This window comes from Podarcis vaucheri (assembly GCF_965113315.1).
Source record: "Podarcis vaucheri genome assembly, chromosome: 3".
NCBI lineage: Eukaryota > Metazoa > Chordata > Lepidosauria > Squamata > Lacertidae > Podarcis > Podarcis vaucheri.
Window position 1 is genome coordinate 106,080,795 of NC_138761.1, and position 144,179 is coordinate 106,224,973.

Consider the following 144,179-nt stretch of genomic DNA (forward strand, 5'->3'; position numbering starts at 1 on the left):
CGGAAGCTGTACGCCGGCTCCCTCGACCAATAAAGCGAGATGAGCGTTGCAACCCCGGAGTCGGCCACAACTGGACCTAATGGTCAGGGGTCCCTTTACCTTTACCTATTATGTTAAAACTGAGCCAGTCTATTTGGGTAGAGTGCCAAAATGTGGCTGCTTGGAGGAAAGGTGCACAGAAGGTCTCTTCAATCCAAGAATGCCAGAATCTCATACTGCCTGTCACATGTTGCACATGTGCCATGGCTTCCAAACACCATAAATGCAAAGCAATGGCTTTCCCCCCAAGAATCCTGGGAACTGTAGTTTGCCCCTCACAGAGCTACAATTCCCAGCACCCTTAACAAACGACAGCTCCCAGCATCTTTGAAGCCATGCACTTTAATTGCCTAGAGTGGATGCGACGTATAGCTGACATAACATACCCATTAAACAGAGCTGCTGTGGGAATAAAAGGGAAAATACAAAGATGGAATACTGTATTAGTTGCAAACAATCAGCACATCTAATGGCAATTCACCGCACAAACCTCTATTGGGAGAACATTTTATGAAACCAAGATTGTTGCCACAACATTTTCAAATAATTTTAAAAAACATTTTCCCTTTAGGACGGCTTACCGAAGGAACAATCACATTGAAATAAATGTGTGTTTCTTCAGTGACAAAAGTGTTAATCGAAACTACTTTTTTGAGCCACTAGATGGCAGGCAAATATTTAGAAAAAACATCTGCTAAGAGAATTAGAGAGCGGTTTTTTCATGTGTTGCATTTTGATGGAACATTCCATACTCATCATCACACAGAATCAGCCAACCATTATCAGAGCCAATGGGTGAAAATAAGGAAGCAGATTTCAGCTCAACACTAAGAGAAGCTTCCAAAAAGTAAGAGATTATTGAGAGGTGGTGGCTGCTCCTTCACCTGAGCTGTTAAAGCAGAAGGTGGACAGCCATCTGTCAGGGATGCATCCTCCTACACTGCCATTCCTACACTGAGCAGGAGTTTGGACTAGATAAATGCTTAGGTCCCACCCAACACTGATGGATTCTGATAAAATGGGTTGCAGCCAATTCTAGTCCTACTCTGAGTAGATGAAGCTCATTGGCATCACTAACTGAGGTTCATTCATCTCAATGGGTCTCCTCTGAGTAACACTTAGTTGGTTGCATCCCGATATGAAGTGCTTCTGAAGTACCGTGCCTTCCTGCATCTCAGTTGGGAAGTGTTTAGCCTGAATGTCAGCAACACGTTCAGAAATCTGCATGATGCTTTCACATTACAGAGTATTGAGAACTACTGCTGTGAAATGAAAGCAAGGAAAAGCTTTTACAACTGTGTGCCACATTGTAAATGTCAATTACCACCTTATATCAGCCCTATGAAGTAAGGAATTACTTGCATTCCCATTCCATTAAATCCAGAGAAGTTAAGTGACTTATCCCTGGGAGTCAGTGGCACTAGAAGATTTGCAATTTAATAACAGTCATTATATTTCTGTGTGCTCCCTTGAGCTACATGACAGCGCTATCAGTGAACTGATACACACAACTGAACTTTTGTCATTGTGGATTTTAAAATGACAGTTTGATTGAATATGGTAGAGTGGTTGTGCATGCAGAAGTATAAAGCACAGGCTACAAGCCTGGAAGTCCTAGGTTCAAATTTTAGCTCAGCCATGAATTCAATGGTGGCCTTAGATAACGTTATTTCTCTAAGCCTCAGTGCTTATCTCTGATGAAGGAATCATAATTCAACCTACAAGAATCAATAGGATGGTAAATGTGAAGAGCATGGAGCCACTTTTTATTTATTCCTTATATTTAGCCCCCACCTGAAGATTTAAATATTCTGAAAGAATCCCAAATCATCTGCGCGTACGTATTGCAGTTCTTGCTAAACCTTTGTTAGTCTTTGAAATGTAATCATTTGGATATATATCTGCCGCCTGCTATTAGGGAAAACATGTATGGCTCCTCAAACTTGCTATGGCTTTTAAAGATGCTTGCTTGCTAAGAAGGCTACCTTTTCCATTTTTGGTTGTGGTTTCCAGACCAGTTTTCCCCACTGCAGAGCAGAATTCTAAACCCATAGCCCTAGGCTGCAACTCATTTATTTACTTTGCCCCTCAGAACTCAAGGGAGGAGCCACTGAGAACCACAGTAACTAATTCCTTCATTGTTGTAATCACATGTGCTTCATCTGCTAAGCTCCACCCTAGGTTCTAGCTCTTGGTTATGCTAGAATGTGGCAAAAGAAAGAATCAAGGAAATGATTTGAAATCACAAATACAAAATATATCAGAACTGAAAACAGCACATTGCCTGTTAATTGCCACTTATCAAATCCATATTTTTTTTTATTTTGGAATGCCTTGAAACAGAATAGCTCTTATCTGTTAAAATACCTAAAGAAACTGCTACCATTGTAAGAACATTTACTTTTCAAAAAAACCCATACAATTTCAAATTAAGTCCAGCAATGAAGGACAGTGTGTTAATCATTATATCTGTCTTGTTAAACATTTTACATTTCCCCCTCTGTTTATAAACAGAGTTGATGACCTAGAACTGCCTCTTTTCTGACATTTCCCATTTTGTCAATAACAAATTACCTGTGCAGTGATTATGTGACATTTGCCTTGTTTTCCTGGTTTCTTTGAAACCAATAGACTTCCACTGGAAATCTTCAGATGTGCAGGTAGCATTTTTATAATTTTAGAGTTCATTTATATAGAATAGGCATAATCTACAAAGTCACTCAAATTGTCTATTTAGCTTAGTATCCTCTGTAGCCCTTTAGATATTTGAAGATGGATCTCATATCTCCTCTCAAGTCTCCTCTTTTCAATGCTAAGCATACCCAACTCCCTCAAACATTCCTCATAAGGCATGGTTTCCAGACCTTTGATCATCTTGGTCACTACACACATTCTAGCTTGTTAATATTCTTAAAATGTGGTGCCCAGAACTAGGCACAGTACTCCAGGTATGGTCTGACCAAGACAGAATAGAGCAGTATTTTTACTTCCCTTGATTAGGATACTATACATCTGTTGATACAGCCTGGAATAGCATTAGCTTTTTTTTGCTGTTGCATCACACTGTTGACTCATGTTAAGCTTAATGGTCTAAGACCCCTAGATCCTTTTCATGTGCACTACTAGGAAGCTAGGTGTACCCCATCTTATATTTGTTCATCTGGTTATTCCTGCCTAAGTTTTTAAAGGGCCTTTTTGTTAGCCAGTCATGCGTTCAATGGCTACTTTTCTGTTGGACAGTTGGAGTTTTGCCTTATTTTAGAGGCAGGCAGTTTCCTAGAGGCATTGATTGTTTTATGATCATTTTACTGATTTGGATGCTGCTTGTGACCAAAGTTTTGACTAATAACTCACTTAACTATCCAAAAACAGGTGCATGGACTTCTTCAGATATGAAAGTAAAAGGGACAGCCTTTTTGCACAGAACTCCATGCATCTATGGGATTTTGAGTCTGTGCTGCGGGTGTAGGGGTGAATTTTAATTTAATCATGGAATAGGTTGTGCAATTCTTCTTAAAGTTAGCAATCATTTTTCATTTTTACCCAGTGGATTTTAGACATGCTGATATGCAACATAACTCTTGAAATAAGGCTTACAGTTTTGCAGTGAAAATTGAAGGCAGTGCATGGCAGAGCTATTTGGGCAGCTGTTTTATGAACTGCATTGCACTGGCTTGCCTCGGGATGATATTGTTGAACTGACAGTGTGATCCTGTACATGTCTGCTCAAAAGGAAGGCTCATTCACTTTGGTGGGGTTCACTCACAGGTAAGTGGTTGCAGGATCACAGACTGAATCACCTAAAATGGTAACACCTCTAGCAAATACAAGCCTCAACCCCCCCCCCCTACAACAATGCATTGTTGAATCATAGAATCAGAATTGTTAGGGTTGCCATATTTTGAAGAGCAAAAAGGAGGACACATTTGCCAGTGCCTGGGGCAAGGGGAGGGAGGAGGTGTGGGAGAGAAGATGCTGGCCTAGATAGCCCTATGGTTTGATCCTGCAGGATCCTTTTTATGGCCCTATAGGCTCAACCCAGAAATTCTAACCACTGTATCATGCTGGCTCTCAGTTTAATTACTTAGATAATCCTCTAAGGCCCTCCCTGTCACCCTCTATCTTAAGCACAGGTGAGTCACAGGATGGGTGCTTTCTGATGTAGAGACAAGAAAGGAAGTTCAGCCTCATCACATTATTCCTTTTGATGGACAGGTTCCCCCTTCAGCATATTGACATTGAGTTTTATTGTTGTTTTAGCCCAATTGCATGCATTTTATTGCTTGATATTGTTTTAATTTCCTATCATATTGTTTGATGCCTTGATTTATTTTTCTTTTATGGGAAAGAAGGAGACAGCTGTTGAAAATAAGTAAAGGAATAACCAAGCACTCAGGTCTGAATTAGCGCTTGTCCAATTTTAACACTCCTGGAACGCCAATACCAAATAAAAAAAGAGGACATTTTGACAAATACAAAAAATCGTCCAGGACAGAAATTTTACCCATGAAAAAGAGGACATTTCCTGGGAAAAGAGGCCACATGGCAACCCTAAGAATTGTAGAGTTGGAAGGTACCACAAGGGCCATCTAGTCCAACCCCCTGGAATGCCTGAATCTTTTTGCCCAACATGGAGCTCGAACCCATGACCTGGAGATTAAAAGTCCCATGTTCTTCCAACTGAGCTGTCCCAGGCTGTATTCTGTCTAGTATATTCATGTACTCGGCAATAGCCCGTTTTACACTAAGACATTGTTTGTTCTTTTGGTTAAATATATATTAATATTAATGTTCTGGCAGTATGCTATCACCATCCAAAATAAACCTCAGAGCTCAATAACCATGTTCCTGAAAATGTGCATCAGGTAATGGCAGCAGTGGCTGCAAGCAAACCACAGTGGTGATGGGTCTGCCACACTTACCTTGCATCGGATGTTGCAGCCCTGAACAACCATTACAAGAACAGTGCATTGTAACCACTGTTCAGGGCTGCAACATCCGATGCAAGATAAGTGGCAGACCCATCATCAGTGGCACTAGACTTCCTTCTACCTGGGTGGAGTCAGGAGTTTTCTGTTGCCATTCTGTTCTTGTCTAGCTTCCTGCCTGGTGTGTGGTTGTATGGGGTCTCATGAGTATCAGCTGTGCAAATAACAGCCATAGTACCTCTATTATTCTAAACAGGAAAACACAGTAAAAGAACACACCCTTATTCTTGATCAGCCAGCATGAAGAGACTTTGGCCTATGAGGCAGGCCTCAGCCTGTGTCAAGAAGTCCATATGAGGATTGTTTGTTATATGTATTTTCAGAAACTGAAAAATAAAGTTAGGAAAGAAAAGAGGAGAGAGAAATCCATGCACTGTTCAGCATGACTTCATAATTTTCTTGTCACCATTGTAAGATATAATATTTACATGGGGTCCAAAACATATTACAGTGGTACCTCGGGTTACATACGCTTCAGGTTACATACACTTCAGGTTACAGACTCCGCTAACCCAGAAATAGTACCTCGGGTTAAGAACTTTGCTTCAGGATGAGAACAGAAATCATGCTCCGGTGGCGTGGCAGCAGCAGGAGGCCCCATTAGCTAAAGTGGTGCTTCAGGTTAAGAACAGTTTCAGGTTAAGTACGGACCTCCAGAACGAATTAAGTACTTAACCTGAGGTACCACTGTATTCAGATCAAAGTCAAATGTGCATTAGGCATGGAAAAAGTTGACCAGAATCTTTCTTTTTAACCGCCCCTGGGTCTAGTCTCTGGAGCTCCTGAGCTTTGTGTAAAAACCTAGACTGAAATGCACTAGGCTCTGATAAACTAGAACACATAAAACCCAGATGGGATTTCCTACAGAGAAATAAGAGTGAAGCAAATTGTTCAGGACCCAACAAATGTGCATTCAAAGGTCAAACCACTTCCATTGTTCTTTTACCCTGTCACTGTAAGGAAGCTTTCTTGGTTGATGAGACTGGTGTCTTTTCAGAAAACCTCCTTTGGTAGGATCTCAGTTTTTGTAGGGCACAGGTTGTATCACCAAATGAGATGCTCAGTTGAAGACCTGCAATGCAATTAAACCTTAGCACAGAGGTAGATTTATAATCCTAATGAAGCAGCCAAACATAGATACATACAGATCCATAGTCAAAAATTAAATCCTATTTGTTTAAGTGAAAGTATTAACCGCACTTTTTTTCCTTTGACCATTGACTCTACTGGGGCTGATGTAAGTTGGCATCCAACAATTAATCAGAAGGGCTACAGGTTCCCTACATTAAAATATTAATCGTTCCCAGCCCTCACAAAGGCAAAGTCTTTTAAACTTCATTAACTGTTGGCAGCTCATCTGACATATCTGTGTCCTTTAAGAGATTACCAGCGGGGTCAAATAGTACATCTTGTGTTGTTTTGTTTTGAACACGACCTTGTCAGGGTGATCTTTTTGCTGATCACCTGCTGGACAGCTATCTAGAAATGTTCATTCTGAACAAGTCTACTTACATGCTTCTGTTAAGGAATGATGCAAGATATATGATCATTTTAATGTATGCAGTATTATCACACATAGCTGTAAAACATCAGTACTGATTTTACTGCAAATCAGTAAATCGAGACAACGTGAGTTAACTTGCAAATTGAAACATGAGTAAGGGAAATTCTGTTGTGATCTTCCAGATCACATGGGAACTGGATGTACTCTTTTGTTAACCAACAGCAAGACCCCGTGGGGAATCATTTATTAATTATTGTGCTGCATTAAATACTTGCTGAAGTGGTTCAGATCCATACATATTAGCACCATTTGCTGCTGAAAACAGTGTTTTTATGCATATTACTAGCATGCTGAAAACAATGTTTTTATGCATATTTCTAGCATATTCCAAATGCACCCATCTTGCCATTTCTACCCATCATGTTACCCAAAATTGAAGAGAAAAAAAACAAAAGCAGAAGGCACCCACTCTTTACTGCTGCTCAGAACACGCAAACTGAGGTCTTCAACAGGACAACTAGTTCAAGAAGGACACTGACAAACTGGAACGTGTCCAGAGGAGGGCAACCAAAATGGTCAAAGGCCTGGAAACGATGCCTTATGAGGAACGGCTAAGGGAGCTGGGCATGTTTAGCCTGGAGAAGAGGAGGTTAAGGGGTGATATGATAGCCATGTTCAAATATATAAAAGGATGTCATATAGAGGAGGGAGAAAGGTTGTTTTCTGCTGCTCCAGAGAAGCGGACACGGAGCAATGCATCCAAACTACAAGAAAGAAGATTCCACCTAAACATTAGGAAGAACTTCCTGACAGTAAGAGCTGTTTGACAGTGGAATTTGCTGCCAAGGAGTGTGGTGGAGTCTCCTACTTTGGAGGTCTTTAAGCAGAGGCTTGACAACCATATGTCAGGAGTGCTCTGATGGTGTTTCCTGCTTGGCAGGGGGTTGGACTTGATGGCCCTTGTGGTCTATTCCAACTCTATGATTCAATGATTCTAACTATTATTAAAGACCTACTGATTTACCAAGAGACCTATCAATAGTATTCTAGGATTTATGAGAGAAGCACTCTTTCACAGTTATACCTTCAGATGCCAGAGAATGAACCTGATCAGTCTGGTACCCATTGTATGCAACTCTACCACTGAGGTACCTCTCTTCCCATAAATGTTAGGTAAATATATGGTATGGAGAAATTGTTAACAGAGATGTTAAAAGTCCCTGCTTAAAAATCCAAAAATAGATTCAAATACATCATTTTGATACTTAGGGAATTAGCAACATGTGTCTCAATTCAACATGTGCACCAGCAATAAACACAGTGCTTGAATTCCCCTGAGAAGGGCGTAAGCAGTTTGGGTGCAGGATTGAATCTGAAGCTGGAATTCTGAACTACTAAAATCACAAGAGAGTTTGCCATTGAGTTCAGTAAGATGTGCTGTCAAATAGAGCAGTGAAAAAATGGTCCCAGGGGGAGCCTTTTGAGCCTTTTATAGATTTCTTTTTTTAAGGAAACCAGATTGTGTACAGATAACAAGCTTCAAGGGAGATTTCTGATACAAATCCATCTGGAAGAAGCATGCCCTGTGGAAGAGCCCAAGATCTATAGAGGCCTTAGCTGTGCTGACTCTGCCATTATTTATCAGCATCGTGGATGTGAGTTAGACCTGGTGTCAGAACTGAACCAAACTGAGATTGAAACCAGCGTCCGCCTGCTCTGCCTGTTTTTCTCAGTCCTTATCAAGAAAGTTATAAAGAAGCTGCTTTATCTGAAGTCTGAAGATTGTAGCAAAGCAGCAAGAAATGCCTTGCCTTAGTTTATTATAAAGGTTCGGGATCCCAGACTTTGCACCAGCATATTTGTTGGCTGCAACCTTTGCACGGTGTAATAAATATGTTTGCTGCGTGGCAGTGAGCTCATCAAGTCAGTAACAGAACAAAGACCATTTTGTAGCTAGTCATGCAAAAAAGGAGGAAAAAAAGGAAAGGAAACTTCTCCAACAGGAAAGAAAACAATCATTTTCATTATTGGAGGCCTATTTCAGTTTGCATAAAAAGTCAAGGAAACAGTCTAATAGCTTGAAGTCGTCCAGTAGATAAGGTAACTGGGAGGCCTTGGTAGTGCTATTTAGCAATGAGTTCCAGTTAGCTCTCCCTAGTTCACAAATACGATGCAGAGACAACACTTTTAAGTACTCTGAGGGTGCAACTCTATGCCCACTTACCTGGGAAGAAGTCCCATTGAACTCAGTGTTTGGCCTACATCTGCAACAAAACATGCAAAGGGTTGTTCTGTAATAATGCCAGAGTTCACTGAGAACAGGAACTGACAGTTAAAACCACTTTGAAAATTGTAGCTCTGTGAAGGGAATAGGGCTTTCCTAACAACTCTCAGCACTTTTAACAAACTACAGCTCCCATGATTCTTTGGGGGAACCACGACTGTTTAAAGTACAGTGGTACCTCGGGTTAAGTACTTAATTCGTTCCGGAGGTCCGTACTTAACCTGAAATTGTTCTTAACCTGAAGCACCACTTTAGCTAATGGGGCCTCCTGTTGCCGCCGTGCCGCCAGAGCATGATTTCTGTTCTTATCCTGAAGCAAAGTTCTTAACCTGAAGCACTATTTCTGGGTTAGCGGAGTCTGTAACCTGAAGCGTATGTAACCTGAAGCATATGTAACCCGAGGTACCACTGTACAATGGTACTGCTTTAAATGTACAGTGCAGATGAGTTCCTAGACCTATTGCTGTGGGGCTGTGGACATGTGCCCTACCCTGGTGGTGCTGGGAAGAACAGTGAACATGCCAAATTTATGAAAGCTTCATAGTTAACCAGCAGTCAGGTTCTGGTGCGTGGACCTCTGTGATTCTAGGCTTTGTTTTATTGAGCATGGTAATACCTGGACAATATGATCATTAACAAATGTGCTGCAGAGAAGTTCAACATGGCAGCCTATCAGTGACACAACCCACTCTGGTTCACATCTGTAACAACTAGGTTCTTGCTGCCCATTTACTACATCCCAATATAGGCTAACGGGGCAATCAAGAAGTCCCACTGTGTTCAGTGGAGCTTACATCCAAGTAAATGGGCATAGGAGTTCAGCCTAAATTGAATTGATGCTACATATCTTTAAGCACTATAAATAAAAATAAAGACTGGCTAATTATTTAAGAAATCATAATTTATGGGTTTGTTTGAAAAAGAACTACAAACATTGTCCCAGTAGACTTTGAAATGCGGATTTCTTTATTAAAACAGCTGGGTGTCCTGGTAATCTTATTTTATTCTAGGTTAGACTGTCTTGAACTGGAAAGATGAGTAGTTTCACAACTACCCAAACATTGGGCAATGGGCTGAGGTGCCAGGTGGAAAAAAATTGGATTGTATATTAATAATGGTATTTAGGGCTCACCTAGTTTTGAATAGGGATCGTTTAATTAAAGTTTAACTTGTCATTTAAAATAGCTTTCTTTTAGAAGTGCAACTATCTCCCTACAGCTCCCTGCCAGCCAACTAATTTCTTTGTGAATTATTAATATTAATTGACATATGCAATGACTTAAAATGAAAGGATTGCATATGCTAATTAATATTAAGGATCTTTCTTTTCAGCCTGGCTTCACTTCAAGCTGGTCTGCCAAGGAAGAAAGGAAAGAATCACACACACCCAGTTTCTTTCCTTTGAAGTTGGGTCAACTGACGTCTTGGTGATGCCGGGTGATTGACAAATTAATAGCCTTACTCACCTGTCAAAACAGCACATGATTTAAGTAAATATGGAAGGAGGCAAGGAGATCATATTAATCACTGAAATAACAGTACAAACATCTTTGGACTTAATGCATAGTCAGTCCAAGATTGCATTTTATTCTGGGCCAAACTGCACATTACATACAGTTGCATGTCTTTCCCCCCCAATTTTTGTTGTTGCAGAAATGGCTGGGAGTGGAAGAGCTATGTGGGGAATACCTCCTCAGCCTCCCCCCCCCCAGCTCATGGCTCTCATGTGGTTCACAGCTTAAAAACACAATATGCTCCTAGCATCCAAAACTTGTTAGCAGTGATAATGGACCTCAGTTCCTTCTTCTTACGACATCAGTTTTCCAGAGGTTTGCAAAAGAATATGGGTCTCTGTACTTCTAGTCCCATGTTCCCTCAAACCAATGGGTTGTAGAAGCAATTAAAGTAGTACAGATAAAGAAGTTAGATTCATATAAGGCACTAATGGAATATAGAGCCTTTCCAGTCCAACAGAGTAGATTATGGCCTGCCACATCAGAACAATGTTGCCAATGGCCCCCCAACAATCCCCCCAACAGCTGAATATGGAGGAACTGGCTAACTGAGGAAATCACAGAAGACGGAGACAAAAGAGGAACTATGATCACCACCATGGAGTCCAACACTATAATAAACTGGAGCCACGAGAAGTAGTTGGGTTCGTGATAAAATAATTTTGGGGACAGTAGCTGAAAAGGCTTCCACTCCTAGCATGTATTTGGTAGTCACCTCAAAGGCTTAGAAGGAATAGGTTTCTGTTTGCCAAGATACTATAGAAACAATCCCCAAGAGTTTCATGAAGTTGAGCTACAGCAAAGTTCACTGTCAGACAATTCAAGGACCAAAGAAAACTAAAGGAGGAAGAACCACAGAGAAGGGGTGAGCTGGAATCTTGATCATCATCATCCCAACCATGAGTGGTCAGGAAGTTAGGCCACCACAGTGGATGGACTTGTTAATCTGAAAAATATGGTGGGTGGGGGGAGTTGAACATACAGGAGCGAAAATGAAAAGTGGGAGGTGTATATATAGATAGTTCCTGTATCAAGAGGAAGTACTTGAAGAGGGAACTTCCTGTGGAGGTGAATAGATCGAAGTCCCCAATGTGGGCCTGGAGACCAAGGAGCAAGCAGGGCTCCCAGTCTGCTGTTCTGTTTGAGTTTACCTACGTGCATATTTTTACCTTAGGAGTCTATTTTTAAGGAAGGCAACCCTGCTGGGCAATAACACAGAGTGAAATGATGACTTTTTTCTGTTGAAACAGAGCATCCTAGTTTTCTGGCAATGTGCACTAGGATTGAACTAATGGTTAATCTATTGTGTTCATATGAGAAAGAGCCAATGCAAACCTCTTGTGTTGCAACACCATTTCACATTCAAAACCAACAAAGTAAAGCAAACATACAAGAGTGACAAAATACCAAGAATTATATAAATTCTGAAAGAGAGAAGTAAAAAGAAAATGAATGATTATGTCTTACTAGCCACCAAGGCTAGTACCCTCTTAGGTTGCCTCTTATGCTCCAAAACATGCCTCTGTCCTGGGTTGTTAAGAGTGAGCCTGAAGACAGATATATTTTAAATAAATCAAAAGTGGCATAACTGAAGCATTACTACATTTGATGTACTCTTTGTGTGTGTTGTCTTACTGCCACATCGCTGCAGGTTTTAGAAACAATCCAAAACCTCATCAAAGTTGTTTACCAGGTGTGAGATGAGTGTTCAAACCATGAGCACTGATGCCACTCTCATGCAGGGGTGCCAACTTGAATAAAATATCATTGGGGGCACAGGTAAGCCCTGCCCCATGTAATTGATCACATGGCACGGTGCACACGCAACATTTGAATGGCAATGCCCATCAACTTTGTGGGGGCCCAGCCCCCTCAAGTATTTTATTGCGGGGACCAAAGCCTAGGACTTGGCTCCTACTGTATGTTCTCATGCCACCTTTAATTGTCTATGGTTGGGAAACATTCTATCTAAAACTTGACTATCTTCCTTTTGATCCAGAAGAAATACAGTGAGTATGCAAGCCTCACCACGCTTGCTAGGAAATCCCACTGGTTTTAGAAAATGCTTCCTGTTAAGCATGCTTAAGTCTGCAACCTTAAAGTTTCACAAAACTCCTCCAGTTGGGATCTTCATTGGGGATTTCCGGCTCACAAAGAGATTTGTGGAGGCAAATGTTTGTTGTTTGCATGGACTTTCATCCGACTGAAGCAAACCCAGAAAAGCCATCACCTTTCCAGAGGCGTATCTTTCATTCTCTATGCCAGAAGTGCTAAATCTTTCCAGCAAGTTCTCTCTTTTAGCTTCAGATTTGGTTGTTTCCTTTGAATTTATCCAATGTCCCTTCATGTATTAGTCACAATGAAAATCCAGTATGTGCAAAAAAAAAACAAAAAAAAAACCAATTGAGTGTATTGACTTAATAATAATAATATTTTTATTGTTTGTACCCCACCCACCTGACTCAGTTGTCGCAGCCACTCTGGGCGGCTTCCAATGTATATAAAACATAATAAAACATTTTATAATAAAAGGCTTCCCTATACAGGGCTGCCTTCAGACTTTATATAGGTGGTTTAGGGTGACCCTCTGGAGTGCTGCTTTCTATGAAGAATGTTTTCTTCTCGACCCGTGCCCCCTCCCCGAGCAATGATGCACGTGGAAATTCAGCTGCTATGATGCAAGTAGAAGCTTGTTTTACTCTAAGTTAGTCAGGGCAGGGTGGCTTGGTTTGACTTTCTGGTTACACTCTTTCAAAGTCTCCTTGATCCCCTTACAAACCAAAATTGCCAATGTCCAGTTGTTGCGGCACCTGGAAATGAAAGGCCACGTAGACAGTTCTTCAAATCCTTTGCAAGAGGCTGATGAAAAAAAGAATTGGGCCCAGGAAATCAGGGTCGTGTTTATCACGATGAAGCAGAATTTCATACGGGGCACCGTTATCATGTTTGTGCCCATGTATTACAGTTCCTACTTTTTCCACTTGCAGCACCAATAAATTCCAGATGAGCACTGCCTGATCTTAAAAACAGCAACAGTGGCTGTTGTTATTATATTTTAAAAATTAAACTGTAAAATGATCAGATGATAGGACTAGAAATTGATGAGCAGCTGTGAATATATGGTGTTTTGCACACTATCAGAAGCATAGTGGAGGGACTGGGGAGACCATCACCCTGGGCCCAGTTTTTTTGGGGGGGGGTATTCCTCATGATGCACTGCCCTGTTGCATCCTTCTCATCTGCCCTCCAGCTGGAGAGTGCTGTGAGAAGGACGTAACAGCTCACGGCGCCCTGCAAGCCCCGTGCTACTTTGAGCCCTGCCTTGTTGCGTCCTTCTAACTTGCCTCCAGCTGGAGGGCAACTTGAGAAGGATGCAATAGGCATGCACCCTGCCAGCCTTGTGCCGCTTGTGCAAGTGTCGCAAGTAGTGCTGGGATCTCAGGGTGCCGTGAGTGTGCCCCTCAAAGCAGGACGGTGTCGACCACATCAGGTGGCCAGGTCCCTGGCTGCCCGGCTGGGCAGGTGGCACAGCGCAACCGTGCTTAGCTCCAGTGGCGCACCATGCACAGGCTGGGTCGCATTTGTGTGCCCCTGGCGCCAGCGATAAACGCTCTGCCACTGTACACTGCAGCTTCAGAAATGCTTCAGACATCTGAATGATTCCAAATTAATAGTAGTAATTTTTTATTTTTTTTTACTATTAATACGGTCCCAGGATAAGTTACAAAAAATAAAATAAAATAAACACAGCATTAAAAAGGTAAAGGGATGGATCCCTGACCATTAGGTCCAGTTGTGGCCAACTCAGGTTGCGGCGCTCATCTCGCTTTATTGGCCGATGGAGCCGGCGTACAGCTTCTGTGTCATGTGGCCAGTATGACTAAGCCGCTTCTGGCGAACCAGAGCAGTGCACGGAAACGCCCTTTACCTTCCCACTGGAGTGGTACCTATTTATCTACTTGCACTTTGATGTGCTTTCGAACTGCTAGGTTGGCAGGAGCAGGGACCGAGCAACAGGAGCTCACCCCGTCATGGGGATTTGAACCGCCTACTTTCTGATCAGCAAGTCCTAGGCTCTGTGGTTTAACCCACAGCACCACCCACATCCCAACACAGCATTAAAAGCAGTTTAAAACAAATCACAATCAGAAAATAAGGTGGGTCCTAAAAATATACATCTCAGGTGTTGAAAGCCAAGGCAAAGAGGTGAGTCTTCAGCATTTGTCAAAACCTGTAGCAATGGGGCCAGACACCCTCTGTGGGGAGGAAGTTCTGCTATCTAGTTTCTGCCACAGATCATTCTTTCTCGGGACACCACCACTCAAGCTTCTCAAGAAGACCCCTTCTGCTGATCTTAACTCAAGAGGGTCTGTAGGAAAAGGGAGCAGTCTTTCAGCAGTTACCATGAAGCTGTTACCTATGGAGCTAAGTCCATGTATCCTTTTCTGCCGCCATTATTTGTACTTTACAGTGGTGCCCCGCAAGACGAATGCCTCGCAAGACGGAAAACTCGCTAGACGAAAGAGTTTTCCGTTTTGGAGGTGCTTCGCAAAACGAATTTCCTATGGGCTTGCTTCGCAAGACGACAATGTCTTGCGAGTTCCTGCTGGGTTTTTTCCTCCCCCCCCCCTTTTCTAACCCGCTAAGCCGCTTATCAGCTGATCCGATCAGCAGATAAGCCACTAAAAGCCGCTAATAGCGCTAATCTGCTAATCTGTCAATGGGCTTGCTTCGCAAGACGAAGATACCGCTAGACGAAGAGAATCACAGAACGGATTCTTTTCGTCTTGCGAGGCACCACTGTATTTGATAGGCTTTATCTGATGGGTGTTGCTACCAACACAGATTTCATCAATATGGCAGACTGAAGGGGTGCTGTTAGACACTTCAATAAACATCTCATGAAAGCACGACTTTCTGCCAGCCCATTTTTTTCAGAGAATAAGTAGAGGCCGCAGGTTGACGAAGGTGGCTCTACTTTGTTAGCTGTCAGAGAGGAAAAAGCAAATTATAGCAGCAGATCACTCCTGGCATGGTTGGGGAGTTGCCACAAGTCAGAAGAGAACACCAATGTCAGCTGGCCGTAGGATTATTAATGCAAAAAGTGTTGTTTATCCTTGTCATGCCAGAAACAATGGCAAAATGCACAGTTTATGCACAGAAGCCCACAGAATGATTGAGCTGCACATTAAGGAAAACAAGTAGTTAATGATGAATGCAGCAGTTCGCTCAGTGTGCAAACAGTGTCCACTAAATTAATGTTCAACTAAAATAAATTTGTTCTGGGTTCCCTTCACAGAATTCCAGGACAATGAAATGTGCACAGAGGTCTTCCCAGTACTCTGTTGTCCCGACATGCTAAACTGAAACTCATGATAATTATACACAAGACCCCATAGCTCCTTGATAAGATTTGTGGTATTGTTGTAGTTGTGGGATGTAAGGTCACAATGTTTATTAATGATATACCTTCACAGAAAGATGGATTAAAAGAGTTGTGATCAGCCACCTGTTAGATCCCTTAAACAAGGGACAGGGTTGTCAGAGAAAAGGAGTGGAAATTACTTATAGTTACTTATGCATCCCATGTCCAGAATGGAAATCAATCCTGTGAATGCAATCTGCATTTGCTGTCTTCGTTTTCTGTCCACGAAAGACACAAAAATGATTATGTCCTATCCCCCCGCTAATTTGCATTGCATTTCCTTTGCACTGCAATGAATGGTTTGGAATTGTAATGCTGATGCAATTTGTTGTTGCTGTTGTTGTTTATTGAATTTATATACCGTCCTATACCCGGGTGTCTCAGGGCGGTTAACAGAATAAAATCAAGATATAAAACCGCAAAATACCTAATAAAAACAACAACCCAATAGCCCCAATAGTTACATAATTACATAACATTCTGCAATCCCAGACAATGCGACCAATATCAAGTTTTGATGGAAGCGAGACAGCAGCAGAATGGAAACAGTACTGCAAGCAACAAACATGGAGTTGAAACAGAAGTAGATACCTTCTTATATGCCTGACCAAAGATGGAGAAACTGTGCTGTTGGAGATTCTGTTGGAGCACATCCCTGTTTTAAACAATTAATGAATTTGGCCTTTAATCAGGTTTGCCGTACTTTGCTAAGCTGTCTCTGCAGGAAGCACAAAGTGTAGGAAATTTGTTGATGTGTTGGGAAGACATTTCAGTGTAGGGAGCGTTGTGAACAGCAAGGTATGATTGCCCTGACAAAAGTAGATCCTGCTACTTAGGCTCAAAGGTCCAGCGCACATACAGAGCTCCTCCAGGAACTGGTTCCTCCATTGACTTCAGAATGAGGACACAACTTTTGTACTTGGCATAAGGTCTGTATACACTCTACAGCCATGATGCACACATGTGCACGGTGAAGGAGTAAGGTCACCATCTTATGTTTCCATCCTTTATTTAATGTATCTTTAATCTTTTGTTGGAAGCCTCCCAGAGGGAAACCCAACCAGATGGGCAGGGTATAAATAATAAATTGTTGTTGTTGTTAGTTCACTTGAATGTATGCATGGAAAAGCAGGGTCTTGGGAGAAGCCAGTGCACTTCTTTGTGCATAGATTCCATGCAAACCTTCAACTGAGCGCAAGTAGCCCCAACCTTCCTTCTGCTCACCACCATATGTTCACTCACCATGGTTATCATGCCTTGTGATTAGGGCTACATAAAATGGTAAATTGTAGAATCAAAGAAGTGTAGAGTTGAAATGGACCTCAAGGATCATCTAGCCCAACTCCTTGCAATACAGGAATCTTTTGCCCAACAAGGGGCTCAAACTCACAACCCTGAGATTAGGAGTTTCATGCTCTACTGACTGAGCTCCTCTGATGGGGTGGTTCTGTGGTTCTGAAGTTCAGCTGGCCATCACTAAGGATCAAGCTTTTAGTCTGGTGCACCCTGCCCAATGGAGTTTCCTACCAACGGAAACACTCCCTTCCATCTTTCAGATGCCTCTTGGGTTTTTTATTTTATTTTTGCTTAGACAAGTCTTTACAACAGGAATTTTCTTTGCACAAGCAACAACTGTTCTGCGCAGGCGTTATGTTCCTGACCCTTGTGTGCGTTGGAAGATGCATAAGCCTGCCCACCTCTCCTGCCCACTTTTTTGGCCCCTTCTGGGTTGCAGCGATGCGTGTGTGGCTACACATCAACTGGGCAGACGTAAATTGGCCGTTGCCTTTCTGCAACCAGTATTTATTGAAGCTTTTATGTATAGCTTTGTTGGTTTTATTTTTATACCTTGTATCCCACCTTTCTCTATTTACCGTATTTTTTGCTCTATAGGACGCACCCGACCATAGGACACACCTAGTTTTAGATGGGGAGAACAAGAAAAGAAATTCTCTCCCTCTCTGCGCAGCGCCCCTTCAGCGAAGCGGCAGGAGAAACGGAGCCCCTTCCATTTCTCCTCCACTTCGCTGAAGGGGCAGTGCGCAGCTCTCCCTCTCTGCGCAGCGCCCCTTCAGCGAAGCGGCAGGAGAAACGGAGCCACTTCAATTTCTCCTCCCGCTTCACTGAAGGGGCGCTGTGCAGAGAGGGAAAGCTGTGCAGCGCCTCTCCAGCGAAGCGAAGCCAGGACAGCAAGAGGGACTGGTGTGCACTGACCCCTCTCGCTCTCCAGGCTTCAGCGAAAGCAACACGAAGCCTCCAGAGTGCAGCGGGAGTCCCGCTACGCTTCGGAGGCTTCACGTTGCTTTCGCTGAAGCCATGGAGCCTCCCTCCATAAGCCTCCCTCCATGGAACCATTCACTCCATAAGACGCACACACATTTCCCCTTAATTTTTGGAGGGGGAAAAGTGCGTCTTATAGAGTGAAAAATGCAGGGTTTTTTTTAAAAAAAACTGTGCATCACAAATCCACAAATAAATAAATATCGTTTCTAGGTGCTCACTAGAGCATCGGTGCTCATACAGAGACCATTGATGAAACTGTGTGGTTCTTAATTAATACTTTGATTTGTTGTCGACTATTACAAACAGGATATCTCTGCACATCATCATGTACAAGACGAATGTGTCCTCAAATCCTGCAGTTTAACTCACACCTCCAATGAAATGAACAAAATTACTTTTTGTTTCACATCCTTCCCAACATCAATCCACAGTTTTTTCCAGACTGCTTACTTAAACTATACAGGGAATAGCTTATATTTGTTTTATAACCAAAGAGAAGGTTTATTGCTCAGTCATATCTGACAGTCACCGATGGCTCCAGCTGACAAATTTTAGCAAGTCATTAAATTGCGTAATAATTGGGAGATTGGTTGCCTTTTAGCTGAGGGAGGGAAGCACCTTTAGTGACTCGCCAGGAGAATTTTACTTGACTATCACATCTGAGTTTATGGATTTATTAAAATTAATGTCAAGGTAAGCTTTATGTCTCTGTTATCTGCATGCCCGTAGATATCATTTCAATTGCTTTACTTTGTCCTTATTTTTTATCTCTGCTCCTTATGTATCTGCTTACCTTAACTGAGGTTGGCTGGAGGAGCATATTTATTTATTTATTTAGCAAAATGTATATACTGCTTGATTGTAATAAAACCTATAAGTGGTTTAGCGCTGGGATCTTTTGTTTTATGTGAAGTGTGCTTTCTTAACTGCTGGCAAATGCCCAGCATTGTAGGGCGAATTTTTGTTTGTTTTTTCTGGAGGGAGGCCATATAAGAGCATATGCAGGCCCTTTGAAGTTTCCTGTTAAAGAAGGTGTACACACCATACCTTTAAAGAACCCCTTCCTTTCCCTCAAAGATTTCTGGGCACTATAGTTTACCCCTCACCAAGTTACAATTCCCTGCAATACCTTAACAAACTACAGTGCTCAGAATTCATTGAGGGAAAGAATGTGCTTTGGATGTGCTTCAAAATCTCGGTGTGAACATAGCCAGAGTTGCTTTCACCAGAACAATATCTTCAGGTACTGCACTTTAATTTTTAGCCCAAGAATTAATGGATAATTAATTAGTCAGGGCAGTGCTCTTTTTTCTGGAAAAAAAGGTGGAGGAACTCACTAGAAAGTTTGTTTGTTTGTTTGTCTGTTTGTTTGTTTGTTTGTTGTGGGCCCAGTCAAAGTGCCACACACACACACACACACACACACACACACACACACACACACACGGGCAGTGGCTAAATGTAAGATGTGATTAATAAACTCAAGCAGACAGTGATCTGGATTAGAAATGGCTACAACTTTATTGATTACAGATATAGGCTCAAGCGTTGGGTGTATATCCATTCTAGCTCCAGCCCCAGACCCCAAAAAAGTAATTATTTTATTTTTAAAACATAAGGGAACTCGGTTTCCCCAGGTTCCTGCTCAAAAAATCCCCTGGGTTTGGCTGAGCAGGTGACAACATGTTTTGCAGATATTATCTATTGGGTTGGAATTCTGCTAACCTGTCCTGTCAGTGCAAGGAATGCTGCTAGTGCAATAGCCTCTCTCCTTCCCCCATGTGTTTTCCCCACCCTCCCCAAATCTGCTCCAGAGGGTACAGATTTAGGGAGGGGGCACAGAGCAGAGCAAGCAGAATCCTTGCTCTTAAGGCCTTCTTACTTCACACTATGTTAATCACCACCCTTAGCTTCCTCACACATGGAACTGAGATGGAAGAAAATAATTCGCCCCTCCAAGAATTCAGAACAAGTTAAATGACATAGACATAATTAATGGAGATTTTACTTAAAGACCCTACTCGTATCAAAATGTTATGCATATGAGAAATCCTCATGTACTAGTTATTATTGTTATTGAATGAATAATAATCTGTTCAGCGCTATGGTTTTTTTGTGCTTGTGTCTTCATAGAAATCACAGAATTGTGGAGTTGGCCTTTTTTGTGGACTTCCCAGAAGTAAAGGCAAAGGACCCCTGGACAGTTAAGCCCAGTCAAAGGCGCCTATGGGGTTGCAGTGCTCATCTCGCTTTAAGGCCAAGGGAGCCGGCATTTGTCCACAGACAGCTTTCCGGGTCGTGGCCAGCATGACTAAACCGCTTCTGGTGCAACGCAACACCGTGATGTAAACCAGATCACATGGAAACGCCGTTTACCTTCCTGCTGCAGCGGTACCTATTTGCTTGCACTGGCATGCTTTCAAACTGCTAGGTTGGCAGGAGCTGGGACCAGAGCAACTATGAGCTCACCCTGTCGTGGGGATTTGAACCACCGACCTTCCGATCGGCAAGCCCAAGAGGCTCAGTGGTTTAGACCACTGCACCACCCGTGTCCCAGAAACAGCTGGTTAGCCACTGTGAAAAGAGAATTCTGGACTAGGCAGGTGCTTTCTTTTGCCCTTATGTGAAATACAAGAAGAAGAAGAAGAAGAAGAAGAAGAAGAAGAAGAAGAAGAAGAATGGATACATTCACTTACATTGGCACACCCAGCCAGTGCCAGCCCAACACATTTTGCAGCCTGAAGCAGAGCCTAATCTGGTCTGCTGGGGCGAACACTTTGTAGGCTTGTTATAATACCATTTGGATGCTAATACATTCAGACAGTGCCACCTAAAGCAGGTCAATTCACCAAGCTTCATGGCAGGGCTGGCTCTCTGCCTCGTTTTGAAAGGATTTCCCAGCATGTGTGCATGACTGAAAGAGCGAGGGAGAGCAAATAGTGTAAGAGTACTATCACTGGGAAGAACCGAGAGCTCTTGTCGCTTAACAGGACCTGCTGGTCCTTTCGTTCTGGCTTCACGAAGTTTTGCCAACTCTAATTGCTTGTCCTCATTTACAGAACAATATCCAGGTAGCAACCTTATCTTGTTTTCCCACAGGAGAAGGTAGCTTAGGTCCTACCAAGGCGTTACGTATTTTCAGAGAAAACTTATTAAGGTTGGTATCAGTAGGAGTTCAAGGGCCAGGCATAAAAGATGGGCCAATATATAAAGAGCTGATACCGCTGCATGCTATCTCTATTACGTAATAGGAGAAAAGCAGGTTACTGGACTTTATTATAGCCTTGGGACTCCGTCAGAAAGAAAGGGCATGTACATTACAAGGAGAAGTAAATCTAAAATAAAATAAAATAAAAATGGGTGGAGGGGACACACAGAGAATATTTTGGGTCTCTGTTCATGACAGGGTTCCAGTTCTTGGGTTATGTCTCTGAATATCAGAGTTGTGAGTCGCGGACCCGCCACCCACTTGGAGATAAATAAGACACATCTATTTTAGGTTAATGGGCTAAATAAGGTCACAACTTTATTGGTTACAGCATGTGAATGGTATTGGCTTAGGCACTGGATCTCTACATGACTCGACCACGCTCTGTGGGGGTCATTAGTGGGTTAACAACCAGCGGGAGGAGCTTGTTGATGCAAATACAACTGGAAGCTTCCCCTGATGTCACCGGGGGTCGTGCCATGGCCCTAGCCACCAGCAGGGCATCGGACAGGATCTACGACCGCCGGATCCCTTTAACGGAATACCCAAAAGGGGAGGGCTAGGTGCTGGCCACAACCTGCCCTCCAACACACAACACATATTCCAATGCCTAACCGCCAATACCCAAAAGTTGTGACGATTTGCTACAAGGTAGGCGAAAAACCAAGAGGCTGGAGCCAATTACCCAAATGGATAAAAATTCCTGCCAGGCTCCTTGGACAACCAAGGCAATCAACCGAGGTCTTGCTGGAATTCACAATTGGAGAGAGAGCTGTTTTCTTCTGCTTTTGGACTTCCTATAGACCTTCCTATAAACCTATAGGTTTTCAACTTTTTTGAGTCCATGGCTTCCTTAGCCAACTACATACTTTCTGCGTCACCCCTGTGGGGCTCAGGAGCCCAGTTAGGTCACCCCTTGCCTGCAGAGCTGCCAGCCTCTCACCCTTTTTCAAACACTCCCTTGAGGAGTGGTCCCTCAGCCTCCTCTCCCCTCTCCTTGGGAATCCTCTGGGCAGCCAGTGCTGCTGCTCCCCTGTCCCAAAGAGAGGTGCCTCCTCCCACTGCCCCACAGGGGCCTGGGAAGCACCCCCTGGCCAGCCCCAGAGGCACCATTTGCCTGTGGAGCTTGTAGCTTGTAGTGGAGCTTGCAATAAGCAGGTGTGCAAGCCTTAGGGAAGCAGAGACGCAAGAGGGCATCAGAGGATGGTAGAAAGGAAAGAGGGACAGAGGCCAATGTTGCCCTCGGGATCCCTGACCATCTTTCAAGGCACCCCAGGGTGCCATGGCATACTGGTTGAAAACCACTACTATAGACAAAGCCTCTTCTTACATTACTAAGTTCACCTTGTTGTATATAAATTATAGAACTGTAAAGTTGGAAGGGACGCCAAGGGTCATCTAGTCTGCAATGCAGGAATCTCAGCTAAAGCATCCATGACAGATGGCCATCCAACCTCTGCTTAAAAACCTCCGAGGAAGGAGAGTCCACCACCTCCCAAGGGAGACCATTCCACTGTCGAACAGCTCTTACTGTCAGAAAATTGGCTCCAGCATAGTCAGAAGAACCCACAGAAGAACATGTGGGCAGAGGGAGAATTGTTCCATCTGGAAGGCTGATATGCTTGCACATACGGAAGGTTTGCAATAGTGTGGCAGTGAATTTTATTTCATCCCAGAATAAAGTTGTTGGGTTTTTTTAACATGGAGGAAAAAACCTGTTTTAAAAATGGCCTCTCAGAGTTAACCTAACACATGCACAAGGATCTGGAATTCAATATTATTGCTTTTGCCTATATGCAAGACACACTTTCCAGAGAATATGAAACCATTTTACTTGGGTCAAACCCCTTACTTTATATTTTGTTGAATGTATCCAGTCTTTTCAATCAATCAAACAGATTTTTCAATCAATCAGACAAACAAACAGATTTCTGCATTGGATGCAGAATTGCCTGAGACTTTTGACATTCATAATGAATTCTCCCTCTGTTATTTCATGCGGAAATGTCTAGGTTGGAAAGACCTTACTATGCATTTCAGCAAAGCAAATATACTCTGAGTCTAGTTCTCTGGAGAAGTAGATGGAGAGGTCAACCTGTTTCATGGCTGCACCTGAGGGCTCACATGATTTAAAATCCCTGCATATAGAAAGCAAAATGCCCAGGAGAAAAGTTCTAGTTTACCCTCCTTGCTGACAGGCTAGTTTTCTAGGTGCAGGAATACTATTATTATTTTGCAACAAGCTTTCACCTGCAGCATGTGGGGATATGGTCATATAAACAGATGTATTTCCTAATAGAATAATAGACTTATAGAGTTGGAAGGGACTGTGAGGGTCATCTAGTCCAACTCCCTGCAATACAGGAATCATTTGCCCAATGTGGGGCTCAAACCCACCCTCAGATTAAGAGTCGCATGCTCTATCAGGAACCAGGTATATGTTGTGAACTAAAGGAACTGCATAACAGCAATTTAATAAAAGCAATTATTCTACATTAGTACAATTGATGGACCATGTAGTAAAGTAGGTTGTGTGTGTGTGTGTAAAACATGTACTACCTTACTACATGTTCCATCATTTGTAGTAGTATAGAATAATTGCTTTTATTAAATATCTTATTTATAGATATATAGATATATATATTATGTGGGACGCGGGTGGCACTGTGGGTTAAACCACAGAGCCTAGGACTTGCCAATCAGAAGGTCGGCGGTTCGAATCCCCGTGATGGAGGGAGCTCCCGTTGCTCGGTTCCTGCTCCTGCCAACCTAGCAGTTCGAAAGCACGTCAAAGTGCAAGTAGATAAATAGGTACTGCTCTGGCAGGTTCACCAGAAGCGGCTTAGTCATGCTGGCCACATGACCTGGAAGCTGTACGCCGGCTCCCTCGGCCAATAAAGTGAGATGAGTGCCACAACCCCAGAGTCAGTCACGACTGGACCTAATGGTCAGGGGTCCCTTTACCTTTACTATACACCCACACACCCACACACCGCTGTATCATAAAAAAATCACAGCTATTTACAGCAATATAAAAACACAAAACCAAACAATACCGTCATAAAAAATTAAAAACAATTTGAAAGCAAGAAGAAATGTTAAAAAACACACACCCATAGACCATTGTGAGGGATGTACACTTAATTGCTTGCATAGGCCTGGCAAGCATTGGCAGAGAAGGTGCCTGCCAGCAGTTATCACATGATAACTGAGTGTCTATATTCATAGCACAATTCTTTATATGTCTGCTCAGAAGGAAGCCCGGTTGAGTTCAATGACATCTACCTCCAGATAAATGTGTGTAGCAGAGGTGCAGAATCTTCAGTCCACAGCCCAGATTTGGTCCAGCAACGAGTCCCAATTTGGCCAGTGACACAGTTTCCCACAAATAATGCCCAGCTTCCATCACACGTGGCAGGTAGAGATGCGCTGCAAAGAATGGTATCCTCAGTCTCTCCAGGTAAGCGCCATATTTCAAAGATGAAATATATAAATTAAATACAGTGGTACCTCAGGTTACATATACTTTAGGTTGCACACTCCGCTAACCCAGAAATAGTGCTTCAGGTTAAGAACTTTGCTTCAGGATGAGAACAAAAATCGGGCTCCGGCAGCATGGCAGCATTTTCACTTCATTCATTTATTTATTTACGGCTATTAGCCCATAAATTATGTACAAACATAAAAAAAGCATGGCAGCAGCAGGAGGCCCCATTAGCTAAAGTGGTGCTTCAGGTTAAGAACAGTTTCAGGTTAAGAACGGACCTCCGGAACGAATTAAGTACTTAACCCGGGGTACCACAGTATACAGATCCAACAGGCTTGTTCCTGATTACAAATTGGTTATTGGAATCAGCTACATAATACAGTCATACCACAGGGTTACAGAGGCTTCAAGTTGTGTTTTTTCGAGTTACAGACCCACCGAAACCCGGAAGTACTGGAACAGGTTACTTCCGGGTTTTGGAGGTCGCGCATGCACAGAAGCGCTTAATCGTGCTTTGCGCATGCACAGAAGCGTTGAATCATAACCCGCACGTGTGCAGACATGTCGCTGCAGGTTGCAAACGCTGCAGGTTGTGAACGTGCATCCAGCACGGATCACGTTCGCAACCTGAGCATGCACTGTACATTAAAAGCTGCAGATAGCCTTGGTATTTGGTGGGATTGCTACCTAAAACAGGTACAGTGGTACCTCGGGTTACATACGCTTCAGGTTACAGACTCCGCTAACCCAGAAATATTACCTCGGGTTAAGAACTTTGCTTCAGGATGAGAACAGAAATTGTGCAGCAGTGGTGCAGCGGCAGCAGAGGCCCTATTAGCTAAAGTGGTGCTTCAGATTAAGAACAGTTTCAGGTTAAGAACGGGCCTCCAGAACGAATTACGTTCTTAACCCGAGGTACCACTGTATTGGGCGAGATAAAGTGGGGAGATGACCTATCCTTCCCTAAAAAAATAAAAATAAAATAAAATACATTCATGTATAAGTTACCTGAAATTCAGTGGTTGAGTACATGCTTTGCAGGCAAATGGTTCCAGTTCAGTTCTTGTTAAGAGATTTCAGAAACTGGGTTATGGAAATATGTTGGAGAGCTGGAGAAAAGTAGACAATTCTGGGCCTAATGGACCAATGGCCTAGTTAAATCAAAACACCTTCACATTATTCATGTGTTTGTTTGTTAGTTGCAATAGTTCATTATCTGGGGGGAGGGGATGTGATAAGAGAACTCAAAGTACATTCATTTTTACTTATTGAGAAACTCCCTTGCATTAGTCAAGTGAAAATATGCAGAATGACTCAGGGGGGTATTCTTTGGGCGCAGGACCAAAGTCAATAAACCCTTTACAGTATTACACAGTGAGGGCCTCTGTTCTGGTGTACGTTTCTGTGAGCATGTACAAAATGAAATACAAGAAGTTTAGGACATCTACACAGGCAAAGGCAGAATAATCACTGAACTCTTTTCAGCACCTGCTAAAAACATTTTTGCTTCAGACAGCCTACCCAGACATGGATGTTTTAATCTGTCTTTCATTACCGTATTTTTTTGCACCATAACACTCACTTTTTTCCTCCTAGAAAGTAAGGGGAAATGTCTGTGCGTGTTATGGAGCGAATGCCTATGGGTGGGGGGGGGGGGATCTGCTGCGGTCGTGAGCAGAAGATCCATGGTTCCCCTTCCTTCCCTCCTCCGTGGTTACAAAGCATGGATCCACATGGATCCTCAGGATTTTTGCATTGGGCTACTCCAAACTCACTGTCAGATCACATGTCTGTGGCCACAGCATGAATCACAAAAATCATATATCCACTATTTCGTTTAGAATATTTTTCCCCCTTGTTTTCCTCCTCTAAAAACTACGTGTGTGTTATGGTCTGGTGCGTGTTATAGAGTGAAAAATACAGTAATTGCTGGTTTTTTTTCTTCTGAATGTTTTAATGTTTTACTTTTTTTACTGGTAATTTTGTTTTATTCTCTTTGTGAACTTTTTTTTACATCCAAGAGGTGTATAAATCTTAAGAAATAATAATCAATACTATTGTTTATTGTTTGCCTGTGCTTTGAAGGAGGGAGATAAACTTCTCTAGGCTCCAATCTAGAGTTGAGCCCAAGTTTTCTGCCCAGCAATTTTCATAGGTTTTGGGGCAGAGTCACTGGAATGAGGAGCGGGAAAAATGCTACTTTAATTTAATTTTGGCAAACCTTTGTGATCTTGAACAAGTTCATTTGGCTGAAGAGTTCTGCTCTGAAACATCTGATCGGCGTCAAGTAGGGGGAGGGCGACTTAAGGAAAAGCCTTTCAAAACAAAAATGGAAGATTATAATAAGAAGTGAATCAAGCAACCTGTATATATAATATTTTTATTAAATTTTTGACAAAAAACACAATAACAAATACAATAACAACCACAAAGAAAGAAAATTGTACACAAAACAATGTCAAATCCATAAAACAGGATTCTCCGAACCTCGTGACTTCCCTCCCCCTGGTTTCTTAAGTTTTCTTTTCAGCTGCATAGCATTTCTACTCCAAATTATTATTATTATTTTACCTCAGATTTCCTGTACTATTTCTAAAAAGTGTTTTTAAAACCCTGCCAATGTATTAACCTGTTTACAATACTTTTGCAAATACATAATAAACATTTCCCATTCTTTTTAAAATTTCTCGTCATCTTGATTTCTGAGCTTTCCAGTTAGTTTCGCCATTTCAGCATAGTCCATTAACTTGGTTTGCCAATCTTCTTTCCACCTTTGGGCTACCAGTATCCGGGTGAACGTTGTAGCATACATAAACCATTTTTTCTGGTCTTTTGGAATCTCCGCTCCTACAATACCTAATGAAAGACTTCTGGGGTTTTTTTTAACAAAGGTTACTCTAAACATTTTTTCCCCATTTCATTATAAATAATTTCTCAGTTTTTTTAACCTCCCTACATTCCCACCATGTATGATAGAACGTACCCTCTGTTTCTTTACATTTCCCACACTCACTAGATCTTGCGCCACTGAATTGAAATTTCAGCCTTCACGACATAGGAAAACAGCCAAGTAAACAACTATTTTTGTGGAGGAGGGTCAAGATATTAACTGATATGCATGAAATTTCAGATATAGCTATATAATCCCAAGCGTAGTAAAATAAGACCTTTGGAGCAGGTTTTTTATGAAACGACCTAGTAGGGCAATAATTGTTCCTTGATAATTTGTCAAAAAAAACCCCTCCATGATGGCACCTGGGGTGGACTCCCCCGCCCCCCCTTTCCTACGCCCCTGAATGTGAGCCCTGAAAGATAATCTGCCAAAGCTATTCCAGACAGGCTTTGCTTGAGGAAGGTATTCTGCTTACCTTCACTAAACTTGTTTCCTAAAGAACGGGGGTGGGGGTGGGGGGTGGAATGAACTGCTAGAAGATTTCCTCCTGTTACTAAATAACATCTGTTTCCTTCACTTCCTTGACACCTGCTGTTATCAGCAGATAATCTCTAACCCAAACTTGCAATCTGGGGATTATCTAAATAATAAAAGAGAGTTGGGACTAACAAAGAAAAACAATTGCGACAAGTCTCTCTGTGTGGACACAAACCAAGAGGCTAACTGCATCTTTGCTCCACTGCCACCACCAGGAATGAAGGCATGAGACATTGATAGTTTCCAGATGACTTGAACACTGAGCATTCATCCTGCTAAACCAACCTAATTTATGCAACTTGAATCCCACCTGAATGCAGCAACAGTCTGGAAGTGGGTGGGAATTACAGCTTTATTACCTTCAACAAGTAGAAAGTCCGTCCATTAGTCCTAAGAATCATTCAGTTCAGGCCCCTGAACTTCAGTTGTATCCAATATTTACAAATTACAGTCGTACCTTGGTTATCAAACGGCTTAATTGCTGAAGAAATCAGTTCCCAAACGCCACAAACCCAGAAGTAAGTGCTCCGGTTTGCAAACTTTTTCGGAAGCTGAACTTCCAATGCGGCTTCTGCATGAATGCAAGAAGCTCCACGGACAATCAGAAGCCACGCCTTGGTTTTCGAACATTTCGGGAATTGAACAGACTCCCAGAACAGATTAAGTTTGATAACCATGGTACAACTGTACTAATAAGCAATCAATAATTAGCTAGAGAGGATAGAGATTAATTTTGGATGGTGTTCTAAGTTTTTTTTTTTTTTAAAAAAATTGTCAGTTGAAGCCAAATCATACAACTACTGCTTAGTAATACTAAATTAAAGTAATTAGAGGTAAAAGACCCCTGGACGGTTAAGTCCAGCCAGAGGCGACTATCGGGTTGTGGCACTCATCTTTCTTTTAGGCTGAGGGAGCCGGTGTTTGTCCACAGACAGCTTTCCGGGTCATGTGGCCAGCATGACTAAACCGCTTCTGGCAGAATGGAACACGCATGGAAATACCGTTTACTTTCCTGCCTCAGCGGTACCTATTTATCTACTTGCACTGGTGTGCTTTCGAACTGCTAGGTTGGCAGGAGCTGGGACAGAGCAACAGGAGCTCACCCCATTGTGGGGATTCGAATTGCTGACCTTCTGATCAGCAAGCCCAAGAGGCTCAGTGGTTTAGACCAGTGTTCCCCAACCTTGGGCCTCCAGCTGTTTTTGGACTACAATTCCCATCATCCTTGACCACTGGTCTTGCTAGCGAGGGATGATGGGAGTTGTAGTCCAAAAACAGCTGGAGGCTCAAGGTTGGGGAACACTGGTTTAGACCACAGTGCCACCCACATCCCAAATCAATTATGAGTTCAGTGATACACACACACACACTAGTACAGAGGTCAGCAAACTACCGTCCGCAGGCCGGATATGGCCCATGGGGGTCGTTAAACCGGCCCCCAGCCCTTGCCGCCCACTCGGTCAGTCCCCACACAGAGCTAAACTGGTGGGGGAAGAGCAGCTTTTGGAGCCATGGGGGGGGTCTGCAGCTTCCTATTGGCTGCAGGAGCTTCCTGAAGCCAATAGGAAGCCGTGGCTGTGTCCCAGCAGTCAGTTTCCAGGTAGAGCAACCACCACGGTGAGCCGGTTTAGCTCCACGCGGGGACTGACCGAGCAGGCAGAAATGGCTTCCTGTCTTCCGGGATGCAGCCATAGCTTCCTATTGCCTGCAGGAAGCTCCTGCAGCCAATAGGAAGCCACGGATGCCTCCCCCCCCCATGGCTCCGAAGGCCAGCGGGGAAAGAGCGGCGGGTGTGTGCATATGCGCATGGGTGTGCACGCTCCTACAAGCGTGCAGGCGATCCGGCCCGCTGGTGGAAAAGTTTGCCTACCCTGGCACTAGTAGGTGAGTTTAAGGTTGCAGACTTGGGATATGTGCCAAGTTCATTTCCTCCCATCCACTGCATTTCAAGCCACATTTGCACAGTACACATCACAGAGGAGGTGGAGATGTCTTTGCCCAATATGCATGGCCTTTGTGGTTTCCTTGCCCCTGCAGCCACCAATACCCCACACCTTTTCATGAAGCTGCCATTTGTGTATGCGCAACCATCTGCACGTGTGTGACAGCTGTCTCAAATGTATGAACTGTTCTTCAGTACAACATGAACACAGCGTAAGTTTGCTAGTCAGATTGAAGCTGCTTTGAAAAACAATGCATCAATCAGCAGGGTTTGCCAAGACACTGTAGGATCAATATGGATTGTGGCTAACATCGTATGAATGTGGCTTCAAAAACCAGAAGTGAAACTGCACTGGATGTGGAGTAAGTGGTAACATGAACAAACACTTAGAAAAGGAAGGGTAAACTGGAGTGGAACAAACGATTAAAACACACACACACACACACACACACACACACACACACACTATCTGCTTGTCTAAAATGAAACCCAGCTCTGAGCTCTAATGTGTGCATTTGCAAGTAACATGTACAGTCATATCTCGGGTTGAATGTGCTTCGGGATGAGCATGTCCGAGTTGTGCTCCGCAGCAACCCGGAAGTTACGGAGCGCGTTACTTCCGGGTTTTGCCACTTGCGCATGCACAGATGCTCAAAAGGACGTCACACGCATGCGCAGAAGCAGCGAAAAGTGACGTGCGCATGCGCAGATGTGCCGTCACTGGTTACGTTTGCTTCTAGATGCGAACGGGGCTCCGGAACGGATCCCGTTCGCATCTAGAGGTACCACTGTAGTTAGCTGCTGAAATTTCTCCCTTTTCTTTGAAAATACAACCACTTGCAAATGAGGTTAGCTGAACACAAAGTTGCCTTTATAAGTCAAGCATTACGATCAAATTTTAAAATAAACAAAGCTTACTGCTCCACAATTGTGGATAGGTTTTTATTAAGACTTCAGGAATGAGTTTGAAAATCTGGTATTGTATTTTAAATGTTCTAAGTATGTGCTGAATTCTTTTATAAACTGAAACTGTACCAAACAGTACATCAATCTCTCTTCCACACACACATTTTATATTTTGCTTTCTTCATGTTCTCAAAGTATAATGGAGTATTCATATAGAGAAGAGAGAGCAGGAAAGAGATTAATAATATATATGCTCACAAGCTGCTTTTCTTCAAAAATAAGGCTTTGAGCTACCTACAATAAACCAAAGCAAAAATGAAATCACAACAAAGGCCCAACACTGTAAAGGTAAAGGGACCCCTGACCATTAGGTCCAATCGCGGACGACTCTGGGGTTGCAGCGCTCATCTCGCTTTATTGGCCGAGGGAGCCAGCGTACAGCTTCCGGGTCATGTGGCCAGCATGACTAAGCCGCTTCTGGTGAACCAGAGCAGCGCACGGAAACGCCGTTTACCTTCCCGCCGGAGCGGTACCTATTTATCTACTTGCACTTTGACATGCTTTTGAACTGCTAGGTTGGCAGGAGCAGGGACCGAGCAGCGGGAGCTCACCCTGTCGCAGGGATTCGAACCGCCGACCTTCTGATTGGCAAGTCCTAGGCTCTGTGTTTTAACCCACAGTACCCACACTGTAGTATATGGTAAACATACAATAAAGCAGAATAAATATAACTAAAATGACATGAAAACATTCTCATGTAGCAGCATTAAGGTATAACTAATGATGAATTAGTTAATAGGGACGCGGGTGGTGCTGTGGTCTAAACCACTGAGCCTAGGGGTTTTCCTTAGGCTGTCCCTACTTTCACTGGATAATTGTTGCAGGGTATGGAGTTATCCGACCCCCGAGCCGTCTGAAGGCAATTCTGCATAGGGACTGTTTTAAAAAATGTTTAACATTTTTATTATGTTTTTATATATGTTGGAAGCTGCTGGGGCAACCCAATAAGATGTGTGGGATATAAATCGTAAAATTATCATTATGGAATGGGACGTCCCTGTTTTCATTGGAGAAATGTTGGAGGGTATGAACTTCCTTGAATTCTGTTGAGCCCTGATGATCTCAACTGCAATTCTAAAGCCTTGGCCCAAACAATCTACACTGGCCTAAGGATACCTGCACCTGTGGTCCTTTGTATACCAGTTAGGGATAGACATGCTTAGCCCTCTAATATTAATCCCAGCCAGTTCAGAGTTATAGTAGGTGAGGATAATAATAATTTAATAATTATTATATTATTTATATGCCACCCAGACACTCTGGGTGGCTCACAACCAAATGCTAAAAACACATTAAAACATCAAACATTAAAAAACTTCGCTATACATGGCTGCCTTCAGATGTTTCCTGAAAGTCAAGGATCCTAATTCCTCAAATGTAGTTCTCCACTCAGTAAAGTGGGAAAGGCATAGCTGTCAACCTTCCCTTTTTTGTGTGGGAAATTCCCTTATTCCAGCGCCGTTTCCCGCTGCTATCCCGGATTGTTAGATATCCCATAGACTATCCCCGGAACAGGTGAGGCTGGTCCCTTATTTTCAAATCTGAAAGTTGACAGCTATAGGGGAAAGTCCTTTGGGATGCCTAACACTATCATATTGTCTGTAAAATATACCCAACATTGTATGCAAAAGATACCCAGGTAAACGGGTGCATTTATAAGATGGCATATGAATGAACCAGGAAGCTCAGGGGACTGTTTTGCCCTTTCATGCCTTTTGCACACTTCTGCTGCCTGAACCAGCCCAGATGAGCCTCCCACAGCTCTTGCGGAGAGGATCCAGGACTCTAACCTTTGGACCTTTTGTAATTTGCTCTGAACTTCTAAACCGTTTGGCTCAGCTGCTTTCCCACGGACTATTTAAAGGCAGGTCCAAGTGGGGACGCTCAGACTCTCTTTTGACGCTGGACTGGGAGAAGAAGGAGAGGAGAGGGCAGAGCAGCCACAGGGTCAACATGGGACCCCCACAGCTCTGGCTGCTTCTGCTGCTCAGCAGTGCTGCCTTGGCACGTAAGTAGCTTCTGCCATTTAGCGTGGAGGTGGAGCGGAAAGGTCTTCCCTTTTGAAGACAGTCCCTAGATATTGCATTTAATAGAGAAGTGGTGAATAGACTACTGCAATGGCCCGTTGCTCCCATAAGGGATGGTTATCTATTGATGAGACTGTGGATCTATGCAAGTCTGATCTAGACATGCTCACTCTGCTGGTACATGCCTGGTTCATTCCACATACCAGGCACTCTGTGTTTTCTGCTTACTTAGCTTTTTACCGCTTTAAGGAGGAGGTTGAGGTTTTGTCAGCTGCGGTGTGACAAGTTAGATGGCATTTGGTGACAGAGATACATGTCTGTTGAAAGTTTCCTTCGTGTCTTCATTAGAGTGCATTCTGCTGCTGTTGTTTTTAAACCAGAGTCTCCAATGTGGCTTATGACATTTATCAAAAAAAGTAAATGGAAAGGAATATGTGTTGGACCATAATACAAAGCCCGTAATTAATTGGAAAATACCTTTATTTGAAACAACCAAATAGTGAATGAGCTTCCCAAGTTCTACAGTTTAAGAATTAAACCAGCGGTGTAAGTCACTGTGTAGAGCATTTGATGAAATATGAAGCTACAATCTTGTCCCAAGGACACACACTGAGGCAACAGCCCTATGCACACTTTCTGAGAAGAGAATTAAACATGCATGGGACTGGGCCATCAGGCTGTTGCAATCCTAAACACATTTACCAAGGTGCAAGACCCACTAGGATCAGAATAAACACAGAAAGACTTGGGCTTCAGTCCTAACAAGGGTATTGCCCAACCGTTGCTTTTGGAGAGCTTTCCCCTTGAATGAACTAACACTGCTACCTTTGCTTTTTAAAGTCCCATTTAAGTCAGTGGCTTCAAACAAATGGAACTGGGTTCAGGACTGCAGGCTGGCATCCTGATCCCAAACACATTTTTTCCCCAGATGAAACCTCTGTGGATTTCAGTTGACCTCAAAGTAAGGCTATGGTCCTATGACCGATCACCTGGGAATTTCGAACACACACAATGTACTCAGTGGGGCTTACTTCTGAGTAGGATTGCTCTGTCAGCATGCTTCAGACTGGGATGTAAAGTTGCTTCAGTAGTCCCATTGTTTGGAGAAAAACAGTGATGTTCTTGCCTCTGGGTTCAGTTTCCCTTTCTGCTTGGTGGACCTGAATTCTTCAGAAAGTGGGACTGCATCTAATAGCTTTGCATTCTTCTTCACTCACTAAAGAAAATAGCACTTTAGCAGGATCAGGTTCTCCACTGGGTTTGGATGTTCAGTGTAACTCAATGCTTTCTCTGGATCAACAATGTGGATTCATCAGCAATTTGATATGCATGTTACACTACACAAATGGATCTTTTCAACATTTCAGACAGAGAAGCATATGGCAAATCACATACTCATTCTCATAGCAAAACAGCCTTTGGAAAGGAAGCATATTTTAACAGCACTTACCCTTTCAAAGCAGACAGTTGTCTAAGCAGCCTGAGGCAGAATGTATATTTTGATGGAGAACAGTTATTGACGAGGACAATTTGCAATAAATTCATTTACCAGCCATTCTGCTCTTGAAGGTCTGTATTTTACAGACTAAAGCATTATCCCTCACCAGCACAATAAATTGTCTACTTGTTAGCAAAGACAAAAATCAGAGTCAACGCATCTTTATCATTAAATTCACAAACTGCTTGAGTGAACCTTTCTGCTCAAGTGGGTCAGCAGCAATAAAAGGCATGTTTATATGGCGACTGTACTGTATTTTGTTCCTCTGGTATATAATTGGAACTGAAGTTGTCCTTTGTTTTAATTTATTTTACAGAAGATGGGCCTGAAAATTCAAATCCAGGCTGTTCAAGTAAGCAATTTTTATCTGGTCTTTTATGCTCTTCTTCTCTTCCTGGTTTCTTAAAACTTCTGCCCAATGAATTCTTGGGATTGGGTTTCATATGATGCAAACAAACTGGCTAGAAAGGGATGATAGCAGGGGCTACTAACCATTCACTCCCCGAAGCAGTATTTCTAGCTTCAATTGATACTGGGGTTTGGGGGTCAGGAAGTGGGGAAGATGACAAATATAGACAAAATGCATAAATGTGTGTGATGTACTTCAAAAATTGTAAAGATCGACAGCCTATCCAAAACAGGAAATGGGGGTCAATAGAGATGATCGAATCAGGCGGTTATTGGGCAGTGGTTTTTTTTGGGGGGGGGTTATGTATTGTGTGGTTTTATATTCTGATTGTATTCTGTGAAACACCCTGAGAGCTGTGGGTATATAAATTCAATAAAATCAATCAATATTTTTTCTTTGCTGGCTCTTATACCTGCCAAATATGTTGTGAAACGGGTTTGTGTGCATGGAGGGGGGGATTACATGCATGCCTATATGCCTACCTGATCCCTTCCTCTAAAACAGCAGTCACCAGCATGGTGCTTGCAGGCACACATATGATCTCAGAGGCTTCCTGTGACTCTTCAGTGCCTCCTTCCACTGCTGAAGTTAGCTTGAAAGAAGCACTTTTCCGTAGCCTACAGAACAGGTTGTTCTGTGTTCTTGGTTGTGGCGAGTGTGTGGTATACCTACAACAGTTTCTCTGCTTCGCAAGAGGGCCCATGGGACCCCTGCTGTAAAACATGACCCCAAAATGATACCATTATATTATGGGATCCTTACTTGTGCGAAACGCTTTTGCACTTAGAAACTGTAAAGGAGAAACGTAGTTTCCAACATGGTTGTGAAAGGCAGCAGTTTTGGTTCTTTTAATCATGGGTTCCCTTTGTCTTGCCTTGCTTCTTGTCAGCCGACTTTTCATTTCTTTATGGTGGAGTGGGGGTTACAGGCGTGGATCTGAGAAATCATGTCCGTATTATCCAAGATATACAAATGACTGAACTCTTTGTCTACTTCTTAGCTAGTGTTACCCCAAATATCAGAATGTACCAAAATGGCTTGGTGAATGTCTGAAATGTGATGTGTTTTTGACATTCATATGCAAATTCCATTAATTTCAGACAACATTTCTGAATGCCTGAAAACTCAGTGAATGTTGGCAGTAGGTAGCCTTCCTTTGACTGTCACCATTGGCTTGCAAATGTCCCAAATCACAGACACTCCTTAAAATGTATATTGTGTTTGCTGAAAAATAAAACATTGGAGTGGGTAGCCTGAGAATGACAGGGTCAAGGGATCAGGAAGTCTTTATGAGCAACCTTTGTAAAATACTTTGTTTGTCCTGAACTCCTTGGCTAGATACTTGATGTTCATTTTGAGGGTCAAAGTATCTGATGAGTTGGTGTTTTTCTCGCTGTCCCTTGATAAGCTCTGCTTTCCTAATATGGTGTTTTAGCGCCGTCTGCAGAGACTCATGACTTAGGCTGCAGTCATAACCCCACTTACATGGATCTAGGCCCCATGGAATCCAGTAGGTCCTACCAGGGTGAACTTTGGTAATCTTTCATAATATGGAGCCCTATGCTAGGCCAAAAATTGACGCCCCCAAATAGATCTTCTCAGTTATGGATCTTCACAATTTTGTGTCCTCTGCGCTTAGTGCCCTGTGCGGGAAAGCTGTCCGCACTCCCTAAATCTGGTGCCGGGACAAACTTCTGGACAGACCTAGTTAGGATTGCTGCCAAACTTACTTTTTCCAACCCAGCTTAGAGAATTGTTACGCATTTTGCAGCATTTCTCAGTTTTATCTTGTTTTGTGTATATACCTTCATAAAAACAAAGTTTTTACAGGTGTTGTATCTAAATTTAATAGTACATAGGAATTAGTAAAGTAAATACTACTACTACTACTACTACTAATAATAATAATAATAATAATAATAATAATAATAATTTATTATTTATACCCCGCCCATCTGGCTGGGTTTCCCCAGCCACTCTGGGCGGCTTCCAAAAGAATATTAAAATACTATGATACATCAAACATTAAAAGCTTCCCTAAACAGGGCTGCCTTCAGATGTCTTCTAAAAGTCTGGTAGTTGTTGTTCTCTTTGACATCTGGTGGGATTCTCTCCTGGATAGCTCAGTGATATAGTGAGCATAGGAAAAAGTTGTCTTGGGTGGTGATCAACTATGTTTTACTCAGAGTAAGCCCACTGACATTAATGGACATGACTAAGTTAGGTCCATTGATTTTAATAGGTTTACTCCTAGTAAAATTTAGCTGAGCTTGTGTAAAATGTAGGGCTCATCTGGATTTTGTTTTGTGCTGTGCTTCCCAGTGTTTTTGAGCAGGTTTTGGGGTTTTTTGGTCTTGGTTCTTTCCCCCAGGACAGCTCACATATTACCACTGAATTGGAGCAAACTTCAATCTGCAGAAACCTAATTGCCGTTTGCTCCAATTCAGTGGTAATACCCGGGTTTTCCCAGGGAAGGTGCTGGGATAAAACCCCCCACAAATACTCAGACATGGAGATTTGAAGCTCAGACTTTGGCACAAAAGGCAGTCTGGATGAGCCAGTTGAGCAGGATCTAGTGTCATCCTAGAGGTGTAAGTGGACCTCTATGGGACTAGATATGGTTAAATGTCAGTTTGGTGGCTGAAACGCTAATAGTTGATTGGTTTCACTTAGTCATCCATATGTACCAAGTGGTTTGTTGGCGAAGGCCTGGAACCAGAGATCCTCTTACTTAACAGCGGGCTGCAGAGTAATTGCAATGAGCAAAAATCTGTGCAGATGAGCAAACGGTTGGAGCTGGTGGCACCAATTGCTTGTTGCAGAGAAAGGGACTGTCTGGAGTGAGTTCCCCCCAAGAATTCAGCTGCACTTTTAGAACTCAGTGTGCTGGCCTTCTTTTCAATATTGTGTTCATGTAGCAAAAGTCCAGTTCTCAAAGGTCTGGGTGCAGTGGGTTTCCTATTTTCCACCCATCCCTTGGGATCCACACCTCAGGACCTCTGTTCATGTGAGAGCACATTCAGGACTCCAGTTAACATGCAGGTGTTTGTATCTCTCTTGCTTGAAAATACTGCTTCTGTTTTGTATTACGCCAGCATATTAACGAATTTAAACAACACACCAGCAAATTCAAAAAGTTCAATTGGGGGGGGGGACCCAGTTACATTTATTCACTCTGAAGGGATACCTTCATTTTGTTGTCCTTGTCTCCTTATAATCATAGTGAAATGGTGTTGAATTTTGTCTGGTTTCCATTTCTCGACTGACAGGGAAAGAAAGGTGCCCTAAAAGTTGTGAAGAGCCCAGAACAGTGGTTTGAAATCTATTTGTGGACGGTGTGGTATATGCTGTCTGTGGTGTTGAGGGCGGACGGATGAGACAGTCCAAAACCAGTCCACACCTTACACAAAGGTTGTTCTGTGCCACCTACTACAGTGGCACCTTGGTTCTCAAATTTAGTCTGTTCCAGAAGTCTGTTCCAAAACCAAGGCTTGCTTTCCCAGAGAAAGTAATGCAAAACAGATTAATCTGTCCCAGACTTTAAAAACAACAACCCCTGAAACAGCAATTTAACATGGGTTTTACTAACTAACGAGACCATTGATCCATAAAATGAAAGCAATAATCAATGTACTGTACTATAAAGTAAATAAGACAGTATTGTAGGTGATAAAAATTTAAATTATTATTTTTTCTTACCTGCACTGATGAAAGTCATTGTTTGGATGCGGGGCTTTTATCCATTTCCACAGTCACACAATCAATGAATCAGCAGCTGAATTGGGTTCTACATAGTCACAAAAACAAATTAACCAAAAAAGCCTCAAAAACAAAAATGCAAATTAAATAGCAAAAACAAAAGCACCAAACTTAATCCATTCTGGAAGTCCATTTGACTTCTGAAATGTTCAAAAACCAAGGCGCAGCTTCTGATTAGTGCAGGTGCCCCAGAAACAACAGCCGACAGCCGCATCGGATGTTTGGCTTCCCAAAAACATTCGAAAACCAGAACACTTACTTCGGGTTTTCAGCGTTTGAGAACCAAGGCGTTTGAGAACCAAGATGTTTGAGAACCAAGTTACGACTGTATCTATATAATGCAGTTGTTCAAAAAAAATTTTAAAAAAATTGGGGATATGCAATAGATTTCAATCACAGAACACGAATTGGCTGCAACATTCCAAAGTGTGATTCACTTTATAAACTGGCGCAAGCAGCAAAAAGGACTGCATTTACGAAGCTTACTTGTTATCGCTTGTAGTTTCTCTAAGGAAACTGGAGATGATATACATAGATCTTCTTCCATTTTATCACAACGATCCTGTGAGGTAGTTTAGGTAAAGGGGTGTTCACCAGTCCAAAGTTAGCCAGTGAGTTTCACAGCTGCATAGGATTTAAACCAGTGTCTCTCCAGTACTAATCCGGCACAGCAACCACAACACTACACTTGACTATCTTTTAGTCTAATCCACCTCAGAAGGTTATTGTGAGATTAAAGGAGACAAGAAGGATTAAGTAGGTCACACAGTGACAGTTCTATGGAAATTCTTATAATACTAATACTGTTGATACCTTGCTTGTTAAATTTGTCATTTCTCTGCCATATACTTTAGTTTCTGGACAATCCATCAATTAATTAAAACACTTTCACATCACTCCTAAAAGTTGATTGCATTTTACCACACCACCCAGAGCCATTTAACTAACAAATACCGAAGTGTGATACAAATAGATAGATAGTTTCCTATATCCAGCACTGATAGTTTATTGCCATTTCCTCATTCAAGTTTCTGACTGCAGTCAAAGGAACTTTGAGTGTGAAAGAGAATACCGCAGTGTTTTTACACCTACGTAGATGTATGCAAAAATTAATAAAAATCTACTTCCTCATGTACGCCTTGTAGGAGACACAACCAGATTTAAGCACTTGAGGCAATATGTCTATAACTATGAAGCGGACACAGCAAGCGGCGTAACAGGAACGGCAGATTCACACACTGGCTCCAAAATTCAGTGTAAGGTAAGAAGGAAGAAGGAACAATGCCAATTAGAAATATTTAAGAAAGACACATGAACAATGACAAGGGTCTCTGTGGCAAAGTACATACAAATAGTACTGTGGTTAGTGGAAATTTAATATTTGGAGGTGAAGACAGTTGCTCCCCAAAATCTGCTTGGGAAGATGGCTGGCTGCAGTTATTGACTCTAGGCCTCGACTGCATTTTTAGACAAAAACAAGCAGGTTATGTTCTTTGGTAACAAGATTTACTTATTGGTAGAGGCCTGAGAATACTTCTGAATCTCTATTACATCAATCTCTATTATTTATTTTCTTGACCCCAGGCCCTTGAATATTTAGCCCCTAACACCAGCCTCTCTCATTTCCACCATCTGGGAATGACAAGGTTGCCCATTTGATTTGGATTCTAAACCATTCCTGCTTATATGCTAGTTTATTTGCCCCAAGCCACCTGTATCATTTCTGCTGACACTGCATCGCCATTCACCCGAAACTAAGAGAACATTATCACTGGTTAATAAGAATCCCTCAACCTGCAGTTAATTTACTTGGTTGCAGAAATTCTTGTGTCGGATTATATCGCACTCTTTCTGTTTCAGGTTGAGCTGGAAGTCCCACAACTATGCAATTTCATCCTCAGGACAAGCCACTGCTCCCTCCGGGAGGTGTCTGGAATTGACCCTGAGGGAAGGCCTATACTGAAGAAGTCAAGGAACTTGGATAAGTTTGCTGCTGACATGTCCCAGTAAGAAAAACTGCCTTAAATGATATTTAATGAGCCCTAAGAACACATTAAATGATATTTAATGAGCCCTAAGATGCGGGTGGCACTGTGGGTTAAACCACAGAGCCTAGGACTTGCCAATCAGAAGGCTGGCAGTTCGAATCCCCATGACGGGGTGAGCTCCCATTGCTCGGTCCCAGCTCCTACCAACCTAGCAGTTCGAAAGCACATCAAAGTGCAAGTAGATAAATAGGTACCACTCCGGAGGGAAGGTAAACGGCATTTCTGTGCACTGCTCTGGTTCGCCAAGGTGGCCACATGACCTGGCTCCCTCGTCCAATAAAATGAGATGAGCGCCGCAACCCCAGAGTCGGCCATGACTGGACCTAATGGTCAGGGGTCCCTTTACCTTTAAGAACACATAAGTAGAGTCCTGGTGATAATGGCCAAAGGCCTATCTTCTCCAACTTCCTGTTTTCATGGTGGCCAACAAGATGCTTGGAGGAAGTCCACAAGCTAGACATGAGCATGTCAGCCCTCTATCTACTTGTTAGCCTAACAAGTATTATTCAGAGGCCATAGTTCTTGTAATTTCTGCCATTTGTCGAGAATGATAGCAGCTACACAGAGCAGTGGTGTCTCCAAGATGCAATTAGAGAATGAATTGTTAATTTTAAAACACAAGATACTGGAGCAAATCTAAATGCTCACCTCTTAGTTATCTCTTTAGGATTTTTGAAATCATATTTTTGGACACAATCACAGAGCTGTCAGGAGGGGAGAGGAAATGGAATGGAGTAGAATAGAGTGTCCCAAAGTGCCACCACAATTGAAAAGAATATTGACAAGCTGGAACATCTGCATTTCTTCCCCTAAAGGTTGTTTTTATTTGTTTTGCACAGGTATGCGCTGAAATTCAGTGTTCAAGATGGGAAGAATTTCCAGCTGTACCCTGAGGACAATGAACCTATGCACATACTCAACATCAAGAGAGGAATAATCTCGGCTCTCATGGCGCCCATGGAGACAGATGCCAATTCCCAAACACTCTCTATGGTAAATTTCATAGTCATGCATCACTTTATTTTCCTTTCATCTATGTAGTGAAACCTAGCTGAATGGCCAAGACGAATGGACCTTCTCCCAATGGAAAAGCCAACCTTGGATCATCAGGGAAGTCTCTCAGTTAGGCTTCAAATGATGTTGGAGACGCAAACAATATGTATATTTCCCTCCCCTTAGGATACTGTATATGGGAAATGCGACAGCGACATTGAAATAAGAAGCAGGAAAGGCAGCAACGCGGCAGACATTGCAGTCAGAAGAAACCTGAAATCCTGTGAAAACTTCAGCCCCATCAGAAATTATGTCAGCCCACTTGCCCTCGTTAAAGGCTTGGTAAGGAGCATGAAATGAGAATTAGACTAGCCTGTATTTCTGATACTACCAGCATCCGGATATTATTATCATCACAGGCAAAGCTTGACTTCCAGCTTATCAATATACTGGAAACCAGTTGTCAGAGCTGCCCGAGGTCCCAGCTCACAAAGGACCAACGCCAGTTCGTTGTTATATACAAAAGTCTTTATTGAAGTCCAGTTTCGCTCCCCTGTACCTCTGTTCCTGAGCCCCTGACACCAGTCTTTCCCAACCCTAGAGTGGTAAAACAATTTTATTATATGACCAAGATTCACAATGCGAAAGCATGTTTGTAAGTTACCAATAACTCTCCCTCAGGCTGGATATTAAATTAAAAATAAAAGAAGGAAAGTATTTTTATGATGTTAAATCCTCTCTGTAGGTTGCTTCATTCTTAGGTAGGAGAAATGGCCCTCACCGAAATAATGAAGTGAGCCTAAGCCTTATGCAGAAAAACACAGGTTAAACTGAGGCATGATGGGTTGGGGGCAAGGAGGAGAAGAAATAGAGGCCCTCCATTTGGAACAAGAAAATCCAACCATTAGATGATTCTGCCTCTGGAATTAGATTGTGTATGTGTTATTGACACCTGGGCGTTTGTAAAGTGCTAACTTATTACATTGTACATTTAACTGCTTGGCTAGCATGATCCTGCCATGCAATGAGGAGCATTTTTACCTGATCAGAGACGCACCTGATCAGAAATACAGGGAAGTAGACAAGTGGCCAGTCCCCCTTGCCACACTTAGCAGGCCAATATAGGTGACAGTACAGCAGGGGGAGGGGAATGGCTACAGTGCAATTTGTTTTAGGGCAAACAGTAAGTTAACTCTGCCACCCTTGTGTTTTGCAGAATACGCCAATGTCCACCCTGATAAGCAGCAAACAGCACTGTGAGTACACCATCGATGCAGCGAAGAAGCACGTAGCTGAGGCAACCTGCACGGAAGAGCACTTATTCCTCCCTTCATCGTACAAGTAGGTTCCATGTCGTGTCTCTTTTGACCCCTTCCCGATTAGGGTTATAGGCTGTGGTTGAAACACGCGTGTTGTATACAACTTTGCATTTTAAAATGTTTCTTTTCCCCCTTATTGCCCACTAGACAACAGTATGGCATGATGTCCAAAGTCAAACAGTTTCTGAAACTTGAAAACACCGTGCAAACCAACAACAGAGACATAGATGGTAAGGCTTTAAGAAATCTCTCTCGGATTGATCTGTTTCCTATGGGGCTTATGTAATGCAAGGAATTTTAAGTGTTCAAACTCACAGATGTAGAGAAAGGCTAAGCACCGGCTACATGCAATTTCCCAATATATAAAGAAAAAAGGAGAAACCTATGCTATGTTTGTGGTGTGTACAGCTGTGACGAAGGCATGTTCCTGGATCCGTCTGTGTTTAAAATCCCAACCTATCAGGCAAAGGGGTTTCACATACCAGTGATAATATGAATGACCTGAGACCGTACCCATCAGATGAGCACCACACAATGTAGGGCTTCTGAAAAGACAACTAGGGAACTTCATGCTAACTCAAAGTTTCCATTTTTTGTAAGGTTGTTTTGAAGGGCTCGGAAGGCCAGAAATTACTTGACATTTTGTCACAATGAGGCTATTTTTTACTGGGGAGCATGAAGGTTTTGCTGTTTCACAACCTGATAATTTGAACTCTTTGAAAATGGTAGTTATATAAAAAAATAACCCCCATGACCAATACGAGCTGATTTCATCACAGAAACACTGAGAATGTATGGATGAGTTGTTTATTCAAAAATGATCATAGAATCATAGAACTGTAGAGTTGGAAATGGATCACGAGGGTCATATAGTCTAACCCCCAGCAATGCAGGAATCTTTTGCCCAACATGGGGCTTGAACCCACAGCCCTCAGATTAACAGTCTCATGCTCTCTTGACTGAGCTATCCCAGGGGTGTATGTAAGATCAAGATGAAAAGTTGTATCCAATGGTGACCTTTCTCCAATAGAAAGCAATGCCACTGGCACAAGACAAAGTGCATAATTTTTGCCAATGGTCTCTACCCTCCATGCCATTGCCTATAGTGATTGAGAGGGTCTCTCAACTCTGAAAAGCAGAGCCCAGGGATCTCTGAAGAGCCCAAGGATCTGCAGTAGGTACGGTAGGTCAACAAAAACAGATGATCTCATGCCAGTGTTTTCCATTGGCACTAAGTCACTGTGGGATACAGCCTAGGGCAGCTTGTTTATATTTTGCAAGGCATTATTTTTTTGAGGGTGTCCCAGAAATGCAAACATACAGCATCCTTCTGATAACCTGCATTTCTTGGGATATCATTTACAATGAATTGAAAAAACTGTTCAAATATACTCCCCCCCAAAAAAAACAACAACAACAACAACCCAGAAGCCTTTTTGCTGGGGTTGATAGGAGATGAAATAAAAAAAGCAGATCAGAGATTATTCATGTATGCTATGACTGCTGCCAGAATCTTAGTAACCCAAAAATGGAAAACTCAGGAAATACCAACATTAATGGAGTGGCAGACAAAAATGGTTGAATATGTGGAATTAGCAGAACTGACCCACAGAATCCGTAACCAAGAGGAAACACAGTTCAGAAGTGAATGGAGTAAATTTGTGGAGTATATACTGTACGTAATAACTGCAGAAGTTTAAAGACTGTAGTAGGATTAAAATAAATCTTATGACATGGACAGGAGGATGTTAAGAATCTGTGAAAAAAGGAAAGATTAATATGAAAACCTCTGAAGAGATGGAGGGAAGTCCGTGCTCTATAGAGAGTTGAAAAATAAGTGTACATAAGATTGTAGAACATTAGTGTATTTATTTATTTTGTTTTGTTTGTGTTAAAGAAAACTCAATAAAAAGCATTTTTTTAAAAAAAAATATATAACATGCATTTCTTTATAGTCAATGGTCTGGTAAAGAGAGGCTTGTCCTCAGAGAGTGTGGAGGCCAAATCCCACAGGCATGGCGATGCTGTTCTGAGAGTCCTTCAAGAACTGCAGAAACTGTCCGTCTCCCAGCAGAACCAGAAAAGAGCCAGTCTCTTCTACAGATTTGTGACCGGACTGAGAGGCTTACACAATGCTACTCTGGGTCCTCTGGTGCCAAAGATGATGGAAACTTCCAGGTATTTTATCAACAGGAACTGAGTAAATATGGAAGAAGTCACAGTGAAAGCAGCTCACTGGTTGTTTGGTCAAAATCTTTGTTGCAATAGTCCACTGTTCAGGTGTTGCAATGGGAAGACAGAAGTCGAGAGTATGCACCATGGAAAAGTGTGGGAGAAAGAATATTGGCCAACATGGTTTTGCAGAGGTCCCAAGGACAACAATTAAACATTTACCTTCCATCCGATAGTCTAATTTACTCATTGTCCTATTCGTTGGCAAAATCTATTCGTTAGCAGCTATACACCCATGATCCAGAACGAAACCTTTCTTCTCGGTATCAAAATTCAAGAGGCCACTGAGTTCATAACAGAGTTGAAAATAAAATAAGGGACTTTCTGATTTGGGTCAGATACCACTTATAAAGCATCTTTAATATATTCTCCTTAATCAAATAGCAAGCCGAAAAAATTATCATTCTATTCCATAACTTCTCCCAAGCCGAGAATTTAATATTATGTCCAATATCTTGATGCCCAGTGTATAATCGCAGCCTTAGCTAGCTCATCTTTAGTTTCCCATTCTAACAAGATTTTATATACTTTAGATTTTTTTTTGTTATTCCCCAATATGGTTTCTTTTTTCAAATTCAGACCCACCCCCCTTTGATACATCCTCTCTCTTTTCCATCCCATTCACTTGAAAACACTGAAACCAATCTGTAACTATTCTTCCCCTTTTAAAAGTCTTATAATTAAATTAAAAGTCTTTGAATTCAAGGAGATCTTTGGATGTTCCCCAATTCCCTCCCCCCATGTTTAATTTTTTAACTGCCTCCATTGGGGATAGCCAACATGGGGGTCTTCCTTTCTCAAAGTTCTTTATATCTTGCCCAAACATTATAGAGGCTCTTCCTGATCACATGATTGAAGACTCTCTTGTTCACTTTAGTCTTATCATAGTATTTTTTTTAATAATAATATTTTATGAAGATTTTCCAAAGAATTAACGTCAACAAAAAGCAACAAAAAGCAGAGAAAATAAACAACAAACATCAAGAATTCAAACAAAAAGACAAAAAAGAAGAAAAATACAGAGAAAAAAATTAGCATAAAAACAGAACACTCTTTTATATTAATGACTTTCAAAACCTTATTCTCTTTGCTTCCACCCGCCTTCCCTTCTTGTATTCTATTTTAAAAATTAGTTCAGCAAGATCGTTTAATATTCATTTTAGACCTTAGTCCCTCCCTTTATAATCTTATTTATCTTAATCGCTAGAACCCCTTCATTTCATTTTCAGAGCCTTCAACATTCATAAATTTTACAATATTTTTGTAGGTAAACTTTAAACTTCTTCCAGTCCTTATCATAGTACAGGTAGCTATGCCATCCAAAAGCTCGGCTGTATCTTTCTAAGTACAAAATTCCTGCATCTTTCAATTCTACCCAGTCCTTCACCCATCCCAAACATGCTGCCTCCACCAAACCCCATTTCCATTAGGCTGGGGAGGGTTGGTTGGAGGCAAAGTGTCACACAACATCTGCTGTGTTATGATAATTTAGTACGTGTACACACATGGCCATTATTTTTCATTTATCGGCACATTTCTATGGAGTGGTGGGTACATATAAAAGTTAACAGGAGCAGAAGTACCAGAAATAACAATAAATGGCTGTGTATGGATGACGTAACGATGGTGCCAAATCCTTTGCGTCGGGTTTGAAATTTGTTGGTTTGTTTCCCTTCAGTTCGATCACAATACAGGCTCTGACTCAGTGCGGTACCCCGGAGTGCTTTGGCGCGATCCTCCAAGTCCTGCGGACAGGCAACGTCGATTCATTTGTACTGGATGCCGTCACATACAGCCTGGCGCTGCTGCCTTCACCCTGCACGAAAAGGATACGGGAGATCCTCAACGCGGCCCAGTATCGCCCAAGCCGAGCTTCTTTTTATGCCTTGAGTCACGCCGTCAACAGGTATGTGGCACCTGGGTGCGTTTATGACCTGAAATTGATTTTTTAAGGAATGTAATGTGGTTGCAGCATTGTCTAAAAGACCTTTAGCCAACTAGCTGGTTGGTAAAGGTAAAGGTACCCCTGACCGTTAGGTCCAGTCGTGGGCGACTCTGGGGTTGCGCTCTCATCTCGCTCTATAGGCCGAGGGAGCTGGCATTTGTCTGCAGACAGCATGTGGCCAGCATGACTAAACCGCTTCTGGCGAACCGGAGAAGCGCACAGAAATGCTGCTTACCTTCCCGCTGAAGGGATACCTATTTATCTACTTGCACTTTGACGTGGTTTCAAACTGCTAGGTGGGCAGGAGCAGGGACCGAGCAATGGGAGCTCACCCCATCACGGGGATTTGAACCGCGACCTTCTGATCAGAAAGCCCTAGGCTCTGTGGTTTAACCCACAGCACCACCCATGTCCCTACTAGCTGGTTGACAGCAGTGCTATTGTCAGGGGCCGTGCTGAGGAGGGCTGCACTGAGGAGGAATGGGGGGAGCCCCCTCCCTGCTCCAGATCCGGATCCTGAGTCTTCCCAGGAGCACAGTATAGATTTGGATCAGTGGTTTGCAGAGGGGCATAGTTCAGAAGGCAGAAGCTGGGAAATACTGGATGGGGAACAGCTAGGAGAAGAAGCACTGGGAGATAGAGAGTAAACAGATTCACTGTCTCTGGAAAGCATTCACCCGCTTTCTCCAAAATCAAGAAGAGCTGAGAAAGTGGCAGAACAGAAAGCACAGAGGGCACAAACTCAGGTTACAAGACGTAGGAGTGACGTGGGTGACTAGGGACGTAAGGGGGTGTGATCCTTAATTGGGAGCACCACCATTCCTAGGAAATGGGTTCTTTGTTCTCTCGCTGTGATCATTAAAGTTTCTAACTGGTAAGAAGACTCCTTTTCCTTTGTTCTGCTTATCTACTGCCAAGGCAGGGGCCTGGGGGCTGGGGGGGGGGAGCCAATTCCCTGAAGCATGACAGCTATGGTTGCGGTGAGGAAATTCCATGGCAGAGCTACCACCCTTTCTAAGCCCTACCAGCTTGGTGCAATGGCTTTTCCTTGCTCTTTTTTATTGGGGTGGGGGTATTTATCCCTCTCCCCTTGCAGTCAATGGAATGGAATACACCAGCTCCATAATCACTCACTGTGTAAAAATAAAGAATATGTGCTTTCCCCATGAAAGCTATTGTTCATATGCAAGTTTCAGTGTATAGGTTGAATTGATTAATTTTACTGAATTACTGATAGGCTGTCAGCCATATAAATACAGTTTGTATTTAATAGCACATATTTAACCAGATACGGCAGAAGAAAAATAATAATTGTGATCTACAAAATCGGGGAGAAATCTGAGGCTTAGCAGCTTTAAAAATATTTGATACGATTTCCCTTTCTTCCAGATTCTATGACAACAACAGGATAGTGACAGAAGAAATAAATGATGTTGCTAATTTTATGGTGTCACAGATCAGCAATGAATGCTCTGGAGATGAGGAACTCACCTACCTGACCCTGAGGGTATGTTTTTGTATTTTAGTTTAAAAATGCATCATCTGCCCTTGTTTGCATGCTCGTATTCCCTGGCTGGGAGAGGGAAGCCCCTATATTCACCTTTTTTTTAATGTGATCCACAGGCCATTGGCAATATGGGAAAAGTGATAGAAGAAGCCAATCCCAATGTGAAACAGTCTCTGAAAATGTGTATTAGAAGTAATGTAGCATCACCTGCAGTCCAGAAAGCAGCCATTCAGGCACTGAGAAAAATGAGCATCACTGCTGAGGTAAACAGAATGTACTGCATGTTCCCCACCCTTCCATAAAATTATGCTTTAAACAATCAAACAAATCACATTTTGTTTCTTAGTAACTGTGCAGACCTTGTGTAAATTAGCACTAGTGGAATCTAATTATATACTAAATGTAGCGATGTCAGAGAATATTATTATTATTATTATTATTATTATTATTATTATTATTATTGTGGTACCTCTGGTTATAAACATAATTTGTTCCGGAGGTCCGTTCTTAACCTGAAACCATTCTTAACCTGAGGTACCACTTTAGCTAATGGGGCCTCATGCTGCCGCCGTGCGATTTCTGTTCTCACCCTGAGGTAAAGTTCTTAACCCGAGGTACACTCCTACTTAAAAGCAGGAATCTCATTGAATCACACTGGTGATCATATTGAAGATAACCTTTACAGCTGTGATCGACCTCAAACAGCGTCACTCATTATTAAAATAAACGTTGTGTGCGGAAATGAGAACTGAAATTCAATTGTTTCCTAAATCAGAAGTCAAGCCATTTCTAGTTGCCATTTTTTGTTCTTTAACTTTACTTTGTTCATCTTGTTACAGGACCAAGGGGTTCTAGTCAAGGTCTTCCAGGAGGCTTCTTCACCAGTTGAGAAACGCCTGGCAGCTTATCTCATGCTGATGAGAAACCCTTCCTCATCTGACATTTCCAAGGTCATTAAAAGTCTTCAGAAGGACAAGAATGAACAAGTGAAAAGCTTTGTAGCCTCCCACATTTCCAACATCTTAGACTCGACAGACCCTTACACTGAATTGTAAGTAATTGTTTTAAAATCTGTTGATGTAGCTTCAGATTTTTTACCTACGATTAATGGAATAATCGTATTAAATCAAGAGTCCATAAGGTAGATATTTACATAGGCTAGTAGGAGCCAGCTTCTTCATTTTGGGGTACCAGGCTATCCCTGACTAAGGTGCAGGGCTTTTTTTCAGCCAGAGCTCACTGGAGCTCAGCTCTGGCACCTCTCAGGTGGGTACCATTGCCATGACCCATGATATTAAGAGACTCACGCTCTACCAACTGAGCTATAGGTTTATAAGAGAACAATGGAGGACTTCGTAGTGAGTTCTTTTCCTAGAAAAATAGTACTTCTAAGGTGTGTGTGAGAGCTAGAATGCCCCCCTCCAGCCATGTTGTAATCAAAGGGATAATGGCACAAATTGCTACACAATTTTTGTGGTCTGTGGTGTTGCTGAATTAGAAGGGAATCAGCTATATTGGAAGAAGGAAGACTCTCACTAAATTTCAAGTAAGGGGACCAGTTTGGGCTAGTGGGCTGCCATTTTAGCCTTTTTTGAACCATCACCAGAATTGCAATATAATTTGGCTCCCAGACCAAAACCCCATTTTATATGTGGCAACATGTGAGGGTGCTTTATAGTTTTGGTCCTGTGAAGCTGACATTTCAAGCTCTTTGTGAGATTCCCGTTAGTCCCATTGGTTTTTGCTGAGGTAAGGCACCAGAACTCTAAGCCACTAAGTATAATGTTCCCTAAAGAGATGCGAATAAAAAATATATTAAATGGAGTTTTTATGCCAGAAACCTACCATAGCTGAATTCTACCTGAATATTGTACAAAATATTGTATTAATAATTTTGCCACTCTATTTTAATGTCATCAGGCTCAGAGGAAAAATTAATGAGGCCCTCAAAGGAGCCCAGGTTCCACCAGCCAAGGACTTCCGAAGATTTTCACAAAATTATCAGGCTTCCAAGACGCTGTCTCTGCCATGGACCAATGGTCCAATTTCAGGAAAACTGGAAGGAGACCTGCTGTTTGATTCAAGCAGCTATGTACCTAAGGAATCCATGCTAAGAACTACACTGCAGTTGACTGGACTGCATCCTATAGATGTGTTTGAGGTACAACAGTTTTCTTAGCATTTAATTCAATCTGCTTGCTATTATTGACTTCAGCGTATTCATGTATCTATACAGTAGTACCTTGGTTTTCTAACGGAATGCATTTGACTCCTGGAACCGTTCAGAAACCAAAGTGTGGCTTCTGATTGACTGCAGGAGCATCCTGCAGCCAATTGAAAGCCACGGAAGCCACGCTGGATGTTAAGCTTCCAAAAACCATTCAAAAACCAGAACACTCACTTCCAGGTTTCAATTGTTTGGGAGCCAATTTGATTGGGAGCCAAGGCATTCGGCTCCCAAGGTACGACTGTATTATATTATGTGCTACTATTTTCTATACGATGCTTTTTCAGCCTTAAAGCAGTGTACAAAGGTTAAAAATTCAAAATAACAGCAACTTGATGAAATTGGAAATCATGTGCACACTCGCAAGATCTCAGCTATCAAAAGGTGCAAGAAATGGCAGGGTGCCAGTCGTCAATTGGAGCAAGAATAAAAATGAAAAAAATAGGGCCAATATGCATGATGGCCTATATGTTTACCTGCAATATGAAAGGCAGTATGTCTCTGAATACAAATCACTGGGGGAAAACAGTGAAGGAGGACTATCACCCTCACAACCACCTTTTGAGCTTCTCACATGCAGCAGATTGGTCAGGTAGAAGGCAAGATGCTGAATTAGATAGACTTTTGCTCTGACCCTTAAAAGGGAGCTGGTGGCTCTGTGGTCTAAACCACTAAGCCTCTTGGGCTTGCCGATCGGAAGGTCGGCAGTTCGAATCCCCACAATGGGGTGAGCTCTGATTGCTCTGTCCCAGCTCCTGCTAACCTAGCAGTTTGAAAGCACGCCAGTGCTAGTAAATAAATAGGTACAGCTGAGGCGGGAAGGTAAATGGCATTCCTGTGTGCTCTGGCATCTGTCACAGTCCTCCATGCACCAGTAGCAGTTTAGTCATGCTGGCCACATGACCCAGAAAGCTGTCTGTGGACAAATGCCAGCTCCCTTGGCCTGAAAGTGAGATGAGCACTGCACCCCATAGTCACCTTTGTCTGGACTTAACCGTTCAGGGGTCTGACCCAGGAAGGCTCCTCTTATGTCTTGCTAACAACTTGATATCAGAAGACAATGCTCATGAATGCAATGACCTAGCATAACAGCAGCACACGATTAGTGTTACGTCTGAAAACTCAGAACTGAGGGGAAGTCAAGTTAAGTGACAGCATTACCCGCAAGCTAGACCCTTGCTTGCTCATTCAACTCTCTATTTTATGCATTTGCAGCTTACCTGTAGAATTTTCCCCTTCCAATTAACTTGGAGTTCTCAAGTGAAAAAAAAATACTCTTCTATTACTCACTCTGCTTTGTTTTATTTTTCCTCATTTCCATCAGATCGGTTTGGATGGGAAAAGCTTTGAGCCGACACTAGAAGCTATGTTCGGACCGAATGGGTTTTTCCCTGACAGTGCCACAAAAGCTTTGTATTGGGTAGATGGCAAGGTGCCAGATGAAGTGTCTCAAGTGCTTTTCAAATATTTTGGGTACTCCAAGGATGGAACACAAGATCAGGTATTCCACAGTTTTCTAGATGAAATGGTGCTGTTGGCTTTTTAAAACAAACCCTTCAACCCCGTAGCAATGTTTGAATAAGTTTTGTGGGGTGCAGTGGTTGAAAACCACATTTTATCCTAAGACTGTACAGTGGACCCTCTAGATACGAATTTAATTCATTCCGGGGGTTCACGCGCACCCTGAAAAATACGTATCCAGAGGCACCGCTTCTGCGCACGCGCACGGCACGATAGAGCGCTTCTGCGCATGCGCACGGCGCACAGAGCGCCTCTGCACATGCACGAGCGGTGAAACCCGGAAAATTACTTCTGGGTTTGCTGCTTTTGCAGTCCAAAGTTTACGTTACTCGAGAGTAACATACCCCGAGGGTCTACTGTACACGGAGCTGCTCTCAAAAATGAAAATGACAAGAAGACCAAAAGTATACAGAAAACACCAATTTTTTTTTAAAGGAAATTTGTTTCCTGCTCAGAGTAAGAAATGTTTCCATCATATTGACGGCCATTTTGGGCAGAGATCCCTCTTTTAGATGAGATCGTCCATTCCACACGGGCTTTGCTAGCCATCAGTACCTTGTGTGATCCTAGAGGGTGATGACAGTGGTTGATGTTTTACTTGTTGCCTTCTTTAAAACATTTTTCAGGATCCCATGAAAGGAATCATGCTTAATTTTGAGAAAATGATCAGAGAAATCACCTCCAAAGAAACACCTGAAGCCAGAGCCTACCTGAGAATGTTTGGGGAAGAGCTTGGCTACTTGAAACTCAGTGACTTCAAGCTACTTGGAAATCTAATTCGGAAAAGCATCCTCTCGCTTCAGACTGTGCCCGAGAAGGTATATTTTCAAAATGCTGAAAACCACCTTGTGCATGTTTCTGTCTCCTTCATTTAAAAGAGAACTTAACTCTTGGCCTCTCCTGCTGAGGTCCTGGTGCAAAGTGTGGGGCCTGGCCTGCTATTTTCATTGGGACACAGACCATCATTGAATGGGAGCATTTCTTCCAAAAGCATTGCACCCTGATCTGGATTAGGTCTGCAGTGGGGAGAGCACCAAAGGGTTGAAGCCCTCACCAATGTGTTCATCCAAATTGTACTCCCCAACACACTTTTTTAAAAACAACAACATTCGTACGAGACCGCTCACCTTCTTGGTGGGTGCCATTGCGGACTGGCATTTCCTCGTTTTCCATAATCCGACAGAGGGAGCCCCTTGGGCAGCTTCTCAGGAAGGTCCCTGGGCTGAACTTGCTGCTGGAGAAGTAGATCCCACCTGCTCACTCAATTGGGGAATCAGTCGTGAGTGGGCATGGGGACGGGCCATTCCTTTGGGGTGGGTTCAGGTATATAATGAAGGCCTGTGGCTTGCACTGCAGCCACTTCTTCATCAAATCAGATGCTTGAAATAATTTCCCATACATCTTCGATGCAGCATTATTATTATTATTATTATTATTATTATTATTATTATTATTATTATTATTATACAAAGGCTGTAGCAAAGTGTCACTTGGATGAATATCACAGGACACAGAGAGAATGATGATGATCATCTTTCCCCCCTATAATTTTTATTAAATTTTCTGTTTTACATTTTAGAATAGTCATTTAAACAACCTTAAAATATCAATGACTTCCCTTCTTCTCTTTCCATGGTTCATTTTGCATGACATAAATCCCTGCATATTTTATATAAACTAAACCATTCAGCATTCAATTATTACATCCATCAAAACTTATTTACACCGTTGAATTTATCTTAATGCTGCCCATGTTTTCAAATGTACACAATTCCCCCCATATATTCAATAAACATTTTCCAGTATTCTTTAAACGTCTGTTCTTTGAAGAACGAAAAAGATGATCATCATCTTTATCATCACCGTCCTCCGAATTACTTTGGGAAAGTCTGTGGTAGGCATTTAACAAACTCTTTCATCTTTTTGCCCATAGATCGCCCAAGCCATCTCTGGGGGGATTGACAACGATCTCTTTGTTCACTACATCTTCATGGACAATGAATTTGAGCTGCCAACAGGTGCAGGATTGCCATTAAAGGTTGCTTTCTCTGGAGTAGCCACTCCTGGAGCCAAGGCTAAAGTGAAAATTTTACAGAGGACTGTGAGTCTTAGCTTGCTTACAACTTATTATAGAAGCTGGCAAATGGCGCATGTGGTGTTCTGAGGCTGCTAAGCTAATATGCAGCAATGCACCACTTTACAAGTGGTGCAATTTCCTGATTCCCCCCCCCATTGACCCCTTAGCTAAGGTTTTGGAAAGGGTGTGAGGGTGTAGTGCAGGGATCAGCAAACTTTTTAAGCAGGGGGCCGGTCCACTGTCCCTCAGACCTTGTGGGGGGCTGGACTATATTTTTTTTTGGGGGGGGGAAATGAATTCCTATGCCCCACAAATAACCCAGAGATGCATTTTAAATAAAAGCACACATTCTACTCATGTAAAAACACGCTGATTCCTGGACTGTCCGCGGGCCAGATTTCGAAGGCGATTGGGCCAAATCTGGCCCTCAGGTCTTAGTTTGCCTATCCATGGTGTAGTGATTTAGATAAAACTGGGGGAGGGAGGTCAGGGCTTGCGGATTTCATCAGATATGCTCATCTCCCCACTGCCCTGCCAAGAATTCAAGGCCTGTTACAAAGTTATAAAACATTACTTTAGAATGACAATGAGGGTGCAGGTGGGCATTCAGACTTAAATTTATGCAAGAGTTGAGCCTCAAGGTAAATTCTTTTTGTGTGTGTGTGGTTACCTTAGTTGCAATTCTACATATGAGGATTCACAGCTGCAAGTCAAACTGCAGAATACAGTTTGTGAGACAAGCCACACACACACACCCCGTCTGAGACTCAGGAGTTGCCCATCAGGGTAGATAATACTGGGCTGGAGAAGCCAATGATCTGGTTCCATTTAAGGCTCCCTTGGCTGCAGGGAGGGCACCAACTTGGATTGCTTTGAAAGAGGATTTTATGGAAGATATATGGCTATTAATGGCTACTAACCATGATGATTCTGCTCTGTCTCCACATTCTTCTGAATACCAGTTACAGAAAACCACAGGGTTGGAGAGTGCAACTGGAGTTCAATTGTGTACATAGTGCTCTAGTTCCCTCAAAGACTTTATTGGAATGGACCACACAGCGTCCTTTTGCATCTTGCAGAGCTGACCTAGTAGAGCAGTGGTTCTCAACCTTCGGTCCCCAGATGTTTTTGGCCTACATCTCCCATGATTCCTAGTTCACAGGACCAGTGGTCAGGGATGATGGGAGTTGTAGGCCAAAAACATCTGGGGACCCAAGGTTGAGAAAGGCTATAGTAGAGAATGATACACAGGGGTGTGTGTATGTGTGTGTCACATGGGTGCAGCAAAGCAACTTGGTCTCATGTTTGCTCTGGTTCTTGAAATGTCATCAGAAAGCTGTGTTCCAAAAATGTTGATGAACAGATCATATCCACACATCCTCTGGGCGTGTGGTTCCGGGCTCTACGAACACAACTGGCTGAAAAGCCATCCATCTGTGGGGAAGCCTATGTACAGAAGTAGCATGGCATGGCAAAATCAATTTGGTGGCCAGTCCCCATCCCCCAGTGCATTGCTGGTTTGGCATTGCGCCCGAGGAGCCAAAGTTTATTTTCTAACCGACCAGTTAGGAGAATGCACTGCCAATCTGCCCATCACCAGGAATAGAAAGGGATTGTTCTCCTATTTACCGTATCAAAAAGAAAACTTCTGTGATAGAAATAAATATTTTTTGTATTTTGTGTCCACCCTCTAGATACAAGCAGAACTGGTTGCAAAACCATCCGTGGCAGTTGAATTTGTGACTCACATAGGAGTGAACATCCCTGTGTTTGCTAGAAACGGTGTGCAGATGAACACCAACATATACCATGAGTCCGGAATCGAAGCCCACGTCGGACTGAAAGCTGGGCAGCTGAAGGTCAGCATTCCTGCACCAAAGACTCCAACCAAGCTCCTCAGTATCAGGTACTGTTGGAGGGATTTGAGTTCTGTGAGCATCTCTGCTATTGCCCTCGAACTGTAAAATATGTGCTGCTTTTTCCACACTCACAAGAAAGGTAGCTGGTGGGTAGGCTTGTTATGCGAATGCCCAGCAACCATTGCTACAGTTGTCAAGGCTCATTTTCAAGCTGCAGCCTTCACAAAACCAGCTCCTGGCTGTAAGCATGATCCACTGGTTCAGACATTATCTTTCTCTGCATGGGAGTATTCCAAGGTGAAATCCATTACGTGAATCAGTTTAAATATTAGGGTATCTGCTGTGTAATGAACATTTCTAGTAGTTTTAAATTTCTCTGGTGCTAAAGTTAAATAGTTGGGGCAGTTTGCAGTTTAGGGATGAGATGAGAAGGTGCTTTGAGATCCCATAATAAGCCTGCAATCCTATGCCTACTTAAGGTGGGAGTAAGCCCTACCGAAATCTCTTTCCTCTGCATAGACACATACAAGTTTGCACTATGAAAGTTATTTCCCCCCCCCCCTGTAAATACTGGTAATAAGAATAATTTGCTTATCAGGTGCATTGCTACAGATTTCTGGTTAAATCCAAATGAGCAATATTCACAGGCTCTTCTTTACACCCACTGCCTAATCCTAGACCATGAAATAAACATTCCATTTTCTTTTGAAGCAACGTCTTGACCTTGGTCACCCCAACCCGAACAGAAGTGATTCCTCCTCTGATTGAGAACAGAGAGTCCCGGACAACTTGCGCATCTTTCTTTGCTGGTCTTAGTTACTGTACTCGAGTTGAATACTCCAATGCCAGCTCAACAGAGACAGCACCTTACTATCCACTCACTGGGGAAACCAGGTAAGTTGGTTCTCTGTACATATGCAACACATATGCCTTCTCTGCTGCCTCGGTCTCAGCCGGATCCTGCACCAAGTCAGATTCTGTGACTGTATAAAGCATGCAAATATTCATGTATCTGTTTCTTTCACATCGTTTATTCTGCTTCCAGGAGTCATGGAAAGCTCTGTCTTTTGGCCAGCACCTCCCCTGTGGCTGTGCAGGTTTCAGGCATCAAACACACACACACACACACACACACATTGAGGTTCCTCTTTACCTTCCCGAGGGCTAGAAAGAAAGAAAATGGATATTCTTAGCATATTAAGTTCCTTGTCCAACTCTATATCTTATATTTGCATGATGAATTTTTAGAATACAGTGTCCCGACTACAGCTATGTTTATAGATGTGTGTGTGTGTGCCATCTTCTTTACTTCTGATTTTTTTTCCCCAGAGGAAAGTATAATATATATATGCAACTAACTAGTCCAGGCTTCCTCAAACTCAGCCCTCCAGAGGTCTTTGGCCTACAATTCCCATGATCCCTAGCTAGCAGGACCAGTGGTCAGGGATGATGGGAATTGTAGTCTCAAAACATCTGGAGGGCCAAGGAAGTCTGAACTAGTTTCTATGCTTATATGGCTACTATTTTGCTGACTCCTAGGATATTTTTGTAACATGGCCAGAGCCAATGCTAAGGAGTTTGCATGTGAGGAGGTGATTCCATGGTGGTTTTTTTGTGTTGAGTTGAGTATCAAACACATCTTAATTTTTTGGGGGGGAACAAAACAAAACAAAACTCTTAGAGCTGAACTATTTGGCCCCAATACCTAATTAGTGAAGTGCTTTCCTCTAGTGAACTATGATTGTTTTTCTTTATTTACAATGACAGATGATATTTCCATTTTGACATCATTAGGTATGAAATTGAACTGCAGCCAACAGGGGAAGTAAAGGAATATATAGCAAGTGCTAATTATGAAGTAAACAAAGAGGAGGAGGACTTGGTTGACACCTTGAAATTCATGGCTCAAGCCGCAGGTAAGAGGCTGTGCAATTAGTGATGCATGTAAAAGTTGCAAAGATTTGCAAAAGCGTCCACGTCTCTTCACTGTCAAAATAAAATAAAATAAAAAATCTCTGTCCTAGCTCCCATGCCAATAAATCACCTTGAAAGATCAGGAGATGAATCTTCATCTGTTTTGATGAAATGAATACATATGAAACAAGGTGAACTTGAGCTAGATGGCTCTTTCTAGGGTGTATCTCTCCAAGTGATGGTAGATTTAACACCTCAGATAGAACTTTCATATAAGCCATGTTCAGGGCTTTAAAGTTTGTGTCAGCTGTCAGTCATCAAGGAGAGAGAGACCGAGTGTTGTACATTCATGAGTGATTTAGCCCAGAGATTGGTTAGAAGGTAAGGGTTGTTTTATAATTAAGAACCACAATCCAGAGAACCACTCAGTTGCTTAGTTGTTTTGGGAGGCCTAATATTTTCAGTTATCACAACTGCTTTACTACTACTACTACTACTACTACTAACAACAACAACAACAACAACAACAACAACAACAAATTATTATTTATACCCCGCCCATCTGGCTGGGTTTCCCCAGCCACTCTGGGCGGCTTCCAACTGAATATTAAAAACAATACAGCATCAGACATTAAAAACTTCCCTAAACAGGGCCGCCTTCAGTTGTCTTTTAAAAGTAAAATAGTTGCTTATTGCCTTGACATCTGATGGGAGGGCGTTCCACAGGGCAGGTGCCACTACCGAGAAGGCCCGCTGCCTGGTTCCCTGTAACCTCACTTCTCGCAGCGAGGGAACCGCCAGAAGGCCCTCAGAGCTGGACCTCAGTGTCCAGGCTGGATGATGGGGGTGGAAACGCTCCTTCAGGTATACAGGACCGAGGCCGTTTAGGGCTTTAAAGGTCAGCACCAACACTTCGAATTGTGCTCAGAAACGTACATAGCAATCTTTGTTAATTCTGTTTGCAAACTATTTGTTGTCGCTGCTTGTTTCAGGTGCAAAACAATGTGAAGCCACACTGATCTTCAGGTACAATCGAGGCAAAAAGATTTTTACCAGTGACCTCCAGGTTCCCAGTTTCAGTGTTGATTTGGGTACCAACTTCAGACTTACTGACTATTCCACTCAGGAGAGGACCGCTTACAGCTTTATCTTAGACATCAACAACAAGAAAATTCCTGAAGTTACTCTTACGGGACGCATAGGGTAAGCCACAAGCTTTTCTCATTTTTGCAGATATTGTAGTGTTAGTCAGAGATAGTTAGACTTCTGCCCCTCTGGAATTTCTAAGGGTAGATTTTTGCTAAGCCAGGAGTCTTTTCGTTGTGTGTTTTTCCAGATACAGCGCTGGGACAGAGTCAGCAGTGGAAGCTTCCATCTCCATTCCACGCCTGAGGACACAAGCAAAAACAGATGTATTACTGACACAGTCGCAGAATGGGCTGACATTCCAGATTGACAGTTCAGCTACAAGTCACGGCTCCTCAGTTTCGGAGAGAATTGTCTTGGGATACGGTAGGATCATGTGTCAATGTGAAACACCTTTTCTGCCACCAATATGTGGTGAAGGATCAGAATTCCACTTATCCCACTCCAAACCTTGGGACCCTTCAGTATCCACCCACACAGGGCCAGCCTTATGTAGAGTGAGACAGCTGCCTCAGGCGGCAGATGTTGAGGGGAAGGGGAAGTAGCCAGAGGTACAAGTGACATGTGGCCTGCCCTGTACCCACTACAAAAGCCTGCTGCCATCAGGTGCAATGAAAGACATTGTCCTTTTACAAGAGTAAGATTCAACTACCAGTCCAACTGGCCTCTGTATGTGCCTTGGGAGAAAGGGCCATCTTGTCTGTTGCCTCGGGCAGCAAAATGATTTGAGCCAGCCCTGAATCAACAAGGCTACACAATTGCATAGCCATCTATGTGATTTCTCTTTGGAAGACCCCAAACCATGCAGGCCTGAATTGCACATCCTGTATGCCATAAAATCACTTTGCTCAGAGGTAGCACAGTTGCTTTCCAAGCAAAAAGCACCACTTCCTTGCATATCCAACTAGGGCTTAGAAACACGTCTATATGGGACCCTGGGCAGTTGCCTCCTGCCAATATGGACCATGTTGAATTAGATGGACCAATGACCAGTCTCACTATAAGGCAGTTTGGGTCTTTATGGTTTGGGTTCCCTACAAGTCCCTCCACCACATGTCAGTGGAGGGTTTTGGTGTTGGTTTTTTCCAACTTTGCAAACTGGATTCCAGGGGAAATAATAAGGTGACATTTGTCATTCTGCCTTAGATAATGAGAAGATCGAAGTGCAGTGGAAATCAGGCCAGAGTGCAGCCCTGAAGAAAATGTCAGCCATGCTACCCGTAGACTTTGCAGATTATTCAAAGACTTTGCAGAAGCATGCCAACGATCTCTTGGACCACCGTGTAGCCAATACAGATATGACAGTCCGGCATATTTTTTCAAACTTTATAGTAGTAAGTGGAGTTATTTGTCATAGAACATACTTTTCATGTGGCTCTGAATCATGCCGATAAGAGATGTAGGTGATTCCAGTGAGAACTACCTATGAGTACATGATTAATTGGTTTGGGAGAAGCAAAGACCCAGGTAAGAAAAAAGATCCAGTAATTTCAAATGCTCGGAAAGCAAGAAGGCATCAAGTTCTGTTCCAACCTGCATTCAATCGGTGCTGTTTCTGTTCTGCTGCAGTTTGGTTTCCACCCAATACTACATTATTTGTTTCACTGTCTGGTATTTTTACGTAAGTTATTTATGCAACATAAGTTCATTTCAGTGTAAAGGAAATGTCAGAACAATGTAAAAAGAGGCATCAATTAGGAATCATTTGAGAACTTAAAAAAAAACAACGATATGAACAAGTGCCAGTCATATTGGCTTGACTGATTTCCATTCTTGACCACAGATGGACCAGCAAACTACTGAGATTTTGTCAGAGTTCTCTAGCAACCGTAGCAAAGACCCAGGGGCTTGTAACTGTAGTATCGTGGGAGTCTCTGCAGCACAGCTCTCTACTGTGCCTCTGGGTTATGGAAAGTCAGGGAGAACATGCCACAGCTCTTCCCCATGCCAAGGGCATCTCAATTTTTTGAGGCAGTGGTGTGAGGAGAACTGCAATACAAGCCCTTTGCATGTGCTTCAAGGGTTCTCCCATGATGTAAGCCAGTACAGGCAAGCCCCCATTTACACGTGTTCAATATGTGTGCAGCCACGCACACGCACGTCACGCCAAACCTGGAAGCGACACCCAAAGTCACAAAAACATCACCAAAAGGGACGGAATGGGGCGGGGTGGAATAATAATAATAATAATAATTATTATTATTATTATTATTGCTTGCTCATTTCAACTTTTTCTGATCACAAGGCTCTTTGTAGCTTGATATTTCACTCTGATCTTTCAGGCAACCAATACCTGGTTACAGCAGGCATCCAAGAACGTTCCTTATGCGAAAAATCTACAGGATAAATTAAGCGGACTCCAGGAGCTCAATTTTCAGAACATGGAACTTTTTGCCATCCCAGAGGAGCTTTTCTTGAAAAGGTAAAACGAAAGATGACATGTCTTATTTGGTGCTGACAAGGACCCTTTGCAGCCTTGAAGCCGAGCCTCATTACTAAGGGCATATTGTTCCTCCACAAGGTACACTGATGCAAGATGCAGTTTACAACAAATGCCTGAATCAGAACCATGTTTCTAGAAAAAATATTGCAATGGTGGTCACCCATTGTCTTGCGTTTTGATCGCTCTTGACAGCTTTCTGCTAAAATTAGCACATTTAGTATAAGGGGAGTATAGAAGGGGAGTGCAGTCTGGAATTTGGGAAGGGACGATAGCTCAGGGCAGATAACATGCTTTTTATCTCAGGTTCAAGCCTGAGATAAGCTTGAACCTGAGATAAGCCAGTTACAATGATCCCAGATAGCACATTATAGGAAAGACTCTCTGACAGAGATCCCAGAGAGTATTGGTTAAATTATTTATTTTATTTTATTTTATTTTATAAAAATTCAGTTTTACACTACATATTTGAATTCAAACATTAAACATAATCATTAACATTTTGGATCCCCCGAATCCTTTGACTTCCCTCCATCCTTCAATGGTTTCCATTTTCAATATTTTTCAACTGCATCATATATTTTCTCTGTTTTTCTTAAAATAATCCATTTTTACCGAAGTCTATAGTGCATTACAAGCGTTACTCAAACCCCGCCAAAGTTTTCAGATTGTTTACAGTGTTCTCTTAGGTAATTTGTCAGTTTCTCCCATTCCTTATTAAAGCTCCTCTCTCCCTGCTTTCTGATTTTCCCGGTCATTTTCGCCATTTCATCGTAGTCCATCATCTTCATCAGCCATTCATCTGTGGTTGGGACTTTATCTCCTTTCCAGTACCAGGCCACTGGTATCCGTGCTGCTGTCGCTGCATCCATGAATAATCGTTTCTGCTTCTTTGATATCTCTGCACCTAAAATTCCTAGTAAAAAAAGCTTCTGGTTAAATTTATGTACCACCTTTCATCCGAAGATTTCAGGACAGTTTACAGGATAAAAATACAGGGGATACAGGGGTGGATGAAGAAAAAAATCCAACCTAGAATAGGGCAGCTTCCTAGGCAAAGTGCAACCATTTGTTATTTTGTGGACTTTGTGGGATCTTAATTATGGGTAACTTTTTATTGCAGTGATGGCCAGATCAAATACATTTGGAACAAAGAGAGTACTGTCATTACCATTCCGCTGCCGTTTGGTGGCAGGTCATCCTACGACATGAGAGTGCCTAAGATTCTGGAAATGTCTCAAATGGCAATGCAGTCAATGGGAGGAAGCATGGCTTCTCAAGAGTACAGGCTTCCTCGTTTCACCATCCCAGAGTCATACACGCTTCGGGTGCCTTTGCTGGGCACTTTTGAGATCTCTTCCAATATGTACAGCAATTACTACAACTGGTCAGGTTCCTACTCCTTGGCGAACACCACAAAGGATATCTACAGCCTAAGAACAAACTACTTTGTGAGAGCTGACTCTGTTCTGGAACTACTTTCATATAATGTACAAGGTAAGAATCTCTTCCGGAGGTGGTGGTGGAGATTATGAGCATATTACGTAATTAATTGTGTGTTGTGTTTTCTTGTCGGTTCAATACTTTTTACTAGAAATATGTCACAGGCTCATTTCTCTGTGCATCAAGAGTTAATATGATAAAATTAATAACTCATATTTGGCCAAGCTTCCTCTTGAGTTTGATAAAGCTCAAGCTCACAAGGCTCCTTGTGAATATATGATACCAGGGACTTACTCAATATTGTGACAGTTCATGCAAGGAATTATGGCAGCCTGATCATATTCGCCCATGTGCATTAATCTACCTAATGTGTTATACTAAACATGCAACACTATGAAGAAAAAATCCTATGCAATAGTCACATAGCAGTTTTGTTTTGCAATGTTGTCCGCAGTCTTCTTTGTGTTTGCCTTTAGAACAATGTTGAGAAAAACGGGTCACTGTTATTCAGCTGGGGAACTGAGGCTGAGATGTCACACCCAAGGCTACTTAATGGCTGAGTTCTGATACTAAACCACAGCTTAATATTCCATAGATGAGTTTCGGTCTCAGGAGCTTCTGTCCAGCTGCAAAAAGATCAGAAACTTTTGCTTCTGTTTTCAACTGACTGTGATTTATTATGTACAAACCTAGAACTATGGTTTAGGGACGCGAGTGGCGCTGTGGGTTAAACCACTGAGCTTAGGGCTTGCCGATCAGAAGGTCGGCGGTTCGAATCCCCGCGAAGGGGTGAGCTCCCGTTGCTCGGTCCCTGCTCCTGCCAACCTAGCAGTTCGAAAGCACCTCAAAGTGCAAGTAGATAAGTAGGTACCGCTGCGGCGGGAAGGTAAATGGCGTTTCTGTGCGCAGCTCTGGTTTCGTCAGAAGCAGCTTAGTCATGCTGGCCACATGACCCGGAAGCTGTACGCCAGCTCCCTTGGCCAATAAAGTGAGATGAGTGCCGCAACCCCAGAGTCGGCCACGACAGGACCTAATGGTCAGGGGTCCCTTTACCTTTACCTAGAACTATGGTTTAAGGCAGTAATCCCAAACTTGGATCTCCAGCTGTTTGTTTTTTTACTACAATTCCCATCATCCCTGTCCACTGGTGTTGCTAGCTAGGGATGGTGGGAGTTGTAGTTCAAAAAGAACTGGAGACACAAGTTTGGGAAACACTGGTTTAAGGCCACAAACTGTGATAAGAAACCACAGTTTGAACTTGGTTTATTTTCCTAAACCAATCAGTTTGCATACAACATAAAGTGTAATTAGGTAAAATGAAAACAAAAGCTTTCAGTACCCTTAGGCCATGACACAGGAGGGGAAGGGAGGGTTTGCAAGTCTAAGGCACATTCCTGTAAAGCTAAAACCTGTTTTAGTAGTATGTCCAAATGCAGCCAGTAAGAAAGGGGAAAGCTGGACCCAGGTATCCAGAATTCAAGTCCAGCCCATTATTCATTGTACCATACTTTAAGTCTGTATGTTGTTGTGGCCTTTCCCCTTCCTTTACATTAAAGTCTTTTCATGAAAGTGCAAAAGAGACTCCATTTGAAAGGCACAAGCATTTCTATATCATCAGCTTCCATTATCTAAAAACCAAACCAAGCCAAAAAACCCCCAAACAAACCTCTGGTGAGATAGTAAATTGTACAGTTACTTCCATCAGTAAATTCTACAGTTGCTTCCATTGGTGGTGTCTACAGCCACAGCCTAGTTAAACCTTAAATGCAAACTGAATGACAGTCTGGTTGCTAAATTGACAAAGCCCACATATAATCTGTGTCTTAAAGGCTTCAATGGAATAATCCAAAACATGTCAGTACAGAAGTAAGCTATACCCAACTGAGCTCAATAAACCTTACTTTTAATGTAAGTCTTCATAGGATTGCAGGCTAAAATCCAAATGTTTGCTTTTAACTATGGTGGGCTTTAAGTTCCATTCAAGTCAACCCAACACACCTTTCCAAGTAAGTTCCATCAAAGTGGAACTTAACTTCTAGGTAAACATGCAGTAGTGTATATTTCTTGAATTTGGCTTGCAGGACCTATGAATGTAGAAGGGTGTGCAGTATATTCCAGCAAGACACAGTAGCTCAAGTTACTTTGTTGTTGTTGTTGTTGTTGTTGTTGTTGTTGTTGTTGTTGTTAAAAAAGTTGATTGTACTTTTCTCTTTTTCTCTCCACCCCAGGTCAGGGAGAAGCAAGTTTTGATGGGAACAACATGGCTTGTAATTATGAAAGTTCACTGCAACACAAACTCCTTAATTCAAATTTTAAATTTAGCGAAACAGGCAGTTTTGAACCCACTCCTGTGGCCAGGAGGACCCTCACACTGGTAACATCCAGCCCGCTGGGTACTCGGTTTTCCCTGTCTTACGCTGAAGATGCCGAAATGAGTAACAACTTGCTTCTTCAAAACATAAACGTGGAAGGACAACTGAATGTCGCTTCAGCCTTTGCTAAAACCACAGGCACACTGTCAAGCACCTTTGATGTGAACCAACTCGTGTGGGCAGGAGAATCCAATCTGAAGTTTGACTCTTCCTTGCTTCAGGCTACTAACCAGATGACTGCCAGGTTTACAGGTGGCCCCTGGACAGTCAAGTCCATCTCGAATGTACAGAATGGTTTTCTGACTAACACGGCTTCCTTGAAGTATGAAAACAGCCAGCTGAAGTTTTCCTCTGAGACCGCTGGAAACCACAGAAGCTTTGCAGTTGCCAACAAGTTTGACTTCTCTGTGGACAGAAAGGGAGCTGCGCTTCGCTCCGAGTACCAGGCCAATTACGCAGAAAACCAATGCTATGCCCTGATTTCGAGCTCTGTTAACGGCCAAGGTGTTGAGCTGATTAGCCACATGTCTGGGAAAGGTGAAAGACTCAAAGCTGAGCACAAGTCTACATTAGGTGTTAACCTCGATGGCCTGGCAAGCACTGCAACAACAAACCTGCAGTTTAATCCATTGAAACTGGAGAATGAAATGAATGCCCAGATTGGTGTCGCTGGGGCTTCAGTGAAGATCAACACAGGAGGACACTTTGGGAAACACAATGCAAAATTTGATTTGGATGGAAGAGTGGCTCCCACAGAAATCGTGCTTACAAGTGTATATCAAGGCAGCATTTTGGATGCAGACAGCAAGAACACCTTAACCTTCAGAGTGAACAAGGGGGGACTGAGGTTTGCAAACAGCTTGATCGGGTCATACAAAGGAATGAAGCTGGAAAACACTCATGACCTGAACATCGTGGGCTTGTCTTTGGCTTACGCTTCCAATTTAGACCACACCATCAGTCCGGGCAAGTCCCACAAACACCACGTGGACTTCCAGCTGCAACCCTATTCTCTCACAGCCAACGTGAACAACGACTTGAAATTTGGCAGTGCTGATCTAAACAACAACGCACGGTTACAACTTGAGCCCCTGAAGGTTAATCTGGATGGCAATGTGAAAGGTGCCTACAGTGGCGATGAAGTGAAGCATGCCTATACCTTTACCTATGCAGATCTGGTGGCGCATGTTAAGACCGACACAGTAGCGAGTATTCGAGGTGCAGCTCTCACCCACAGAGTAAACCTGGATGTTGCAGGTCTCTCTTCGTCGGTCGTCATCAACACAAACTGTGACTCAAAATCCCTAACCTTTTCCAATGCAATACGATCTGTTGCAGCCCCATTTACTGTCACTGTTGACATGCATACAAATGGGGATGGAAGACTCTCAATCTTGGGAGAGCAGTCAGGACAGCTGTACAGCAAATTCCTGCTAAAAGTCGAACCCCTTGCTTTCTCACTTTCTCATGATTATCGGGGATCCACTGGCCACAACTTCAATTCTGAGAAAAGATACAAGACATTACTGGAGAACAAGGTCACTGTTCTTTTTACGCCATCTGAGCAAAGAAGTACATGGAAGATGAAGAGCCAGCTGAACAATAATGTGTACACTCAAGATTTTAGTGCTTTTAATGATGCAGAAACTATTGGGGTGGAGCTGGATGGAAAAACCTTAGCAGACCTTTCTGTACTGGACTTTCCTATAACTATACCATTCACAAACCGGGGGAGAGTCAATTTAATTGATGTTTTGGATTTAAGGGAAAATGTAGCCCAGACTCAAGAGTTTGGTCTTGCTCTTTCCGTGAAGTATGATAAGAATGAGAACATGCATGTCATCAATCTGCCCTTCTTGGAAAAGCTACCAGCTTACTATGAGCAAATGAGGCAGTCCATCCTAGCTGTACTCAAATCTATTCAGAAGAACCTAAAGGGTATAAATATAGATCAGGTTGTGAGAAAATATAGGGCAGCATTAGATAAAATCCCCCAGCAGGTTAATAGCTATGTGAAGACATTCGATCTGGAAAGCAAAGTGAACAACCTGAAAGAGAAACTGGATGCATTTGCAAAGGATTACAGCATAAGTGTGGATGACCTTGAACTTGCTTTGGAAAATGCCAAAACTAATCTCCAGGCAGCTTTGTCTAAACTGCAGGTTTTCCTGGTTGAAACTGAAAGGTATATAAGGAGCAATTATGACTTAAAGGCAGCTGTTGTGCAACTTATTGAGCAGATTATTGAAAAAATGAAAGTTATAGACAGGCAATATGAAATCAGTAAAAAAATGATTGACACTATTCATCAACTGCAATCTGCCATCTCTCAGTATGACTTTAACCAGATAGGAAGCAGTGCTGCTGCTTGGGTTCAAAATATGGATGCTGAGTACAAAATCAAAGCTCGAGTGCAAGAAAAACTAGATCAACTGAAGAAACAGATACAGAATATAGATGCCCAACGCATTGCAGAGAGTTTGAAGCAGCAAGTGGAGGCGATTGATATTAGAACACTTATAGAGAAGCTGAACGTGTCCTTTCCCATTCAAAAGCTTAATCAAATTCTGGAGCAAATTAAAGATCTTCTTCTAAATTATATGGAGGACTACGAAGTGACTGAGAAGATCAATATACTTCGGGAAAAAATGCATGAACTTATTGTGAACTATAGAGTTGATCAGCAGGTCAAAGTTCTAATGGACAAAATAGTTGAGTTGTATAACCAACAGAAAATTGGAGAAACAATCCAGAAATTAACCCTGTCTCTGAAAAAAATTGACATAAAATCATTCTTCAACCAAGTACTGAAATTCATTGATGATGCTGTTAGGCAGCTCCAATCATTTGATTACACAAATCTGGTGGATGAAGTCAACAACTTTCTTGATTTTGTTATCAAGAAGCTGAAGTCATTTGATTACAACAAATTTGTAGATGAAACAAACAATAAAATCCGGGAAACAACACAGAAAATCAATGATGAAATCAGAGCCTTGGAGCTACCTCAGAAAATGGAAGCTACAAAACAATACATCAAAGATGTCGCTGCTGTGGTTGCTCAGAACATACAGAAACTAAAAGACACTAGACTTGCCATCATCGTTAACTGGCTTCGTGATCTCCTAAGCTCAACAGCATTAAGTGAACTGAAAAGCAAAGCTTGTGAGTACCTGGAAGATGCACGTGAGAGAATTTATCAAATGGATGTCCCATTAGAAATCCGGGGATACCTTGAGAAGGTTAGCCAGCTCTACAGCACCATAATCACCTTCCTAGATGAACAATGGAAAACTGCCTCAAAAAAGATTACCCTTTTAGCTGAGCAATACAATGTAAAAACTATGGCTGACAGTTTCAACCACTTTGTTGAAACTGGTTTCAAAGTTCCTGAGATCAGAGCAGGCATAATCAACATACCAGCTTTTGAAGTCAGTCTCCGGGTCTTGCGGGAAGCCACCTTTCAAACTCCAGATTTCCTTATTCCACTAACTGACCTGCGTGTCCCATCTTATCAGGTAAACCTCAAGAAATTGAAAGAAATCAGAATTCCAGTCAGATTTACTACTCCTGAGTTCACCATTCTAAATACATTCAAGGTGCCATCTTATACAATTGATTTGAATGACATCAAGCTGAAGATTGTGAAGACGATTGACCAGATCATGTCGAGTGACTTTCAGCTGCCAACTGCTGATGTGTATTTCCAAGATATAAAGATGAAAGATATGTATTTTTCTGACTATTCTTTCCCAGAAATGAATTTCCCTGAACTCCAAATACCTGAATTACTGATCCCAAAACTAAATTTGAATGAATTCCAGTTCCCAGAGATCCAAATTCCAGAATTCCAGCTGCCCCGCATTCCACACTCTGTGATGGTCCCTACATTTGGAACATTGTCTGGTGCTTTCAAAGTAACCTCTCCCTTCTTCACGTTGACTACTAATGGTGCTTTTAAGAACACAACAGCTTTTGTCCACAGCCCACAATTTTTGGGGTCTATTTCAGCAGTAGCAACTTCCAAAATCAACTGCCTTGCTTTTGAAATGACTGCAGATACAAGTCTCTCAGCTCCCGAGATGCAGCAGTTAATCCTAAGAGACAACCTGAAGTTCTCCCACATGTACATTGATGCTATTCATGCAGGTGAAATAACATTTTTGGGGACTTCTGTTCGGGGAAATGCAGAAACTACAGCAAAATTCCATACTGAGCGTAACTCTATAGATCTGTATAACCAATTAACAGGCAGCCTCCAGAAGAAGATTTCCATAGAGAGCAGGACAACCTACAGACACAGGCTATATATTCCAAATTTCAGCAGCCAAGCAGAATTAAGTAATGAAATAAAAACAGCACTAGAAGCAGGACGCATATCAGCTACTTCCATTGGCAGAGGAGACTGGAAATGGACAGCCTTTGATTACTCTGGTGAAGGAACCCATGAATCAAGTGTCAGCTTCGGTTTAGGGGGATCTGTAGCTTCATTCGTAGCACAAAACAAGATCAATGATAAGTACTTGAGAGTCGACCAAAGACTGGCATATGAATATAATCTACCAAGTTCTGCAAGGCTTGAAGTTCAATCTGTAGTAGAATCTCCACAGCTGGGGCGTAGTGACTTAAATGTGCAAGGCACAGGGAATCTTGCAGAGCTCAAAACAGAACTGAGGGGCACGCACAATGCTAAGCTGAACGGACGCATATCTGGGACTATAAATAATGATGTGAACTTCTTGGTGCAGCCCTTTGAACTGAGTACATCAACAAATAATAACATGAATGTAAAAGTTAGCTTCCCAATGAAAATAGTCGGCAAAATTGAGCTTGTGAATAATTATATACTGGCACTGAGTCCCTCCACTCAACAAGTTAGCTGGGCAGCTGAGGGCAGATTTAATCAGTACAGATACGTCCATAACATGTCTGCTGGTAACAACGAAGAAAGTATAGAAGCTTCTGTGTCCATGAATGGTGATGCTAACTTGGAGTTCCTAAAAAATCCCCTCTCGTTTCCTGAACAATCTATCATGGGCATCAAGACACCCCACGTGCAAGGATACTCTCTGTGGGAGGACTCAGGGCTGAAGAATTTACTGAAGACTACAAAGCAATCATTTGATTTAAACCTGAAAGCTCAGTACAAGAAGAACAAAAATATGCACTCGTTTCAAATTCCTTTGGATGGAGTACATCAAGCCCTGAATCAGTACATTGCAACCTTCAACAGGCACTTTGAGAAAGGTAGAGACAACACCTTAGCATTCCTGACCGAATCCTATAACCAAGCCAAGACCAAGTTTGACAAGTACAAAATAGATACTTCAGTTAACAAAGTCCCACAGACATTCAGGATTCCAGGGTACACTGTTCCAGTGGTCAACATTGAGGTATCTCCTTTTACTGCTGAGCTCCCAGCTTTTGGCTATGTGATCCCTAAAGAAATGAGCACTCCAAGTTTCACTGTCCCACTTGTTGGGTTTTCAGTGCCATCCTATACATTGGTCCTTCCATCATTGGAGTTACCAGTCCTTCATGTTCCCCAAGGTCTGCAGACTCTTAAGCTTCCCAGCTATCGAGCACACTCGCCTTTAAACAGAATCTACATTCCAGCCATGGGAAATATTACCTATGAATTTTCATTCAAATCTAGTGTGATTACCCTGAACACAAATGCTGGCCTTTTTAACCAATCTGATATCATTGCTCGCTTGAGTTCATCCTCCATTTCTGTGATTGATGCCCTGCAATATAAATTGGACGGAACAACCAGCCTCACAAGGAAAAGAGGGTTGAAGCTAGCGACTGCATTATCCCTGAACAACAAATTCATAGTGGGAAACCACGACAGCACCATCAGTCTCACCAGGAGAAATATAGAAGCTTCAGTGATTACCACAGCAAAAAGCAGCATGCCAGGCTTGAACATGAATTTTAGGCAGGAGCTTAAGGGAAATGCTAAATCAAAGCCAGTCATTTCCTCAGCTATTAATCTAAACTACGCTCTTGACACCCGTGGTGCCACTGCTGAAGGAGCAATTGTCCACAAGGCCACCTTGGAAAGCATTGTATCTTATATATCTGTAGATACTTCAACCAATGCTTTCATCAACGGAGTGCTTCACAAGAGAAAACCATTTTCTGGAAAGTTGGTTCATGAAGCAGATGCCTACCTAAATGCTAAAGGTGCTCGTTCCTCAGTCAAATTTGAGACCAGCTCTAACATTGATGGAATTTGGAAGTTTGACACAAAAGAAAATGTTGCCATTGAAGCATCCACTCGTCGTCTTTATGCATTATGGGACCACAATGGAGAAAATCATCTGAAATATTATTCAATTGTCAGAACTGAAGGACATCAGAACTGCAAAGTGACTTTAGAAGTAGAGCCTGGAAGTATGTCCGTGCGTCTTCAGATACAAGCTAGCCAACCAAATAATTTCTTCGGTGAGACTTCAGTTAATCAAGACTTTTCCGTCGCCACCAACAGTGAGAATCAGAAGATTGAGTGGAAGATCGAAGGCCAAACCCTCTCCCTCTTCCTTGGACATCACTTGCAGTTATCAAATGACAACACAGAAGCTCATTTTGACCTGTCCAGTTCTTTGGGAGGTCATGTAGCTTTCCTCAGAGGCCTTGTGCTGCCAGTTTATGACAAGAGCTTATGGCAGATCTTGAAATTAGATGACACCACTAGTCCTGGAGAAAGGCAATACTTAAATTTGTCAACATCCTTCGTATACACAAAAAATGAAGATGGGTACTTTATCCCCATAAATGTCAACCAGCTGACGGATGGATTTACATTCACAATTCCTGAAATTAACTTACAGGATATCAAAATCCCCCAAAGACTGACCACCACGCCATTTCACATTGGATTTCCATCACTTCCAAAAATTCAGTTTCCTCAGTACGATGTAGTGACCAGCTTGAAAGAATATAAAATTCCCTACTTTGAGGTGACTATACCTGAGAAGCTATTAACTGTATCTGAATATACTCTTCCAAAGACCCTTTCTCTGGGTAAAATCTTTGTGGACTTCAGCGCTGCAGCCAAGAAGATAGCTGACTTTGAGTTGCCTACGATTACTATTCCTGAACAGCAGATTGAAATCCCAGCCATTAAAATCTCCTTCCCTGCTGGAATCTACATCCCCACTTTTGGAGCTTTAGGTGTTTCTTTCAAAGCTGCTTCACCATTGTACAGTACTACCTGGAAAACAGATTTCAAGAACCATAAAGACTCTTTCAACCATTCCATTGATTTTACTGCATATTCACCACTGCAGTTCCTGGCCTATGATCTAAAAGGTAAGATATTATAGTAATAGGAATTATACTTCAATTTTCTAAAAGTTTCACCAATATTTTCAGTAATATTTTCAGCTGTCCCATAAGGCAGACTAACATTATTATGTAATCACATATTGCTGTTGGAGTTGGCCAGGGACCAAATATGAAAGGCCAACGAGGTAGTTTAAGGCTAGAGGAAGATTTTGACTCATAGAGGGACATTTGAACCAGGAATATCCATTGTTCTCCTCCGAGTCACTGCCTTTTGCACTTTCCCCTTCCTCAAAACACACTTTCTTATGCCCTCTCCTTTTTGGAGTATCTCTGGTATGGAGATACTCCAAAAAGGATCCTCCATGGAGAGGAAAAAGTGTGGGAATGCCATGATTTTGAGGAGCACCTCATATGGACAAAGATGGAGGTACAGGAAGCTTTCTATCCCCATTAAGCAAGACCTATAGATGAGCCCCTAGTTTACAGATGAGTCTGTGCAGTAGACCAGCTCTCTATAATAGCTGCAGCAGATCCTGTAAAATGTAGAAACCAGTGACAAAAACTTCTGCATTCAGTGCAGCAGTTTATTATTTAATGGAAAAGTGAGATGTTGAGTACACATTATCTCAGCCCTAGACTTTCAATGCAGGCTCCATTTACGTTAGCTATAATTTCACCTGTGTGGAACCTTTTCTTCATAGGTGTGTGGATCTACAAAGGTAACAACATCGAAGGAAACAGCCATTTTGTGCATCGTGACCTGATTGCAGAATATAAAGAGCGTCTCACTGTACTAGAAAATGGGTAAGGACTTGTTTCCGTCAACCTAAACGGCACACTCTATAGGGAATCCCAATTCAATGAGCTATGGCCATTATAAAATGTTGTCCTTTCACTTAGTGTGCTCCTAACAACCCTCTCTCCCCCCAAAATGGGAGAAGGGAGGGAATGACATCCAAGGAAACATGTCTGAAGGTGCCATCTGCTCTACTTTGAGATTTGAAGACCTTGCGTGATAGTCAACTAAGTCATATTCAGTGGGTTTACTCTGTGTTTGACAAAGTTGCCTATCACGCAAGGTCTTTTTGTGGATTCCATGACCAGATATGAGACTTTATTCCAAAGTGGGGCAGAATCACTTCACTGGTTTCCTGGCAGCTGGGTCTCCTGCTGCTTGCTGGGAGGGAGAGTGGGGTGATGGCAACCACACCAGCAGCAAAGCCAATATGGTGCTTCTAACTGTGCATTTGAGTTTTTGTGAAGGGCAGGGGACAAATATTTATAATAAACAAATGAGTGCCTGGATAGGTCAGTTGGTAAGAACATGGCCCAGATCATGACAAGGTTGCAGGTTCAATCCCTGTATGGGACAGCTGCATATTCCTGCATAGCAGGGAGTTGGATTAGATGATTCCAGTTCTATTTTTCTAGAAAAGAGGTGTTGGAGCTCACCATGAACTTCTTCCTTGGCAATGGCACCCACCTGAGAGGTGCCAGAGCTGAGCTCCAGTTGTTGTTTTTTAAAAAGCCCTGGATGGGATCCTCAGCTTCCCTTCCAACTCTACAATTCTATCATTCTAAGTCTTCTGAGATAGACAGTCATTTAAAACCAACTGTATTTTTAAATTAATAATTACCTTTTCTCTGATTGATTCTGCCTGCTTTAGAACCACTGACTACACGATATCTCTGGATGTCACCAGCCCAACCTTCACTGATGTTCAAGTGCGTTTCCATGAACAGACCGCAAGAGTTGCTACCTCAATATCTTCATCTTCAGCTGGAACCCTTGGCTCTCTCATCAGTCTGGATACGGATACTTTCAAGGGCGAGGTTTTCTACCGAACTCTGGTAAGCATGGCCAGAATTAGGCCGTGTGCTCTTGCTTAAAGGATCATGAACTTACTACTGGCACAGTGCCCATCTTTATGATAGATGGGTTTGAAGGCAGAAGAGGGGGAAGTCAAGTTTTATTGTGACAGTCCTGTCTTGTGAGGTCCCTGTTAACTGAGTTGGACTGGTTCACACACCAGGAACAGAGGTGTGGTGAGAACAGGATGCTCTGTGACAAAGGGAAATGCCACTTCTGGGGTCTATCTTTCCATTTGCCACAGCATAGTTGCTCTGCTTCCCTCTTTCGCCTCCTCAGCGTAAACTGAGTTTTTCAGAATTTGAATATGTCGCCAGACTTCTAGCAGTACCATGAAGGGAAGACTAAGACTAAGGCCACTTTTAACTTATTTGTAGATGTTAGCCGAATGCAGGCTTCTCCTACCTGTTGCCCCCTCACCCCCAACTTGTTAGACTACAACTCCCATCATCCCTGATAATTGGCTATTGGATTTTTAAAGTATAAATGATTACTGCAAAAAGAAGCTATATCTATGCACCGGGTCATATTCATATTTCATGTTACTTTTTATTTCCCATATTTTAGTGTCCTTGGGTTGACTAAAATTATTTAATAATTTAGATAGGCTTAGGATTTAAGTGTGTTAGGAAAGAATTTAAGATGTTTAAAGACAAATCTGAAAGATTGAAAGATGTCGAGTGACTAAGTTAAATTTTATGAGAAAATTGAGTTTGGAATGATATATAATGAAATTCAACCAAGAGGATTTGAGGAAGTCACTAAATAATGTTACCAAGATTTAAATAGGATGTATGTTTGTGTGTTTTTGTTTGTTTGTTTGTGTGTGTGTGTGTTTGTGTTTTAAAAATCTTTGGAAAATTAATAAAAATGTTGAAGAAGAAAAAATTAATAATTTAGGAAGGGCAGGCAAACAGGCACAAGCCATAACCACAGATATGATAAACATTGGTGCAAAATAAGTCTATTAGTGGAAAACGTGTCTTGGGCTTTTCTTGGCAAAGTAGTGGGTGAGTGACAGTTCCTAAAAATGTGTTTTGCATTTGCAGTCTAACCCTCAGGAAAACATCAATGTCTTTAAAAGCGAGATATCATTCCGAAATCCTGAACTGATTCAAGTCAAAGCCAACTGGAAAGAGGATGCTGCCATAGACCTACTTGAAGGCTTAAAAGTGAAGGTGCCTAAAATAGCCGGTGCTTTGTACAACTGTGTTAACAAGTACCACCATGAGCATATGGGTATTGAGATCAACACTGCCACCTTGAAGCTGAAGGACAACCTGAAACATAATGCTGACATGTCTTACAGAGCTACTTTAAGCACTATCAACGAACTGGAACAGGGGCTGCATGGCATAACTAACCAGGTCACTGGAGAATATGAAATCTTGAGGAAGAAAGCCAAAAAGATGTACCACCAAGCTGCAGATCAAGCCAACCAGATGGACTATGACCAAATCAGAGCCCAGTTTTTTGAAGCCACCATGAATATAATCGCAGAATACCATAAAAGGGTGAAGCGTCTTATTGATTCTGCCATAGAATTCTTGAAGGTAACAAAATTCCAGGTGCCAGGAGTAGACGGAGAGCACACTGGTGAAGAACTTTATGTGATGGCCACTGAGAAGTTAGCAAACACCACAGAGCTCTGCATCACAAAAATGCAGGAATATTTTGATGAACTGAATGCATATGCGAATGAACTAGAGGTTAAAATTCCAATTTCCGGCCAGACCCTCAAAGTTCGTGATATACTTGATGAAATTAAGGTCTTTCTAACACATGTTAGAAATAGAGTCAGTAACCTATTTCTTGCCCTTGAAAAGATTGACTTCACACAATATCTGAGAGAGCTCAAGGAAGTCACTCAGCAAGTTTTCAAAGCAGCAGAAGATCTGATCACAAATTTGAAAGCCCAAAACTATGAACATTTAAAAGCCCAGGCAAGGCAACTCTTGGCCAAGATCCGTCAAGGACTCAATGAGTTAGCAAACAATATAGGATACTTCGCTCAGCAGGTTGGAAAGTTTATCCAGCAGACTTTGCAGGTTAGTTCCATGGAGATAGAGCGTTTGCTGCAAAGCATCAAAGCCTTGAGGGAGGAATATTTTGACCCAAGCGTTGTTGGGTGGTCTGTCAAATATTACGAAGTGGAAGAGAAGGTGGTGGCTTGGCTGAAGGGTCTGATCAATGATGTGATTGAGTGGCATGCCAAATGGATCAGTGGGGCTTCTGACATGATTGCACACCTGACAGATCAAGTGAAAGATTTTTTGGAGAACTATGAAACTGAATTCTCCAAGTCAGCTCATGACAAGATTCTATATTGGTCAGAAGCTGCTCAGAAGAGTGCTGCAGAACAAAACCAAAAAGTCAAGGCAAAGGTATATGAGGCATACGAGCACCTGTCTGATTCCTATGCAAGGCTTATCGCTAACACTAAGACCCTGATAGACCTGACAATAGAAAACTATACTGCATTCCTCCGGTATCTCCAACAGCTTCTGGATCAGTTTGAACAAGCGACAGCTGACACACTGAGGCCCTATATCGTTGTCCGCCCAGGAGAGCTCAGGATAGACATCCCAAAACCATTTGACTTGCCAACCATTTATCAGATGAGCCAGCTCAGTGAGGAAGATATGAGAAAGAAACTGGAAATAACGCGGGAACTGATTCAGCAAGGTGTCGAACAAAGCTCCAGGAAATGGGAGGATCTGCAATATTTCATTGATCAGCAGATCAGCGCTGGGCAACTGACCATGCAACAGATCAAGGAAAATGTACAGAAGCGCTTGCAATCTTGAACGGACAAAGAGAAAGAAAGGTAGTGCAAACTTTTACCACGCCATATTTAAAGCCAGCGGCAATCATTGCTCTTGGAACATCAGAAAGCTATTTGTTTGAATTTGGCATTTGTAAATGAAAACGGAATAATTTGTGGGTTAGTCTAATGCTTTTCAAAAGCCAATAAATTAATTCTTTGTGACATTTTAGTGTCCTTTCATTGACACCAGTTTTCTTTTAGGTCATAGGTCATAATCCAGTATTTTATAATGGAAGCCTTTACAGAGGCTTCAGATGGAACAGGGCCAGAACCCACATTGAGCAAAACGTTTTGAAAATTGCTTCAATGGAAGATAAGGACCCAATGGAACAAGAAGTAGCATGTGATGAAAAAGTCAGCCTAAGAACCCAGCTTAAGAATGTGAACGATAAATAAATTTTAATTAGGCAAGTAACAGGAGGAAAGTAGGCAGAAGCGTAGATGTTGGGTTGGAATATGCATTCTCCATAAAACGAATCAAAGGCATCATCAGTGAGTAAAATTGATCTGTCTACAAAGTTAAACATTAAGTTTCTTTCGTGCCCTAAATAGTCCTCTAACCAGTCAAGGGTCAAGCACTGTACTTGTCAACATAGTTTCCCTTTTTCTCGTCAACCGTGTTAGTATTTTCTGGTTTGTACAACCACTATTTTTATATTCCTATTTTAATTGTTGAATATTTTATTTTTGGTTCAGTCCAAGGCCCACCATTGTTTCAGGCAATCTTCAGCTTAAACTGAGGTTGTCAGCTCCTTGTTCTGAAGCAGGCTGGTGTCTCACTGTTTTTACTCTGCCAGTACTACTTAAATAGGCAAAGTTCATTAGAGGCAGTATTTCAAGAATGAGCACTCTCTTGCTGCTCAGCTGTTGAAAGTACAACCCCACAGGAAGGCCTCATGTGAATATTCCTGAGTTTGAAAATTCTGAAATTTCTGAAAGCAAAATATTTGGGCCTAATAATTTATTTGGTTTTAGATTTAGCCATTAGAACACACTGTACATATCAGAGATCAGACTAATAGGATTCTCACCCTTTTCCGTTCCCTTCTTGCTTTTCTCAGAACAAACTTGTTTTGCAATGTCAGTAGAAAAGTTGTGTATATGTATCCTTTAATTAAACAGTTCACTCTGCTAGCTTCTGTATTTTTTCCCCCCTTACCTTGTTAATTTATGAAAGGAGGTTTGTTCTGTTTCGTTTTCTTTGAATCGTATTCTTTTCATTCTCTTTTCCTGGGACACTTTTTGGGTTCGTTACAAAGGGATTTTGCAAGTGTGTTCTAAGTCTGTCAGAGATGACTCCTACCTTTGGAAAACGATTCTCATTATTGGAAGCTAAACCTTTGGCAGAGGAACCAAAGAATTTCAAGAATAGCCCTATCAACTCCATCCCATCACAGTTTCTCCATTTTGTTTATGGGATTCTGCTCACAGGATGCTCTGGCTAGGGTCAGTGAAGAGTCTGTGACTCCATTGGGTAGGAGGCAGCCCGCCCTTTTCACCCGCTTGAAATGGTTTACATACACAAACACCAATTGTGAGGCCTACACTTTGATGAGCAGCTCAATAGTCATGGCCTTTCACTGCTTCCAGAAGGTCTGGGTCTGGGCAAGTCTAAAAAAGAAGAGAGTCAAGAGAGGCCTCTCTGCAGCCTTGGTGTTCTGACTTAGCACACAGATAGTAAGCTGAGGAGGGCATTCCTCATTAATCTTAAAAGGTTGAGGTGGGGCTAGAGGCTGTTGGTCATCATCAGTACTTTGAGTTAAGCCTGGAAGGAAGTGGTGCAGATACCAGCGTCCCAACGCCATGTGATCCTGGCAACCCTTCAGGTGTGCCACATTGCAGTTTGCATTACCTTGCACAGCTTACAAACTGTGACCCTTGACAATACCAGTGATGTGACATGTCCTACACAGATTTTCCAAATGTTCTGCTATTGCTCTAAGTAACGGTATACATAAGGGACCCTCCTCAGTGGGAACAAAAGCTCTCAGGTGAAATGCTTCCAGGCAGTCAGATGGTGGCACTATGCACAAAGTTCCACCGGGGGCCGTTCTGAGCTCATTAAAATGTGTGTTATGCTGCTCATTGTCTCGTTCTCATTCTCTGCTCTGATTTCCCCTTGGTTACCTAGTTGGAAACTGTACCCCTGATAATTCATACACACACACACGGACAACCTCTAACAAATGTTGCTAAGTGAGGAACTGCCACCTGTTAAGAATCTATGGTTTGGGGATTCACTGAAGTGTGCGGTTTTCCCACACTAGTATTTTAAAAGGTTATAGATCATGTGTGCATAATAGGCAGAACATTAGGTCACTTGTCTCACTTACAACAATAATCCATTTTGATATGGGTCAGGTTGACACAAAGAATCTACCCATACCAGGTCTATTGATGAAACTGATCCCCTTTCCCCCCAAACTAATGAAATTTTCAACTAATGGGTACTTAAGTTAATAAAGTGTGCCACACATCTGTTAGGAGCCATTTGTAAAAGAAACCATTGGGAGTTCAGCTCTGAGATCACTGATATAACGTTTGAATGGCATCCCACTGGGAAACAGCATGGTATCAAATTAAGGAAAGTAACACAATAAATGTGTGAGAAATAACATTAGTGCATAAACAGTAAGGAAGAGAAGAGAGCTTGAGGGGAGATGACTGCCACTGGGTGTCCACAAAACTACTACTAATAAATTATCAGGGCAAATCCTTATCCCCTACTGGTGGCTTTGGCATTGACTTAAATGAATCACTTTCAGAACAAAAGCCACATCAAAATAATAATGATGAATTGATAAATTATTTTATTATAATAATAATAATAATTTACACACACCTACCAAAAATACGCTACACACAGCGTACTCATCATAATTCTTTGTACATAATTATTTTACTAAACTCTATCACAAGAATATTATTCTCCAGCTTCTTGCTGCATTAATACTTAGTGATTGACAACCTCAGAATTTTGTTCTTCTTATCATCCCAATTTAACTTATCTCTCTAACACTCCACCAGTTTAATAATCTCTCTCCACATATTGGCAGCTTTTTCACTTCACATTTCACACATCATTGTGCAGCACATAGAAATAATGCCAAGAAAAAATCTATAATAATGTGTGTGTGTTTTAAAGCCCATTCATTGCTACTTAGAGAGTCAAAACAAAGATGGATGATAGATAGATAGATAGATAGATAGATAGATAGATAGATATAGATAGATAGATAGATAGATAGATAGATAGATAGATAGATAGAGATAGATAGATAGATGATAGATAGATAGATAGATAGATAGATGATAGATAGATAGATAGATAGATAGATAGATAGATAGATAGATGATAGATAGATGATAGATAGATAGATAGATAGATAGATAGATAGATAGATGATAGATAGATAGATAGATAGATGATAGATAGATAGATAGATAGATAGATGATAGATAGATAGATAGATAGATAGATAGATAGATAGATAGATGATAGATAGATAGATATAGATATAGATAGATAGATGACAGATAGTTGTATGCCCCCCGTCTCCGAAGTGGTGCAAGTTTTCAAGAGTTCCAGGACACAAACTATTAACAATATCATGGTAACAATGGCACTGCCCCAAATGAAAATGATTCACATACATTTGAGCTGACCATGTTAGAATTATAAATACAAATTTAGTTTTTGTTCCTTGCCACCATGCAGCCAAGAAGTGCCTCAAGACATCAGGTATTAAAATAGGGAATTCAATATACATAGATTGGCTCATCAGAGCATTCTAGTTTCTAGTGGGACATATTTTGAAAAGAGTTGTTAAGTGCTATAACAAGGAGTTGAGCTGAACCTGAGCCAAAATCCCTCCTAAACCAGAACAGAACTCGAACCATTCCTTCAATGTCTTCAAATAATAAACTTCGCATGACTTTTTACTCTTGCCCCGTCTCTCTGCTGTCATATCCTACCCACAACGTTTGCCCCTCCAGACCCAGCACCTTCAGCTGCCCAAAGGTGTCCTACTCCCTCAAACAACTTGGTCCATTCTTCTCTTGCTACCTGGGACATGCCTTCCAATCCAGCTGAGTGATGGTCTTCAAATTGGTCCTCAAAGAAGATGTAATTGATATCATTGGGGTAATAAGAAGTTGGCTTGACAATTCATTTGTGGGTTTCCCAGAACCCCCCAGTGACTCTACCACTGCAACCCAGTCTGCAGCTAAGATTCATTCAGGTTCTACAAGATGCCGGTTTCAACTGTAGCATCTGTCACAAGTTACTTGTGTACAGAGGCATGTTAGAGTGTAACCATGGTGATCTAAGGCCAAAGTCTTTTGTATAAAGTTCTAGATCAGCTGCCGAGGGGCATTGCAGGGTTTGCCTGCACCCAGGGTGCGTGCACACACATGGTGGCGGGAACAGGGGGCGCATGGAGGGTGGAAAAAAAACCTTTCGTGCCAGCCCAGTCCTCACCATCAATGCCACTGGGCGGGCACAGGGCAAGGAGGCTTCATGGGGCCACACTATGTTGCCTGCCCATCTTTGCATGGGAACCCAACCAGCCGGCTGGGCAAATATTCAGCAAGGGGGCCAAGGACATGGCAGCCAGGACAGAACCGACTCCAGGGTCCAGAGATCCCGGGCAGCAGGCAGGGCAGGACAGGGATCCCTGCATGGGAGTGCCTGGTTCGCACCCCCCTGAAAATCATGTGCCCGGGGCTATAGCCCTCCTGCCTCCCCATGCTATGTCCCTGTACCTGCCCTCTTTTTGCTAAAAGAGGTGGGGGAAGCAGAAATATGAAACAAACAAGCAAAACCTTTAAACAAAAGCATGCATTTTAAAAAACTGAAAGAAAAACATGGAATTTTTAGTTGCAGTTCAGCTCACTTAAGCCCCACTGGTTTCATAGGGGTCAATGATTTCAACAAAACCATAAACAAAAAGAGAAAACTACCCCCAGCCCCTTCCCTGGTTCATGAAGCAACAGCAACAGCAGCACAGGCATCACAATTTTACATCTCTGATGAGTTAAGTTGTCAGTAAATGGAAAGTAAGTGCCTAGAGAAGTAGAAATGTATTATCTCAGAGATCAACACAGCAATACTGCTTTTTTAAAAAAAGGATTAGTCCATCTTCCTTCCTTCCTTCCTTCCTTCCTTCCTTCCTTCCTTCCTTCCTTTCTTTGGTGCATAACATGGCAAAGAGCAGCAAAAAACCAGTTAGTCTATCCAAAGGCAAGCCTGTGCTCACAGTGGAAACAATCATGTTCTACTGCATTAGCAAAGTTAATAAACAGAAATCAAACTGATTCAAAAGCGTCCTTTTACTGCCCTCACTTTTTGCAATAATTTTTCCAAAAGAGCAGCCTGCCGCACTCTCAGATACCACAGATCTACAGTGGTACCTCGGGTTACATACGCTTCGGGTTACATACGCTTCAGGTTACAGACTCCGCTAACCCAGAAATAGTACCTCGGGTTAAGAACTTTGCTTCAGGGTGAGAACAGAAATCGGGTGGCGGCAGCGGAAGATCCCATTAGTTTAAGTGGTGCTTCAGATTAAGAACAGACCTCCGGAACGAATTAAGTACATAACCAGAGGTACCACTGTAATGCCATTCCATGAAAACCTTCCAGATGTGAGGCATGATTGTCCCTACTTCTGCCAATAAGTGACCCAGAAATTACTTACATTTCAGTTAAACTATCTCTATCTATCTATCTATCTATCTATCTATCTATCTATCTATCATCTATCCATCTATATCTATCTATCGTTTCACAGTGCTGAGAGGAGGGTTGGACGCATTGCTCAGTGGTACAAACTTGCAGCCAATTCTTGGGGGAGGAATGCGTCTGTTGACGTTTCATGATTCTGTTAATACTCAGTCTTCAAATTCTTGTTCGTGAAGGAATCTGTGCTTTTGTCTCCATGATTCATAAAGGCAATGTATCATTTAATAACACCCTGAAAAAACTGTATTCTTGCCATAACCTAAAAACAGCAGTTGACCACTTGACGAGTTCTGCTTAAATTATTGAGTGATCTTATTTCCTAATTCCCAAGTGAATTTGTGTTCATGTAGCATAAGTATTCTCACATCTGGCATCTTGATGGCAAAATCTCAGGAGCAGAGCTGAAGGCTAGAAATATAGGCCCATCCTCTCCCCCACCCCCTCCTGAGAATTCATATCTATTCAACCTGTGAGAGCTGTACCAGAGGCTGCAAAACATTTATTTATTGAATTTCTATTGCTCCCTTCCTCCCAAAAGAGTCCAGGGCAGCAAACAACCAATAAACCTATATAAACATCTTCAAAACAATTCCAGTACAGATGGGGACTGGGAAAGATCTCTACTTGTGGGAAGTGTAGGTGCCAGGAAACACAACAGGGGATAATAATAATAATAATAATAATAATAATAATAATAATAATAATTTATATACTGCCCTTCATCTGAAGATCACAGTGTGGTTTACAGCATAAATATACAAAATGAAAACTTAAAATATATCTCCTAGTAAGAACAAAAATAACCCCAGTAACCCCTCCCACAAACACGTTTAAAAGGCCAAAGATTGCTTAAAAAGCCAAAGGCCTGGTTAGGAAAAGTACATTCCAAAGGGCAGGTGACAGGATTGTCTTGTCCATTGAATGGAAGGGGTTTGACTAGATGACCCTCGTAGTCCCTTCTATCTCTACAAGTCTGTGATTCTTACCAATAACAGGGGGTGTTTACCTGGAAATAACTCTATGTCTTCAGAAGGATATACTCTCAAATGAGGGTCCACAATATTAAGTTTCCTTTGATTGTGTGACAGCTTTGTGAGATAAAGAACACTTTCCATGTCAGCTGAATTCAGCTGAATTTCTCTCTACATAATGACCCTCAGTTGTTTCACCTTGCTGACAAAGTCCGTATAGTTAAAGCTATGGTTTTCCCAGTAGTGATGTATGGAAGTGAGAACTGGGCCATAAAGAAGGCTGATCGCCAGCCAAAGAATAGATGCCTTTGAATTATGGTGCTGGAGGAGACTCTTGAGAGTCCCATGGACTGTAAGAAGATTAAACCTATCCATTCTTAAGGAAATCGGCCCTAAGTGCTCACTGGAAGGACAGTCCTGAAGCTGAGGCTCCAATACTTTGGCTACCTCATGAGAAGAGAAAACTCCCTGGAAAAGACCCTGATGTTGGGAAAGATGGAGGGCACAAGGAGAAGGGGACGACAGATGACGAGATGGTTGGACAGTGTTCTTGAAGCTACAAACATGAGTCTGACCAAACTGCGGGAGGCAGTGGAAGACAGGAGTGCCTGACATGCTCTGGTCCATGGGGTCACGAAGAGTCGGACACGACTAAACAACTAAACAACAACAACAAATGACCCTCAGTTATCACAACTTTGCTTAACATTTATTTGACCATTCACACATCGAGGTTGCTGATGCACGCCATATTTCACAGTAAGAATAGCTATGGGTCCAGAAGCCTCTTAATTTTTTACATTTATGTATTCATACAAGTATAGTTGCCTTTATTTTGTGGGGGAAATGCAGGTCAGTTCTCTACTGTTCAGAAATATTTATAAATTTATAGCCAAGAGCCAATTAAATAAAAGCAGTAAAAAAAAGCTTTAATAATACTAATAACCTGCACCAGATGAAACAACATGAGAAATGATAAAAAATATTTAACAGCTGTTCCTTCAAGGAAATAGGGTGCTAACACCTTTATCTCCAGACTTCCTTCCCAGCTTTTCCCACTCACTTCTGATCATCTTGCCAAACAGAGTGTGCCTGGCGATTATTTGCTGGCATACCGCCACAGTATGCAATCAGCAAATATGCATGCGCAGATTTACGTTCACATGCTTGGCCCTAATGCAATTCCACATTCTTGGTGTGCCACCGCTGGATAGGAAGCTCAAAGGAATGTCTGCACTTTGAAGAATGTTGCTGTGTTGTAAGACCACAAAAGGGCATGAGCTGGATCCAGCAGAGAAGCAGTGAAGGAAAAAACTTCTGGCCTCACATTTGCCTGCTTTGTGAGATTATGGGCGTTGAGGGAGCCTGAGAACTCTCTGAAGGGAGGTCTGGAGAGAAAGAAGGCAGCCTGATGTAAGCCAACTCTTCTCTCTCTTTTAAAATTAGAGATGGCCCATTTTGGGTGGAGGGGCTGCTCAAACATCAGGAAACAGCTCCTTCCTTGATAAGCTGCAAACCAACCATAGCTGAAATATACTCAGAGTCGCAAAGTGATTTCATGCTCTTTATTCAGCTCATAGTGGTGAGGAGGAATGAACGAATGTCCCCTCACAGTATCTGCTTTATATACATTATTTACACAATGGGCTGCACATGATTGGCTAATTCCGGAATTCTACTGTAAGCCAATCAGGTTGTGGATTCACTTCTATCTGGAGCCGGATTGGGTGGGTCCTGCCAACCAATCATACTGCTGCATTGTTCTAGGACCAATTTGACTGCTGCATTCTGAATCCTATTGTTCTAGGACCAATCAGACCGCTGCATTTTGCATCCTATTGTTCTAGGACCAATCAGACTGCTGCAGTTTGGATCCTATTCAACTCACTACATAACAATAGCTGTCAACGTTTCCCTTTTTTTAAGGGAAATCCCCTTATTCCGAATAGGATTCCTCGCAAGAAAAGGGAAAAATTGACAGCTATGAAACCAACAATTGGCCCTTTTTCTCCCATTCTGCCATTCACATGTTGGGAAAGCATCGTAATGTAGAAATAATGTACTAAAGCTATGTACTAAATCCCCTGCAGAGTCATTTTTGGTGGATTTTCAGGGTGTATGAAAAGGAGATGTCCACCATTTTCTTTCCCCTGAACTCCCCTTGGAGAAACAATACTATATAGTGCAGGATTTTGCAGCTCAAAATTGTCTGTGCGTGTGTGTGTGGAAATTGAAATATACTAGGAGTCGAGAGTAGATTTCATGCTCTTTATTCAGCTCATAGCGGTGAGGAGAAATGGAAGTTTCCCTAGAATGTCTGCTTTATATACATTATTTACAGAATGGGCCCCAAGTGATTGGCTAATTCCGGGATTCTCCTGTAGGCCAATCAGGTTGTGGATTCACTTCCACGTGGAGCTGGATTGGGTGGCTCCTGTGGACCAATCAGACTGCTGCATTTTGGATCCTATTCAGCTCAGTACATAACAGAAATGCTGGCTCCAACTAGTGGTCAGTCACCATTTTTCTTCTTCAGGAAACCCTCAATGTTTTGACATGATGTTATGTCACGCAGTGGATGGGAAACGGCGACCACCAATGAAGGCCACCATTTCCCTCAGATAAATGCTGAGTGTGTGGCCTCAGAGTTGTTAACCCTGAATGTTCACTATTTGTACATTCAAAGATCCTTACAGGAGTTTTCCTGCTACTTCAGGACAGCAGACAAAGTGAAAGATGAAGACTGTGGTGTTCCAAAGATGACAAGGCAAGGAGAACATACACAACATTAACTAGAATATGGAACAAAGGTTTCCATTGCCAGTCAACACAAATGCTCTGTCTCAGCTGCTGCAGGCCCTGAATAGTAAATGAAAGGGTTTTTTTCACTCCTCTCTCAGGCAAATCAAGGGAAGGGATAATAATAATAATAATAATAATAATAATAATAATAATAATAATAATAATAATAATAATAATAATAATTTATTTGTACCCCATCCATCTGGCTGGATTTCCCTAGCCACTCTGAGTGGCTTCCAACAAAGATTAAAAATACCTTAAATGTATTTTTAAATGTAAGGCAGGCAGGTTTTCCAAGAAGATTTTATTGTGATGCATGTCCATCAGGTGTTCTGTACTCTGAAGGGTTTCCTGAGCACATCTACCCTGCGGTCCACGTTCATCCAAAACCATTCCGTTCCCAGTTCTCACACATGGGCTGTCTCCTAAAGGGAGTGAAAAGAGATAAAGCTGTATTGGAAAACAGCTACATTATCACTTTTGTAAAAGGAAGGGATTTTGTAATAAACAGGGAATATTAAGGACAAATGAGAAATAGAAAAGTAAAGGCCTCCCCTGCCGTGTCACTCCTTAAGTGATTAATGAGACTTAAGGAATTCACCAATGGATTCTCCAAGCAACTGAGCATTGCTTCAGTGGAATGCGGTCAAGGTTGCATTGTATTCTCAAATCCCAGCTGTTTGGGAGCACCCAAGATTTGTGGCAACAGACCTGTGGGAGAAATTACACATCATTTGTTAAAATGGGTGGAAGAACGACAGTCACGCTTTCCAGAATCAGCTTTGATAGCGACTTGGATGCATCTTTCGATTCTCTGTCCTCTTCCTTACAACATATTTGTGGGTGGGTGTGTGTTTTATAGTAGAATTAAATCCCGGAAATTGTCCAGAAATAAATCCCTTTGAACTTATGCACTGCTTTCTTGATCTGCATGGATTCAGTTATGCGTAACTTTATAATACATTTTCTAAAACAAAAGCAAAAAAATAAAACCTTTTAGAACTGTCAGTGAAGCTTTGTCATGGGTGGAAATGTCTCCTTAGAAGGTATCTCATGGAGGAAAATTAGCACATAAAACAGGAGGCAAACATGCAGCAGAAAACCAGGATGAAAGCGCCTAGGATCCCAGCCAAGAGAAATCCCAAGTTGAAACATAATTTGGTTCTTCCAATATTTGTCATCTGAAAATGGGGATCCATACATCTACTCTCTTTATTATGTGAGTTTGGGGGCCTTTTCTACGGTACTGAACATTGGCAGCTATGTAGAATTGTGTTGACAAAATAGTGCATAGCTCTATAGTTCAGGAATTGGGCTAGGAACACCCTAGCTTTCTGTTTGTTAATAGGTTTATTTGTTGAAAAGAGGAGAAGTATACAAAGCAAAGAGACAAAGATGAACGTATAATAATAATACAATAATGTACTATTTATATCCTGCCCATCTGGTTGGGTTTCCCCAGCCACTATGGGCAGCTCCCAAAAGAATATTAAAAAGACGGTAAAACATCAAGCTTTGAAAACTTCCCTAAACAGGGACTAGAGTGGTTTTTCATTTCTGAAAGTATACTTTCTAGACTTGTGACAATGATAACAACAACAACAACAACACAACAAAACAGCAAACCTTAAAAACTTCCCTAAACAGGGCTGCCTTCAGATGTCTTCTAAAAGTCAGATAGTTGTTTATTTCCTTGACATCTGATGGGAGGGCGTTCCACAGGGCAGGCGCCACTACCAAGAAGGCCCTCTGACTGGTTCCCTATAACCTTGCTTCCCGCAGCGAGGGAACCGCCAGAAGGCCCTCAGAGCTAGACCTCAGTGTCTGGGCTGAATGATGGGGGTGGAGACACTCCTTCAGGTATACTGGTATACAGGTATACGTATCAGGGGGAGGGGGTAAAATTGGGTTCTGCGTTGAAGGATCAGATTAAAGCTAAATTTTGCATCCAGAAAAGAAGTGGATTTCTACTATAGACCCTTCCAGATAAATGGGTTTTCTTTCTTAAATCTGGAGCGACTGCTTCCATCTATCTAGTTTGGTTCTGACAGGCATTCCTTGGAGCCTTCAGGATAATTAGATGATGGCTCCCTTCATAATATAGCAATGGAACAGTATTATATTCTTCTACCCTGCAGAGCAAATCCATGAAAGGCTTAGCAGAAGAGAGATAGCACAATTAAGCTGAATCAGGATTTTAAGTGGAGAATTCCTAGGTACTCAAAGTCTTAACTCAAACTGTCTTAAACGACAGTTACTGTAGTCAAATGGAATTATAATTTCAGCAAGAGTCCTTAAACCAAACCTGAACCCCCGCCCCAGGAAACTATCTATATATTTATATCCTATCATCTATCTATCTATCTATCTATCTATCTATCTATCTATCTATCTATCATCTATCTATCTATCTATCTATCTATCTATCTATCTATCTATCTATATCTATCTATCTATCATCTATCTATCTATCTATCTATCTATCTATCTATCTATCTATCTATCTATCATCTATCTATCTATCTATCATCTATCTATCTATCTATCATCTATCTATATCATCATCTATCTATCATCTTTATCTATCTATCATCTATCTATCATCTATGTTTGCTTTAAAAAAAATCTATTTTTAAGCACATAATCCATGTATATCCTTTATCTGTTTGAATCCTTCCCCTCACCCGTAGCCCAAAGAGGCAGATAATTTCCATAGAACATAGATGGGATGGTAATTTCTTAATAAGATACCAAATAATACAAGAGTCCTAGAAATAGCTACCTAGCTTAACTTTGCAGGAATCCACATTTTATGAATATTTCTGAGGTGGCCTACAATATATTGGGGGGGGGGGGGATGGAAAGTCCTAGGAGGAAAAACTGGGTTTAGTCTGGCAAAGTTTTACTTGAAAAGTAGCTTATAATGGTATACAAAAATACAGACAACTGAAATCTGGATAGAAAACAGAAGTACTGGATAAACTAATTTCTTCAAATACTTTAGGATGATTAAAGTAAAAACAGCAACAACAACCTCACCCAACCAGATCTCTCTCTCTCTCTCTCTCTCTCTCTCTCTCTCTCTAATGGATAGTTGCTGGCCCAGCATAGCTTTTCGGTCCTTTAAAAATAACCATGAGAACTGGAGAACAATTAGCAGAACAAATATTTATTCTTGCAAAAAAGCATATTGAATAGATTTGAGCTCAGGAAGCAAATAATTATTAGGATCAAAATTGGCTAATGTTCTCCTGATGCCATTTCTAAAACAATTTGAGTTTTGTTATTAGTGTATGTGCAGATAATGTATTGGTTTGGATCTTGCTAAATGCTGTTTGGGCCAGATTAGTTAACATTATTTTTGTTGGCATTAATGGTTGTGCAACGTCCATAAACAACACTTCTGAACGTTTCCATAACAGAAACCCAGCCATATGGAAGCGAGGAATGAACCGATCTTTATGTCCAATGGCCTGCACTCACAAGCATACTTTCCATACTTGGATTCGGGTCTGGAATGTCTCACTTGCAAAGATCCTCTGTTTAGTTGTCTTCTCACCTGTCATCGCGTGAGTTCAAATTTAAATATAAATAAATAGTTTCTGAGTAGTCTTCCATTGATTCCTGAGGACTACGAACAATTCGGCTGCATGGCCAGCATATGCAACAGCTTCTTATGAAGTCAGGAACCGCAGGGAATTTGGCAGGTATTCAACATGCTTTTCAGCAATCCCATATGCTCCAACATTCCTCTGATGGAAATCAAAGCATGTGCTTTTTGGTGCCACACTCTCGTGAGAGCCAGCTCATTCGCGTGGCAGCATTTGTCAGCTGTTGTGGGAGTCCACTGACTTGTGCGAGAGTGCGGCATCACTGTGAATCAGTGCCGGATATACATATAAGCTAAACAAGCTGTAGCTTAGGGCAGGGGTCTGCAACCTTTAAGACAAAAAGAGCCACTTGGACCCATTTCCGAAGAAAAAAAAACTGGGAGCCGCAAAACTCGTCATTATAAAAATAACTTTATATTCACTTTTTTATTATTTCTTTGTTTGACCCCTCAGAATTTCTCCTCCTCATAGAAATAAACAAGTTACCTTTTGTGTGTGTGTGTTCTTCACTCCCCTTCAAAACAGTGACCAGCGTACATGCCCCCTTTCAATGCAGTGACCAGCGTACATGCCCCTTACAATGTAGCGGGCAGGCGGGCAGGAAGGTGACGTCGGGACGGTGCGTGACTAACGCACGCACCGCCCCCATGCGACATCACAGCCAGTACAGCGCCCGCCACAATGGGGAGTGTCGGGGCGCACAATGCGCCTCCTCCCCTCGCTAGTATCCACCCCGGAGCCATGGCAAAGGTGTAAAAGAGCCACATGCGGCTCCGGAGCCGCGGGTTGCAGACCCCTGGCTTAGGGCCTCAATCTCTTGGGGGCCCCAAAAAAATTTAAAGGGGAAAAAACTGGATGTACATTTCCAAAACATAACATAAAAAACCAAATAAAATAAAACCTACATACAGCAATTGTGTTTTGTGTTGTGTGGGCTCCTATGATGTAAGTAATGGGCCCTGCCTGCTAGCCTGCTCCCTAAAATATCACTGGTTTGCTAATTTCTATATATAGGGTGCCTACATTCTACATGGACTGGTTGCGTGGCAACGTGTGCAAATGGCTTTAGATCTATAGATCTACTTAGGTCCATAAGTTACCATATAGCATATATTTGACACCAAAACCAGTGACAATTTGTTGTTGACAAAGGACAGCTGGACATATATATTTTTTTTTATAAAATTTTTATTAGTTTTACAAAAGTTTTTATAACAAACAAACATAAAAGAAAGACAAACAAACAAACAAATATAATTTCAAAATGTCCTTTCATAGACTTCTTTCCTCGGACTTCCCCATACCTCCCCTTTCTGCATCCTCATGTCCAAATTTTTATAGCAACTTATAAGTGTTTTTTCCCATCCTAATTCATCATAGTCCTTTCTTAATCTGATCTTATATTACTGCAACCCTTTCTCTCTGTAAAATCTCGACATTCTAAACTTCATCAAGTTTATAATAGTTCTTAAGATAAATCTTAAATTTCTTCCAATCTTCTTCCGCAGTCTCCTTTCCCTGGTCACGTATTCTGCTTGTCATTTCCGCCAATGTCATATAGTCAATCACTTTCATCTGCCATTCTTCCAAGGTGGGTAAATCTTGTGTCTTCCAATACTTTGCGATCAGTATTCTTGCTGCTGTTGTTGCATACATGAAAAAGGTTCTATCCTTTTTTGGCACCAATTGGCCGACAATGCCCAAGAGAAAGGCCTCTGGTTTCTTAAGAAAGGTATATTTAAATACCTTTTTCATTTCATTATATATCATCTCCCAGAAGGCCTTAATCTTCGGGCATGTCCACCAAAGATGATAAAAAGTACCTTCAGTTTCCTTACATTTCCAACATTTGTTATCAGGCAAATGGTAAATTTTTGCTAGCTTAACTGGGGTCATGTACCACCTATAAACCATTTTCATCACATTTTCCTTTAAAGCACTACATGCCGTAAATTTAATACCAGTGTTCCACAACCTTTCCCAGTCAGCAGACATAATATTATGACCAATGTCCTGTGCCCACTTAATCATAACTGATTTAACTGTTTCGTCTTGTGTATTCCATTTCAACAGCAAGTTATACATTCTTGACAAATTCTTAGTATTGGGTTCTAACAATTCTGTCTCAAGTTTTGATTTTTCCATCTGGAAGCCAATTTTCCTGTCTTGTTTGAAAACCTCCATTATTTGATAATAGTGGAGCCAATCTTGTACTTTGGGTTTTAGTTTTTCATGGCTCTTTAATTTCAGTTTCTCTCCATCCTGTTCTAAGATCTCGCTATGCTTTGGCCATCCGACCTCCATATTAACTTTCTTGTGGGCCTTAGCCTCTAAGGGTGACAACCATCTAGGGGTTTTGTTTTCCAGCAGATCTTTATATCTCATCCAAACATTAAGCAACGCTTTCCTTACAATATGGTTTTTAAAGGCACTATGCACTTTGATTTTGTCATACCATAAATATGCATGCCAGCCAAATGCATTATTGAAACCTTCTAAGTCCAAGATATCTGTATTCTCGAGGAGCATCCACTCTTTCAGCCAGCAGAATGCTGCTGCTTCATAGTACAATTTTAAGTCCGGCAGGGCAAATCCCCCTCTTTCTTTTGCATCTGTTAATATTTTATATTTTATTCTGGGCTTTTTGCCCTGCCAGACAAATTTCGCAATGTCTTTCTGCCACCTCTTGAAACAGTCCATCTTGTCAATAATCTGCAAAGTTTGAAATAAAAATAACATTCTAGGCAATACATTCATCTTAATCACTGCAATTCGGCCTAACATTGACAATCTCAAATTTGACCATATTTCTAGATCTTTTTTAATTTCTGACCAACATTTTTCATAATTGTCCTTATACAGATTCAAATTTTTAGATGTTAAATTAACCCCTAGATATTTCACCTTCTTGACCACCGTCAGACCTGTCTCTTCTTGAAACTTATTCTTTTCCATATCTGTTAGGTTTTTCCCTAAGACTTTAGTTTTTTGTTTATTCAATTTAAATCCGGCTACCTGCCCAAATTGTTGAATTATTTCCAACACTCTTTTTGTGCTAGTGTTTGGCTCCTGCAAGGTCAATACAAGGTCATCTGCGAACGCTCTTAACTTATAGTGTTTGGTTCCGACCTTTACACCTTTAACTTGCTGGTCATCTCTAATCATGTTCAGCAACACCTCCAGGACCGAAATAAAAAGCAATGGGGAAATTGGGCACCCCTGTCGTGTTCCTTTTTCTATCTTAAGTTCCTCAGTTATTACATTGTTTACAATCAACTTAGCTTTTTGTTCGGAATATATTGCACCCATACCATTCTCAAATCCTTGTCCTACCCCCATCCCATGAAGATTCTTTTTCATAAAACTCCACGAAATATTGTCAAAGGCTTTCTCCGCATCCACAAATATCAAAACTGCTTTAGTATTTATGTTCACCTCTAACTTTTCCAGAATGTCTATTATGTTCCTAACATTGTCTGAGAGGTGTCTTTTTGGGAGAAAGCCTGCTTGGTCTCTATGAATCTTCTCCATCAGTACTCTTTTAAATCTTTTTGCTAAAATGTCTGCAAAAATTTTGTAATCCACATTCAATAACGAAATTGGGCGGTAGTTCTTCAGTTGAGTCTTTTCAGTCTCTGTCTTTGGTATGAGTGAGATATATGCTTCTTTCCACGATTCGGGTGCCTTTTTTCCCTCTAAAATCTCGTTACAAACTTCCTTTAACGGTTGTATCAGCCATTCCTTTAAAGCTTTGTAATATCTGGAAGTCAGTCCGTCTGGCCCTGGAGATTTGCCCAATTGCATGTCCTGAATGGCACCCTCTATCTCTTGTTCTGTTATTCTCTGATTTAACTCCACCTTGCTATGCTGAGAGATTTTTTGTAATCCATATTTATTAAGGAATTTATCTATGTCCTCTTCATTTTGTAATCCTTGGGAATAAAGTTTTTTAAAATAACTCACAAAACAATTTCTTATCTCGTTAGGTTTAGATATATTTTTTCCATCCACTTCTAGACTTGTGACTGTATTTAATTTCTGTCTTTTCTTAAGTTGCCATGCCAGAAGTTTACCACATTTGTCTGCCGACTCAAATGTCTTTTGTTTCATTTGCTTTATTTTCCATTCTATCTCTTGGTTCATCAATTCCATATATTGTGTTTGATACAACTTAATCTCCCTCAAAATCTCCTGGGACTTTGGTTTTGATCTTAATTTTTTCTCTCCTTCTTTTATCTTTTCCAAATTTTTTTCCTTTTTCTCATTCTGTTTTCTCTTCTTTATTGAATTTTGTTGAATCAAAAATCCTCGCATCACAGCTTTACTTGCGTCCCAGATCACTCTTTTTTCCACATCGCCCTTTAGATTGATTTCAAAATAGTCCTTTAGAGTTTTTTGGGCCTTCATGTGGATCTCTCTATCTCGAAATAGGGTGTCATTCATTCTCCATCTAAACTGACCAGTTGTTGTAAATTTCATTTCCATCTTCACGGCGTTATGGTCGGAACAGGTTTTTGGGCAGATTTCTACCTTCTTAATCTTCGGAGCCATTCCACTAGTAACCCATATTTGGTCGATTCTGGTCCAGGTCATCTTTGCATGGGAGAAAAAGGTTCCCTCTCTTTCAAGAGGGTTCCTTATTCTCCAAATGTCTATTAAGTCCATATTTTCAGTCATTTCGAAGAAAGTCTTCGGGAGTCTCCCTTCTTTAGTAAGTGTCAGTCTTTGTGTCTTGTCCATGTTTGTAGAAACTACACCATTCATATCTCCCATGATTATCATATTGTATTCCAAATAGTCCATCAAAGTTTCATGGAGTTTTTTGAAGAATTCTGCTTTACCTTCATTTGGCGCATAGATCCCAATTATCAAAAAAATTTCTCCTTGTATCTGAATCTCCACCGCTAAATATCTTCCTTGTTCGTCTTTGAACATCATTTTTGGAGCCCACTTCTCTTTTACATAAATCACAACTCCTCTTTTTTTCACTTTGTCCGACGAAATAAATTCTTGTCCCAATTTTTTATTCATAAGCAGTCTCCTGTGTGCTCTAGTTATATGAGTTTCCTGTAAGCAAATCAAGTCCAATTGTTCTCTGTACAAAATATGGAATATTTGTCGTCTCTTCAAAGGACTGTTCATCCCATTACAATTCCAGCTAAGGAATTGCAGGGCCATCTTGTTATTTTTCTGGTATTCCTCCAACAGCTCCCAGTTGTTGTTCCTCCTCTGTTGGTGGTGGAAGGTTCTGTCCAAACGAAAGGTTCAGGATATCTATTACACTCTTTTGCTCAGCAATTGGGTCTACAGTTCCTTTCTGTAAGTCTTCTTGATTTCTTTGCAGGAACCTGTCTTTATCCTGTATCGTCTTTATTTTCACCTTCTTCCCCCTGTAGTCAAAAGACAGTCCCTGTGGAAATTCCCACCTGAAGAGAATGGTGTTCTTCTTCAACAGGTAGACCAAATCCTTATAAGAAGCTCTCAAGTCCAAAATATGTTTAGGAATGTCTTTAAAGATCTGTATCGGTGAGTTCCCAATTTGTAAGGCCTTTTCAAAGTGCAGTCTTAGAATTTTGTCTCTTTCCTCCTTCGATCTCAAGGTAATCAGACAGTCTCTCGGCGCCTTTCTGTTCTGTCTTCTGCCCAGTCTAAATGCTGTTGTGATTTTAAATTCGTCTTCCTCTAGATCTTCCCAGGAATCAGCAAACTCTTTCGTTAAAAAGTCCGTAAGATTGTCTCCTTCGTCCTCTGGAATTGATCGTAATTTCAAATTCCTTTCTTTTCTTTGTAGTTCCCACAATGCCAGAGTTGCGTCGTGGTCATAGACCTTCCTGGCAATCGGTTCTAATTTTTCCTGGGTCTCTCCAGCAATAGTTCTGGCTTCCTCCGCAATTTGGCGTGTGGCAGAATTTTCTTGCGTAAGCCTGTTTATAGATTCTGTATTCAGGTCAAGTCTTGTTGTTAAATCTGTCAATTTCTGTGAATTCTCTGTCAATTTCTTGGTATTTTCTGCCGTCTGCTTTGTTAGATTCTCCAGAGACTGGTTTATCTTAAGAAGGGCTTGCGACACTGCATCCATGGAGACTGCTGTACCTTTTTCTTGTCCTGTTGTCACTGTAGGAGTTATGCCTGAGATCGAGCCTCTTTTCTTGTGTTGCTGTAGCTGTTGTTGATATTGCCTTGTCTTGGCTCTCGTGCTTATCTCGTCTGCTGGGCCACTCATATCCCAAGGTCGTTTCCCACGAGAGCCTTCTCCTCAAGGAAAATTCCACTGTCCCAAAGCGTAGCAACTTTTAATTTACCCTCTAGAGGGAGCAAATCAAAATGTCCGCAAACAAAGGCAAAGAGTATTTAAAAAGCAAATTTATCGGGAGGCTTCTATATGTATATTGCAACACTTTCCCAATAGATAAAGTCCCAGCCTTCCCTGATATATTGTGTCCAGAAAGTCCCAAAACTTTGTATCAAATAAGCAATGAGACTTCCACTTTGTTACTTTCACAAGAGTCTCAAGTCAGTTCAGTGTTCCTTTGTTCTAATAGCAGTTTGTGCCAGGTTGGAGGCTGCAGAGAGTTCCCTTTCCTTTAAGTTGGTCATGCAGCTTATAAAGTCACTTATTCCTCCCCTCTGCCCTGCAAGCTAGAGGGGATAGTCACAGTCCAAATGTCGGATTCAAGCAGTTAGAAACAATATCCCATACGGATGCAGCTCAGTAACTTTCGTTGCTTTAATTGTCATGCAGTCGGGGGAAGGCAGACTTCCTTAATTTTCGCCTTTCCCGTTTTCAGCCTAATTTCAAGTAGTTTTGGCACGAATAGAGGTTCAATCTTACTCACGGGTCTTTTTTGTCCAGATTATTCAGGAAGGGAATCGGCGCTCTCCACTAATGGCGACGCGGCTTCACCCTGCGGGCTGGGTAGCGATTCTCAGCACCGCGCTCCCCGTTGTCATTCCGGAGCCTTTAAAAAGGCTCTTTCTGCGGTAAAGGGGGCGCTTCGGGTGCCCACCGAATCTCCTTGTTCACAGGCTCCGTTCCTGTGATTTTAGGGGTCCCCCGCTTGCCGTAGCGGGTCAGACCCGAACTCGCAGAGCCGTCCTCTCTCCGGAGCTCGGAGAGGGAGCAGCCATTAGCGCTGGCGCCGAACCGGAAGTCAGGACAGCTGGACATATAAAGGGCCCCATTACCTTCAGTAGCTTAGGGCCTCATCAAACTTTAATCCAGCCCTAGCTTGGCTGCACTGGAGGGGGGCGGGACAGGACATATGTAGATTCCCAGAATGCCCCAATGAATGAGAGTTGGAATCCTTCCAATCTCTCCTGCTGTTGGCTAGCATGACTCTTTTGAGAAAGAAAGGTGGTACAGTCATACCTTGGATCCCGAATGCCTTGCGAGTTGAATGTTTTGGCTTCCGAATGCCACAAACCCCATAAGTGAGCTGGTTTGTGAACGTTCTTTGGAACCCAAACATCCGACGTGGCTTCTGATTGGCTGCTAGAGCTTCCTGCAGCCAATCAGAAGCTGCGCCTTGGTTTCTGAACGTTTTGCAAGTCAAGCAGACTTCCGGAATGGATTCCATTCAACTTCCAAGGTACGACTGTATATAAATGTTTGTTCATAAATAAATAGATAAATGACAAGGTAAATAGAAGGCTTTGTGAAAGATGTCGGTTTGGGGGAGGGATATGAAAAGAAAGTAGGGGTTTATTGATGACTATTCTAGCTGATTGCCGAAGAATTGATGCTTTTGTATTATGGTGTTGGAGGAGACTCTTGAGATTCCCATGGACCACAAGAAGATCAAACTGATCCATTCTGAAGGAAATTAGCCCTGAGTGCTCACTGGAAGGACAGATTGTGAAGCTGAGGCTCCAGTACTTTGGCCACCTCATGAGAAGAGAAGACTCCCTGGAAAAGACCCTGATGTTGGGAAAGATTGAGGGCACAAGGAGAAGGGGACGACAGAGGACGAGATGGTTGGACAGTGTTCTCGAAGCTACCAGCATGAGTTTGACCAAACTACGGGAGGCAGTGGAAGACAGGAGTGCCTGGCATGCTCCGGTCCATGGGGTCATGAAGAGTCGGACACGACTAAACGACTAAACAACAAGAACATTCTAGCTAGACATAAAGAATGCATTGCATCTCACAAATCCCAGTTCCCTGTTTTGAAACAAGCCCATCCACCATCCCCTGGTTTTATTTCTTCAAACTAATGACCATTAGTGGCCACCAAAAGTTGTTCTTCCTCTCTCCTCTTCTCATTCTCGAGCTTCAAAATACTTTCCAAAAAATACCTCGTAAATTATGAAGAAAGGTGGTGGACTTTTGTTTTGTTAACCAAAAGAGGGGGGGGGGCTACATTGGGACCCTGTCATGCTTTCAAGTACAGAGGGAAGCTGTCCCTTGCTGACTGAGGCAGTTTTTAACCAACCCACTGCTTATAGTCCTCTGAAATCTGTCAAGGAATCCCCTTATTCATGACAGAGGGCTTGCTTTTACAAGACCTGGCAAGACACAAGAGAGCCAGCCAGGCTTTAAAGTGGATACCCTCTGCATCTTTACCATATGTTGTCATCAGTTGAGAAATGCTAGTCAGTAGTTTTCAAATGAGCCTACTGAACCCCAGGGAACAACTGAGTTTTTATAAGCTTCCATACAAGGCCGATGATTCATTTCAGTTTGGTTTTCAGTGTCCCCACTCTGAGAGTTCGGCTGCTTTATGCTTACACAAACCATGTTGTTTTTCCATTCTTTAATGGGCCGTTAGAGAAATAGCAGAGCAGAGTGAAAATCTTGATGACTCATGTGCTCATAATTTTACAGCAGAGGCACCCTTATTGGTGGCATTAACAAACAAACAAACAAAACCATTCAATAATTCTGAAGGGGATTTAGCTAACTTCCAATCCCGTTCTCCCTGATACCGAGCCAGAATATTTACCACAGCAAGCTCTAAATATTTTGTGCAACATCATGACGCTTTCACAACTAAAAGTGTCATCGTGGATACAATTCATGATCCCTCTGGTGTTCTATATCCCTTTTCATATGAATTATAACAGGGTATCCAGGCCAAATAATAATTATTATTTGAGCTTAGTCCAATTAATGTAGGTGTTACTAAACATAGATAATAAAAAGGGGGGGGGGACATTTTTCATTTCAAGGACTACATTTCCTTGTGGACAAACTTCCCAGGTCCAAGCAAATGGTGGGTAGATATTGTTAAGTACAGTAATTTAATTCACCGATATTGTAAATGCTTGCATGCGTTGCTACGTCTTTACATTTGATTGGCTGGTAACTGAATTCTAGAGAGTTCTGCAGTAGTTTTCATGTGACTGACTAACGTTGATCACATGGGAAGTATCTAGTGAAGGAAAGACTCCATTTTATGTGAAGCAAGAGGGCTCTGTTTTAGAATCCACTGTGAACACTGCTAAGTTGAATAGAGTGTTGGAGTGCTTCTTGAAAGAAAGAGAGCAAAGCTGCAGGAAAAGGTAAAAGTGGAAAACTCTCATAGGAGCTGCAAGGCACGGCCTGATTGAGATACAGAAGGCTGAGGGCTGAGCTCTGGGAAGAGAGGAAAATACAGTTGTTTGGAAGTTAGAAGAAGAGGTTGTCAGCCCATGATTGGATGAGCGTGTGACTGTAAATATTTTTTTTCTCAAATTCTTTTTATTTTTATTCCATACAGACCAAACACACACAGAAAATCAACAAAAAAAGGACACACATATAAAGAAAAAAAACAAAAACAAGAAGTCTCAATCACAGCGAAAAAAACACACAAAGTTCTTATTTTCATATTTTTTTCATAACATATTTCTTTCTTTTGGGACTTCCTTCAGCCTGGCCGCAAATCATACGGAGTAAATATGTAGAGTCACACGTTTCATCCCTTATATTGTCATTATGTCCAATTTTGTTCTCTATTTTCCTTATACAATAACCTTAGTCTGTCACAGTACATCTCTAAAGCCCCTTAACGTTATTTGTCCATCACTGATGTTTTCCAGATAGTTTACGTATTTTCCCCAGTCCCTGACGAACACTTGATCTTTTATATATCTGATCTTTCCCGTTAACTTGTCTAACTCTGCATATTCTGTTAATTTACATCTCCACTCCTCTACTGTTGGAGTTTCTTCCTGTTTCCATCTTTGAGCTATTAAGATCCTTGCTGCCGTAGCCGCATAGTATACCATTTTGCAATCCTCCTTTCTTATCTCTCGTTGTAATATTCCTAATAGAAAAGTTTCTGATTTTTTTGTAAACGTGTACTTCAAAATCTTTTTTAGTTCTGTATATACCTTTTCCCAGAACTGTTTTACTTTTCCACACTCCCACCACATATGGTAGAAGGTGCCCTCTGCGTCTTTACATCTCCAACACTTATTATTCATTTTGTACATTTTTGAGAGTTTTACAGGTGTCAAATGCCACCTGTAAAACATCTTCATAACGTTTTCTTTTAACGCCGTACACGCTGTGAAATTCAATCCCTCTCTCCATAATCTTTCCCAGTCCTCATATTGTATACTGTGGCCTACGTCTTTTGCCCAACGGATCATCACTGATTTCACCTCCTCGTCTCCCAGATTCCAGTCTAGTAGCATCCTATACGCTTTAGATATGTTTTTCTCCTTGTTGTTTATTATTTCCGTCTGGAATTTTGAGTCTTTGTCTACATACCCTCTTTCTTTAATATCTCTACTAAGCATCTGGTTAATCTGTTGGTGACTAAACCAATCGTACACATATTCTCTAATCATCTCGTAGGGTTTAATTCTCCATTTCCCATCCACTTTAGTTACTAGTTGGTTGTATGTTGCCCAGTTACTTTCCATGTTGATAGTTTTCCTGTTTATTATTTCAAGTGGTGCCAACCAGTGAGGTGTTTTTGGTTCCAATATATTTTTGTATTTTTCCCACACTTCTATTATCGGTCCTCTGAAGATGTGGTTGCTAAATCCCCTGTGTACTTTCGTTTTATTTTTCCACAGGTAGGCATGCCAGCCGAAGTGGTTATCAAAACCCTCCAAATCAAGTAGCTCCGTGTTTTCTAATTTGACCCAGTCTTTTAGCCAACTTAAGCATGTCGCCTCATAATATAACATAAGATCTGGCAGCGCAAATCCCCCCCTTTCTTTTATATCTGTGAGTAATTTAAATTTGATTCTGGGTTTTTTGCCTTGCCATATGAACCTCGAAACTACCCTCTGCCATTCTTTTAGAGTCTTACTCCCTTTTATTATAGGTATAGACTGAAACAAAAACATCAATCTTGGTAAAACGTTCATCTTTATCATGTTTATTCTTCCCCATAATGATAATTTTAATCGTCCCCATTTCTCTAAGTCTTTCCTTATTTCCCTCCATACTGGTTCATAATTATTTTTATAAAGGTCCATATTTTTGGATGTTATCCAGATACCAAGGTATTTAACTTTCTTTACCGTCCCTATCTGCCATTGCTGTTGGATTAATTCTATTGTCTTTGGGTCCACATTCTTATATATCATTTTTGTTTTTGTCCTGTTTAATTTAAATCCAGCCACCTTTCCAAATGATTCTATTTCTTTCATTATCTCTCCTATTGATGTTAATGGGTCTTCCGTCATCACCACTAAGTCATCGGCAAAAGCCTTGGTTTTATATATGTTTTGGCCTAAAGTCACACCTTTTATATTTCCATTTTTCCTTATAGAGTTTAGGAGGGTTTCTAGCACTGTTATAAATAGTAACGGGGAGAGTGGGCATCCTTGCCTTGTACCCTTCCTTATCTTAATCTCTTCCGTTACTGTGCCATTTACAATCAGCTTGGCCTTCTGATCCGTATATATTGCTTTCACCCCGTTATAAAAATCACTGCCTACTCCCATGTACTCTAGGTTTGTTAACATAAAGTTCCATATCACATTATCGAACGCCTTTTCGGCGTCGATGAACATCATTGCAACATCTTTGTTAAACCTAATAGATAGAAATTCTAACATGTCCACAATGTGTCTTATATTATCTCTCATCTGCCGACCTGGCAGAAATCCCGCCTGGTCCTTATGAATAACATCTACCAGTACATCTTTTAACCTTCTTGCCAGGATACCTGCGTATATTTTATAGTCTACATTCAACAATGAAATTGGTCTATAATTTCTGACTTGAGTTAGGTCCGAATCTTGTTTGGGTAGGAATGTAATAAACGCCTCTTTCCAGGTTTCCGGGATTTCCCCTTTCTTTAAAATTGTATTCATTGTTTTTTTCAGGGGTTCCACCAAAATTGATTTCATTTCCTTATAGTAACCGACCGTAAGCCCATCGGGACCTGGGGCTTTTCCCCTCTTTAAATTCTTAATTATCTCCTCTATTTCCTTATTTTCAATGGGTCTATTCAGTCTTTGTTTTCCTTCCAATGAAATTTTTTGTCCTCCTTTGTCTTTCAAAAACCTCTCTATCTTTCTTTGTCCTACTTTTTCTTGATCATTATATAAGTTACTATAAAAGCTTATAAATTCTCTCCTTATTCCTTTAGGGTCAGTTCTTTCTTCACCCTCTACTGTTATTTTATTAACTACCCCTTGTTCTTTCTTTTTTTTAATTTGCCAGGCAAGCCATTTGCCTGGTTTATTAGCATATTCAAAGTTTCTTTGTTTAAGTCTTTTTATGTTCCATTCCACCTCCCTATTTATTATTGTGGCAAACTGAGTTTGAAGAATTTTTATTCTTTCCTTTGTTTCTGAACAATTGGGTTTCTGTACTAATTTTCGTTCGTTTATCATTATTTGTCTTAAAATTTCCTCTTTGTTTTTTTCTCTGTTTCTATTTTTAATTGCATTTTGTTGAATAAAAAGTCCTCTTATGACCGCCTTGCTGGCATCCCAAACTATATTTTCTCTCGTTCCTTTGCCACAATTATCCTTAAAGTATTCCGTCAATCTTTCCTTTGCCATTTCCACCACCTTTTGATCATCTAGCAAGTAATCTTTTAATCGCCATCTGAAAGATCTTTTCTCGTAACTATCCACTTCCATCTCTAGTGGATTATGATCTGAGATTACTTTTGGCTTTATCTCAATATATTTAATTCTTGGACATAATTCTTTGGAAATCCAGATCTGATCCAGTCGAGAAAAGGATTGGTTGGGGTCTGAATGAAAAGTAAATTGCTTTTCTAGCGGGTGTCTCAAGCGCCAAATATCTACTAAACCGCAGTTTTCCACTATAGAAAAGAAAGATTTTGGCAACTTCCCTTCTTTATTTGCTCTATCTCTAAGTCTGTCCATCTCAAGTGAGACCACTGCGTTCATATCTCCCATTAATATTATTTTTTGATCGGCATGTTCCATTAGTTTTTCTTCTAGTTTCTTAAAGAATTTAGTTTTGCTGCCATTCGGCGTGTATATCCCCACTAACAGTATTTTTTCCCCCTGCCAATTAATGTTAACCGCTATCATCCTCCCCTCCTCGTCCTTAAACATTGTTTTAGCTTCTATCTTATTGCTAATATACAGTACCACACCTCTTTTTTTACCCTTGTCCAGGGCTTCGTACTCATTTCCCAACCGTTTGTTAATTACCACTTTTCTATGCTTTCTGGCCACATGCGTCTCCTGGAGACAGATAACATCCAGGTTTCTCCTTTATTAAGTTTTAGTTCATCTCTAAGTTTTTGCAAGGCAAGTTTTTGAATCTGAAAGTCTCGACTTTGGTTTAATTTCCAAAGAAGTTTGTCAGCCATATATACAATTTGAGCTCCCTAGCTACCCATACTTCAACAGACACAACACCAGAACTTTGTATGGTAGCTGTATTCCCGTCACACAAAAGGCAGAGGTTTCTAGATACACAGGAAAGGATGAAGCATTCTCACAGTTCAAGGATGAATTCTAGCCAGACAAAAACTGGATCAGGTTATGGAGCAGAGCCTGCTCCAGTGTGTGGCCTTGGGAGGTCGCATGGCCAAGCCAGAGTCCTAGAGATTCTGCAGGGCTGCACACGGCCCTAGACTAAGTCCTATCCATATATGATGGAACAAGAGAGGCAGCGGCTTTTTAATGTGATATGTTACATTCAAATATACAATAATAATAATAATAGATGGCTCAAGGGTCGGATGCCCCTTAGTTCTATATTGCTCAAGCAATTCCAGTGTTTAGAATTATATTAATCACAAGGGATGTGTATAAGAAAGAAAGAAAAAAGCAATGTACTATACAGTGGTACCTCGGGTTACAAACACCTCGGGTTACAAACACTTCGAGTTACAGACTCTGCTAACTTGGAAGTGGTACCTCGGGTTAAGAACTTTACCTCAGGATGAGAACAGAAATGGTGCACCAGCGGCGTGGTGGCAGCAGGAGACCCCATTAGCTAAAATGGTACCTCAGGTTAAGAACGGTTTCAGGTTAAGAATGGACCTCCGGAAGGAATTAAGTTCGTAACCAGAGGTACCACTGTAATCCCATACATTCTTAAATACATTGATATAGTGTTATTATCCTAATACATATATAGATGTTAATAGCCTACTATGTTCTGTATAAACCTGTTCAATAATATTGTCATATATTGTCAAAGCCTACGCCTGTAAGCAGTCTGTTCATAAGTTGCAAATATTGTTGTCATATTGTCGGTCCATTGATTAAAGGGTATCTATCACATCTTTGGGATGCGGGTGGCGCTGTGGGTTAAACCACAGAGCCTAGGACTTGCCAACCAGAAGGTTGGCAGTTCGAATCCCCACACCAGGGTGAGCTCCCATTGCTCGGTCCCTGCTCCTGCCAACCTAGCAGTTCAAAAGCACGTCAAAGTGTAAGTAGATAAATAGGTACCGCTCTGGTGGGAAGGTAAATGGCATTTCCATGCGCTGCTCTGCTTCGCCAGAAGCGGCTTAGTCATACTGGCCACATGACCCGGAAGCTGTACACTGGCTCCCTTGGCCAGGAAAGCGAGATGAGTGCCACAACCCCAGAATCAGCCACAACTGGACCTAATGGTCAGGGGTCCCTTTACCTTTACCTATCACATCTTTATTCTTCCAATACATCGGTATCAGTCTCTTGGCCACAAAAGGAGCGTAGAATCCATTTCCGTTGTCCCGTTGTTAATTTCCACACAATAGGTATATAGTTCAAAAGAATATTCTCTGCCGGAAGGTAAAACTTCTCCTGCACAGTCTTCCACGATACTTGACCACAGTGCCTGATCCTCTAGCTTTGCTGGACGTTGGAATCATGACACCAACATAGCCCTCAAGGCCAATGTGATTAGAGTTCCCACTGTTGCCATTTCACAAGGCTGGGCACGGAATCCTCTACTTTTGGGGGATATAAGGTTTCATAGAATAATCAGCTCAGGAGGGTTTTAACACAGTTAAAGCAAAACTCCATTGACATGACTAATAAACACATGTCTAAAACAGACGGGCTGAGGGGGCAGGCAGGCGGTGGGGGTGCCATTCATGACCGCAAGGAGGCCCATCAAGAAAGGTCAGCAGTTTATATCAATCCTGTTCGAAGCCTCTCCAAAGCAGTAGGCAGCTTTCTGGTCTAGTTAGGAACGTTTGCTTTCTCACACAAGCAAAATGTGGTTCACCTCAAGGGAAAAGAAAACAGATCATTTGATCCCTCACAGTAGGTTTCCATGCCGCACTGCTAAGCATGAAGGAATCGTGGAAATTCACCAGGTGTAAAAAAAGAGAGAAAGAAAGAACAAAAAAGAAGGCACCACAGTTTCAGCCCAGCCTAACTTTCCGCGGAGCGTCCTCTGGGGTATCGAGCCCTGCAGAGCTTAATAAAAACTTGAAGGGAAGAAATACAAACACACAGACACAAATGCAGAAAGACTCATTAAACGAAGGGCCTTCTTCCAAGAAGCCTGTAACAACTCCACGAAATGTGTTTTCAGCACCACAATACACATTTTCTGTTTGGTTTCTCAGCAAAATCATTATATGTAAGTATTGCCTTTGAAACTGAAAAAGAAAGACCCTGATGAATATTGCACTCCGGACCGAAGGTTGCCAAGACTAACAGATTGCTGTTTAAAGACTTTTGGAGAGAAATCCCTGCGAAGGAAGAAAGCTCGAAGAGTAATTAGGCATCGGCCCAACAAAACGGTGTGCTACTTGCGGATGAAGTCCGTTCGACGTCTCTGTTGTGTAAACTCTAGCAATTTGCTGGGCATTTGAAAGGTTTGCTTTTGAAGAAGGGCTAACGCTTTTTTAAAAAACAACAACAAAAAACACCTTTATCATGGCAGAAGGAAATATTCCTTGTCACCTGCCTTGATTGGCAGGGCTTATTTTTTTCAACCAGAGCTCAGCTCTGGCACCTCCTAGGTGGGCACAACTGCCATTCTACGAGAACAAAGGGGATCTCCGACACCTCTTTTTCTAGAAAAATAGCACTATTGCTTGGTATTGCTTCCCACTGCGGATCCACTCTGAGCAAAATGAATTCATGTTACCATACACACCAACATTTCTCCAATGAAAATAAGGACGTCCTACCAAGCCCTCAACATTTCTCCGATGAAAATAGAGACTTTCTAAGGGAAAGCGGGGCATTCCGGGATCAAATCAGAAACTGGGACAGTTTCTGTAAATCCAGGGCTGTCCCTGAAAAATCTGGGACACTTGGAGGGTCTAAGTTACATTCTTCATTAACTGGGCCTAATCTAATTCAAGAGGCAGGGATGGACCATAGCTCAGGGATATCTAATCTGCATTGCATGATGAAGACCCCAAGTTGAGTCCCTGGTAACTCCAGAGGACTGGGAGAGACCCTTGTCTAAAATCCTGGAGAAGCATTGCCAGATAACATAGACAAGACTGAATTAGATGGACCAGTAGTCTGATACAGTTTACAGCAGCTTCCTATTAATGGAAGGCGAGGGCCCAGAGTGAGTCGTGGGTATCTGGTGGAGAGGGGGACAAGGCTGAATAAAGATTTGACCCTGGTCTCCCAGGTCCTCCCAGGTCCAGCACTCTTACCACTACACCTCAATACCTTCTTGAGGGAAGAGTTATACAGATTGGGTTAAGTAATCAATCCCCAGATTCTTAGTGAACAAAACCGGCAAGGTGAACTTCCACCTGACATTTCTATTTAAAATGACGTACGACAGCCAGTGTGATATTAAAAGAATTGCTCTCCTTGTACTTGGCAAGGCAAATATTTCACATAATTGTTGTAGCTTGGAGAGAAGGCTAATTCCTTTGGACACTGCGGGTTTTTCTTGCTGTACAGGGGAATATATTATCTCGGTACCTCGGATCAGAGGATGTTAAGTCTGAATCCTGCCATGGCAGAATTAATAGCTTTGAAATGGCTCAGTGTTGATTTTGCAATTTGTGGCTTGATTTTGGTGGGAAAGGCATTTTCCCAGCCTCGTTCTCTTGATGTGTCAACATTTGAGGCTAAATTGTCAGGGCCTGAGCAGGAAGAGTGATACAAAAAAGAAAGAAAAATGAGAGAGAGAGAGAGAGAGAGAGAGAGAGGGAGAAGAAACGGTGGTGAAGTTCAGCAGAATGTGACTCGTTCAGTGTCAACTTTGCCCAACAAATCAAGGGGTCATTTATATAATTTTCTCATATATATATATATATATATATATATATATATATATATATATATTTGCTTTCGTAGATTTTCACGGGTACAGGAATGCAGGTTTTGGTGTCTTCGGGTGTCTTCCCGTGTAAGAGTCGGGGTGTCTGTGCGACGTTTCGACGAGGTCTCACTCGTCATCTTCAGGCTGGTGCTTTCGGCTTCTTGTTACTGGAACAGAACTTCCTCTCTGCCTCCGGCGTTCTGGGCAGAGAGGAAGTTCTGTTCCAGTAACAAGAAGCCGAAAGCACCAGCCTGAAGATGACGAGTGAGACCTCGTCGAAACGTCGCACAGACACCCCGACTCTTACACGGGAAGGCACCCGAAGACACCAAAACCTGCATATATATATATATATATATATGCAGGTTTTGGTGTCTTCGGGTGTCTTCCCGTGTAAGAGTCGGGGTGTCTGTGCGACGTTTCGACGAGGTCTCACTCGTCATCTTCAGGCTGGTGCTTTCGGCTTCTTGTTACTGGAACAGAGCAGAATCTGGTGTTTGAGTTCCTATAAATACTGTTGAGGGGTGTGGTGTATAGCCTCCAACGTTCTGGGCAGAGAGGAAGTTCCTAGATTAGTGTGCCTTTTCTTCTTTTGTTCCTTAATTACTTGAGGGATATCTTGAGTGATTTCATGAGTGATATTCTGAATACCACTGGGTGGGTCATTAAGTGTAGATTAGTTGCTAAAGCTTTTGTGTCTTGACCTCTTGAGCTTGTGAAGAGTTTTTCTGAGAAGATGGCTGTGCTGCATTTAGTTGTGCTCTGGCTTGGCTTCGTGTATAGGGGCGAGCTGTGGTTTTGTGCCTTGTGCCAGCCAGATCTGTGTAGGGATTGCAGGGGGGTGCAGCATCCGGAGGTGCCACTATAGTTTGGCTACTGGATGGAGTCTGTAATATGTCTGTGGAGAGGGTCTGGGTTTGGGTCTGGAAATTAGCCCTCCCCACAAAAACCGACACCAGAACCAGAGGCACACAGAACGCCGTCACCAATCAACCACACCAGACCCAAACCCAGACCCTCTCCACAGACATATTACAGACTCCATCCAGTAGCCAAACTATAGTGGCACCTCCGGATGCTGCACCCCCCTGCAATCCCTACACAGATCTGGCTGGCACAAGGCACAAAACCACAGCTCGCCCCTATACACGAAGCCAAGCCAGAGCACAACTAAATGCAGCACAGCCATCTTCTCAGAAAAACTCTTCACAAGCTCAAGAGGTCAAGACACAAAAGCTTTAGCAACTAATCTACACTTAATGACCCACCCAGTGGTATTCAGAATATCACTCATGAAATCACTCAAGATATCCCTCAAGTAATTAAGGAACAAAAGAAGAAAAGGCACACTAATCTAGGAACTTCCTCTCTGCCCAGAACGTTGGAGGCTATACACCACACCCCTCAACAGTATTTATAGGAACTCAAACACCAGATTCTGCTCTGTTCCAGTAACAAGAAGCCGAAAGCACCAGCCTGAAGATGACGAGTGAGACCTCGTCGAAACGTCGCACAGACACCCCGACTCTTACACGGGAAGACACCCGAAGACACCAAAACCTGCATTCCTGTACCCGTGAAAATCTACGAAAGCATATATATATATATATATATATATATATATATATATATATATATTCTTTTCTTTTGCATATCTTCCCAAATGATGGGTGAAGTGAAAACTGGTATAGCTCAGTCAGTAGATTCTTAATCTCAAGGTCATGAGTTTGAGCCCCACGTTGGGCAAAAGATTCCTGCATTGCAGGGGGTTGAATGACCCTCGTGAAGAAGAAGAGGAGGAGGAGTTTGGATTTGATATTCCGCTTTATCACTCCCCTTAAGGAATCTCAAAGCAGCCAACATTCTCCTTTCCCTTCCTCCCCCACAACAAACACTCTGTGAGGTGAGTGGGCCTGAGAGACTTCAAAGAAGTGTGACTAGCCCAAGGTCACCCAGCAGCTGCAGGTGGAGGAGTGGGGAGTGGGGATGAGAACCCAGTTCACCAGATCACAGGTCCACCGCTCTTAACCTCTACACCAGTGTTTTTCAACCACTGTTCCGCGGCACACTAGTGTGCTGCGAGATGTTGCCTGGTGTGCCGCGAGATGTTGCCTGGAGGGAGGTGGGCGAGTCGGGCGGCGAGAGGCGGGGCGGCGGCGGCGAGGAGAGGCCGCCCAGCGCGGGGCTCTCGTCGTCTGCCTGCCTGGCTGCCTGCAAGCTCGGCGGGCAGCGCCTCCGTCCGCAGCGCCCGCCTCGCGGCTCTCATTCCCTGCCCCTGCCAAAGCTCACCCAGCCAAGCCGCGCTCTCCTTCCTGCCTTGCTTTGCTGCCTCCTCCCCCCCACCCCCAAAGCTTGGAGGTTCCCCGGCAAGGGGGAGGGAAAAAAATTGAAACTTACACTTTCGTGCGTCCCTCCCGGTGTGACGCTGCGCGCTGACATCACGGGGCTGTAATGGTGGTGTGCCTTGAGATTATTTTCATCAAACAAGTGTGCCTTTGCCCAAAAAAGGTGGGGAAACACTGCTCTACACCACACTGGCTCCTGTGGTCCCTTCCAGCTCTACAATTTGGATTCTATGATCAACATTCCAACACTGCATGAACTGTGTGCATGCGTCTCTGTGTGAGATATTTCACTGGTCCATTGAAGCAGGGTCTCCTAGGGGCTAAAACATCTGACCACTCATTAGGTGGACTAAGGCAGCTGCCTTGGACTGTAGAATTCCACTTGCACACCCCTGCCGCTGCCAGAGAAGCAAGGAAAAGTGGCGATGGCTTCTTGCGAGATCTCATAGAACTCTTATGAAATCTTGCTGCTGCCACTGCTTCTCTGCACTACTGTGGTGGGGAAGCACCCTCTTCATCCCCCCACCCCCCGCTGAAGAAGCAAGCAGAAGTGGCTGTGGCTTCTGGATTCTGTTGAGATCTCATAGGCTTCTCATCAGATGTTGCCATAACCCAGAAGCTGCAGATGGGCGACCCTGGTAAGCAAGGCTTAGGTAGAGGGGCAATGGTGGAGGTGAGTTGGATCCCTGAGGAGGAGGAGCACCTTCCTGTTTCACCTCAACTTATTATAGTCAGCATGACCTTGACAGAAAGAGATAACAGAACCAGTTTAAGCCAGCTGTACTCAGCTTCTCTGAAGGAATAATCCAAACATCAAGAACCTTCTGCTTCTAGGCAGAATAGAAACTTGCGTGTCAGCTAGAAACTTCCTGTTTCTTTCACACAGAGAAGCTTCCAGAACCCTCTTGAATTAATTAGAATGGGAAAGAAGATTCCTGCATTGCAGGGGGTTGAATGACCCTCGTGAAGAAGAAGAAGAAGAAGAAGAAGAAGAAGAAGAAGAAGAAGAGGAGGAGGAGGAGGAGTTTGGATTTGATATCCCGCTTTATCACTACCCTAAGGAGTCTCAAAGCGGCTAACAATCTCCTTTCCCTTCCTCCCCACAACAAACACTCTGTGAGATAAGTGAAGCTGAGAGACTTCAGAAAAGTGTGACTAGCCCAAGGTCACCCAGCAGCTGCATGTGGAGGAGCGTGGAAGCGAACCCGGTTCACCAGATTACAAGTCCACCACTCTTAACCACTATACCACACTGGCTCTCTACGCGTCCGATCAATACTTTCTGCATCAAGAAATGCAAACTGACACCTTATGTCTGCAGAAGTGTGAGATAAGTTTTGAGGACAGAAGGTGAGCCTAGCCCAGCCTTGCACAACATGGTGTCCCTCTCTAAAATTCCCAATATATCTCGTGGGTACCACATTAGGGGAGGCTGGCTGATCCTATCATCCTCTCCCCACATCACTAATGTGACCATGCAGAAAAGCTAATGGCTGACTGCTCCATAACATGTTCCAATTCCATTTGCCTACTCTGGAGGGAATGATGTCACATGCCAGGGAACTGTATATTCCTGTTTCTATACTTCGCTTCCTTTGATAATCCGTTTCCCCACTTCTCAGGCTGGGAATCTTACGTATTGGATGTCACCTCTGAAACAGTCCAAACAAACCATTTGGAGCTATGCTGCAAGAGGAAGACTCTTTCAACAAAGCTGCGCCAAACGGCCTCAAGTTCATCTTTCTCTGTAAATAAAGTTGCGAACGAGATGTCTCAGGGAAGTGCTTAGCTCAGAAAGAGAGCACCAAAAATCATACTAATGTAAGCATTTTAGCAAATGTGCTTTTCTTTAAACAAACAAAAAAAATGAGATAAAAAATAAGATAACATTCCAGAAATGTTTCTGATCCCTGCCTATACCTCAGTTTCATTCAAATTCCTAGGGAGTACGCCATCTCTGCTCATAGCAAAGGACATAACTGCTTTACATCTATATAACAGGTCTGCTACAGGTGCACACTGTGGTCCAGGTGAAATATCTGCTCCACATATTTTCTATGTATAGCACCAGAACCTCTGCCAAGAGAACTTTCTTTGATGAGTATCCCTAGATACTGTTTATTATGTGCTTGGATGAAAAGCTTTTTCAGAACATTTTTTAAAATATGTGTGTAGATTCCACCTAGGAACGGGATCATATCCTAAGTCAACAAAGGCTATTTTTGCAAGGGAGAAAAAAAAGGGGGGAATATTCTTAAGTGCTGCATGAAGTTTTTGATTACTCTGAAACCAGCATTTAAATCCCTAAATGGTGTGGGTATTTCTCATCCCATAAGCAAGCAAATACTCTGAAGTATCCTTATATTTTACTTAACTGCTGCCACACAAAATCATGCACAGTATACAGAATCTGTTACATGCAAAACTTAGAAAAATGTATTCTTTGACAAGCCTGGCTACACTGAAGAAGTAGCTGTTGTTCAATAAAATGCTTTGTGGTCAAGTCTACAAAATATAAGGTAAAGGTAAAGGGACCCCTGACCGTTAGGTCCAGTCGTGACCGACTTTGGGGTTGCGGCACTCATCTCGCTTTATTGGCCGAGGGAGCCGGCGTACAGTTTCCAGGTCATGTGGCCAGCATGACTAATCCACTTCTGGCGAACCAGAGCAGCACACGGAAACACCGTTTACCTTCCCGCCGGAGTGGTACCTATTTATCTACTTACACTTTGATGTGCTCTCGAACTTCTACGTTGGCAGGAGCAGGGACCAAGCAATGGGAGCTCACCCTGTCGCGGGGATTCAAACTGCCGACCTTCTGATCGGCAAGTCCTAGGCTCTGTGGTTTAACCCACAGTACCACCCATGTCCCATCTGCAAAAAATGCAGGTATCTAATAGATTTCTGGTAAATATTTGTTCAATTCTGCTTGCTGGTTTGGGATACTTTTGTTCTGGCCAGTCTTTCTGAAAAGGAGTTTCCATGGTTCTCTCAATATTTTAATTTTGAGTTTGGAATATGTATAATTTGTTTCATCCCATACATTTTAAGGGTTTTTGTTTTTTTAAAAGGAATGTGCTGGCTCAGAATCCCATAAGAATATAAGACAAGGCCTACTGGGTCAAACCAAAGGCTATTCTAGTTCAGCATCCTGCTTTCACAGTGGCCAATAGGATGCCCTGCAGCCAATCAGAAGCCGCAATTTGGTTTTTGAACGTTTTGGACTTCCAGACTTCCAGAACGGATTCCGTTCAACTTCTAAGGTACGACTGTACATTTCCTATCTGTCCCTCTGCTCCTTATAATGAAACCCCCAATGAGACAAATGACTTTTTGTATTTTGGTAAGTGAACCCAAGTAAAAGATAGATGATGTAAACCCAGTGTATTGTTATGTTAAACTTGTTGTTGTTTAGTCGTTTAGTTGTGTCCGACTCTTCGTGACCCCATGGACCAGAGCACGCCAGGCATTCCTGTCTTCCACTGCCTCCTGGAGTTTTGTCAAATTCATGCTGGTAGCTTCTATAACACTGTCCAACCATCTCGTCGTCTGTCGTCCCCTTCTTCTTGTGCCCTCCATCTTTCCCAGCATCAGGGTCTTTTCCAGGGAGTCTTCTCTTCTCATGAGGTGGCCAAAGTATTGGAGCCTCAGCTTCACGATCTGTCCTTCCAGTAAGCACTCAAGGCTGATTTCCTGAAGGATGGAGAGGTTTGATCTTCATGGGACTCTCAAGACACCAAACTGGGAGGGGTCACCAATGCTGCTGAAGACAGAATTGGGATTCAAGTTGACCTTAACAAATTGGAGTAGCGAACCAATACTAACAAAGTGAATTTTAATAGGGACAAATTATAAGGTTCTACACAGTCAGGAAGAACCAGCTACACAAGTATAAGATGGGGAACACCTGGTTTGCCGATAGTTCATGTGACAATGATCTAGGGGGTCTTGTGTATTATTTTTCACTAATATATTCCCTTTATGCACACTTTACCTCAGTAAATGCATTTTTGCACACATTATGCAGCTCAAGAACTTCATTGCAGAATTCAGAGACGTGTAGCATCAGAAGGATGGCTGTTTTTCAGTTCTGGCATTGTATCAGAAAGTGTGAATTAGGTTGGTTTGCCATAAAATGAAAACTAAATCAAATTTCTCCTCCCTCCCTAATGTCACATGATTCTTAAGGACTTATAGATCAACCCTTTTCTCTCTCTCCAGCCTTCTCTGCTTTCAGAGACTGACATACAGTGCAATGTAGAAACTAAGCAAGCAATGGCTGTGTTCAACAGATACCTCTGACCTTGAGTTCTATAAATTAGCGAACAGAGAAGGCCTGTTCTTACTCTTATAATCAGACATAATTTTGACAAACTGCTTCCATATACTTGCTAATGCTTTTCTAAGCTACTCTACATCATTTCAGCACTCTCATCTTTGTATGAAAGCTTTATTGTCCTCTGTTAACCTATCTGCCACTTCTCCCCTTTCTCAGTTCTGATTTCTGCACAGACTTTTGTGAGCTTCTGTTTGAAAGGCTCCCCTGCAGAAGACCTTGGAACTGCAAACATGGAAGTGGGGCTGATTCAGCTTCAACGTGAGCGTTAAAATCACTTGTCACATGCCTACAGAGGCAGACTTCATTTCAACCTCATTTCTTTCACCAATTGCAAAAGCAACCATCCCAAAAGAGGAACCAGCGACTGTACTGTAGCTTTTCATAATGCCTGAACATCAATTTTATTTATTGTAGCAAGAAAGAAAGGTGAATGGCATCTTTTTGGAGAAAATCTTGCGAATGAATCAAAAATATGGATGCAACTGTAGAGATTTGTAAAAATATCGACTACAGCTGAAAGAGCGTGATATATAGCTCAAGCTGTGGTCATGTCCGATTAAAGTTTTGCTCATTTACTTGTGCAGGTGGAACTGAAACAGTTGCCAGTTCACAAAATAAGGGGTTTTATTTCTCAAATGGGGGGGGCATGAGTTGGAGGATTAATCAAAATGGTACGTACAATTTGAGTGGTTGTCAAACACAACCTTGGAAGTCAAACGGTTGTCAAATACAACCTTGGAAGTCAAATGGAATCTGTTCCGGAAGTCCGTTTGACTTCCAAAACATCCAGAAACCAAAGCGTGGCTTCTGATTGGCTGCAGGAAGCTCCTACAGCCAATCAGAAGCTGCAGAAGCCCCATTGGATGTTCGGCTTCCAAAAATAGTTCGCAAACCAGAACACTCACTTCCGGGTTGGCGGCGTTCAGGAGCCAGAACGTTTGAGAACTAAGGTGTTTGAAAACCAAGGTACGGCTGTACCTACAATAGACTGATCGGCTATTTTAGTTGGAGATGAGCAGCGTTATCATCGGATATCTAACTGAACTTGCTTTTGACTCAAGTTCCACTTTCCTTCTTTGCTATAAAGGTAAAGGGACCCCTGACCATTAGGTCTAGTCGTGACCGACTCTGGGGTTGCGGCGCTCATCTCGCTTTATTGGCCGAGGGAGCCAGCGTACAGCTTCCGGGTCATGTGGCAAGCATGACTAAGCCGCTTCTGGAGAACCAGAGCAGCGCACGGAAACACTGTTTACCTTCCCGCCGAAGCGGTACCTATTTATCTACTTGCACTTTGACATGCTTTCAAACTGCTAGGTGGGCAGGAGCTGGGACTGAGCAACGGGAGCTCACCCCGTTGCAGGGATTTGAACTGCCGACCTTCTGATCGGCAAGTCCTAGGCTCTGTGTTTTAACACACAGCACCACCTGCACCGCGTGTTCTTTGCCATACACACACTCAAACTGGGAATTAGGCAGCAGAAGCAGCCTAACCCAATACACAGGGTATGTGTATGAAGTCTCAGTCAGATAAGCCATGATATTCCAAATGGGGAATATCACTTTGTGCACCGTTGTTAGAGCCTGAGACTCTTAATCTAGGAACGTGGGTTCAAGCCCCACATTCGGCAAAAGATTCCTGTATTGCAGGGGGTTGGGCTAGATGATCCTTGTGGTCCCTTCCAACTCAACAATTCTAAGATTTTTAAGAAATACTTTGTCCAGTTGTCTGGTCTGGGGTGATCTGTTATATGTGATAAACAGATCGGAGAAAGAGAGAGAGAGAGAAATAAGACCAGCCACCATAGTTGCAGCTGCCCATATATGAATACTGGTCACATTAGGATATTCTGTGCCTTATGAATCACACAAGGTTGCACCCTAATACCATAAATCTGAAGCTGCATCAATAAAATATCCCCCGGTAGCCATAAAACACTCTGCATAGATGTCTTTGTCAGGTCAAGCACATTTTTGGCATAAGGACAACTTTTGAATTTATCCTTCAGAGGGTAAATGTGGGAGAGGCATTATAAGAAATTGGATTTAGCAAGCAAACTTATTTGTAGTTGTACATGGAAATAAATTCACACACACACACACACACACAAACCTATATTCTCTTCTTTTCAGTTGTCTGGCAAAGTACACAAAAAATTCCACATTTCCAGCGTGGACTCAAATCTGTCTCCCTCCCTCCCTCTCCGAAAGTCTTGAAGCGTTGCTTCAAATCCCTAAATCACATAAGGCATATTTTTAATATATTGTACTAGGGATAACCTTTTCAATAGCACTGGAAATCCCCAAGTACCCTATCTAGGTGTATGCAGATAGATGGCTTCCATATGAATAGATTTTTCTTCACTGTTTTTCATTCTATTGTATATAGCAGTTGCGTATGCTTTTCATAATGAAGGGCTTCTCTTAATAACTTTGCATTTATTTTGTTTCTTTTTCTTTTATTTTTTTTAAGAAAGCAGATGTGATGAAGTGCATGAGAACTAGCACTTTAATAAAACACACTTGTCCTCCCTCAGATCTCACAGTAAACTAGTTTAGATAGCGTTCCGATGGTGAAAGTTCCATTCTTTCTTCTGCCGCTGATAAATGACATTTTCCCCATCTTGGGATATCTGAGTGTGGTGCGTATATGTCATTGTTGGGAATCTAGCTTTGCAGAGATAAAGACAAAAGAATTCTTGACTCTTAAAAAGGAGCGTTATACAAACAAATGTTCTTAACTGATAAGACTGTAAAAGTGCTAAGTGAGGAAATCTTTCTACCAGTGCTTAAATGTTTCTTTCATTCTTACACAGACACAGCTCATGACACAAGAACTCCAAATCGCCTTTGCCCCTATGGTAGTGAAGATCTTTCTCTCCCTTTTAATAATAATAAAAAAATCACCTTTAATTTGTGTGCTACCTTTCTATATTATTATAGAAAAGGTGTTTTACAGCAAGAAAATACACAGCAAAGAACACATGCCATATAATAATCCGATCCAATACAAAAAGTCATAATAAAACATAACTTTAAAATAGAACAACTTATATCAAATAAAGAAAATATTCAGTCATATTCAGAGCCAGTGTGGTGTAGTGGTTAAGAGCGGTAGTCTTGTAATCTGGGGAACTGGGTTCGCGTCTCCGCTCCTCCACATGCAGCTGCTGGGTGACCTTGGGCCAGTCACACTTCTTTGAAGTCTCTCAGCCCCACTCACCTCACAGAGTGTTTGTTGTGGGGGAGGAAGGGAAAGGAGAATGTTAGCCGCTTTGAGACTCCTTAAAGGGAGTGAAAGGCGGGATATCAAATCCAAACTACTACTACTACTACTCTTCTTCTTCTTCTTCTTCTTCTTCTTCTTCTTCTTCTTCTTCTTCTTCTATGAGAATATAATAACACACAATAAAATTAACTCTCTAAACATCAGCAAATGATAATTAAACAGAAATGGTGCTTCACACAATGTTATGGTACTTCAAAATCTGCCCCGGGGTGCCAACTTGAATAAAATATTGGGGGTGGGGCAGGTAAGCTTTGCCCAACATTATTGATCACAAGATGTGGTGCATGCACAACATTTGAATCACAATGCTCATCAGCTTTGGGGGGCCTGGCCCCTTCAAATATTTTGCTGGGGTGGCAAAGTGACCTCAGCCCCTAGCAGTTGGCTCCTATGACCTGCCCCAGTCATTCTTCTCCTCACCATGGCCAGCTCAAGGCATTTTACTGCTTGTGGTGAAGGCAAGATGGCGTCCTATCCCCATTCCATGTAAAGAGCCAACCTGGATGGTAGTTGAAATGTACTTCAAGACTTGTGGTGTTGGGGGCAGCAGATGTCAAGGGCTGGGCAGAGGAGGAGGAGGGGTGGAGACCGCCTCCCCATCCTGACCCTTCCAGGGAGGAGGAAGAGGAAGACAGTATATATTTACAGCAGGGGATTGCGGGAGGTCACAGATGAGGGGGAAAGTTAGGAAATTGTGGAAGAGTCAGAGCAGCAGCAGGCTAACACATTGTCATTAGAAAGCATTCCAGACCCACCATCCCCCAGAACCTGGCAAGCATTAAAAGTAGGAGAGCAAAGAGTTCAAAGGCAGATGGCCCTAAGTGGCACCCATAGAGGAGATGATGAGGATGACGAATGAGGAAGTGGGAGAGACAGAGGCAGAGGTGGAGCTAGTTATTCTGGCACCTGGAGCAGCACACATGCTGTGCATCTGGGGGCAGGGCTAGCCACCCGTGGGGGCGCTGCCCGTGGCAAGCGTCCAAGGGGAGCGCCGCAAGCAGTGAGCATCCCAGGGGGGCGGCACGGCGATGTCACCTCCCCAGGGATGACATCCAAGGCGAACCGCCCTCACCGTACTCCCGCTCCTCCGCCAGTGGATGAGGGGTGGAGATTCACTTGGGAAGATGACATTATCCAAGAGGCTGGGTTCTATAGCCTCTCTCTGTAATGTTTGAAATAAGAAACTTTTCCTCGTCTTTATACTTTCCTGGGCAACCAGGCGGGGGCTGCTGAGGGCAGACTAGCTGAGGAAAAAGAAAAGAGGAGGGGGAAAACGAGAGAAAAAGATAAGTAGAAAGAAAACAACTTAAAAGCGAGAATAGAAAACAATACAGTGGTACCTCGGGTTAAGTACTTAATTCATTCCAGAGGTCCGTTGTTAACCTGAAACTGTTCTTAACCTGAAGACCACTTTAGCCAATGGGGCCTTCTGCTGCCGCCGTGCCGCCGGAGCACGATTTCTGTTCTCATCCTAAAGCAAAGTTCTTAACCTGAGGTACTATTTCTGGGTTAGCGGAGTCTGTAACCTGAAGCGTCTGTAACCTGAAGCGTATGTAACCCGAGGTACCACTGTAGTCACTTCATCCACTCCAACATAACACCCAACGAAACCACTTTCTATAAGCCAACATATTATTCAATCCCCAAATCCATATGTCATTGTTTCATTTCCTTTTTCATACCAAAAGTCTATGAGGGGTTTCCAGTCCTTGGTAAACAATGATTTTAGATGGGAGCCTGGAGAAGAAGATGCCTGGGATTGAATCAGGACCCTCATGGCAAGGATTAAACCTGCAAAGCATGTGTCAAGACCTCACAGAGAAGGACCAGTTCACACTGCAGCCCAGCTTTTCCCCAAGCAGGTGCCCTCCGTATGTTTTGGATCCCAAATCCCACTACCCTGGCCATTGGTCATGCTTGCTGGAGCTGTTGGGAGTAGCAGGTCCCCAGTATTTGGAGGAAACCGGAATGTGGTGGGCTGCCGTAGGCTATCTGTGTGAAGGATGGGAGAGGCTCCTCTGCCATATGCTATTTCAGACATCAGAGACCCAGCAGAATGTATGAACTAGAGTATACTTTATGGGGATATAGAAGGAAATTTTGCAAAACACACTTCAAAGAGAGGGGCTTATTTTCCTTCTATTCCCTCAGTATTTCCATTAACTCTAAAGCAATGACATCACAACAAAGCCAAGTTGCCAAGACTATATATATATATATATATATTCTCGCATGGTTACATTCTCTACAAATTATAGCTCTCGGAATATAAATCAGAATAATTGTTTAAATCAGAGTGACTGTTGAAACTGATTTACAGAGATCAAATCAAAAATGTAATAATTCTTGTGGTCTCACTAATGCCCAGAGCACCAAATATTTCTAAAAATTTGGGTTGTCAGTTATATATAGTGTTTACATTAGCATGCTGCTCGAACAGAGAAAATATATATTTTAAGATGAAAATGTGAATCCGGGGTTACAAGTATGTTTCTGAAACAGCTAAGTCATCTTGTTTCAAGTAAAACCAGATGTTTGCTTAAAGTGAAAGCCCATCATTTCTTTTAATTACATTCATTGGTTAGGCCACCAGGAATATCCATATGTGCACACAATGATCCGATTAAAATCAAAGACTTCACAATGGAGAATGCAATCAACCACCGAATGACCACCGTTAAGATATACAGTGCACTGATTCTGGGTTCTACCATGCAGCACTGCTAATTTCCCCCACAGCAAACCATTCAGAAATGATAACACTGACCTAGGCAACTTGTTTGTGACCTTCTTTGGATATGTCTTCTCCACTTTCTGCCTGATAATCATTCAAATATAGCCATCTTCGGATGTTCTCCTCTTGGACACAGGGTCACCATCACTTTCCATGTGTTGGGAAGGGAACTGCTTCCACGGGGGACCCTAATGTACTCTTCTAGGCTCCCTGCGAGATTTAGATTCATGATCTTCCTGGGTTCTAGACTGAATGGGAAGCCTACAGAAGTTCAAAAGAATCTCTGTTGCAGAAGTTCTATTCCCAACATGTGGAAAGCAATGAAGCTGGCAACAGGAACTTGGCAGGAGAGACAGGAGTCTCATCCCTGCTCTCCCCCTCATTGTATGGGGCTTGAATGGCTGGAGGGGGTTTATATCCTCTGGAAAAACAATCTCTCAAAGGACCTGTTGATGGCATTTTACCATTGCACTGTGGAGAGCGTACTAACTTATGGTCTGTGTGTGTGGTTTGGGAGCTGCACAGCCAGGAAAAAAAAATGCTATCCAGGGTTGTTAAGACTGCGGAGAGAATAATTGGGTGCACTCTTCCCACCTTGGATCAAATCTATGCTGCCAGGTGTCATAAGAAAGCGGCAGAGATAGCACAGGATAGTACGCAATGATCTCTTTCAGTTTCTGCCTTCTGGAAGAAGGTATAGGGTTATAAAGGCCAGGACTAGCCACCTGAGAAACAGTTTCTATGCAAATTCAATTCTGTGTCTAAACGCAGCATAAGGAGTTTCTACAGTATAGTGTATTTTAAAATAGGGTTTTAAAGTTTTTAGGGGTTTTTGAATGTTTTATGTAGTTTTGTAGTAGTTTTATGTAGTTTTTATGTAGTCTTTATGTAGTTTTGTGGTAGTTTTATGTAGTTTTTATGTAGTTTTTCAATTTCATTGTCCTGCATGGGACAATGACAATAAAGATATATTGTATCATATCGTATATCGTATCATATGAATATTCAGCATACTGCTTGACACTTTGCAGCTGTGACCCAACCCTTATTGACCAGAGGGCTTATGCTGGTAAATAATATTACTCAGTATATTTGAGGTACAGGTTTTGAAGCTCAGCCTTTTGGGAAATGTACAATTCTGTTTATCTTTGCCTTGTCAAAACGTGTTAGGATTTCATACTCCAGACTGTGTGGAAGCAAGTTCCATCTTGCTTGTACAAGCCCAGTACACTTCTGAACACAATTCAAAGTGTTGGTGCTGACCTTTAAAGCCTTAAATGGCCTCGGCCCAGTATACGTGAAGGAGCATCTCCACCCCCATCATTCAGCCCGGACACTGAGGTCCAGCTCTGAGAGCCTTCTGGCGGTTCCCTCACTGTGAGAAGCAAGGTTACAGGGAACCAGGCAGAGGGCCTTCTCATAGTGGCACCCACCCTGTGGAATGCCCTCCCATCAGATGTCCAGAAAATAAACAACTATCTGACTTTTAGAAGACATCTGAAGGCAGCCCTGTTTATGGAAGTTTTTAAGGTTTGCTGTTTTGTTGTTGTGGTGTTGTTGTTGTTGTCGTCGTCATTATCATCATCATCACCACAAGTCTAGAAAGGGTACTTTCAGAAATGAAGCACCACTCTAACCCCAACTTAACTATCTGCCTCACTCAATGACTCACATGGAAAAGTGTGAGATGGGGAGAGATTTTTAGATGATGCCTTAGTTTTAGAGTAAGTATACCTGGCAATTCCCTGTCAGATTTAGCAGAGAACAAAATATCTTCCCACCTAGGATGAATTCATAAATATGTGAGCAGTGGGAGACATGATCATGTCAGATATTAGAAACCTCCCTCCAATTGATTAGTCTAGAGGTCGTAGGATGAATCATGTCTCACTACACCAGGTTTATGCCCACATATGACCTGTTGGCAACACTACTAATGAAAACGTGATATATACCCAGTCAACTTTTTATTATTATTAATGGCATTATTATTATTACTATTATTAACACCATCTCTAAGCCACTCTTTATCAGTTAAGACCCGTGGGTGGTTTACAACATATACAATAAAGCAATACAATTCAATATATCATTAAAATTATAATTAAAAATCACACCATACCAGTAAAACAGATGGACCTAATCGATTACAGATGGTCTTACCAAGCCCATTTCTCCCAAAATCCTGGGAAAGGAGGTGTATTCTTAGGCAGTGCTAAAAGGATACCAGTTCTTCACTATAGTTCTAAACAGAGAATTTGGAAGCAAAATCCAGTTGATATTACCCCAATCATAAAATGGCTGTGCCCCCCCCCAATTTATGTGATTTTTCACCTGTGCCCCCCTTGGTATATCCCAGGGCCCCCTGGGTGACATTTGGCCCCCGGATTGGGAAACACTGATCTAAAAATAAAGAAGCATTTTGATTATGACACTACACCAATCTTCTCCTCTCCCTACCACCCCAGTATATCAGGAACTCCAGATGGACAGGAAAGCACAAGGTTGACGTGTCATCGCACCGTAACTTCATAAGAAGGATCCATTAGCTACCCATCCACTGTTTTGCAGGGTTGTACATTTTGCAGCTGTTTGCCTTCGCCATCAGATGGAGCCCGGCTGGTCCATTCATCCCACCACCAACTGTGATGTTCACCTGAGAGGGAGCCTGATGAGTTAACCATTTCTCTTCTCCCCAACCCCACCCCACCCCTTCCAGGTCTAAAACAAAGCAGGCTAAAAACCAAAAACGGACGACAGAGAAAGTGTCCCAAAGAACCATTTTGTTTTTCTTCAGACACTGTCAAAAGTAGGGGCAAGAGGAACGCAAGCTCTCTTTATTTATTACTGAACAATTAACTTCCACAGCGCTGTGGCCTCCTGGTAATGGACTTGTAATTAAACTAGAGTATGATTTATTGAAGTCAGGAGGGATCTCTCTCTAAAAATAGGCCTGCTTTAGTGTTCGTAACCCCCACCTCTTTCCCTCCCAAAGGGCAGTAAGTTAATAACTTTGCTGAATGAGATGACAAGATCTTCGACTTCCTTACAACAACTGCTTGAACTCCTCAGCTACTCCAGGTTATACTGAAAAGTGAGTATGGCAGCTGGTGTGAAATCAACACATCCAATTTTACACAATATACAGAACCAATTCCAAAGCGGCTCTCTCCCCTCCCTCCCACAAATGACTGAGTATAATATTCAAGGATTCACCCATACCCATAGGCAGATCCATGTGTGACAGCTCTTGGAGAGAGCCAGTGTGGTGTAGTGGTTAAGAGCGGCAGATTCATAATCTGGGGAACTGGGTTCGCGTCTCTGCTCTTCCACATGCAGCTGCTGGGTGACCTTGGGCTAGTCACACTTCTTTGAAGTCTCTCAGCCCCACTCACCTCACAGAGTGTTTGTTGTGGGGGAGGAAGAGAAAGGAGAATGTTAGCCGCTTTGAGACTCCTTCGGGTAGTGATAAAGCGGGATATCAAATCCAAACTCCTCCTCCTCCTCCTCTTCTTCTTCTGGGTCCCACATCCACATCCACTCCCATCCCCCACCCCATTCACACAGTAGGTTCACCCTTGCCTGTATTCAGGGTATAATAGGATTTAATAACTATTAGGCATGAGTGACCTGTTTGCCAACTTCCAATTTGATAGCGGGAAAAACATGTCTAGATATCCATAAACTTTCTATAGTTGCATGAAACCCCTTGTCACCACCACATCTTGTCCTACTCGCGGGTGGCACTGTGGTCTAAACCACTGCGCCTCTTCAGCTTGCCATTCACAAGGTCAGCAGTTTGAATCCCTGTGACAGGGTGAGCTCCCATTGCTCTGTCCCAGCTCCTGCCAACCTAGCAGTTCGAAAGCACACCTGTGCAAGTAGATAAATAGGTACCGCTGCAGTGGGAAGGTAAATAGCGTTTCCCTGCGCTCTGGTTTCCGTCACAGTGTCCCGTTGCACCAGAAGCGGTTTAGTCATGCTGGCCACATGACCCAGAAAGCTGTCTGTGGACAAATGCCTGCTCCCTTGGCCTGAAAGCAAGATGAATGCTGCACCCCATAGTCATCTTTGAGTTAACCATCCAGGGGTCCTTTACCTTTTTGACCTACTGAATGAGGTTGGTGCCAAAACTGCAAAAATTTGACAGCTTTAAGAGAGCAACTGGGGGAAATGGAAACTTCCCATTACCCCATTGCCCTTATTAATCCATAGCCAAAGGCTTTTTAATGAAACCTCAAAATTTTAAAAGGAGATGTTAGGGAAAAAGACTAAATTGCTTTCTAAAATGCATCAACTAATATTAGAATGGCATACGAAAGACGAACAGTTCAAATCAGTTATGATACACTGGGCGAGGGACTTTGGACATAATATACAACTTGCAGAGGTTTCGGAACTGGGATTTAAAGTTTGCAGCATGTTATACTCTGAAAGAAAATTATTTGAAAATGATGTATCACTGGTACTTAACCCCTAGCAAATTAGCTAAAATGTATAAAGCAAGGTCAAATGCATGCTGGAAATATAAGGAAAAAGAAGGCACCTTTTATCACATGTGGTGGACCTGTAAAGTAGTAAAAGAATTTTGGGAAATGATATATAATAAACAGAAAAAATGTTTAAAATAACATTTTCTTTAAAAAAAAAAAACCAAAAAAAAAAAACAACCCTGAAGCTTTTGTCATAGGACTTCTAAGTGCTAAAATACCAATGGACCAGTAGAGACTATTTATGTATGTGACCACTGTTGCCCGGATGTTACTAGCCCAGAGATGGAAAGAAGATACAGTCCCTACCAGAGAAGAATGACAGATTCAATTGATAGACTATGCTGAAATGGCAAAAATGACTGGAAGAATTAGGAAACAGGAAGACCAAAATTTTAATAAGGAATGGGGAAAATATATAGTTTATCTTAAAAATCATGGAATGATACTTGTAGTTGAATGTTGGACTACGGTTGTAATGGAGAGCTAATAGAACTAGATTAATAGAGAAGATGCAGGAGGAAAAAAGTTAACATAAGGACCCACAAAGAGGATGAGGGAAGTCCATGGGAATTTGTGGAATTCTCTTTTTGTTTTGGTAGTTTGACGACTGTTTGTAAATTTCAAAAACTGAAAATTAAATAAATTTATTTACGGTATTTATTAAATCTATAGCCAATCTAGCCAGCTAGATATTTATTTTTTAAGTCGTTGTATTGTAGTGGCTAGAGCATCAGACCTGGACTTGGGAGAGACCAGGCTTCAAGTGCCTACTTAGACATGAAGATCAACTTGACCCAGTTTATGGTACAATCCTGAATACTCTTTCCCATTCAACCATAATATTTTCAGTGAGACTCGAAAAGCTGTGTACTTTCTTAAATATTCCTCACTAACTCTCCATTCTGAAATGTACAGTATTTCCAAACAGCTAACCCCGAGAAAGAGAGAGAGAGAGAGAGAGAGAGAGAGAGAGGAGAAGGAAATACTTATCTTCCAAGGGATATTACCCCAGTCTGAAACTGTGGTGAAACATACAGAAAGGTCAGAGGGAAAATTGCTGTAAAGTTGTTTATCAGCATCACAGGACTCTCCCGGTGGGGTTTTGTACTAGGCTTAGCTGGTTCCAATCAAGGAGTTACTAGTGGATGGAAGGCTGAGAAGCAAGCTGCTGATTTGCTAACACTGAAAGAACTAGAAATAATTTAATTCCTAAGTGAGTGTAAACCACAGTGATTCATACATACTCGCTTCTGGTTTGCGGTCTCCGTTCTGGAGAAAATCCATCTTTTCCCCCATTCAATGACAATAGAGACAGAAGGTCCACTGATTCATAATACTAACAACATGAGACCTAGCAACTTTTCAGCTGGAATTGATTTTGATAGCTTGGAAAACATTGATCTTTGGGATGGAATGGGGGGGGGGATGGGAGAAATAAGACCCCAAGAAATATGTTGGATGGAAGTCAAATGTAAAGCAGCTTTTCTAACTGTTACACAAATAGCCATTATTCAGAATTGCTGTTCGTTCTTTCCTTGGAGAAACTAACTGGGAGAAGCTAACACAGCAAGAATTAATCATCATAATAATATAAATCAAGCTGCTAGATCTTGCAGGGAGAAGTACTGGAATCTTAGCAACATTCCCCCCACCCCCGAGATCTCATATATAGTTAGTTGGACGGAGGCAAGCAATCTCATAATACATTTTTGCCGCAATACAATAATAAGTGATTTACAACAAGGCAATCCACAGTTGCCCTAAGCCACTTAAGATATCTTAGAGCCCCTGATAGCCACAGCCCTAAGTTGTTTAATGCACAAGAACTTCCCATTAAGTAGCTGGTGGGATGCAGCCAACACTTAAAGGCTGCTCAACAATCCCTTTAATAGGATTAGAACTTTTGATCTATCGTAGGATACCGTTTTAGTCGTAGCATTTTGTAACCTGCACTTCAGCCAAAAGGCTCCTAGAGCAGCTTACATATACCAAGACTGTCACTGGCCACAGATTTACACACGACACAAAAATGGGGAAAGGGACAGAGAGGCTTATTGAACAGCTGGGTTCAACTGCAGCACAAACTGGCTTTGCAAAGGAAGCCAAACGGTCCAAAGTCACTGAGAGAGCAGCCTCAGATCAGAATGAGAGGGATCCAAATGGATTCACTGAAAAGCTTCAAGAGATCAGAGGGTGTGGGGTCATGAAAGGACCATTTGTGGATTGCTGTGATAATAGTTACACTCAGTTCAGATAGGATGGACGTGTTGGCAGCTGGGAGTATTGAGTGATTTTGAGACAGTGGCATTCATTGCCAATGGCGGAATCCCAGTACAGTGGTACCTTGGGTTACATACACTTCAGGTTACATACGCTTCAGGTTACAGACTCCGCTAACCCAGAAATATTACCTTGAGTTAAGAACTTTGCTTCAGGATGAGAACAGAAATCGTGTGGCAGCAGTGCAGTGGCAGCAGGAGGCCCCATTAGATAAAGTGGTGCTTCAGGTTAAGAACAGTTTCAGGTTAAGAACGGACCTCCAGAACGAATTAAGTTCTTAACCTGAGGTACCACTGTATAGGTTCCAACGAGTAAAAGGTAAAAGGTAAAGGACCCCTGAATGGTTTAGTCTGGTCGACTTCCGGAGAGGTGCCTCCAGTAATGGCTGAATTCCTCTGATCGGGAGGAATTTGCCCCGTGGGAATTTGGGTCTGGCCGCCATGGCGAAGGCGGAGACCCGCAAAAAATCACAGGCGGGAGAAGCCTCTGAACGTGGGATTCGGTGGGCACCTTTTGCGCCTCCCCTACTCGCGGGGAAACCCGGTTTCGGGGATCCGGAGTGACGTGGGGTAAGCGGCGCGGTGCTTCAAATCGTCTGCTTCTTCCACAGAGCGAAGCCGCATAGCTGTTGCCGGAGAGCACTGACTTTTTCCTGTGGACAATTTGACTCTAAAATAATTACCCGTGAGTAGAGCTGAAGTGGGAGAATTGGATTTTTAAACATTTAATTTGGCATCGATACAGGGAGTTTCAATACAGGAAGTCCGTCTCCCCTTTTGTAAATAAACTAAAGCAATTAGCCTGCAAGCTGAAGTCTTGGAAAGCCTTTTGTAAAAGACTAAATCTCCATTGTCAAAGAACTAAACCCCCCCTTTGGAGACAGGAGAAGAGGGGGGGAAGTGGTGGACTGAATATGCCTGTAGGAGTGAGTCAAGAGAATTAAAATACCGCCGCTCTGACCCTGGAAACGGGCTGCTAGCAGGATCAATGTCTTTTGGAATGTTCATTGACAGCGATTAGAACAGGTAATCATTCATTGACAGGTAGCTAAACAAGAGAATACATTGTTTCTACTGTCTCCGGCTGTTCTTAAAAAAAAAAAGGAGTAAAAGTAACTGAAAACTGAAACTAATTTTGGATTATTGGAACTGTGTTTAAAAGAGGATTTTACTGACTAATACAAATAGAAACTGTTTTCCCTTAGTGGAAGCTTTTGAAATTGGTTGCTTTACAGGAGCTGGGCTAGGGGAATTTCCAGCTGCAAGATAAAAAATTGTGAGACTCTGGGATTGACCTTGAATCTCTTAAGTGTTATGGGAAATGGAAAGGAGAAAACAGACGGAATGTCGACAGAAGAGGCCTTAGCGGTCGTATTAGTGAAAATAAACGATTCGCTGGAACAGCTTCACAAGAAAACAGACGTGATCAGTGTGAAAGTGGATGCTGCAAATATTAAAATAGACTTAATTGTAGAAAGTTTAAATAATCTGGGACAAAAGGTGAATACCAATACAGAAACCATCCAGAAATTGATACAGGAATCTACTTTGATACGGCAAACTGCGGATGAAGTCAAGGAGAAATCCCTTGCTGCTGAATGTAAAGCAATACAACTGGAGAGAGAGTGAGTCCCATCCATACAAGGACAACTTGATGAACATAAGCTGACATTTGTTATAATTGAACTTAAAGAGAAACAGTTGAATTTGAGGATCAGAGCCCTACCTGAGGAAAAGGAAAGCTTGACAGAGTCTCAGGAGGAGACAGGACTAACATCGGTTGAGAAAGAGAGGTATTTGGGGGTTAGTATGACCGCCAGAAATGTGAATTTATTCAAGGATAACTGTGAAGGACGTTGGATTGAAGAGAAGGGGGATTTGGAAATATGGACATATCTGAAGTTGTTATTGTTGGGCCGAGTTGCTGTAGTGGGGGTGAGGGTTGCTGTGTTGTCGGGGATGTTGCTTTTGTTTCAAACATTGCAAGCTTTGGATGGGATGGATTGTTTCAGGAGGTGGCAGAGGGACGTCTCTAGATTTGTTTGGCAGGGCAGGAAGCCTTGAGTAAAATTTAAGATATTGGCGGATGCCAAAGAAGGAGGTGGACTTGCCCTGCCAGACCCCTAAACTTTGTTGTGAACCATCTGCTTTTTACTGGCTGAGAGAATGGCTGCTTCTTGAAAGCACTGAAGTGTTGGATAATGGCAGATGAAGTTGATGGACTATATGGAATTGGCGGAAATGACTGGCAAGATCCGAGACCAGGGAGAAGAGTCGGGGGAAGAAGACTGGAAAAAGTTTAAAGACTATTTATAGAAATATTGTAAAATTAATGAATGTTAGAAGAATGTTGGAATGAAGTTATATGGCTTTAGTAGAAATGTTATAAGGAATTAAGTATAAATAGATTAATAGAAAATTAAAGGAAAAAATAAGTCAAGAATGTGTTAAGATAATTATAGGATAGAAAACAGAGGAAGATGGAAAGGAATTGCTGAAACAATTAATAGAAATGGAATACATAAAGGGAGGAGGTTGTTGGAAATAAGCGAATGAAAGATAAGATATTGAAAATGTTTGAGGTGTTTTTAAATTGTTTTTGTTTGTTTGTTTTTGTTTTGTTTTGTTTGTAGTGTTTTGTATTGTATTTGTATTGTTCTTTTTCTTTTCTTTTCTTGTTTGTAGTGTTGTGTTGAAACTGTTCGAAAAGTAATAAATATCATTTTTTTTAAAAAAAAGAATGGTTTAGTCCAGTCAAAGGCAACTATGGGGTTGCGGCTCTCATCTTGCTTTCAGGCCGAGGTAGCCGGCGTTTGTCCACAGACAGCTTTCCGGGTCATGTGGCCAGGATGACTAAACCGATTCTGGCACAATGGAACACCATGACGGAAACCAGAACACACAGAAATGCCATTTACCTTCTCATTGCATAGGTACCTATTTATCTACTTGCACTGGCATGCTTTCGAACTGCTAGGTTGGCAGCTAGGACAGCAACGGGAGCTCACCCCATCCTGGGGATTCGAACTGCTGACCTTCTGATTGGCAAGCCCAAGAGGTTCAGTGGTTTAGACCACAGTGCCACCTGCATCCCTGTGGAGGCTGGTGACTGCTGGTACTGATGGCACAGAAGGTTAGGAGGCCAACAGTAGATGAAGCCAGAGCCAATGACAGGGGGGATCAAACTAATTCTAATTTTGTAACAGAAAAGTGGGTAATTAACGGTGCAATTCTGTCTGAAACATGGCTACTCAAAAGCAAATTCCATTGTGCTCAATGGGCTCCCTCCATCATAAATATGTGTAGGACTGAGTTCAATAGGACTTACTCCCTGCTGAGTATGCACAGGATTGCAGACAGAGTTCTATTTTTATTTTTAAGGCAAGCAAGTCCTAGATTGTATATTTTTAGAGATAATGCTTGTACAGGGGATGACCAGGCCGCTGTCACCACACCATTCCACCATGTTCTTCAAAGAACATATGAGTCAGGGTCTTCACACAAATGCCCTGTTGATCAGAAAACCTTCTCATGCTCTTTCTTTCACTCAAAATGTATCGGATGACTCAAGAAGGCGCACTTTTTCACAAGCATTTCTAGGATTGCGAAAATGGAAATTAACAAAACGTTTGCTCGTGAATACAGTGGTACCTCGGATTAAGTACTTAATTCGTTCCAGAGGTCCATACTTAACCTGAAACTGTTCTTAACCTGAAGCACCACTTTAGCTAATGGGGCCTCCTGCTGCTGCTGTGTCGCCGAAGCACGATTTCTGTTCTTATCCTGAAGCAAAGTTCTTAACCAGAAGCACTATTTCTGGGTTAGTGGAGTCTGTAACCTGAAGCATATGTAACCTGAAGCGTATGTAACCCGAGGTACCCCTGTAACACTGAACACAGGCACAAGCTTCTTCCACAAGTGCTTGCGTAACAGAGCACGCACTTGCCAATTTGTACAGCTCAACTTTTGTGTACACAAGCACATGGTACGTACACTCATTGAACATTACACAAACATACAGTTCAACTATCTGTGTACATAGTATACAGATTGTACACTCATTGAACATTACATAGTCGAATAACTGTGCAAGCATACAGCTCAATCGTAATGTGTGAATGCTTCTAAGAAAAATATGAATAATCCTAGAATTTGCAGCACAGAGGGGTTGCTTCTGTGGAGTCTCTCTAGTTCTTCTTCTCCTTCTTCTTCTTCTTCTTCTTCTTCTTCTTCTTCTTCTTCTTCTTCTACCGCGACACTGCCATTGAACTCTTACAGTAAACAAAATCCTTGAAGAAACTCTTGTTACAAGCCTGTAACATTCATGTTTATTTCTGTTCCGAGTACCTAAATCTATATAACCTAAAAGTTTACTGTCAGGACTGTAACCCTTAATGGCCCAATAAATGCACAAGAGCTTGCTTTGGATTTGGCACATTGCAGATACCCATTATCACCTTATGCCTCCTCAGAATATATTCTTGTGCCTTCCCTGTTTCACTCCAGGGGCTGAGAAAATGGATTTTAAAAGGATCTACATCATTTCTATTGAAATCTATGGGAGTTGGAGGCAGGAGGCAGAATACAGGCCATAAACTTTTACCACAAGCATCTGGGCACAATTTTCTTTTAACAAACAGAATTCAGAGTTTGTATAACAGCTGCTGTGGTAACTAGGAGGACTTTATAGCAGCCTTTTTTATGCTGTGCTAGCAATAACCACCTACTTTTATAGGGAAAGTGTAGTCATTTCCAGCTGGTGACCTTCGTGTGCTGGACACCTGTCCAATAGGAATTGGACTGAAACCCTCAGCACATTTGAAGCAAGGGAGGGAAGACTGTCATCAAGGTAACAACTTTTATTTTGGGACTCGGAAGTGACCTCTAAATCTATTTGTTCCAGGATAACATCATTTTCCGATAAACCTTGGCTTCTCTACTGGGATTCACTGCTAAGCTCTACAGCTTCAAATCTAGGGGAAATGGTTTGGGTTTACGATAGCAACTTGTATAACACTGCAAGATGGGTGGGGTGGGACCCCACAGGAATCTCCTCTTTAATGAGGAGACATTGAGCTTACAGATGACATAAGTTTGCTGTCCTATTTCCGCAGAGATGCCCAAGCCAAAACAAATTATCTTGGAGGTGCACAGTTAATAAAGTTGAGAATCAACACTGGGAGGAAGAAAAAAAATAAACTCTGCAGCCATAAGAAAGATCAAATCTCAAGAAGCGCCAACAACTGCTCTTTCTTTCTTTTCTTTTCTTTCTTGTAATTGAAGACGGAAAGGTCCAACATTTTGTGTATCTTGGTGGCAATGCAAACAAAACAGGTGGAACGGATGAAGAGATTAAAACCAGGAGACCAAAAGCCAGCCACACCTTTGCGAGTGAAAAGTCAGCCTGGAGGAACAGACTTTCCCCCTCCAAACTAAACTGTGACTGTTTAATAGAGATGTAAAACCTTTCCTTTTATATAGTGCTAAAACTTGAAGACTTATTAAGCCTTTGCTTTTTAAACCCCGAGGTTTCCTTTAAAAATAGCCAAAAAAACAAAACGACCATATTCCATTGCCAGAAATATTTTTTTAGGGGTGAAGAAGCAGTGACGGCGGCACCATCACACATCCTGGTTCACAATTCAGCCTACATTTACATACTCTACACGGGTTGCCTCAATCATAAATTCTTTAGAGGAATTGTTTATAATGTATAGGTAAAGGTAAAGGGACCCCTGACAGTTAAGTCCAGTCGCGAACGACTCCGGAGTTGCGGCACTCATCTCGCTTTACTGGCTGAGGGAGCCAACATTTGTCCGCAGACAGTTTTTCTGGGTCAGGTGGCCAGCATGACTAAGCCGCTTCTGGCACAACGGAACACTGAAACCAGAGAAGCACATGGAAATGCCGTTTATCTTCCCACCGGAGCGGTACCTATTAATCTACTTGCACTTTTTGGCGTGCTTTCGAACTGCTAGGTTGACAGGAGCTGGGACCGAGCAATGGCAGCTCACCCCATCACCGCCGAACCAGCAACCTCTTGATCGGCAAGCCCAAGAGGCTCAGTGGTTTAGACCACAGCGCCACCTGCATCCCCAGTGTATATGTAGTAAAGAACATAATATTGCAGTATATTGTAAGAAATTCAGCTCAGTGCACATTTAAACATGAATCTACCTAATTCACACTTTCAAAATAAAAATAAAAATATATGAACTGAAACACAGGCATCCTTTGAAATTTTCAGTTCCCCGAATTTTGCAATGTCGTTCTCTAGCTGAGTAGTATGTACAGAAATGCACACACTAAGGTAAATTGTGTGTAAAAATACATAAGATCATAAAAACAACATACAAAATGTATCATTTATTTATTTGGGCAATTGAGATACTGCTTAATTAAAATTGTCTCTAAGCTGTGAATAAAGTATACAATACAATTAAAATTAAAGCTGGTTAAAGTGATAGAATTGGACTTTCACTAAATTGGGAATGGTGGCTTGCGAATGTGGGTATATTAGGCAAAATTGCACACAAACATGTGCATATTAGGAGTATGTCACACTAAAGTGATGATGGATTTTAATGAGGATTTTTTTTAAAAAAAACTTAAAAAACTTAAAACTCCGGAGGGCTTCCCCTGCTTCGGGCAGGTGAGCGCAAGGCTTGGGGCGGCAGCCAGGGCTGGGGGGGGAATAATTTTTTTAAATTCATTTCCCCCCCAAAAAAAATGAGGTGCGTCTTATGGGCCGGTGCGCCTTATAGGACGAAAAATACGGTATCTGACTTTTAGAAGACATCCCTGTTTAGGGAAGATTTTAATGTTTGATGTTTTATCATGTTTTTAATATTCTGTTGGGAGCTGTCCAGAGTGGCTGGGGAAATTATTGTGTTGTTGTTGTTGTTGTTATATAAATATTATGGTGATGATTATGATTGTGATTGAATAGGACATCCCTATTTTCATCAGAGAAATGTTGGAGAGTATGCTTAGGTATTGTCCTTCCCATATATGTGGTGTAAATAAAGCTTAATGATAGAAAACATCACTCCAGCACAAAGCAAACTAGGGTATACATGCAATAGAATGCAGTAATTTTCTCCCTTGCCTCTTGCTTCAACAGGCTTCTGGTTAGGAAGGAGGCCATCTGAAAGCAAATCTGAAAACAGGACAGGCCACACAGAAGGTGGAATGCACTCTCCTATGATGGAAAGGGGGATTAGCAGCGGAAAAGTTGACAAAGTTAAAGGCTGCTGCCGTAGAAAACAATTAACCTAAGAGGGGGACATGGGACCCTCTACATTGCCGATGAGAGGAACATTTAGTTCTTGTCAAAACGAGAAATTGCATATAAAATGAGGAGGTATGATTTCCTACACCTGCAAAAAAAGTCATTAAAAATACTTTGCCTCTTTTCCTTGGTGTATACTGATGAATGCCTGTTTTTACTGGATGAGGTCTTTGATGAGACAGAGTGGGTGGGCAGACAGTGTTTTCCAATAGTAGAACTTATTCTATGAGCAAAAATTAGTAATAATAATGCTGCAATCTTCAGTTTAAACTTACACCTTCACTACATTGGCTCGGAAATATTCCCCTCTATATCACTTTTAGACAACACGTCAACACAAGTAAAATTTCATAACTTGCTCCCCAGCTTGACAATGATGCATCGGTTATGTTGCCAATCAGCAACTCAAAACTTTCCCCCTTTGCGAAAAAGCAATTATTCTGAAACTACCAGCAAAGTGAGAACCTTCCACGTAGAAAAAGAAAGGAAGGAAAGAGGAGGGGAGCCATGCAGGGAAGGTGTGAATTCTTATTCTTCAGCATGTCAGGGGTCTATTTTTGCCAAAGCTAATATGCTGAGATCCATATGATTTAAGTGATTGGCAATTCTGGAATGTAACATTCAGGAAAGCAAGCAGGAGGAAACGTCCTGGAGATTTTGCCAAGTAGAGGAATGTCGATTTTGCTCAGGGCGAGTTTGACCGAGGTGGGGCAATAGGATGGGTATGGGGATATAGCTGCCCCACAAAAAAAGAAAAAGGGTTCAGAAGAGAATTCAGCCACACTCCCCAAAGGACTTATGCTGGAGTTTTCACAGTAACTTAAGCATTCCACTAGAAGAGTCAAGATGGGCTATATTCCATTTGCAGCAGAAGAAGGGAATCTTTTACAGCCCATGGGATGCGTTCCTTCATGAGAAGCCTTCTGAGTACCACATGCCATTGGTGAGTGGGATACAAAATTTGGCGTCAAATTTTGTATCCCACTCACCATGACCGTAAAATTGTACAGTATCTACACTCCAGCAGTGATGTATAGGGTGTTAGGTGGAGACACAATGTGCTCCTTCTGGGGTAGTCTGTCCATCTTTGGTCCCCATCTTGCACTCAGCTCTCATCAGTGGCTCCTAGAAGCTGACAGCATGTGATAACTGCCCCACCCGGGAAATGAATTCAATTGGCCAGCTAAACCAGGTGAGAGTAGCCAATGGGTCTCAAATCCTCGGTGAGTTAGAGGCTTCCCCCGCATGCGAAGACAAGCTGCGGTGGATTGAGCAGATGAGACCAATAGTGGGTCAAGAAGGTAAAATATTAATCAGCCCAAGGCCTGGTTCAAGAGGAACATTTTTGCCTGGCACCTAAACATATATAGTGAAAGCACCATGAGAACCTCCCTGGGGAGAGTGTTCCACCAACAGGGAGCCACTATAGAGAAGGCCCATTCTCACGTTGCCGCCCTCTGGGCCTTTCGTGAAAGAGGCACTCAAAGACAGGCCTCCGGTGATGATTGCAGGGTCCAGGTGAGTTCATATGGAGAGAGACGGTCCTTCAGGTATTGCGGTCCTGAGCTGTCTATGCTTTAATTACCTCTAATGATCTCTTTTGAATTATGGTGCTGGAGGAGACTCTTGAGAGTCCCATGGACTGCAAGAAGATCAAACCTATCCATTCTTAAGGAAATCAGCCCTGAGTGCTCACTGGAAGAACAGATCCTGAAGCTGAGGCTCCAATATTTTGGCCACCTCATGAGAAGAGAAGACTCCCTGGAAAAGACCCTGATGTTGGGAAAGATGGAGGGCACAAGGAGAAGGGGACGACAGAGGACCAGATGGTTGGACAGTGTTCTCGAAGCTACAAACATGAGTCTGACCAAACTGCAGGAGGCAGTGGAAGACAGGAGTGCCTGGTGTGCTCTGGTCCATGGGGTCACGAAGAGTCAGACACGACTAAATGACTAAACAACAACAACAACAATGATCTCTGGCATGCAACCAGTCTGATAAGCAGCAATGAGTCTCCGTCAGCTTTATGTAAGTTTATTTACAAAGAAACAAATACATCCACAGCAAAGCTTCCTACCATCTCTCAGCAAAGGAGTTGCTCAGTCTGACTCAGAATCCTTCCCCCAACAGGAAGGGCGCCAAAACCGTGCCTTTCTCCTTCCCCTCTTCCGCAACTCTCAGAGCCTCTCCAATCTCCTAGTACTGAAAGTCTAGCCTTCCCCCTCCCCATTCTCAGTGGACACTGTCTCTGTCTTTCATTCATCTGTTGGCCGGCCAGCTTTGCTCTGGCTGACTTTCAACTCTCCTTCACCCCAAGAGCTAACAGTGCCTTGCCTGGGAAGAAGGGGCCCCGAGCTGTCTTCTCTAAGACAGACAGCTCTCGGCTAAAGAGTTGTCTCCTTGCTCAATTTCCGAGGCTGGCCCTTCTGCTGTGCCCTGGAGTGGCATGTTCCTGACATTACTCACCTCAAGCCAATGGGACAGGGCAAGCTATGAACCTAAATAAACAGGAATATAGGAAGCTGCCCTTTGCCAAGTTGGACCATTGATCCCTCTAGCCCAGTACCGCCTGACTTGCAGTGGTTCTCCAGGTGTTCAGAAAGGGTTCTCTGTTATTCCTTTCTGGAGCACCAGGGACTGAACCTGGGACCTTCAGCATGCAGTGTAGATGTTCCACAGCTGAGCTACAGGCATTCCCCATGGATGAACCTGAACGAATAAATATCCATGTAATGGAGAACTGGTGAATTCACAAAGAATGGGACACGCCTGATTGCCAGAGGTCACTAATTCATCTGACTATATACCAAATAGTTTCAGCAAGTACTGAAATGAATAAGCACCAGCTAACACGGAAACCTATGCCAGTGATATATGATGGATTTTTCCACAGCCAGTCCCTTCTTATTAAAGATGTAAATCACTATGGAGTAATTTACAAAAGTGCAAAAAAAAAGGAGAAAGGCACATAGTTTATAAGGTGGACATTTCTAGAAAAAGAAAGAAAGAAAGAAAGAAAGAAAGAAAGAAAGAAAGAAAGAAAGGTACAGTGATACCTTGGTTTTTGAATGTCTTGGAAGTCGAACATTTTGGTTTTCCAATGCCAAAAACCCAGAAGTAAATGCTTCCATTTTCAAACATGCCTCAGAAGTTGAACGGTTTCCACGGAGGTTTTTTTTCTCTTCCAATTTTCTCTATTAAATTTGCAGACTGCCTCGGTTTTTTAATGTTCCAGAACTCGAACGGATTACGTTCGAAAACTGAGGTACCACTGAATTGTCATTTTTATCACATCATTCAGCTTCATATGTGCCAGTGGGGTTCCCCAGTCCTACTCAGGAGGCAAAGCTGTAAAATAGAATTTCAAACTATCATGTCCAGAAATGCGGACAGAAATTTGTTTTAGTGTGATATGCAAAGGGCCAAACTAATCACGTCGTCTGCCTTTTGAGTGCAATATTTTTCTTTCACAAATAGCCAATATTTGAGGTGGGGGTAGGGGGAATACTAATCCAGATTGGAACCCTGGTTGGGCCTATAACCATTCCCACTCCTGTGGTCACAATCTGGATCAGGTAGGGGAAGGGCATACCTAATATTTTAATGGAAAGGAAACTTTTCACCATGCAACATTTTCTCTCCCCCCACAGTTGCCACCCCTGGATCTGGATTGAGACTATGACAGAGATAAAGCATTTAAAAAAAACTTATTGCCAGTGTCTGGGTCCCAGTCTCACTTGTTGTTGTTGTTCAGTCGTTTAGTCTTGTCCGACTCTTCGTTGACCCCATGGACCAGAGCATGCCAGGCACTCCTGTCTTCCACTGCCTCCCACAGTTTAGTCAAACTCATACTGGTAGCTTCGAGAACACTGTCCAACCATCTCATCCTCTGTCGTCCCCTTCTCTTTGTGCCCTCCATCTTTCCCAACATCAGGGTCTTTTCCAGGGAGTCTTCTCTTCTCATGAGGTGGCCAAAGTATTGGAGCCTCAGCTTCAGGATCTCTCCTTCCAGTGAGCACTCAGGGCTGATTTCCTTCAGAATGGATAGGTTTGGTCTTCTTGCAGTCCATTGGACTCTCAAGAGTCTCCTCCAGCACCAGTCTCACTAGCTATATGTGAATAAAACATCTTGCACATAAAGGCAAACTACATCAGTAGCATAACATGTGTGTTGATGCTAAGGAAAGATACCTCAATGTAAAAGGGTTAGGCTTAGCCCAGAGTATCCCAGTTGAAATGGTTGCTAGTTCAAGTTGATATGAAGTTATGTGATGGACCTTTTGTTACAGATATTAGAGGGAAACGCATTATCGTGATTCATGAAATCTCTACTCTAGTGCTTATTGCATTACTTCATTTAAGGCCCTGTCTGGAAGTAGAAGCAGGATAAAATTATGCTTTCACTGGCTGGTTTCCAGGCTGGTGCAGCAAAGAACCTGAATCTGGCCCTGTTGAAAGCACTGACAATGGTAAACGAAAATGTAAGATCCTGACTTGGAGTCAAATATGTTACATCATCTCCACCCACACTCCACTTACTGGTCCCTTGATTTCCAAGGAGGGACTTGCTCTTATTGACTTGCAGATTTAATTAACATACAGCCCATTAGCTTCTCTCTCCCTCTGCTCCCCAGCATCCTCAGGGATACCAATAGCTTAGCTGGCTGGTTGTCTGCAGAGCTATAAATAAATAATAAACACACAAGACGTAACCGGCTATACTTTTGAATAAATAAGGTATACTGTTCATTGTATCAAACTGTAGATTTCAACGGAAGTCTCATAAAGTTCAACGAAGAACGCCGAAGACCCAGTGGATCAGTTCATTCTATATTCCGTTCATGCATAAGGGCCATACATGTATAAGTGTCTATTCCACCTGTCTGTTCATAGAGTCCAATAATCCACATGAAGGGTTGTTACAGTTCCACAGAATCCTTTCACAGAGTCTAAGACAAGGATTTCCGGAATATTAGCCTTGTTTCGCCATCCTAGGCTTCATCAGTAGAACAGGCTCTAGGTAATGCAAATAAATACAATATCATAATCTCACACATTTTTACAGCAAAATTAATATAGAAAACCATAAACAATTGTACATACCATATGTAATATTACAGGATAGTGGATCTTATAGCATAGTAGTGTTTGCAAATCCTTGGGTCTTCTGCTTTTTTCGTTGAACTTTATGAGACTTCCATTGAAATCTACAATTTGATACAACGAATAATATACCTTATTTATTCAAAAGTACAGCCAGTTACGTCTTGTGTGCTTATTGAGTATTTTTCATGTAACCATAGGTTTGTTGTTGTTGTTGAGCTATAAATAAAGCCAGCATCCCAACCCAACCAGTCCCAGCAGGCAATCTTCAGTGACAGAGCACATGTTTCTCATGCAGAATGTCCCAGGTCCAGTGCCAGCCTTGCATTGCCAGTTAAAATGAATCAGGTCGCAGAAGACAACAGTGACCTCTGCCCACAACCCTGAAGGGCCACAGCCAATCAGAGCAGGAGATGCTATGCTAGGAGGGCACGTAGTCTGTGCTGGTATAAGGCAACTTCCAGTGTTCCTAATGAGTGGAGAGATTTCTCCAAACGCGGTCCTAGAAGGGAAGAGTTTGTGGATAGGATGACCAGGAGAGCAGGTCCTTTTCTACTTTTAGGACCTCCCTCCTTCCTTTCACAAAATTAAAGAGGATACTAATTTACCCCCTCCTGAACTAAGAGGCCTTTGGGTGTTCCTAACAGGCTGGCCCTACAATTAGGGGTGGTGAAGAGGAGAGGTGCTTGTGGGATTTTCTGCCTCAGGTGCCAAAATAACTTGGTTGGCCTTGACTTTGAGAGAGGATTGCCATTTGCTACACTGCCTCAGGCAGAAAAATGTCTTGAGCCAGCCACGGTTCCTTTAAAAACCCCTATAAGCAGATGGTGTGCTGGTTTCTTGCTTTGGAGCTGCGGTAGCAGGTGTTGAGAAAGCTCTCCATCCCGCCAGTGCCTGAACGTGGGTCTAGCGCCCTTTAGGGGAAACCGCAGCAAAGAGAAATGACTTCAGGTTCTGCCATTTATCAGTGGGAAACGTTCATAAATGCAACTCCTCTCGTGGAACTGATTAATATTTCAAACAAATGAGTCCCACACAAAGGAGAACTTGCTGTTCACAGCGAGGCAATAAATTACGGCAGATTACTCCAGAGACAGGTTTGGGAAATGAACAACACTTGTCTGAGAGGCCTGGGTTGTCTGCATCTAAATGGTTTATATTTACATTTTAAGCGTATCTGAAGCATCAACCCCCAGACCATTTCAGTTTATTAGCACTGAAGTTCTGGTTATTGTTTTCTTGGACTGAAGCCTTTTGCATTCTTAGCTGAGGCCCGTTTCCCTTGCACACACACACAAAGAAACAGAGAAAGGCTCTGTGGACATGCTCCCATCAAACAACAAAGAGATGAAACAAGACAGAAGGGAGGGGAGGCAAGAGAGATACACTCTTAGGAATGGTTCAGACATACCAACACTAACAAGTAGCCCTCACCAGCGTTTCCAACTGATCCCACACATATACATGCATGTGGAAGACACATGTAATATGCAAACTGGATATAATATGTACATAATTCAGCAGCAAAGCAGAGAGCCACAAAAATCTGAGTTGCCCCAAAAGAGTTACCGGTAATGAAATAAAGCAGATTTCTATCTCGCAAATGGTCCCTGTTCTTTAAACTGGCCAGGCTCCCATAACATACAGCTATACAGATGTACTTCTGTTGGTCCTCTTGATTCCGTGGCAGATGAATATCCACGAGATTCTGAAGTTTAGCAGGAAGCATCTTTCCAACCACCTGCCTCCTCTATCATTCCAACAAGTTGACAGGGAGAAAATGGGAAGCCAGTCCAAAGCAGATGCAGGCAACTGAATTTAGCAAATAGAGCTTGCATCTTAAAATCTATGTGGCCATTTTTGTATGTGTAGAATGGAACAATATATTTGGCGTTATTATCAGCAGCATGCCGGGACTCAAAGTGGCTTACAGATAAAAATAAAAACTACTAAAAGGGTGGAAAAACCATTGATGGAATTAAAACTATATGCATATATGAAATCTTTTTTGCCAATAATTGCAATATAAACAGAACGGCACCAGCCCTTTCGACAAAAGCAGTCAGTTGCCCAAAGCAAGTGAAGAAAGTCTTCACCTGCTGGTGGAAGGACAACAGGGAGGGAGCCAGTCTAGTTTTCTCAAGAAGCAGTTCCAAAGTCTGGGAGCAGCCATTGAGAAGGCCCTCTCCCGTGTCCTCACTAAGAGTGCCTATGAAGGTGGTGGGAATGAAAGGAGCCCCCCCAACACACAAAAAAAGATCTCAGAACCTGAGCAGGTTTGTATGAAGAACTGATGGGAATATGGTCTTTCATAAGAAGGCTATTCACATATTCAGCGGCCAGGTTGCTCACCGGAGCAAGACGGTTCGAGCATATTACACAGATCCTCGTCCGACTGCACTGGCTACCAGTTAGTTTCTGGGCCCAATTCAAAGTGCTGGTTTTGACCTATAAAGCCTTAAATGGCTCATGACCACAATACCTCAAGGATCGCCTCCTTCCATATGAACCTACCCAAATCCTGAGATCATCTTCTGAGGTCCCTTTTCATGTGTCTTCTCCTTGTGAGGTCCTTAGGGTGGCAACATGAGAGCGGGCCTTTTCTGCAGTGGCTCCCCTTCTGTGGGATGCTCTCCCCAGGGAAGTTCACCTGGCACCTTCATTACACACCTTTAGGCACCAGACAAAAAGGTTCCTTTTTAAGCAGGCCTTTGATTGATCTGATTTACATCTTATGCCCCTGGGTATAGGGCGGTAAACAAATAAACAAACAAACAAACATTATGCCAGTTTAAGTGTCACAGATTTGACCTGAAAACCTCCAGGAATTTATAGTTGGGGGGGGGGAAACATTGGTCACATCAACACAATACATGGCATCTGCCAAAGAATCGTGGAAACTGTAGCTACCCCGCACAGAGCTACAATTTCCAGCACACTTTGCAAACTTTTCTAGGGATTTTGCCAGAGCTAAGTTACAAGAGGTCCCTGGGGAAAGGGGCTGTTTTTTTGTTTTTGTTTTGTTTTAAAAAATCTTAATTACATGGCATAAACATGCATCCCTCAATCCTGATTCAGCTAGTGCTAGTCCCATTTAGCGTCTATTGATTTCAATGGGGATTAAGTTAGTTGTGATTGCCTTGGTCCATTGATTTCAAGGGGAACCTGAGTGCAACTAATTTTCCTTGGACCGAGGTCCTGTCCCCAGACTGCAGAGCCATCTATGAGCAACTGTGTCTACTCCACAGATTTTCCAGGGGGACATCACCAGAATGCAGTTTCCTCCCTAGTGAAGCTTGAGGGAACTTGCCTTGTCAAGAAAACTCAAGGAGTTTCCTTGAGGGAGCGTTTTCTCCATGCCCATTTCACTATCTCTTCAGAGCCAGTATTAGTTCAGTTACTTGACGTCTGGGAGGCCTGGCTTCATGAAAGATCACCTACTGAGGTCTTGAGAACCTCCATTTCCTGCTATCAGCCTCAGATTCCCCTCCATAAAGAGCAATTTACGTATCTGAGTTTTGCAATGAGGATAAATGTGGTAGAGAATTTTGCCTCTTAGTACTGTGCTCCTTATTTCAGGAGGCAATCCTGCACCCACTAACCTGGGGGCAAGCCCTCTTGAACTTGATGAACTCTGAGAAGACTTGCAGATGATTGATCTATAAGGCTTGTTGATGCCGAGAACGGTGGAAGCATTTCATGGCCACGAAAAATATGTACTAGGAAATCATGTTGTTGTTGTTGTTTTAAAATGCTCATTAGTTCAAAC

The 144,179-nt window shown here is 42.2% G+C and overlaps 1 protein-coding gene and 1 long non-coding RNA gene across 2 annotated transcripts; both read left to right on the forward strand.

The window, feature by feature from the left end:
* Positions 1-32,943: 32,943 nt before the first annotated feature.
* Positions 32,944-78,930, forward strand: APOB (apolipoprotein B). The gene is made up of 29 exons (XM_082215379.1): positions 32,944-33,078; positions 34,912-34,947; positions 39,909-40,024; positions 40,624-40,769; positions 41,651-41,804; positions 41,991-42,146; positions 43,021-43,145; positions 43,271-43,353; positions 45,079-45,301; positions 47,034-47,261; positions 48,690-48,807; positions 48,924-49,070; positions 49,647-49,858; positions 50,728-50,968; positions 52,359-52,535; positions 53,182-53,373; positions 54,489-54,656; positions 56,327-56,538; positions 57,203-57,385; positions 58,286-58,407; positions 59,398-59,608; positions 59,742-59,917; positions 60,698-60,885; positions 61,834-61,973; positions 63,115-63,488; positions 65,663-73,123; positions 73,801-73,903; positions 74,767-74,950; positions 76,019-78,930. The coding sequence occupies exons 1-29, from the start codon at positions 33,024-33,026 to the stop codon at positions 77,774-77,776; spliced, it is 13,689 nt and encodes a 4,562-aa protein (XP_082071505.1). The 5' UTR covers positions 32,944-33,023; the 3' UTR covers positions 77,777-78,930.
* A 43,309-nt stretch (positions 78,931-122,239) lies between these two features.
* On the forward strand, positions 122,240-135,297 carry LOC309528348. Its single transcript, XR_014217693.1, has 4 exons — positions 122,240-122,313; positions 124,240-124,338; positions 133,300-133,455; positions 135,140-135,297. It is a non-coding gene; the product is annotated as an uncharacterized lncRNA (long non-coding RNA).
* The last annotated feature ends 8,882 nt before the right edge of the window (positions 135,298-144,179 follow it).

Bases quoted from the DNA above. Each gene is read 5' to 3' on its own strand.
- APOB (XM_082215379.1), top strand. From the start codon at position 33,024: ATGGGACCCCCACAGCTCTGGCTGCTTCTGCTGCTCAGCAGTGCTGCC. The intron at 40,770-41,650 runs GTAAGAAAAACT...TGTTTTGCACAG, and splicing joins TTTGCTGCTGACATGTCCCA to GTATGCGCTGAAATTCAGTG. The intron at 63,489-65,662 runs GTAAGAATCTCT...TCTCCACCCCAG, and splicing joins ACTTTCATATAATGTACAAG to GTCAGGGAGAAGCAAGTTTT.